The sequence below is a fragment of the Hyperoodon ampullatus genome, assembly GCF_949752795.1.
Source record: "Hyperoodon ampullatus genome assembly, chromosome: 14".
In the NCBI taxonomy this organism is placed as follows: Eukaryota; Metazoa; Chordata; class Mammalia; order Artiodactyla; family Ziphiidae; genus Hyperoodon; species Hyperoodon ampullatus.
In genome coordinates, this window is record NC_136927.1 from 62,878,646 (window position 1) to 63,020,331 (window position 141,686).

Consider the following 141,686-nt stretch of genomic DNA (forward strand, 5'->3'; position numbering starts at 1 on the left):
GGACCTGGAGATTGAGGGGAAGGGAGAGAGCAAACAAAGGGGTCAGGAGGGAAAATAATGCACTGGCTTCCTGAGGCCCTGCAGAGGCTGGGCAGGGAGAGAGGGCCAGGGGCAGAGGGGACCAAGGCTGGCGGCAGGCAGGCCGGGGCAGGCAGGCCCTAGATGGCATTGTTTGAAGTGGCCGGCTAATTGCACAGAGCAGCCTGAGCCTCATACCACGGCCCAGCCCCCTCCTCTGTCCTGGGTGCTGGCTTCTGAGCCTTCAGGTCGAGTGGCCACATGGAACCAAGTCCCGATCCTCCGAGTTTGGTGAGGGGGGCAGGCTATGGGGGGCAGCCTGGGCGGGGTCCTTGGGCGGGAGTATCACCCTGAGGACAAGTCATGGGGCCTCTCTTGGCCTGAGGACCTGGAGCCATTGGCGGGAGGTTTGGGGGCGTGCTGCCCCCTTGTGCCCTTGCTTCCCTGCTACCCTCCTCATTCTGGCCCTCGCGCAGGAAACAATGAAGGGAGACACCAGACAACTCAACGGAGAGGAGGACGCCAGCAGGAGGGACGACTCCATCCTCACCAACGGGGGCTGCAGTGACCAGTCTTCTGACTCCAAGGACGCACCCTCGCCCCCAATCCTGGAGGCTATCAGCACCCCGGAGATCAGAGGTGGCAGAGGTGGAAGAGGTGGCCTGGCCTGTGGGGAGGACGGGTGGGCAGGAACTGGGGACCACAGCTGGCACACGAGCCTCCGAGCAGGCTCAAGGCAGGTTGTGGGGCAAGAGCCTCATACCACGGCTCTGGGGAAGCTCTAGGGAAGGGAAGAGGATGGCGGCAGAGCCCCTGGCCTCCCTATTTTCCCGTCACCTCAGCTGGGACTCTGAGCAAGTGACCCCAAGGCGATGACCCTTGTTCTTTTCCAGACATGGGGGTGGTCGCGGCATAGATAGACTGAGGTTTTTCGCCCTTTTACAGGGGCACCCCTCTCCCCTAGCAGCTGGGCCTGTGATTTTTATGGGAAGAAATACACTCAGGCAGGGAGCATCTAAGGCTTGCTGCCAATCCCACCCTCTCCTCCCTTCCCCTCTGCTGCTCCCAGATCAGATCCCTTGGGATCCTCCCCACTGAGATTTTCTGGCCCAGCTGGTTTGGAAACCCCTGTATTGTCCCATCCCGCTATTGAGAACTCAAATTGCGCTGTCCAATAGCACTTTCCAGAGGGTGAAAGTGCTCTCTTTCTGCATTGTTCACTCCAACAGCCAGGAGCCACATGTGAGCACTTCATGTGGCTGCGATGGCAGGCGCTGGAATGCTCATTTAAGTGGAGTTAGTGACCACTGACTGGGGCAGCACAGTTCTGGAAGGAACGTGTCAGGAGTACCTTCAGTAGTGTTTCAGGTTCTATATTTCATGCAGGCCTTGGGTCCTGTTTCCTTACTAATACATTGAGGGGACTATGGGTCCCGAGGGGTTAGGAGTTAACCCCTGAAGATGCCAGTGGGTTTAGGGAGACCCCAGGCCACAGCCCAGAGAAGAGACCAGGACAGGCTGGCGGCTGCCCCTTCCTCAACAGACTTTGGTTCTTTCCTCCACAGGCCGCAGATCAAGCTCACGACTGTCTAAGAGGGAGGTCTCCAGCCTGCTAAGTTATACTCAGGTACCCGCTCCACTCTCACTTTTTGGGATTCAGGGGAATTCTCTTTGGTTTGCATCACATAGGGAACCTGAGGCCCACTTAAATTGGTACCCAGTAAATACTTGTTGAATGAGGAATTTGAACATTGCTAGGCACACAGAAGGCTTCCAGCAACCTCACTTAGGATGCCATTTGCTGCTGTTATTTGCCAAGTTTTTGAAATTATTTTTTTCTCAATCTGGATGATCAATTACATTGATAAATTTCTACTGTAGCAAGCTGTCCTTTTTATTCCTGGAATGAGTCCAACTTGCTCATGGTATGTTTTAAATTGGATGTACTTTAGCATCTATTCATGAGTAAAATGAATGTATGATTTATTTCTTGTAATATATTTTGATTTATTTCTTTGATAGCAAGGTTGTGTGGCCATGTGACCTCAAGGATTTTTTTTTTTCACATTGGAAAGAATTTGCCTGGCTTGTTTTAGTGGATTTTCAACAATCACTGAAATATCTTTTACCACTTGTTGCAATATCAGTGTTTCTGCTTGATTAGTTTTTTCCAAGTTATAGTTTTTCCATGTTTTTTTCACTCCCGACATTTACGCCTTCTGTTTTCCTATTAATCATATTAGTTTTATCAATTTGGTTACTTTTTCAAAGAACCAGTGTCGGGCATTGGGACAAAGTTATGGACAAAAGTTGTGGACCAATGAAAACCTACCCTCATACAGCTTCTCTTATCCTCATGGAGGACAACAAGTGGGCACCCATATGATGAGGAATGAGAGCTGTGTGGGGAACTGGGAAGGGACAGTGCTGGATCAGAGGCTCAGAACAGCTGTTTTAGTCTCTGAACACTTCCTCTGTGCCCTGCCTTGGGCAAGCGTGCATTATTTGATGCTCATTATAAGCCTGTTCTTCCCTTATAAGGGAAGAACCACTGTACCAATTTTAAAGAGAGGAACGGACTCACTCGAGGCCTTAGTTGGCAAGTGAAAGTCAAGTTCTTAACACTCCGGCAAGACCTCGAGCCACTCACCACTGCTCTGGTTCTCATGCTCAGTTTTTGTTGGGTTTGGTGTGCAACATGGGACTTGACACAGGATTGGCGCCATTTGACTTGACACAGGATTGGCGCCATTTCTTCTTGGTCACTGTAGCAAGAAGCATCTTCCTTGAGCCTGTGATTTCTCCCAGACACTGTTAATTGTGGAGATTAGGTCTCCCTAGGTCTCCCTGCTGCGCACAGTGAGCTAGTCTAACCATGGTGTGGGCACGGAAGGCTTCACGATGCACTTTGTGTTGACACCATTTCTTTGGTTTTCTAATTCCACCAAGGTTTCTCTTGAATTCATGATCTTGAATTCATGATCATGTGGTAAGCCACTGCAAAATAATTTTTGAACAAATGAGGTTGAAAATCTTTTTAAGTCACTCAGACCAATATTATGATTGTTTTTATATGATTGGCTCTTCATTTTAAAACTATTTTGGTTATATGACATCCTAAAATTCATAATGTTTCATTTGTAAAGGATCTGACGGGCAATGGAGATGGTGAAGGGGAAGACGGAGATGGCTCCGATACTCCAGTGATGCCAAAACTCTTCCGTGAAACCAGGACTCGGCCAGAAAGCCCAGCTGTAAGTGCCAGCCCTAAGCCAAGGCACTTCAACCACACATCAGCCTGCATTAAAAACCTTGTCCAGGATCTCCCTGGGGGAACTTTGAACAAATGTTTTGAAATTGGAAAATGATAGCAAAGCTCATGAATTATCATTGTGAAGGTTTTCACATGGCAGTTCTCTACTTTTTTGGGAAGAACTCTAAGAAGTGCCCAAGGGTGATAGTTTGCAGGTGGATGATTCAACTGCCAGTTACCTTTGGGAGTCGCTTCTGTAGGTGGATTCTGTGACTTAAAATCTGGAAATGGGAAGGCAATTACTGCTCATGGTCACCCAGCCTGTTAGAAAGCAGGCTGACACTTGGTGACCATGGCAGGTGCAGTTGATAATCTCACCCATGTGATGTGTATCATCCCGTTTTTTTACAGATGACAGAAGACGCCGGTAGTTTACTCAAGGTTAAACATTAACTCTTGTGTGCAGGATTTGAACACAGGTCTGCAACACCCAAGTTCATGCCATTTTTGAGAAGGAAGCATAAGGGCTTCTCATCCGTCTTGATGATCCAGTACCTTCGGGAGGAATGCAACAATAGTAATAATGCTTTTGGAAAAGAAAAGTGTTTGGTTGAGAGTAAACTTGGATTTTATTTTTCAATTCAATTTGCAGGTGCCAGTTTCAGCTGTGCCAGGCAGAGTGGGACCTGCTGTAGATTGTCAGGCAGCCCTGCTGGCCACCCTGATCCCTTATCCCACAAACTGGGGAGTTTCTGGGTGGGAAGTGACCAGTCCAGAATCCCTTCCTGCTAGACCACCTTGTTCACTTCTGTTGGCCTGAGGCTGCCTCTCAAGCCCAGTCCTCTGGGCCCCCTGTCTAAGACCCCAGCCTCCATTCACCAAAGGCCTCGTGCTTATCCTCTCTTGCTTCCAGGTCCGAACCCGAAATAACAACAGTACCTCCAGCCGGGAGAGGCTCAGGCCCTCCCCACGTTCCACCCGAGGCCGGCAGGGCCGCAACCACGTGGACGAGTCCCCCGTGGAATTCTCAGCTACCAGGGTTGGTTCCCCGGACGCTCAGACCCCTGCCCCCAGTCTCTAACTGGAAGATCTGCCCCTCTCACCACACCGTGGAAAGTGGCCGCTGTTATAACCTGCTTCCTTTCTTCACACTTATCACCCTTTCAGGGTCTTACCTTTCCTTTCTCTCCCGGGTGCTGGGTAAGCTCTTCCTAAGCCCGATGACTTCTATCCTGGCCTGATCCCTGGATGGAACCGTGGTGGGAATGCAAGAATTCCCTGTTGACTGGGTTCTTACTCCTCCTTGGAAAAAGCTCAAACCACTGATACCAGAACTGTCTTGTCTCCTTAGTATCTTCAGTGACTCTCTTGAGGCAACCCCATGGGTTACAGCAACTCTCGACTCCTGTTGCAAGGCTGGGCACCAGGGAGCCCTCTCTGAGCATCACTCATCATCCTGACTTGGTCCTTGATTCTGTCCTTGTCCTTAAGGAAGTTGCTTTCTCTCGCCACTTAAGGGACACTTACTTGTTCCTGGAAAACCATCCTCGGTGGTGGTCTCTGTTTCATTAACTTAACGTCTTCACTCTGCTTCACTTCTGGTTGCTTGGGAAGCCATTGGGGGTACCACTGGTCTCTGGTCACCCGCCTGGTCTGCTGTGGCCCAAGCTATGTGTCCTTTTGTCCACAGTCCCTGAGGCGGCGGACGGGATCATCTGCAGGCACGCCATGGCTGTCCCCTACCAGCTCCTACCTCACTATTGACCTCACAGATGATGATGTGGTGCCCCAGAGCAGCAGTACACCCTATGCCCGCCTGTCCCAGGACAGCCAGCAGGAGAGCATGGAGTCCCCGCAGGTGGATGCAGAGGGCAGAGATGCAGACAGCACTGAGTATCAGGTACCACTGGGGAAGGGCTGAATATAGGGAGAAGGGAACACTTACCCAGAGGTGACTTACTACGGTTTTTGTCACTTTTATCATAATATTTGAATTCATTCGCCAAGTACATTTTTCATATACAACATGGTCCTTGCTATATCCTTATCTCCTAGAGATAACTCAAGCACCAGGTTAGTTTACCATCGGATTACTGATTTTCTGAACATGACATCTTTGTACCTAGATATATATACCTTATATACATAATTCATAATTCGATTCATCATGTTTACGTATATAATTGTTGATCTGCTTCTTTCCCTTATTAGGAACTGGAGTTGCCTCACTTTCATGTCTATAATCCATTGTATTGTATAATCCATCTAGGGTTGTTCATAATTAACGAGTTGAGCTTGTTGGTTTCACTTGGGCTTTGCTATATATGCATGTGTATATGTATGTACACATCATGTAGAAATCCTTTTTTCCATGTACATGACTTCAGAGTAGATCTTTTTTTTTTAATTAATTTATTTTTGGATGCCTTGAGTCTTCACTGATGCATGGGGGCTTTCTCTGCTGCAGCGAGCGGGGGCCACGCTTTGCTGTGGTGCACGGACTTCTCACTGTTGTGGCCCCTCCCGTTGCGGAGTTTGGGCTCGAGGCACGCAGGCGTCAGTAGTTGTGACATACAGGCTCAGTAGTTGTGGCTTGCGGGCTTTAGAGTGCAGGCTCAGCAGCTGTGGCGTATGGTCCCAGTTGCTCTGCAGCATGTGGGATCATCCTGGACCAGGGCTCGAACCCGTGTCCCCTGCATTGGCAGGCGGACTCCCAACCACTGCACCACCAGGGAAGTCCCAGAGTAGATCTTATAGATACATTTTAATAACCTGCATGATTCCATGGGCATCTCACCTTTTATGGCAAGTTTTTATGTGCAAGTGGCCAAATTTTTTTGTGTGTGTGCATTTTAATGGCTTTGTAGTATCCCATTTGATGGCCTGTGGTGGGAATATCCAGGTTTTTTACTCTGATCTTACTTCCTGTACGTTTTCAGTTAATATCTTCACAGATACTAGGTTACATGTTACAGGTTACATATTATAGATCCAATATAAAAAACCCCACGTTCCTGTCAAACAACCAAGCCTGCCTATGCTCTGCCCCTTATTTTCAAGCCATTCTCGCTGAATTTTCAACCAGGAAGTGTTGGAGGTAGGGAATTTCCTGAGGAACTCTGCCTGCACTTGCAGGAAGCCCTGTGTTGGACTCCGAGGCAGTTGCCATCGGGGTCAGTGCGACAGGCAGGGTTTTTCCTTGGCCCAACTGGTCTGTCTCATTGCGATTCCTTCATGTGGTTTTTCTTGCAGGACGGGAAGGAGTTTGGAATAGGGGATCTCGTGTGGGGAAAGATCAAGGGTTTCTCCTGGTGGCCTGCCATGGTGGTTTCCTGGAAGGCCACCTCCAAGCGTCAGGCAATGTCTGGCATGCGGTGGGTTCAGTGGTTTGGCGATGGCAAGTTCTCCGAGGTGAGTCCGGGGCAGGGTGAGCTTTCATGGCCTTGCAGACCCACAGTGTTTTCCTTCTCTTCCTTTTACAGTTGCCTTTTAAGATAATGGCCTGCTTTCTGCAGGTGGATGAGACTATGTGACTCTATGTGTACAAAAGGAGGACAGAAACTTCCCTTGCTCATTGGCTCATACAGGCCAAGAGCTCTGGATCCATGGCCACCTGGGCTCTGTTGGTCTATTTCTCTGTGGCAGAGTCACCAGTATGGATTCTGAGGGGAAGGAGAGGCCACCTGGGAAGATACCCTCAAAGTATTCCAGTGGAGAAGCCTGGAAGAGAAAGGGGTGTCTGACTCAGTCATTTAGTCCTAGGGGCAGAGACATCCCTGGCTAGGCTTAGAGATGGATCCAGGGTCACCTGGTGACAGTTATGGAAAAGCTCTTTGAGTGGTGATTTCAGTGTTTCTTGATTATTGATATTAGCCATTTAAAGCTCACCTTTTGTGTATATATGTATGTATGTATATATATATATATATATTTAAATACTTTGTTAAGATAAAAATTTGCTTACAGTGCAGTGCATAGATCTTAAATGATCTATGATTCAATGAATTTTCAAAAATGTATGCACATATGTAAACAATATCTCAACCCAAATATAGAACATTTCGACCTCTGCCGTACGTTCCCTGTATATACCACCCCTATAGGTGACCGCTGTTCTGATTTCTATCACTATAGACTAGTTTGGATTATACACAAACTTATGTAGATAATATAATATATACTGCTTTGTGTCTGGCTTCTTTTCATGTACATATATTTTTGAAAGTTGTCCTGTTGTAAAACTCATCTTTTTTTTTTTTTTTTGGCGGTACGTGGGCCTCTCACTGGTGTGGCCTCTTCCGTTGTGGAGCACAGGCTCCGGACGCGCAGGCTCAGCGGCCATGGCTCACGGGCCTAGCCGCTCCGCGACATGTGGGATCCTCCTGGACCGGGGCACGAACCCATGTCCCCTGCATCGGCAGGCGGACTCTCAACCACTGCGCCACCAGGGAAGCCCAAAACTCATCTTTCTTGATGAGAGTCTATGTTGGGGATGAATCAGGCTATTTTGATTCTTACACCTTTTGGAAGACACCTTCATAGACCTCCAGGTTTTGATTAGAATGCGGCAAACAATACTTTTCCTGCGATGTTGTCTTTAGCGCATCCCTCAATGTGTCCAGAGGTTAGGTGAGGAACAGCAGAACAAGTGGGCTGGAGTGGAGGCAGATGTGGGAATGAAGGGCCAGCTGGTACATCTGTGGGACTTGGCCTCAAGTTGAGATTCTTGTTTTCCCATAAATTGGGCCATTTGCCATTAACGCATTGCAGTTCTCAAAGGGCAAGAATAATATGACCTGGAGTATCCCTCGTGGGGAGAGTCTGCATACAGAGGTCCTCCTTGGCCAGCAGAGGGAGCTGAAGGACGAATGTCCTGGGCCTGTGCTCGCCCTGAAGCATCTAATTGCGGGGCGATGACTTGTGTGCAATGAAATGAAAAAAAACATGGAGTGTTTGTCATTGCTTTGGCCCAGTGAGACATAAAATGTGCTTAGCAAGACTTAGCAAGACTGCGTCTGATGCTAATATTTAAGATGCTGTTATGTTAGCATTATGGGATGGGATTGCAGTATGGGGCCTGGTGCTTAGGCCGCTTGCTGTATTGAAGCAGTTTGGCATTGGGGTAGCACCTGCATTTCCATGCACAACTGTGTTGAATCCCAGTTCCTTCTCACCAGTAGTGGCAACGCTCCTATGGGTGGTTGGGCTTAGAGATTGAGAGGGGAGCATGAGTGCCAGCACTGGGGAGAATGAAATATCACATGTCTTGTCAGCTCTGAAACCTGAACGCCCAGTTTCATCTCATAATTGGCAACCCAAGTGGTTCATGCATGGCCTGGGGACTTGGGGATGAGACTTGTAGAATCTGGATCTTTAGCCCCAGTGGAATTCTTGTGTTAACAATTCATGATTACTAAAAAGAGCTTACTCTGTGCCAGGCACTGTTCTCTAAACACATCCATTAGCTCAATTAATAAAAGGGTAAAGTAAGACAGTAAGTAGTAATCACAGCTATTTGTCATGCTCACGAAGGAGGAAAGAACATGTGCAAAACCCCTAAAATTGGAGCATCCATGGTCAATTTCAAGACTGAGCTCCAAGGGGGGGGTCACACAAGGGATCATGAAAGTCATTTGCTCTGAAAATATCTGTGAACCTGATCCCCAGGAATAAGCCCATGAGAAACCCAGGGCACCCAAGACACAGGCTGTAGGTGAATGTTGATGATGGCTTTCTCTTCTAGATACCAGCAGATAAGTTGGTGGCCTTGGGGTTGTTCAGCCAGCACTTTAACCTGGCGACCTTCAATAAGCTGGTCTCTTACAGGAAGGCCATGTACCACGCTCTGGAGGTAACATGGTGGTGGGTGGCTGGGGCCTGGCCCCAAGAATGGGGTTAAAGCAAGAAACATACAGAAAGCCAACTCAGGCCTCAGTGTGGCCAAGGATGGGTTGGAGGGGACTGGGGCAAGCAGGGAGGAAGGAGGTTAAAAGACCATGGCCTGACAGGCCATGCTGGGAAGGGAAGGAAGGGATTTGAGACTGTCCATGATTTTCCAGTGCTACCCCAGCTCCCCGCTGGTCTCTGAATGAGGAAGGAGGAGCCCTGGGAAGTAGGAGGCGATATTCAAATCAGTGAGCAAGCTTTTCCAGAGCTTGTGGTTCAAGGCCAAGACTGGGCAGCTGCTGAGGGTCAGCTGCTTCCTCCCCTTGTCTGTGGGATCCGTCAGGCTCTGTCATTCCTCTACCTTGACTTGCAACTGAAAAGATCAGTGTCCTCTGTCCAGCGTTTATGAGACAAGCTCTGTGCTTAATTAGACATGTAAGTCCTGGTGCTTCTGAAATAGGACTTAACACCTCCACACCTTCATTAAGGAAATAAAACAAGAAACCTGGAGCTTTCTCAGAGGCCGTGAGACAGTGCTGGCTGATGCTTCTCCTATAGCTAAAAGTGACACAGCTAATTCTGATCCTCTGCCCTCGAGAGGGAGCTGACCACTCCAGTTCCCTACAAGGAAGAGATCATATTTGGTGCCTGTGTGGGGAGACTTAACGCTCCCCCCATGGCCTGTCCCTGCACAGGCCGTTCCTCGCTGTCACATACCACAGCTCAGGACAGCTGTCTGGCTATGAAAGGGCCCAGTGTAAAGGGGAATGCAGGCCCCAGCAAGGGGCATCCCTGGGTGGGGCCAGGCAAGCACCCGCCCCTCCTGTTCATCAGATTCTCTCTCTATCTCGGCAGAAAGCCAGGACGCGGGCTGGCAAAACCTTCTCCAACAGCCCTGGAGACTCGGTGGAGGATCAGCTGAAGCCCATGTTGGAGTGGGCCCACGGGGGCTTTAAACCCACCGGGATTGAGGGCCTCAAACCCAACAACAGGCAACCAGGTGGGAATGGCTCCCTGTGACAGCACCTCTGCTGCTGCTGGTGGGAGCACCCTGGGGAGATGCAGTCATCCCCTGCTGCCTCTCATCCCACCCCCGCTTTACAGCAGCCAGTCAGCCCTGGCTGGCTCCTTAGTTTAGTTAGTTTTTTCCCACAGCCTAGCCTTTTCTAGTTTCAGTGGACACTTTCCTGCCAAAAGGTCAAGTACACATAACCGGGATTGAATCTGTTCTTTGTTTTTTATTTACCTTTTAATTGTTTTACATCTTTATTGGAGTATAATTGCTTTACAATGTTGTGTTAGTTTCTGCTGTATAACAAAGTGAATCAGCTGTATGTATACATATATCCCCATATCCCTTCCCCCTTGCGCCTCCCTGAGTCTGTTCTTAAAGCTTGAGTAAACAGAGTCAAGATGGAATCTTCACTAGCACCTTTTTTTAAAAGGCAAAAATAAGTAAGATCTGCATATTGGAGAAAACTTGGAATGTGTTTTAAAAAAAACCCCACAAACACCCAAAATCTATAAGTCACCTCCATTCAGAAAGGGGCATCATCTATCCTCACGTTGACCAATATTGCATTTCCCCCATTATTAGGGATCTTGTTGTCACTCTCCAGAAATCCAGGATTTGTCTTATAATCCTTATATTTAACGCAGTGTTTTCTGTTTTGTTTTGTCCCTCCCCGCCAAAAGTGGTTAATAAGTCGAAGGTTCGTCGTGCAGGCAGTAGGAACTTAGAAGCAAGGAAACACGGTATTCCCTCCCCATCTTTTGACTATACACTCTTTTCTCTGCACTTTCTTTCAATTTCTTTGCATACACAGTGGTCACTGGAAAAGAGTCAAATCTGTTAAAAGTCAACCTGAACTCTTACCCCTGCCCCGTCACTCCAACCTTCACAGCTGCCCTTTAGGGCAATATTTTTGGGTGTGCACGTCCTTCCAGCTCTTTCTGTACACTGGTTGGATTCCTGCTTTCCCTTTGTTTCTCAATATTTATCGTATAAGCACTGTCAAATGTCATTTTCTCACTAAAGCGTCCTTATGATTTTTAACGGCTGTGTAATTTTCTCTCCTAGGGTCAGAGTCAAACTTAACCATGTCCCTTATGGATTATACTGTATAGAATGAATAAAAATACAATGGAATTTATAGACATATAAACAGTAGCCACCTAATATAATTAAATGTTTTCTAGTAGCCACATTAAGAAGCTTAAGAAAAGAGTAAAATTAATATTGATCATACACTTAATCTATTTCCAACATTTTAGCATTTCCAACGGTCGGTCTAAAAAAATTAAGATATTTTACATGACCTTTTAGTCCTATTTTCAATATCTCATTTTTGATATGTCTTAGAACATCTCAATTTGGATGCTAAATTCTCATTAGAAATACTTGATGTCTTTTCACAAATGTCCAACTTGTTCCAAATGAATTAGTTAATTGGATCAATTGCAGTTTTTAAATTCACATAAAAGTTAAATGTAAAATGCAGTTCCTCAGTCATACAAGTGACATTGCCAGTTCTCAGTAGCTACATGTGGCTATCAGCTCATTGGGGATCATAGACCGTGTCAGGGTTTCATCTATAGACTGAGCTGTGTCTAATTCTCTTTGTGCTGGGTCTAGAGCATGTACTTTGCAACTACAGCTGTTGAAGACCCTGTACGTGAGGAGTTTTAAATTACGTCCTCATGCAAATTTTCCATAGAGGGGCCTGAGACACCCAGGGTAGACTCATGTCATGGCCAGATGCAGCTGGCACCCAGGCATAGAAAGTAGGGTCCTGTCCTCCCAGCACCCTCCTCCCACCCAGCCATGGCTGCCTTCTCCTCACCTTTCACAGAGAACAAGACACGAAGACGCACAGCTGACGACTCCACCACTTCTGACTACTGCCCCCCAGCCAAGCGCCTCAAGACAAATTGTTATAACAATGGCAAAGACCGAGGAGAGGAGGACCAGAGTCGAGGTGACTGTGGGGCGAGGAGGCTGGGGGACGGTCCATCCTCAAGTGGAAGTGGGCAGGTAGTGAGGACCACTCGGAAAGGGCGTAGATGATCAGTAAGAGGCTCCCCGACCTCATCTCACACCTTCTCTTTTCTCAACAGAGCAAATGGCTTCAGATGTTTCCAACAACAAGAGCAATCTCGAAGGTAAGGCCCTATCCCTGGTTGGCTTCTCTGCCTGGGTAGTGCTCCCAGCCTGTGCTCCAGGCCTGCTGGTCTGCCCTGCGGAGGTCCACCCCCAACTCTGCGTTGACCTCAGATCGAGGCATGGACATCTTACTCAGATGCTACTTAGAATGAGTTGCCTGATTTTCACTGAGGCTGATTCCTAAGATCAGTGAGCAGGAAGTGTGCCTGGGGACAGAATGGAAATGACGGTGCTTGGGCTGGGACAGCCCAAAACCTGAAACCATGATCTATGGCCTCATGAGCCCCCTGAATGAGCACTGCAACTGGCTTTGAGGTGAAAGGCGGACACATTTCACCACTGTCACTCTCCAGCTAACTCTGGTTCTTTGCCCTGGCTGGGAATTCCGCTGGAATTGAAACTGCCCAGTACTCATCTAATGGAACTCATCTAATGGAATGTGTGAGGACAGCTGTCTATTGCTTCCTCAGCCCGATGTCCTTTAGTCAACAAATATTAAGTGGTTAGTCAGGCTGGGTAGGAAAACAACAGAGCTGTTGACCCAGGGAGCCCCGATTGGAGCAGGCCCTTTTGATTCTGGGAACCTGGACCCATGATCCTCCTATCCCCCAAGACTCCTTCATCTGTCTGCTTCCTGGCAGGGCGTGCTTGGTATTTATTTTGCAGGCCCAGTCCACCTGGTCAGTGATGTAGATCAGTAAGACCTGCTGATGTGAAGGGACAGGATAGCCTATAGTAAAAGGACCCGGGCTCTGAAATTACAGCCATGGCTCTGTGTAGGATTGGTCACGGGCAAGTCCTATCATGATGAGACAACAGGCAAACTGGCATCACCACAAATTCTCCAAAAGTCCCAGTCTGTAAAGAGTCTTTAAAGATTTTTCATACCAGGCCCTCCAAGCTTGGTTCCTCTGCTAGCACAGCTGCTCCTTGTTCTGTTCTGTGGGCACCAACCTGCCCCCCCGTTTCTGGGTCAGACCTTTGCCTGTCTTGTGGGACCTTCTGCTTGGAGCTGTCGATTTAGCCTCTCCATCTCTGGAACAGAGATGGCAACTTTGAAGCACAGTCAAAGGAGCAAATTGTGAAGAATCTCTGGCATATTCCTAACGTGGAGTAAATAAGAATGAGACACAAGGCTTCAGCAGCTGATCTTGGGGCTGTCATTGCCACAAGCTGCATCCCTGTCTTTCTTACAGATAGCTGTTTGTCCTGTGGTAGGAAAAACCCCGTGTCCTTCCACCCTCTCTTTGAGGGTGGACTCTGCCAGACGTGCCGGGTAAGACCAACCCCCACCCTGGACTTTCCTGCTCCTTCCCTTCTTCTCAACTTCCCTGCACTTCCCTAGGATGAAGCACCTGCGTGTAGGCGGTGGGGAAGGCTCTAGTGGGGCCCGATCGCCCCACCCTTCCTTCCAAGGGGCGGTGCCCCGCAGACCTCAGCCAGTTGTCCCTGTAAAGAGCACCAGGCCGCCCATGACCTGTTCTGTGGCTGCGTTCTAGGGCCTCCGCCAGTGAGCAAGCGAGCGGGGCCTGGAGGTCCCTGATCTCCGATTTCACAGGCTTTCTCTCTGGCTGCCAGGACCGGTTCCTTGAGCTGTTCTACATGTACGACGACGACGGCTACCAGTCCTACTGCACCGTGTGCTGCGAGGGCCGCGAGCTGCTGCTTTGCAGCAACACGAGCTGCTGCCGGTGAGCACGGGGACTGGAGCCTCGCTGACCTGGGGATGGGGCCCGGAGTCAGTATTATATCTGTGGGGGCCTGTCCTTGAAGGTTCTATGTCCCTGAAGTAGAAGTGGGATGTAGGGATGGGTTTAAGAAAGGCAGGGAGCGGGCTAGAGAAGGATCCCCAGAGCTGCCTGTGGACTGAGGGTGCCCAGGTTTCCAGGGAGAGGTTGCTGTTCCTCACACACAGGGCCTTCCCGCCCATGGGAAAGGGCAACTGGGGGCCCGAGAGGGTTTCAGCCAGCACACGCCAGCTCCGTGGGGAGGGTGGGGTTCGCAGGAGAGCCGCCTGATGACGGGCACCCCTCTTCCCCGCGACCCGGCGTAGGTGCTTCTGTGTGGAGTGCCTGGAGGTGCTGGTGGGCCCGGGCACGGCGGCAGACGCCAAGCTGCAGGAGCCCTGGAGCTGCTACATGTGCCTGCCCCAGCGCTGCCATGGCATCCTGCGGCGCCGCAAGGACTGGAGTGTGCGCCTGCAGGCCTTCTTCACCAGCGACCCGGGGCTCGACTACGTAAGCCTGGCACCCGCCCCAGTCCGTGGAGTTCACAGAAACAAAGCTCCGCTGTACAGAGGAGCGTCTGAGAGCCTCAGACTGGAGCCCGGCTAATTGTCCCATGTGCGCTTCCCAGGCGGCTCCAGTGTTCTTCCCTCCCCTCCTTGGCTTGGCTTTTTCAAGGGCCTGCTGAAGAAATAGGGATGGAACTGACCCAGCCTTAGTCTTAGTGGAACTGCAGAGCGGAGGGAAGCCTGTGACCTACTCCCAAGTCTTAGTGGGCATATATGGCTTTTCCTGGGCTGCAAGTTCATGGAGGAGCACGTGTCTTTTTGTGGGTGACTTTGCACCCGTGTCAGAGCCTCATCTCTTCCGTGTCTAAGGGTAGAAGGGCCATCTGTGCCAAAGCTCCCCAGGGCATCCCAGCGAAGAAAGGGCAGAGCTCAGGGCTTGTGTCCCTCAGAGGAAGACCAGCCCTTCCTCCTCCCAGAGCTTGAGTCCCCCTCCCCATACCCGCACCTTGACCTCCATGACCTCTTTATTTAACCTGGCAGGAAGCCCCCAAGTTATACCCTGCGATTCCCGCAAACCGAAGGCGACCCATTCGAGTCTTGTCCCTGTTTGACGGAATTGCGACAGGTGAGTTAGGAGTTCACCTGGGCATGCTCACCTGATCCAGGTGTCCGTTATCAGTGTCAAGAAAGACCCCTGGGAAGTACCTGTTGGTCACCTGTTCTGAGAAATCCACTGGCTCCTTGTTTCTCTCCTCAAACCTCTCCACCATTTCACCCACCTGGTCCTCTTTTGGTCCTTTTTAAAGGCCTGGATATTTTAGCCTCTGCATTTTATTTTTTACTATGTACAGGAATTTTGGAAAATTATTTTCCGCTCCATAAGCATAGATATATTGGAGATTATTAACTGGGCAACTGTTCTCCTAACATCTCTAATCTTGTACCCTCCCGTTTCCTCTAGGTTTCCCATGTATAGAATAAGCATAGCCGACATGCATGTTTGCCCCTGGGCGCTTTGCCTGATTTAACTCATTTAATTGTCAGAACTGTCCTGTGATGCATTGTTAGGAACATTTCCCTTTTACTAGAGCAGGAAGCAGTGAGAATGAGTTGCTGTGCACTTAGCATCACTTGTACTTCTATGTTCACCGGTGTCCACCTGCCTAAAACACTGACAGCTTTTAAAGCTTTTTTTTTCTCAGCATGGTTTTGGAGAAGATACCCATTCATGTATCTGACTCTGCTGGGGTGGTAGATGGGGGGCCTTGGCTATGTGCCTGTCAGTTTTAATAAATGCTGCCAGTGGGCTATACCAGTTATACATATATATTTTCTTCATGAAACTCCGCAGAGAGCCTGGGGGCCCAGTGTGCAGTTAGGTAGGGTTAGACCCTGCCATTTGCAGGGGTCCACTTGAGGACTGCTATGGCCTTGCTGTGTCTGGTCTGAGTTCTGGAGATGGCTTAGAGTCACTGAAAGGAGGGGCCCTTGGCAGGACAACCCTGATGTCTTTTCTCTCCCCCTCGACCCCACCCCCCAAACAGGGTACTTGGTCCTCAAAGAATTGGGCATCAAAGTGGAGAAATATGTCGCCTCTGAAGTGTGTGAAGAGTCCATCGCCGTTGGAACGGTTAAGCACGAGGGCAATATCAAATACGTGAACGACGTCAGGAATATCACAAAGAAAAATGTGAGGGCAGCCCCCCTCTTCCTCCACTCCCTGAGTCCCCCACATCCTCACAGCCACGTTGCCACCTTCTCCATGCCCGGGGTTGTGGCAGAAGAGAAGGTTTGGTTCCATCAAGCTGTAGTGTTAAACCCGCAACTTGGAAATCAGTCAGAATGATTTAGATCTTAGCATATCCTGAGCATTTGGTTTTCTTGGGTCAAAGGTAGAGTTGGGAGACTGAAATCACCAAGCAAGACCTAGAAGTGGGTTTTCTTCTAGCTGGTTACCTGGAACCCAGCCTGTTCATCTCTCCATCCTCACCCCCATCCCGGACTGTTTTTCTCTTGCAGATTGAAGAATGGGGCCCCTTTGACTTGGTGATTGGTGGAAGCCCATGCAATGATCTCTCAAATGTGAACCCTGCCAGGAAAGGCCTGTATGGTGAGCATCCCATCTTTCCCGTGGCCCCAAGAGACCCTATGTCCCCTGCGTGCTGGTCCAGGAGGAGTGGGCTGAGAAGGAGCTGTTAGCTTCTGGCCAAACTTACCTGTTGTCTCTGTTCATGCCTCATAGTGGCTCCCCAGTCCCCAGAGATACAAATGAGTACTGCAGTGCTGATGCCTGTCATTGCAGAGGGTGGCAGGGAGAAGGGACAGTAAGGCATCAGCCTTAGCTGGTCATCGGGAACCCATTGGTCTCAGTATGGAGGGGTGAGCTGAACGGTTTGAACCTGGCTCTGCCGTTTTCTTTTGTGGGCTCAGAGGGCACAGGCCGGCTCTTCTTTGAGTTCTACCACCTGCTGAATTATACACGCCCCAAGGAGGGTGAAGACCGGCCTTTCTTCTGGATGTTTGAGAATGTGGTGGCCATGAAGGTTGGCGACAAGCGGGACATCTCTCGGTTCCTGGAGGTGAGGGGACCCGGGGTCTTGATTGTCAAGATAACGTGAGCACGAAGGCCCTGCTGGCAATGGGGGTGTAGGGTATTTCCAGTGTTGCGAATGATTTCCGGGTTCCCCATGGAGGGCATGGCTAGGTCTGAGAGTAATGGAATGGAGTGGGTTGGTTCTCTTTAGTACTTGGAAAACATTTGATCTCTCACCTCACCCCAAACCCATTGAAGTCAGATGATGAAACCATCACCTACTTTTGGAGACATCATGAAAGAGATTTTTTACTCTAGAGAGTTTTTTTTTTTTCCTCACCCTTGTTCCCAGAAACTCTGCATTAGGGACCATGGGCAAGTTAATTATTTACTGTTGAATATGCATCAAGCATTGTAGTAAATACTTTATGTACATACTTATTTCCCCCCAACTTTAGAGCTAACGTTCTGCTACTGAGGTTATAGAACTGGCTGGTCAGTTCCCTCATGCCCTGTGAACCTGACCAATCAGTGGCAGAAGTCAGATTTTGCCAACACTGCATTTCCATAACCAGGACCTCAACCTGCTGGATTTCAATTTTGAGCTGCTTTTACCACTGTACACAGTACATTCTGTAATAACATGGCGTGCCCCAGGGGATACTTTCTCTTACAACCTGCTGGTCTGATGTGGTCTCTTTCCCCACCATTAATATGGGAGCACTAGCTATGTCCTCCAGTCAGATTCTTGAGGGGAATTAGTCTGTCCCTTGCCTGGCAGGAACCATGCCTCCTGCACAGCCAGGGGACTGCCATGTCACCTGTCTGCTTCCTGAATTCTGCCATGGGCTCCCAGCAGCTTCCCTTCTCTCTCCCTGCAGTGTAATCCAGTGATGATTGATGCCATCAAGGTGTCTGCTGCTCACAGAGCCCGATACTTCTGGGGCAACCTGCCCGGGATGAACAGGTAACAAGGGGCTCCGAGTGGGGCAGGTAACAGCCAAGTTCAATATAACTAATGGTATGAGCCATTAACCATCGACTCTTATGAGAGAGACACATTGGAACCTTGTAGAAAGAACTGGCTCTGCTGAGAAAAGGCCTCACCCTCTGCTTCAGACCAACCCCTTCAACCATAGGGTTATGGTTGTACACCAAGTACTGTACACCAAGTACCTGAGAATCTCAGGCCAGGATTCCTCAGTACACTTATTTCTGCTCTGCCTAGGGACCTGGTGCTTAAAAGTGCCATGTGTTGGAGCAGACTTCTTCCCAGCGAGGGATGCTGATGTTTCTACACCCCACCTCTCCTCCCAGTTACGGTCCACTGGGAAATGAACTTAATCTCCCTGCCCCCGAGACGAAGTGATCCCTGGACCAGGCTTGTGGTGACCAATCAGGTGGCAGAGCTGAGATAACAATTGGTAGCCCAAAGCCTGTCTCCTTTGGATTTTCTTGACTGAGATCTTTCCCCAACTTTTCACTAGTCCTTTCACGTTGAAAGCCACAAGGCAAGTTTTTTGGCTGAGGATTAATTATCTCCTTTATGTGGCTTCACGGAGACCAACCTGCTAATTAAGATACCAAATGTGATGGTAATATAACTTGCAAATGAGTTAGCTTCAAAAAAATTCTTCTTTAAAAGGAAGTGTTGGAAGCATAACTTTCAGACATTTAGCAAAGTGTGGACAGAGGTGAGAAGGTACTGGAATAGCTTGGGATTTCTGTTGGGTGTCTTACATTTTCATTATCAGCCCATCAGATGGTGCAGTGTCCACGTCTGGAATGAACTTGGCTTATTCACTCCATTCCTGAGCTGTCACCCTGCCAGACACTTCTGACCCTGCTACCAGTTCCGTGGTGACTAGATGTCAGTCTTGGCTCTCACAGAGCCAGTGAGGGAGGCGTAGATAAGACAAATGATTTCAGGGTCAGGGTTGGAGGGGGCACTGGAAGAGTTGATGGGGAGGCTTCTCATCCCAGCAGGACCCAATGTGATGGAGTGCAGACATGCAGTTGAGAGCAGAAGGGAGAGGGTCAGGGAGGCCAATGACGGGCATTCGCAGAGCAGCTCCGGAGAACAGTGTTCCAGGGGTGGGGAGTGGGTGTGGAATGGGTGTGAGAGGAGGGCTGAGAACTCCGAAGTATGGGCCAAATTATGTGAGGCTTGTAGTCATGGCAACACATATTTACTTTGACCCAGGAGTTCACGTGAGATTTTAAGTGGATGAAATGAGTTGTGTCTCTGGTTCTCAGGGTTTCTGGTGGAAGAATAGACTATCACGTGATGAATGCAGAAGTGGGAAGGCAGCTGAGGTGTTGTTCAGGGGAGGAGGGCTCTGACTTTGATTATTGTGTTGTGCTCAAGAGGTACCATCCACATGCACTGAACACAATGAGAGCAGTGGCTCCAGGAGGGTGTCCTGTGGGATTACAGGGAAGGATCAGATTCTAGGTAATGGGATTTGCTGAGCATTATCTGAGTTGGGATGAGAAGTGAGCTGCTACAGGTGGGCTCTGCAGGCTCCATGACTCGGCCAGCGTCAACCCCGGGTCACAGACCCAAATCCAGCCTTTAGACCAAACATCTTGGTTGTTAAGATTTCAGTCCTAGAATCAACAGAAGGTAGAGCAGGGCTGTGAGCCCTTAGCTCCCCTGGGTCCATGGAAGAGTTGGGAATGGAGAGAGGGTGAGGTCAGTGTGAGGTATTATTCTGTGTTCGATGGCCCCTCTTGTGGGCACCATATCCAATCTTATGTCTGATTTCTTTTTGGCCTTGGAGTTACACAGGGATGCTGTGGCATTCATCAACTCTGTGCATTCAGACCTTTTGCTGGATTTCTGGTCTGGACCTGCTTAACCACTTCATTTTCTAAAGTTCTGTCCATTCTCCTTTTCAAGCATCTGTTTTTCCTCTCTCTGCTTTTGCAGGTTTCAGTGGTGAAAGTTACAAGGGGGAATTAATTTTAGTCCTTTTGTGAACCACCTTTTGTCTTTACTTGGACCCACTATTAAAGCCTCCTGAGGCTGCATTCCAGCAATAAGCAACCAAATCATGGGTTTGATGTGCTAGTTGTAGTGAGTTGACCCACAAAGACCTAATCCAAGCTCCTGAGGCTCAGAGAGGTGGCAGAATTTGCTCAAGGTTGTTCACTCAGCCAGTGAGCAGTGGGACTGAGACTGAGGGGTCTCCTGACTCCTCCAACAATGTGCTTCCCCATCCTGTTCCCCTCAGTGAAGGAGCTTTGACTATTGTTAACATTTGGGAAGGAGGAGCATTCACTCCTGGACATTGGGCTCCCCGCCCCCTGGCCCCCATCAAGGGGCTAGTCTGTCCCTGGCTCAGCACACAGGCTTGTGCTCATGCCAGGGCCATTCTTATCATGTATTTGTAGCAAAGTTCACTGCCAGAGCACATTTTGCAGCTTGGGCTCTCACTCCCACCTTGGGAGGCTCCTAGCCAAGGCCCCTTTCCAGGTGGTAGAAAGTAATGGGTTTTGGATGTTCTCAGGCCTGTGATAGCATCAAAGAATGATAAACTCGAGCTGCAGGACTGCCTGGAGTTCAATAGGACAGCAAAGGTAAGATGTGCTCTGTGCCTGGCCCACTGGGAAATGCACTTGGTGATCTCTAATCGGGACTTGACCTTGGTGTCCAATTGGTTCCTGCCCCTCCCCCCATGTGACTCCCTGGTGCTGGGCTTCTTTCCCCCCATAATTGTTCTATCCTGTTTTCAAGTACAGTGTAGGAGAGGTTCTTGATAAACGGAAATCACTATGAGAAAAGGCAAGTAGACTTTCCGATTGTGAAGGCACACTCCACGGAGACTCAGCTCATCCTCCCAGTGAGAAATGAGTACACTTTTGCAGAAAAAAAAAAAAAAATCTACGGTTAAGTCATGGATAATTCTATTAAGATCTCCATAAACTTACTTTTCTATGTTTCCATTAAGCTAAGCTCCATTCATTCAAGCCCTGGTTGACCATCCTCTACAATCTGGGTGGACTTTTAATTTTGCTTAATCTTGCTTGATCAATAACTCTGTTTTCTTGGCCCCCATGTGATCTCATTTGTGGTCATTTGTTGTTTATCTCTTGTTCTCTCTGAGGCTGGTCCTGCCTGTTCATTAATTTCTTGGTGTTTGTGGGAAGCACAGAGTGTTCTTGTCCTTCCAACTCTCCTTTTCTCATTCCCTCTCGGAGCCTGGCCCTGACACTCTCTCTCTGCCACCCACCCTCCCTCCTCCTTCCCTCACCTGCTTCTGAGCCTTGACCCAGAACCCTTCATTCTGTGCTCACTCCATGATGTCGTTTTGTTCTCCAGTTAAAGAAAGTACAGACAATAACCACCAAGTCGAACTCGATCAGACAGGGGAAAAACCAACTTTTCCCTGTTGTCATGAATGGCAAAGAAGATGTTTTGTGGTGCACTGAGCTAGAAAGGTGAGCAAGGCTGTACGTGGAAAGGGGAATCGAGCAGATAGAGAGAAAGGGGAAGAAAACATGGTTAAGGCCAGCAGTGGGAATGGGCAAGTGCTTGCCTTAATTCCACATGGTCTCACTGACCTTCTATGTTAGCAGGGCTGGGAGTAACCTTTTCAGTTAGTGCTTATTTCCTAGCAGAAATGGCAAAAGGGTTGTGGTGGTGAGGAATCCAAAACATGAGGTCATGAGATGGCACATCTGTCTATGTTGGCTGTGTTGCCCTGGCATTTGCCTGCCCCACCATGCTGGGACACTAGGATGTATGAGGATCCAGCTAAAGGAAACCCTGCCGACGTGCCATTGCTCTTTCTCAGGATTCCTCCTGCCAAGTTGCTTGTTCTAAAGCTGATTCCTCCTTAGCCACAGTCTGTCTTCTCCCTTATCCATTTATTTGACTAAGTTGGTAGTGTGTCTATTTTGATTCAGAGAACCAGCTCTTAGATTTCATTTCTGCTGTTCTGTATTTAATTTTTTTCTCTCACTCCTTTTGTTTAATTTTGTTATTGTGATTAGAATGTAGTAAGGGCTATGACTATTCCTCTCTTTACATTTTTGGCTGTGTTTTGTGGTTATTTGATAAGAGTATTTACATTCCAGATATTTTAGTTCTACAACTGGATTTATTTCTTGGTATAATTTGTGGTATTAGATTGTAAACCTGGGAAACAATGAGGCCCAGTGTATCTGTAGCCTCTTCCCAGACCTGTGGTAGAACTCCATTCAGGAGGCTGTTGGTATATTTGGTTGCCATCTACCATTAAGTCCAGCTTGGCGCTTGATCCAGCAGTTTGCTTTGAAGAAGGAAACAAAATGCAGGATGCTTCAGTTTACTCACGGTAAATTATCTGAGCATCTGCTGATTGGAAATAAGGTCCATTTTGTGAGTGTCCTTATTCCTTACTAAGGCAATTTGCCTAACTTCTGTCCTTGTGTGGTTTGAAGAGAGGTACGTTTCTGTCTGCTGGCTGGCCAGCCATCTTGGCATTCATTCATTTGAGAAAGGTCCACTGAGCACCATCTATGTGCCAGGAGCATTGTGCCAGTCAGTATAGGGATGTGCATAAGACAGGTGCCGTCAGAGAGGGACCATGCCCTCATGACAGTCATTTGTGCTGAAGAACTGGTGGGCCTGACCTCTGGGGGTCAAGAGAGGGCTCATGTGAAGGCCTGGTGGGCCTGGTGGAAGGGACGGGTCAAAGGGCAGGAAGAGCAGCACCACATTGGCTGCCGAGGCGAGGATCCCCCAGAGGCGTTAAGCACGCCGGAGGGGGCACATCTGACTCCCTGTGTTTTCACTCTGGCGCCCCCCTCCCCACCCCCAGGATCTTCGGCTTTCCCGTACACTACACAGATGTGTCCAACATGGGCCGTGTTGCCCGCCAGAAGCTGCTCGGGAGGTCCTGGAGTGTACCTGTCATCCGACACCTCTTCGCCCCCTTGAAGGACTACTTTGCCTGTGAATAGTACCCCAGGCACCAGGGCCTGTGGGCAGAGCCACGACCCAGGAGGTGCACCCAGGCTCTGCCCTTCCCAGCTCAGCTGTGTGGGGTCGGGCCGAGTACCTCGTCGGGAGCAGAGCTGCCTTGTCCCCTCCTGGCAGGGGGACCCCGAGGTGCCATCTCCTTGTGCACAATTCAGACCTGGCCGCTCGGAGCGGCCAAACACGGTGCTCATTTTGTCTTCTAAAATTTTAAAACTTGAAATAGGTAGTAAGATGGTTTTTTTTCCCTCCTGGGTTTACCGCTCAGAGAAACGATGGCTAAGATACCAAAACCACAGTGCCGACAGCTCTCCGATACTCAGGTTAATGCTGAAAAATCACCCAAGACAGTTACTGCAAGACTTTAATTTTTTAAATGTCTGCAGCTCCTTGTTTCCAGGAGTGTGTGGCAGTAGACATGTAGCTAAGGGACCTTTTAAGGGCCTAGGATGGTTTCTTCTAGGGCTAGCAGAAGAGGACATGATGTCCATGTCTGTCTTGAATTTTCCCCGGCACGTTCCCCTGGCCTCAGTATAAAGGGCTGGGATCCGGGGCCCATTTCGAGTATTTTCCGCAAGGATGGTGATTTCAGCCGGGATGACATCATCATCACTTTCAGGGCTATTTTTTTTCCCCATAAACCCAAGGGCAGGGCTACCCTTAGCTAAATCCCTCCCAGTGACTGCAATGGAATCCTCTGGAAGCTCAGGAAGGGGTGGGCTGGGTTATAAGCTGCCATGTATTGTGTAGACAGGTATGGCTTCTCACTGTCTTCCCCCCTTCCCCGTGTGAGGGGGGAGGGGGAGGAGGCTTAGGTAAGACGCCCCCCCACCCGTCCCCCCACCCTCCAGCCTACTCCGCAGGCACAGGTCCCCAGATTAGATGTATGACACCCCAATTCCTTAGGCTTCTCTAAACTCAGCCGTGACAGCCAGGGGCAGAAGCACATTCCTCTCACTTTCCCCTCATCTAAGAGACTGCAGGGGGAAAACTGCAATAAAAGCTCGACCCTCCCTCCAGAGATTTTAAAGTCCTTTTTTATTCCATGATAAATCGATAAATCGTTTTTAGGGGGAATGGGAAGTCGGACAAGCTGCATTTCAGAAATGCTGTCGTAATGGTTTTTAACACCTTTTACTCTTCTTACTGGTGCTATTTTGTAGACTAAGGAACAATGTTGACAGGTTTTGTGGGAGGTTTTTTATACGCTTTTTTTTTTAAATCTCAGACATCTATTTTTGTTTTAACATTTTCATATTTTTTTTTTGTAACTGGAGCCATGTAACAAAGTATGGGGGAAAATTGTGCCTTGTTTCAACAGTTTTGCTAATTTTTAGGCTGAAAGATGACAGATGCCTAGAGTTTACCTTATGTTGAATTAAAATCAGTATTTCTCTAACAGTCTGGTGTCCCTTTTGTTCTTTTGCAGGTCAGATGGGTGGGGTATGTGAGGGCCTGGTTAAAGTGGAAAGGTGGGTGGTCGCAGTAGGTCATTCATTCAACAGGCCCAGTACATAAGTACCACGGTGACCCCCAAATCTAGTGCCATGGTCCCCAAACTCCAATGTATCAGCATTCCCTGGGAGGCTTGTTCAGTGGAGATTTCTGGGCCCCATCCCCAGAGTCTGATTCATTAAGTCTGGAGTGGAGCCTGAGAATTCCATGCTTCTGGTCCAAGAACCAATCTCGGCTAGTGAATGGGTTTCTAAGCCTTGGTTCCCCAAACAAATAACTGGAGTGCCCGAGTGCATTTAAAGCCTTGATGTCTGGAACAGCCATCTCCAGATTATTACAGCTCTTGGGTAGCTGGTCCAGATGACTCAAGAATCCCAGGGCTGATCCTCCAGTTCCTTGTCCCTCTGTAGGCTTTCCCTGCACCCTGTTCCACTGCTCCCAAGTTGTCATATCACAGTTCAGCCACAGTCAGTGAGGGGACTTGTTGGTAGTGGCCCATGGTCCGAGATTTTAACATAGCTGCCAGTGGCCCCAGCTCTTTGGGTGGAATGTGTATCTTGCTTAAGCTTAACATTGCAACTCCCTTCAGTAGTTCCATCTTAAAGTTTACCTGGGGCCACCCAGCCAGGTGTCCCAAGCCCAGAGCCCATCATGCCATCATCCTAATGTTTCACTATTTCTAACCATGGGTCAGGGCAAAGGAGCTGATTTCAGTAGCTCTCCAGAGGTTAATATCAGTCAGCTGGTGCGTGCAGAGGGAGAATTGTGTGTAAATGGGATGCACATAGTATCAATTGAGCCTCAGTTGGACTTGGCACCTCTGAACCTCAAGTTTCTTCACATAACATAAATTATAATCATGGCCACCTCCACGATAGAGTTGTGGGCCTTAATAAGGCCAAGTTCAGAAAGGGTCTGGTCCAGAGTTGGAGAATGAGAAACCAGCTATTTTTTTAGGCACTGCTGGGCTAGGACAGCCCAGGTGCAAGTTGCCATGGTGAGATGATTGTCAATTAGCAAGCCAAGCCAGGCTGGCGCTCTGCTCAGGTGTTCAGGCCCCAGGGGCCTTGGCTGCCCTGTTAAGCCATCTTGTATACAGTGCTGCACCAAATGCCAGGACAGGATGAAGCAAAATAAATAGCCTTGGCCTCAAAACCCCAAGAGAGGAGATGAACTAGCTCTTCAGGTGAGGGGCCCTGGGGTGTCCTGGCCTACCCGTGGGCAGGCTAGCGGGGAGACCTTGTTGGGGCTGCCGGGGCAGTTCTCTGTGTTTTCTCAAGATGGGGGCCAGGTTTGGATATCAGTGATCTCAGGTCTGGGGCCAAATGGAGAATGTAATGAAAATTCTGATCTTGGGGAAGTAGTTGGTTTGCACCACAAGTAGGCCTTTTCTGAAAAAGTCTTCCAGTTGCCTTGGGCTGTATCTGGGGTCTGGCATGTTGTATCACTTGGGCAGGTGACCCTTGGGATTTTTCATCTCTAAAAGTGGGGATCATAAATCCTACCTACTTCCTAGGGCTGCTGTGAATGTTCAAGGCTGTGATCTGGGTAAGTTGCTTTGCCTGGTGCCTGGCACATAGTAAGCACTCACATGTATTGAATGGCATTGTGATAACGAAACCCATTAATCAATGCAGCGTTAATGATGGTGCTGGTAGTGATGGTAACATCCAATATTAATGTATTAAAGTCTTAAAAAAGGAAGGACAGGTAGTATTCACCTAGGTGTTTCAAAGGAGCGGGGCTCAGATGCTAACTATAGCAACAGCAGCATCTGGCGTTGAAACTGTGTCCATCACCCCCCTCCCCTCCATCATATTGGGGTCCCCGTGCTCCTTGTTAGGGAGAGTTGATGGGGGTGGCTTTGGCATCCGGCACCCCAGAGACCTGTGGAAGGGATCTTTCCTGGGGGTGCAGGGACTGACCTCTGGACAGTGGGGGATCAGCACTAGATAGGGAGGGTGCCCCACTCTACCTCAGTCCCTCTGGTTTTCCAGCCAAATGCTTCCTGAGTGATTCTCTGTTCCAGGCCTGTGTTTCATCCTTGATTCCTCTCTGCAGCCAGACTGGATGCCTCTCCTGGCTTCACCCCCTCCTTACTTGTGATCTTGGATGTGCTCCATAGCCACTCTGTGCCTCAGTTTATCCAGTGTAAAACGGAGATAATAACCTCATAAGGTTGACGTGTGGATCAAATGTTTCAGTGTATGTGAAGCACATGCAGAGTGCTTGTGGGTAGTGAGTGCCGAGTAAACGGCAGCTGCTTTATTGTTTACTGTTAGAGAATCCTCCCAGCAACCCTGAAGTGAAGCAGTGATTACTGTGATCATAGGTAAGAGAACTGAGGCTCAGAAGTCTAACATACCCAAGGCCACACAGCCAGTGGCAAAGGAGGTGTAAGTTAGAATCTGTTCTGTGAATCCATTGGTCTCACCTGCATGTGTGTGTGTGTGTGTTTGGATCCTGAAATTACCTGCTGCCCTTTTCAGCCTATGGTACAATTTACCTTTCTTGCTTCCTTCCCTTCTTTTTTCCAGCTTACCTTCCCTCCCTCCTTTCTGCCTTCTTTCCTTCCTTCTTTCTGTTTAACTTTATTATTGGAGTTGGGACTGCTTACTCTGAGTCTTTGCATGCGCTGTTCTCTGCCTGGAACAGCCTTCTCCACTTTGCCAGACTGGTCCTCCAGTTCTCACCTCTTCCAGGAAGACTCCTTTGCCTCCACTCTAGGCAGTATTAAGAGACATCCCCTAATCTGAGCCCTCCTTCCCTGTGGACAGATAGAAGAATCCATCTCAGCACAAAGCACTCTGTATTATCATTTCTTACTTTTGCTGTCCTCTCCTCCATGAGCTTGTGAGGTCCTCAAGGCAAATGAGACCTGGCACCATTTTTTAGTTCAATAATCTTGTCATACATTTGGAAAACTCGGGTCTTGAAGTCATAGTTTTTTGGTTGTTTTGTTTTCGGAGAGGAGACTCACAATTTCTATCTGGGAAAATGAGATTACCTCATACTTTAAAACGGTAGCTTAAAGACGCATAGTAAAGCCTCCCAACTTTCACCTGCTGGATGGAAGTTCTTTTTTCTGTTTACCCTCTGGGCTTTCTCAGTCAAAGCTTAATCTGACCCAGACAACCTTGGCTAACCTCCTCAGGGAGGAGGGTGGAGCCTGAGGAGGTCACGTGGCCCTCGCTCTTTGGGGAGCTGTCTCCTGGGAGGGTAGGTGAGTTTTATTTCAGAGGCCCTTGCTCAGAAACCTGTGATGTCCTGTGTCTCCAGATCCAGGTTCAAACTCTAGACTGGCACTTGAGGCTCTTCTTGACTTGGCTTTCATTCCCCACACCCATTCCTCCCCCACCCAAAATGGCTTTTAGGTACTGCTGACAACAATCAGTTGACAGTAACTGAACATTGACATTAATCGAAAGGGACTTCGAAATCACTAACATTTATTGAACACATACTATGTGCTAGGAGTGGTCTAAGAACATTATACACATCATTTGATTCTAACTCCTAGCAGAGTCAGGATTTGAACCCAGGCCTGCTGGCTTTGCTACTTATGAAATTCATTGAAACTGTTGGAAACTTAATGTCCTTGTGTATAAGATGATAACACATTATATTGCCCAAATCACTTATGAATATCTTTACTCAATTATCCAGACTTCGTATCAATTCACTATAGTGCTAATATTACTACTACTGCTGTAATCGTGTGGTTACAGGGCTCTTTGCTGCATCCTCTTGTTTGTCTATTCCTACCCTTACTCTTGTGCTGGGTTAACGTCTCATATTTTAGGGCAACTATCAACTCTGGGAAGCCTTCCCATACTGCTCAGGTGAGGTCAGGTCTCATGCTGCACTCTTGGAGTGCTGCATACCAGAGAGACTACCCAGCAGTATACTGGTGGTTAAAATATTGAAGTGCCTCCAGGTCAGTTGATAAATAGCTCCTGCTCCAGCTCCCCAACCTATTCTTCCCTGAACATCTCTCCAGGCCTCAGGGGAGGGAGAGACCCAGCCCAGAAGAGGCCTCCAGGACCCTACCTCTTGCAATGCAGGTGCCATCACTCCTGCCACAGCCTCCTCCTGCCTAACACTAAGTCTGGTCTGTAATTAAATAGTGATGTGTAATTAGTTATGTGCTTTGCCTTCCCTGCTGGACTGGAAACTTTAAGAGCTCAGAGGCTATGTCTGGTTCTTGGTCATCACCAAAGTCCTAGGGCCTGATTGATCAGGGAAAATAAATATTTGTTGAACACAAGAATAAATGATATTTGGACAAGGAAACCAGCTAGAAACCTGGATCAGTCTTTGTGATGCTGGGCAGTTGACCTCTCTGACCCTCAGTTTCCTCTTCTGTAAAATGGGTGTAATTCATTCTTTGAGCAAGTCTCTACTAAGAACCTATGTATCAGGCTCTGGGACACGGTGGGAACAGGACTGAGAAAAGCCTTGCTTCCGTGGAACTTACGGAAAGGCAGACAATAAAGGCATAAACAAACAAGATGACTATACTAAGAAAAAAACGGATGATGAGATTGTAGGGTCATTCTAGATAGAATAGTCACAGAATGTGTCTCTGAGGTGACTTTTAAGTCCTTCCTCAAAGCCCATATTGATTTATTTTTTATCCAATAACTCATTTTTGTAGAAATTCATTGTAAAACCAATTTTTTTGGCTACTGAGGGTGTAGAATTTGTAACTGGATCCCGCCTTCTAGGCGGAGTCACACCGGCCCGAGGAGGGATCTCATTGGTTGCGGCAGACTACGCGGCTGCATTGCCCCGGCAGCCGGCGCCGCGCCCCTTGGGCACCCCAGCCGTCGATCAAGTGTCGGGCTCCGCCCCCAGTGCGCGGCTTAGTCCCTCTCTATAAAAGGAGCCGGCGGGCGATGACGAGCCTTTACGTCGGCGCGTAACGGGGGGGTGCGTGTGAGGTCATTGCGCGGGCGGGCGGGGTCAGGCGGTTTGAACGAGACGAAGACGGAACCGGAGCCGGGTACGGGCAGCGGACGCGGTCCAGCCGAGAGCCGGTGAGACGGCTAGCGGGCATGGGGCGGCGGCCGGGGGCGGGCGGGCGGGCCTCGGGGCGTGTAGAGCGCCGGCGGGTCCTGCGAGCGGTGCTCGGGCCGCTTCCCTCAGCGGTGCGGTTCGGGCCGGGTGGGGGAAGGGCGGGGCCGTGACCCGGCGCGCGCGGGCCAGGCTGGGGGGCGCGCGCTCTCCGCTCTGCCGGGGGGCGGGGCCTCGGGCCGGAAGTGGGGGCCGCTTCTCGGCGGCTTGGGGGCTTATGGGCCGCGGCCGAGGCGTGGAGCCCGGACAGCGGAGGCAGGAGGTGCCGGGGTGGCTGGGCCGGGTAGGGGGCGTGTGTGGTTGAAGTGGGTCCTGCTGGGAGCTCTGAGGACCCCCACTGTAGGAGACGGTGCTGCCTGATGATTAAGAGTTCGGGTTTTGGATTCATACCTGTATTGAATTCCCTGCTGTGCGATCTTGGGCAGGTGTTTTAATCTCTCTGGGCCTCAATTTTCTCGTCCGTAAAACGGGGGACAAAGATACTACATGCAGAAAGCTCTCGTCGTGGTACATAGCAAAAGCAAAAAGCAGGCCAGCTCACTGGACTTCCTCCTTTCTTCATCGGTATTTGTTGAGCATCCCCTAGGTGCTAGGCACTGTGCTAAGCGCTGACTATACACCCAGGAGCCGGAGGGCAAAGACCTGCTTTCTAGGAGTCTACATTATGGTGGGAAGACAGGAAATGAGAAAATTAATACGTGGAAAAGATAATTTTATATGCTCACTGGGAAGATAATATAACAAGGTGACATGAACAGTGCTTTTTCAGTCCCTGCTTCACAGCTGACCTGGGGTGCTGCAGGGCAGAGCTTGGCCTCTCCTCCATTTTGGGAATGAGACTCCTGAGGCCCATTGAAGGAAGGTACACCGGGCCTGCCATCCACCTCTGTAATGGTGTATCTCTAAGAGTAGTAATAATAGCTGTTTGCTAATTGGGCACTTGCTGTGTGCCAGGTGTTGTGTGGCATTATGTCATTTAATATTACACTGTCTCTAAGAGTTATTATCTTCAGTTTACAAATTAGGGGACTGAGGCTCTGAGAGATGATTTGCTTTATGGTGTCCAGCAAGTGGCTGAATCCACGTCTGTGACTCAAGTCCAAGGCCCTTAACCTCTGTATTATGCTGCCTCCCTGAGGACCAGATCTAGAGGGCATGATTCATCCAATGTGCCCTTTGCGGTGGTGTGTCAAAGTGTGTAGGGGTTTCTGGCACATAGGGAAGCTTAGGACATGCTGTGCTTTCACTCAGATTCTCATTTAATCCTCACCACCACCTTGTGAAGATATTGTTCATCTTTTACAGGTAAGCTCTTTGTGATCCGGAAAGGTGAAGTATTTACTTAGGGTCACATTGCTTTTTTTCTGGTGGTACCTTGCTCCCCCTCTTTCCATAGGGCTCAGTATGGTGCCTTGAAAGTAATAGGTGCTCATCAGCCATCAGTGAATCACAGTGGGTTTGGGGGCCTGTTAGGAGACCTGCTGAAGGAGAAGGGATACCTGGAGAGGCAAGGGGGAGCTTTTTTCAAGGCACTTGAAACCCGGATCAAGGAGCCTTTTAAGAGGGTGAGGTTTGCGTGGTGGTCATGGGGTCTTCCATTGAGGCCAAGCAGTGGGATCCTTGTAGAGGAAAAGTGAGCTGTCACTAGCTGTAGCTGAGGCTCTGAGAATTGGGCTCTGTTTTGACTGCCTGGAAGAGCCAATTAAGTAGTTGAGTTAGTGGATGTTTACTGCACATCTACAGGGTGCCTAACCCCATGTATTTAGTGGCTGCAGAGTTTGCAGAGCACATGGGGCTAGGTATTAATGTACTGCTAATGAAAGAGTTTTGAATTATATGATGATGAAAGGCCATTAATGTTTTCTGAGCTGGGGCGTGGTCAGGAGACACACGTGGCTTAACCAGCTGCTTACACTTTATGGCAGCGTGACACACACATTACCCGATGTATGTATGTATGAATGTCGCCAAAATAGATTACAAGTGCTCAGCCTGGGACCGTGGTGGTTTTTGTTTGGATGTGTCTCGCCTTGGTACCTGATAATAGCATTTTGCGCACAGTATGCATTTCATTTATTCATTCATTTGGGGATTTTAAACAGAGGAGACACTTGGTCTGATTTTTGATTCAGAAGATTCTTCCTGGCTGCTGTGTAAAAACAGTTTGAGTTAGAGACTAATTTGATGGCTGTTGTGGTGGATGGAGATGAGAGATGGTGGTGGCAAGTCTCAGGCACTGTTTTTGGCGCTGGAGATAGGAGGATGAGTGAGACAAGGTCCCTCCCCGCCCTGGCGCTTGTTTGTTTAATACCAAATAATTTTTTGTGCATTATCTAATTTAAACCTCACCTCACCCTTTTCAGATTGGTAGCATTAACTCACAAGATAACTGAGGTGTATTGAAGTTAAGTAACTTGCCCAAGGTTATACAACTAATGAGTGACAGCCTCACGTTCAAACCCAGGCTTCAAATACTCAGCTCTTGGTTTGGAGCAAATTGCCTACTGGTCCAGATCTCATCCGGGAATGATTCAGAAATGAAGAGGTAATGACAGTTGCAGAGGTTTGAATGAAGTGCTGTGGGATTAATTTCCCAGTGGAGTCAGGAACTAAATTGTATTGGCTCCTTGTATAACATGGTTTTCTCATTTGAGTTTAAGTAATAGTGTTGATAGTTTGCTTTCTGAAAAGAGTTTACAGAGACACATTTTTCTTTCTCCTGCCAGGCTGAAAACAGGTAGCATTTACTGAGCCCGTCGTGTGCAAGTCAGTGTGCTGAGTGCTGCGGGGGATGGGGGAATGTGGGATGTGAGGGCACAGACCTGCCAAGTCATTTACCTCTCTAGACCGCAGTCACCTCTGTTCATAAAAAGGGGATTGGCTGGGAGATCTTCATCTTCCGGCTCTCACATTCTGTAGCTGTGTGACTCGTGAGGCGTGCAGGAGACACGTGGGAAGTCTAGCTAGTCGCTAGGTGAAGGAATGAAGTGCCACAAGAGAGCATGGCGACCCATGGTGGTTCCAAATTTGCTCTGAGTTTTTTTCCTCCTGTTGGTCATATTGATGTCACATGAAATGAGGAAAATTAAAAGTGTCAAGGTCATCTTGAAATTTAATATTTTATAGTCATGTGTCCTCATGGTAGTTGCGCAGGGATTTCATTTAGATCTGGATACACCTCCCCTTATCTCATATTGCTTGAGTCTTCCCTTGCGGGATCTTAGTTCCCCGACCAGGGATCGAACCCGTGCCCCTGGCAGTGGAAGCATGGCATCGTAACCACTGGTCTGCCAGGGAAGTCCCAGGGTGATTTTTTCAAACTTAAACGAGAGTGTGATTCTACCCCACTTAAATCCCCACAGTGGATTCCTTAACAGTTAAAGAATAAAATCTAAACTCCTCACCACGGCCTGCAGAGTCCTAACAGGATCTGGCTTCTTCACTTCTTTTCCCACTTCTGTTCCTGCTATCCCTTCTGCTCACTGGGCTGTAGGCACCCTTCTTCCACATCTTCGCGGGGCTGCCTCCTTCTGATTCTTAAGCTCAAACATCAACTCCGAGAGGCTTTCCCTGACCACATTCCCCTCCACCCTCATTACATAAATGGCCGCCTGAAATGACATTTGTTTGTGTATGTGGTCAGTGTCAGACTCCTACTAGAAAGTGAGCTTCCTGTGGACAGGCAACTTGTCTTTCTTTTTTTTTTTTTTTTTTTTTTTTTTTTGTTGCTGTACGTGGGCCTCTCACTGTTGTGGCGTCTCCTGTTGCGGAGCACAGGCTCCGGACGCGCAGGCTCAGCGGCCACGGCTCACGGGCCCAGCCGCTCCGCGGCATGTGGGATCTTCCCAGACCGGGGCACGAACGCACGTCCCCTGCATCGGCAGGCGGACTCTCAACCACTGCGCCACCAGGGAAGCCCAACTTGTCTTTCTTGCATGTCTTTTTCCCTGTCCCTAGAACAGTGCTTGGTAAACATTTTCAGTTAATGTGTTTCTCTGTGCTTGTTGTTTTGAATTGGAAAGCCTGGCAGAAAGGTGAGGGGCAGATTTTCTAGGGGAGGGGAAAGAATGTGGGTGATGGGGCCGGGCAGACTTGGCTGCCAGTTCCTAGGGCTTCTGTGCTGCACCTTTTTCCTTATCTGTAAAATGAGGAGAATAAAGTGAGCCTTGCAGTGAGTTGTTGGGTTAAGTGACAAGTGTCTGCTAAGCTCCTGGCGCTTAGTAGGCCCTCAGATGCCCTGTCTTCAGGAGGCTCAGCAGAGAATTGGTACTAAGGTCTCTTCACTGTGAGGTCATTTGCCAACACCTTGTAGTACTTAGGTTATTGAAAAGGTTATTTACTTTTTTGATTATAAAAGTGGACGTAGTCTTTAAAGAAAATTTGGAAAACTTTATAGTGGAAACTATAAAGAGAAATTAATACAAAAGCCCACCATCTGAAGAAAACTGGTGTAAACATATTGATATGTTAGTGGATAAACTTGGATTGACGTTTTCTAAGCAGAGAACATTTTTGCTTGTGCATTGGCCTCCCTTCATAAAACAATCATTCTTTTACTTAGTGTCTTTTGTAGCTTAAAATTTTATACCAATCACATTAAAATGGGGCCTGAATTTTAGGCTGGCTGATGTTGGGCAGTTCATTTCAGGTCATGTTTATTCATGGAAATCCAGGCTCGTGGCTGGAATCCTAGTGTCTCTGGTTTGGCCTGTTGGGGAAGAAGGTGAGGCTTATAAATTGAGTGTCCCCACAGGTCTGCTCTGGTGACTCCAGGAAATGCTTGCTCCTTCTTGCTGCCCAATAACACGAGTCCTTCTCTTTTCCTCACATGTGTAGAAGATGGCAGTGAATGTGTACTCAACGTCGGTCACCAGTGATAACCTCAGTCGACATGACATGCTGGCCTGGATCAATGAGTCTCTGCAGTTGAATCTGACAAAGATTGAACAGTTGTGCTCAGGTAAGAGAAATCAGTAGGCCCCTTTTCCAGGAAAGTCTGCGGGTCCTTCAGGGATGCACAGGCCCGTATCTGATTGCAAAAGGTACAGGTTCAGGTTCTGTGGTGGGGCTGCCCGGTTTTTTCCAGCTCTGCCCTGGTTCCACTTCCGAGAGGAACTGTGCTTAAAAAGAGCGTGCTCTGTTCTGGCCTGTGTGTCCCCCGTCTCCTGCTGTAGAGGCTCCATTCTGAGGCCTGCAGCTTAGTCCCAGCTTCTCCATCTGCACTGTTGTGCATCCAGTTTTGAAGTGACTTATTTAAGGACAATAATTATAATTGTTCTAGTTCTATATTAGTTTATCAGTGGTGTTTCTTTTTCTTTTAATTAATTAATTAATTAATTATTATTTATTTTTGGTTGCATTGGGTCTGTGTTGCTGCATGTGGGCTTTTCTCTAGTTGTGGCGAGTGGGGGCTACTCTTCGTTGTGGTGCGCGGGCTTCTCATTGCAGTGGCTTCTCTTGTTGCGGAGCACGGGGTCTAGGCGCGCAGGCTTCAGTAATTGTGGCACGTGGGCTCAGTAGTTGTGGCTCACGGGCTCTAGAGCACAGGTTCAGTAGTTGTGATGCATGGGCTTAGTTGCTCCACCGCATGTGGAATCTTCCCGGACCAGGGCTCGAACCCATGTCCCCTGCATTGGCAGGCAGGTTCTTAACCACTGCGACACCAGGGAAGCCCTCAGTGGCGTTTCTTATTCCCAAGTAGCACAAGCCCAAACTCAGGCAAGTTTGCCGTTTCAGCCACAACTTTACTGACCTATTGTTTACTAAGAATCCGGCAGAGAGGTAATGATTTAAAACAAGAACAAAAACATGTTCTGTTTCTGTGTATACTAATTGTATAACCTTTAGAAAACTAGAGAGAAGAAAATAAAAAATGCCGCTCGTTTCATTTTGAGAAAGCCACTGTTTGGGTGTTTTCTGTGCACATATATATTTGTATATATTCCAGCTTTTTTTCACTTAACATTAAATAGTGGATATTCTCTAGTGTCTTTCACTGTCTTGGAAATAATTACGTTTAATGGCTGTATACTATTTCTTTCTATAGATATGGTGGAGTTGTTTAATATCTTCCCAATTTTTGGACGTTTAGGTTATTTCCAACTTTTCTTTCTTTTTTCTTTTTTTTAAAAAATAAATCTATTTATTTATTTATCTAGTTTTGGCTGAGTTGGGTCTTAGTTGTGGCACGCAGCATTTTTTTTTTTTATTAAGTTTTGTAAACTTTCAGATGATTGTAGAAGTGTACAGGCATACCTCGTTTTTTTGTTGTTTTTGTTTTGGTTTTTTCTTAAATTTATTTACATTTGTTTATTTAGCTGGGTCGGGTCTTAGTTGCAGCATGTGGGCTCTTTGTGGCACACAGGCTTCTCTAGTTGCGTTGCGGAATCAGTAGTTGCGGCGCATGGGTTTAGTTGCCCTGCGGCACGTGGGATCTTAGTTCCTTGACCAGGGATCGAACCCGTGTCCCCTGCATTGGAAGGTGGATTCTTTTTGGTTTTTTTTTTTTTTTTTTTTTTTTTTTTTTTTTTTTTTGTGGTATGCGGGCCTCTCACTGTTGTGGCCTCTCCCGTTGCGGAGCACAGGCTCCGGATGCGCAGGCTCAGCAGCCATGGCTCACGGGCCCAGCCGCTCCGCGGCATATGGGATCCTCCCAGACCGGGGCACGAACCCGTATCCCCTGCATCGGCAGGCGGACTCTCAACCACTGCGCCACCAGGGAGGCCCTCTTTTTGGTTTTTTTTCGCTGTGTTGGGTCTTCATTGCTGCACGTGGGCTTTCACTAGTTGCATTGAGCTGGTGCTACTCTTTGTTGCGGTGCGCGGGCTTCTCATTGTGGTGGCTTCTCTTGTTGCGGAGCACAGGCTCTAGGCGTGCGGGCTTCAGTAGTTGTGGCATGCGGTCTCAGTAGTTGTGGCACACGGGCTTAGTTGCTCTGCAGCATGTGAGATCTTCCCGGACCAGGGGTCAAACCTGTGTCATTGGCAGGTGGATTCTTAACCACTACGCCACCAGAGAAGTCCCTGGAAGGTGGATTCTTAACCACTGGACCACCAGGGAAGTGCCCAGGGATCTTTAGTTGTGGCATGTGAACTCTTAGTTGTGGCATGTGGGATTTCGTTCCCTGACCAGGGCTCGAACCTGGGCCCCCTGCATTGGGAGCACGGAGTCTTAGCCACTGGACCAACAGGGAAATCCCTCCCCTGTGAGATTTAATCTCAGTTTTATAGATAGTCAGAGAGGCTAGATGTAAAGTTGTACAGTGAGACAGGGTTGCCCAGGAGTCATGCTTATTAAACATCTGTTGCTTTGTTAGTCGTAGCCATTGGCTGTTAGTCTTAGATCCGTGCTGCTTTCCCCCTACTTTCTGTTAATTTCCTCAGTTTCACTGCCACATCCCCATTTGTTGGAGGCTTTTAAAGCACTTGTTTGCCTCATGATTAATGGGGGAGATGAGGTCATCTTAGTTTTCATTGGAGCCAGCTTTTTCACCAGCAGTTTCTCCCTAAAAATTACCTCTTTCTATTATAAATATACTCCAAGATGTATTTCACTTAGTTAATTCAAAAATGAGATCTCATTTCACATGTAGATAAGTTGTATATGTGCTGATCTGGCTCCAGATTTGTCTCATTCAGACAGGGAGCTGTCATGAGTAGTCAGGACTGGGCATGAAGAGACTTCAGTCTGCACTGAGCCGTGTGACTTTGGACGAGCCCCATAACTTTTTAAAGAAAATTATTTTATTCTTATTTATTTATTTTTATTTCTTGGCTGCTCCGTGCAGCATGTGGGATCTTAGTTCCCCAACCAGGGGTTGAACCCACATCCCCTGCATTGGAAGCACGGAGTCTTAACCACTGGACCACCAGGGAAGTCCCGAGTCCCATAATGTTCTGGTTCCTCATCTATAAACTGGGGTAGTAGGATCTGGTTCACCTTTTGCGCTGTTGTGAGGCTCACCTGTAAAAATAGCTCTCAGATACTGATTCTGCACCAGACCCTTGAGGTGAACCTACATCTCTCAAGGGGCAGGACACATTCTCGTTTTACACAGGAGGAGACTGCACGGGGCACAGCTTAGACGTTATAGAGCCTGATTTTGAACCCAGGATCTTTCTGACCACACAGCCTGTACTCTTTCTGCTGTATACATGCTCTGTCTTCTTAAAAGAAGCATTTGGAGGAGAGTTGAACAAATGTAAATTACATATTATCAATTATAGTGATATTGTCTCATTAAAAATCTGTGAAGAGTTTCAACTTGGCCTGCTGCCTGCCATTTTTCTCATCCTAGATAAAGGGCTTTTCCCCAGTAGAACGTGCAGAATACTTCTTTTTTTTTTCTTTAAAATTTTATTTATGTATTTATTTTTGGCTGCGTTGGGTCTTCGTTGCTGCGCGCAGCCTTTCTTGTTGCAGCGAGCGGGAACTACTCTTCATTGCGGTGAGTGGGCTTCTCATTGCAGTGGCTTCTCTTGTTGTGGAGCACGGGCTCTAGGTGTGCGGGCTTCAGTAGTTGTGGCACGTGGGCTCAGTAGTTGTGGCTCATGGGCTCTAGAGCACAGGCTCAGTAGTTGTGGTGCACGGGCTTAGTTGCTCTGTGGCATGCGGGTTCTTCCCAGACCAGGGCTCGAACCCGTGTCCCCTGCATTGGCAGGTGGATTCTTAACCACCAGGGAGGTCCCAGTGCAGAATACTTACGCACGTGATTTATAAACAAACTTCTGTTCACAGTTAGTTCACCTCTTGAGAGCTGTGTGGGACTTTTCTCAGAGTATGTAGAAGGTTGTGTTGTGTTTCACACTGACGTTTAGGAAATGGGGTCTCAGCTTCCAGTATGAGACCAAACAGGATGAGCCGCAGACACTGTGTCCCTGAAAAAGGTCTGCTGCCTGGGGACTGGAGTCAGAGAGAAAGTGAGGCTCCTCAGATTCTCGTGTTTACTGAGGCCCGAGGAGAATCCGAGAGACGTTTAACACTGGAGCCTGGTCCCTCCTGATGTTACCTCTGATGAGCAGGGGGTCATGCAGATAAGAATTCTCTACCAAGCCCAAGCTTTGAAAGGTAGGAATAGGTTTTTCCCTGAGAGGGCAAAGCTCTGAGGTCGTACACTATTCATGTGCTGGCTGCCTGTGAAATGGCTGAGTTTTATCAGCATTGTGGGCTCCCTGCCTCCAACAGTGAAGTGAGCCATTGCTTGGCTCTCGTAGTGAGATAAGGTGAGGATGACTTTCAGTGACAGAGTGGCCGCTTGTTTCAAGATTCATTACATTCTGTAGTCTCTCTGTTTTGGAGAGTTAGTCAAGTATTTTGAAAAGATAGTCATCAAGGAAAAAACCCTGATCACAGAGAAAGATTCTGATGGGATCGCTGTGTCAGAAGGGGGGGTGCTGAAAAAAAAGGGAGTTCCCTGGTGGCCCAGTGGTTAGGATTCTAGGCTTTCACTGCCATGGCCTGGGTTCAATCCCTGGTTGGGGAGCTGAGATCCTGCAAGCCAGGCGCTGTGGCCCAAAAGAAGGGGTGGGGGTGGGGGTGCCATTTGCTTTCCATTCCTCTCTTCCTTCGATTCCAGTCCATGATCAGGCCCCTCTGCGCTTTTCCAAGGGCGCAGCATGGTGCTCTGAACATGTCAGGTGGCTCTCACTGAATGTTCTCGGATCCCCCTTCCTTGCCTTCTCCCCTCCATCCTGGCCTCCTTCACAGCTCTGTGCTGTACAGAGTAGGAGAGGTGTTTGGATGCTCCCAGGCAAAAGCTAGGTTTCCTTTTTTCTTAGCTCATTGTGGGGCCCTGCCAGCCTTCGAGTTGATATAACATAGCTTGTCAGTCTTGCTCCCAGAGCTGCTCTGAGAGTGAGACCAAGAGCCTGACCAGCCCTCACCCACTTTGTTTTCGCCTCAAGTTGGCTCCCTTTTCCAGACACTCCATTTCGGGCCATAATTCCACCATTCTTCTAGTGTCGCAGGCCTGAGAATCATCTTTTTAGGCTAACTCACAAAATTCTCTGTGTCTTCTGCAGGGTCTTTTGCTGTAACCCCTTCTCAGTTTGCAGGCTGCTGCCATAGTGGCCTCCTAACAGGGCCCTGCGTTCCCTGCAGGCTCCCCTCCCCCACTCTTCTTTTATTGTATCAGGTAGTCTGCAGCCTTTCAAAGAGATCATTTTTTATTGTCACTTCTCTGCTCAAGGAAGTATCTCTTTAAAGTATTTTGCCTAATTCTTCAAGTACCTCTTGGTGTTAATTAAAGCAAGAGACAAGAAACTTATTTTCTTCTGATTATAAGTAATTAGGTCTTCTTCATAGAAACATTAACAAGAAAACCATAATCTGCTGTATTTCACGAGTGATATTGTTATCGTTTAGCTGTATTTTTTTCCCCTAATTACGGTTTTATTTATTGAACTCTTACTATAGGCCAGGCGCTTTCTAAAGTGCTTTACCTATATAACCTCGGTGCGGGGGTGTGGGAGGGAGGTAAGGACTGTCATCACCATTTTATAGATAGAGAAACTGAGACAGAGAAGTTAAACAGCTTGCCCAAGGTTACTCATTTTAGCTGTCTGTACATTCAGTATTTTCTATAATTTTAAAACATAATTGACATACTTTTTGAATAACTGAAAGTCTCAAATGGTTTAAAATTCAAAAGGAACAAAAAGATAAACAACAAAAAGTCTCCCTGTGAAAAGTAAGCCCATCTACTAGCCACCCAGTTCCCCAACCCAGAAGTAACCAGTGTTGTCAGCTGGGTGGCCTCCAGAGAGAGTGTATACAAGCAGAAACATCCATCTGTCTGTATTTTGTGTGTGTGTTCTCTTTCCCCCCTTTTACACAAGTGGTAGTGTTTAATTGCACTGGACACTCTGGAGAGTGTTCCATATCCATGTAGCAGGTGCCACTTTCTTTTCTTTTATGGCTGTGTAGTACCATAATTTCCTTGGATCAGTCCCCTATTACTAGACATTTAGTTTGTTTCCAGTCTATTGCTATTACAGACCGTTGCAGTAAGTAACAAATACAAGCACACAATGTTGTACGGTTTTGTTTCTTGCTTTTACAATTAAAATAGGATTATGTTTCACTTGTTAAAATGTCTCGAGGCTGACTTTTTTTTTTTTTTTTTTGCGGTATGTGGGCCTCTCACTGTTGTGGCCTCTCCCGTTGCGGAGCACAGGCTCCGGACGCACAGGCTCAGTGGCCATGGCTCACGGGCCCAGCCGCTCCGCGGCATGTGGGATCCTCCCAGACCGGGGCACGAACCCGTGTCCCCTGCAATGGCAGGCAGACTCCCAACCACTGCGCCACCAGGGAAGCCCTGCTGTATTTTTTTTAAATTGGTATTACTTTATTAAATTCACTTTTTTTGTTGTTGTTGTTGCACTGGTGGCTTGTGGGATCTTAGTTCCCTGACCAGGGATTGAACCCAGGCCCTCGGCAGTGAAAGTGCAGAGCCCTAACCACTGGACTGCCAGGCTATATTTTTTTAAAAAATCATTTCCTTAGGTTGGCTCCCCATGTGTTTATCAGCTGTTTACATTTTTTTGTGTGAATTGTCTAGTTGATTTGTCTATTTTTAGTGGGGTCTCAGTGTTTTTCTTTGTTAACTCTGTTTCAGTCAGAGTGTAGCAGCATGGTAAGCCTCTTTCTTCCCTGATTCAGGAAATGCTTCTTTATTCCAGGGTAGGGTGTTCTAATATGGTGTATAATGACATGGAAAAGAGCAATGGACAGCGAGTCAGGATACCTGGGGTCTGGTTCTAAGCTTGGTCTCTTGCTTCTGTAGTCTTTGGCCACAGTTTCTCGTCCTCAGTTTTTACATTTATAATGGCTATAAGGATTTTTCTATCACTAAAATAAAAACAACATTCTTCAAGCAGGTTTTTTTCTGAGAAGCAGATGACTGCTGTTTTGAATGGAAAGTCCCACGAATGGCCTGAGAATTTAGTAAATGCACATTATTTTGCTGGTTCAGAAAGAATATCTTTCATGTGTAAAGCAGTGCTGTGGGTGTAGATGCTTAATAGATTATCTTCTGTGTGTGTGTGTTTTAAGTTGATTTGTATGCATCAGGATCCAAACCAGATCTGTACATTGCAATTGGTAAATTATGACTTTTAAATCTCCTTTGTTTTATTTTTTTAAAATAAATTTATTTATTTTACTTATTCATTTTTGGCTGCGTAGAGTCTTCGTTGCTCTGAGCAGGCTTCGCTAGTTGCGGCGAGCGGGGGCTACTCTTCGTTGCGGTGCGCGGGCTTCTCATTGCGGTGGCTTCTCTTGTTGCGGAGCACGGGCTCTAGGTGCACGGGTTTCAGTAGTTGTGGCACCTGGGCTTCAGTAATTGTGGCTCGTGGGCTCTAGAGCGCAGGCTCAGTAGTTGTGGCTCATGGGCTTAGTTGCTGTTGCAGCATGTGGGATCTTTCCGGACCAGGGATCGAACCCGTCCGTGTCCCCTGCATTGGCAGGCGGACTCCCAACCACTGCGCCACCAGGGAAGCCCAGTGCTTCCATTTTAAGAAGCATAAATATTGCTAATTCATTGCCTGGTACATAATTCCCATAGTATATTTCTGTTAGATGAGTAAATAACCACCTCAAGAATCAGGCTTTCACTTTCTGGTGCTCCTTTCTACTAAGCATGTCACTTTGGTCATTGAAATGCTTCTGCTTTCTTTGTATCTTTCCAAAAATAATGATAATGGCGCTGTTTATGCCAGATCTGTCAGGGAGCCAATTTGGCCTGATGTAAAATAAGTTGAGTATGCGTATTAAGGCGGCCTCGTTCTGCAGAACACCTATTGCTTAGTCGCTGGATTTCTTGCCTCCTTTCCTGAAAGGACAGTAAGTGCACATGAAGCCTGCCCTGTATTAGGAGAGTGTATTTTGGTAGGCATTAGGGAAGTAACATTCCTGGAAATACTAAGTGCCAGGAAAACACTTTTGGGGGTGGTGATGGATAAAAATGGGCAAGTGGAGGAAGGAGTGAAATTGGGGAGCAAATGGGATGAAATATATGCAATAATTTCTTATAGTGGCCTTTAAAATTGAAAAAATTTAAATGGAGGAACACAAAAATGTCTTCTATTCAACTTTGTTTATAAAATGATAGGTAAGTTTATTTAGAGATGTAAAAAGCTCAGGGAGGCAAACATCTTAGAAAAAACTTTTTTTTTAAACCTTTGTCAGAGGATGGATCTTTGAAATACAGGGGAAATCCCTCCTCCCGCTGACATTCATTTTTCTTTGTAGTTGTCATTTTATTGTCATGCTGGTTTTCTTATAAAGAATAGTTTTAAAATTTCATGGGAACATTCTTCTTTTCGTCATGGGGTTCCAGGTTGCAAGTGTGTTGTAGAACTTACCAGCTAAAACCACAGTCCTATTATCAATTTCAAAGTCAAGTGGTAATGAAGCTTTGGGGTTTTGTAGATCCACTTCACAACTTTTAAAATTTAGTGGGTTAAGCAGGTTTGGGTAAATTTTCACCCTGCTGCTTTAATAGCTACTGCATTTAATGACCTAGTGTGTATTTTCTTCTATTACTCATTCAGGGGCTGCCTATTGTCAGTTTATGGACATGCTGTTCCCTGGCTCCATTGCCTTGAAGAAAGTGAAATTCCAAGCTAAGCTAGAACACGAGTACATCCAGAACTTCAAAATACTACAAGCAGGTTTTAAGAGGATGGGTGTTGACAAAGTAAGTAAACTTTATTCTTTCATTTAGGGTGTTTCTTAACTAGTGGTAATTACTAAGGATACAGATTCTGGGCCATGACTTTGGACATTTTGTTTTTCTTTTCCCAATTTATATGGTTATCTTGTCTCCAGCTAATAGAATTTACTGGGAGCAAAGTTTCCCTCTGCTCTCCTACCACCGGTTCCCTTACGGTCTTCTTTCTTCATCATGAAGTTGGTAACTGTCTGAAAGATCAATCTGTAAATTTGTACCCCTGATTTTTTTTTTAATTTTATTACTGTTTAATCTCTATTAGTCTGAGGCCTAACTCGTTTAATCTCTGAATTTACTTCTGTAAAGCATACCATATGGTAGAATAAGTAGCTCTAATAGAGAAGATTCTAGAACTACTTGATTTTTATAGCAAAGTACAAAGAAGATGGCTGGCAGGTGCTGGAATGTTCCCTTTTGCCCCCAAGGTTATTTGAAGCTACCAGAAACACAGACCACCAAGCTTCATTAGGGTAAATAGCTTTTGTTTTAGTAGATAACAGATTATTGCAAAATTAAGTAGTTTCCCCCCTATTAGAAGGGCTTATCCTTTAAGCCATTTTGGAGTGGGGCATTTTTTTTTTAGTAAAGCTTGTGATCGTCCCCTGATTATTTTGCTGCTGTATCTGGTTTTTATTTACTTTGAAATCAGTCTTATTTTTATTTTAGTTTTGTCTCTGTACAATATATAAAATACACATTTGTGTTGGAAGAATATCATTTAGTTATCAGGCATAGTTTAAACTAGGTGTAGCTTATTATATGCAGTAATTTTTCTTTTTCTTTTTATGGAATTTATTTTTTTGAATAAGGAAAAATTTTGAAGTATATAAGTTAGAATAGTGCAGTGATTTCCCATGTACCTCAGTGATTATCAACTCAGGGCCAGTTTTGTTTCATGTATACCTCTACCCCACCCCCTGTACTCGTGGATTGTGAGTTACGGACATAACATTTTATTTGTAAATGTTTCAGTATCACACAGAGAAATTTTTTAAAAATTATTTGCTCAGATGGGTGGATATAGTTCAGATTGTAACTGGAATCCTTGAAGAATTAAAAGATAGTTAAGCTCTGGCCAGCAGTCCCACCATTGGAAGTAATACCTGATAACACAGTAGTCTTGTACAATAAAAAACTTATAGGTCCTTTAAAGTACGTTTTAATAGGATTGGAATTACTTGAAAAACATACCATTTTGTAGAAGTTTATCCCAGGACTGATTCCGTACGTTGACCTATTTTTAAGACAGAATTTTTTTTAGCACAGTTCATCGTGGATGCCTGTGGTTAGTTTGTGCTCTGGATTTCATACCTTGTGACAGGCACCGTGGCCGTGCAAGTTCCATGGGAGCTTTACTCTTTACAGTGGAATGACATATCTTAGGATGTGTTTGGATGTGTATATGTGACTTATTTATGATACTTGTTTCTTTTGCATTTCTGATTTCTTTTGATGGACTTGGAGGGACTGGCTGTTGTTAAGTTCTCTGTGGAAGGCAAATTGAATGAAACTTGCTCTACAAACTTCCAGGGGCTTACTTAGCACTTAGTTCTTGCCTCTAAATTATTTTTTTCTCCTTTGGCAGAGCTTTATACTGATTTGATGGACGTGTTTGATGCTTGCCAGAAGCTTCTTCTTGCTTTGGGCTAAATAGTCTTGTGTTTCTCTGCAGATAATTCCTGTGGACAAATTAGTAAAAGGAAAGTTTCAGGACAATTTTGAATTCGTTCAGTGGTTCAAGAAGTTTTTTGATGCAAACTATGATGGGAAAGACTATGACCCTGTAGCTGCCAGACAAGGTCAAGAAACTGCGGTGGCCCCCTCCCTTGTTGCTCCAGCTCTGAACAAACCGAAGAAACCTCTCAGCTCTAGCAGTGCAGGTAAGACAAACGAACAAACAAACCAAAAAACCCCCCAAAACCCACACACAAAAAATACCATTTCCAAATAGATTCATTCTTAGAGTATTCAGTCAGAAGGAATTGGGTAGCTGTAGGCTTAGGGAGCTTAAAGAGCATAAGCCCAGCCACATGGCCCAGGTATGGATTGTGGCATCAGGGCCCTGTGTGTGTTCTTAGATCTCTGGAGCCCTGTGTAATCACTTCACCTCTACCCTGCTGTTTCCTCCTCTGTAAAAGGGGAATTTCAGTACTTGCCCCTAGAGGGCTGTTCTTGAGGCCTGAATGAGTTACTGTATCGATTTGGCCAACACACTTTAGTTGGAATAGAAGTCCCTCAGGTTAGCTCACATAAAAGAGAGTTAGTTTGAACACAAGGGCATTTCATCTTAGAGCCCTCGGATGGGAAGTTGCAACCATACCTGAACTCCCGGGAACTGAAGGAGCTTTCTAGGTCTCTTGGGGACTGCTCTTGGCTCTGCGTCATTGTTCTGTCTGCAGACCAGCTTCCTGCACTTACTCACGGCTTCCCTGCCCTCGCTAGAGTGCTAAGTTCTGTGCTGCCAGCAGAATCTAGGAGTCCGGGGGAGGCTGTTTTTAGACACTTTCTTTAAAAGTCTTGTCCTGGTAGGTTTCCCCAAATTGTTTGCAGCAGTACACTCACAGAACATATACTTTGGGGCAGGGTGGATGTTCTGCAGGTGCTAACTCCTCCTCAGAAGGTGGCAAGAACGTTAGTTAAGGTCGCGTAGTACTTTGAGGGAGAGGCTGATCCATCTGGTAGGTAGCGAGGGACATTGAGTACTTTGTAATTTTGATAGCTTTATTGAGCTCTGATTCACTTACCATACAATTCACCCACTTAAAGTATACAATTGAATGGTTTTTAGTACATTCATAGGTGTGTTCTACTATTGCCATAATCAGTTTTAGAACATTTTCGTTACCCCCCAGAAGAAACCTCATGTGTGCTTAATAGCAGTCACTTCCCATTTTGCCCCAACCCTCCTCCCTCCCTGCCAATCCTAGGCAACTACTAATCCACTCTCTGTCTGTGGATTTACTTATCCTGAACATTTCTGAATGGGATTATAGAATACATAGTCTTTTGTGTCTGGCTTCTTTCATTTAGCATAATGTTTTCAAGGTTCATCCATATTATATCATATATCAGTACTCCATTCCTTTTTATAGCCAAATAACATTCTATTGTATGGTTGTAGCACATTTTATTTATTCATCAGTTGATGGTGATTTGAGTTCTTTTCATTTTTTAGCTTTTACGAACAATGCTGCTATGACCATTCATATACAAGTTTCTGTGTGGGCATATGTTTTCTCTTGGGGTATATATCCAAGAGTATATACTCTTTTTTCTTAAAAAAATTTTTTTTTAACATCTTTATTGGAGTATAATTGCTTTACAATGGTGTGTTTCTGCTTTATAACAAAGTGAATCAGCTATAAATATAGATATATCCCCATATCTCCTCCCTCTTGCGTCTCCCTCCCACCCTTCCTATCCCACCCCTCTAGGTGGTCACAGAGCACCGAGCTGATCTCCCTGTGCTATGCAGTTGCATCCCACTAGCTATTTTACATTTGGTAGTGTATATAAGTCCATGCCACTCTCCCACTTCGTCCCAGCTTATCCTTCCCCCTCCCTGTGTCCTCAAGTCCATTCTCTACGTCTTTGTGTTTTTTCCTGTCCTGCCCCTAGGTTCTTCAGAACCATTTTTTTTTTTCTTTAGATTCCATATATATGTGTTAGCATACGGTATTTGTTTTTCTCTTTCTGACTTACTTCACTCTGTAGGACAGACTCTAGGTCCATCCACCTCACTACAAATAACTCAACATCGTTTCTTTTTATGGCTGAGTAAGATTCCATTGTATATATGTGCCACGTCTTCTTTATCCATTCATCTGTCAGTGGACACTTAGGTTGCTTCCATGTCCTGGCTATTGTAAATAGAGCTGCAGTGAACATTGTGGTACATGACTCTTTTTAAATTATGGTTTTCTCAGCGTATATGCCCAGTAGTGGGATTGCTGGGTCATATGGTAGTTCTGTTTTTAGTTTTGTAAGGAACCTCCATACTGTTCTCCATAGTGGCTGTATCAGTTTACACTCCCAGCAACTGTGCAAGATTCCCTTTTCTCCACACCCTCTCCAGCATTTATTGTTTGTAGATATTCTGATGATGGCCATTCTGACTGGTGTGAGGTGATACCTCATTGTAGTTTTGATTTGCATTTCTCTAATGATTAATGATGTTGAGCATTCTTTCATTTGTTTGTTGTCAATCTGTATATCTTCTTTGGAGAAATGTCTATTTAGGTCTTCTGCCCATTTTTGGATTGGGTTGTTTTTTTGATACTGAGCTGCATGAGCTGCTTGTAAATTTTGGAGATTAATCCTTTGTCAGTTGCTTCATTTACAAATATTTTCTCCCATTCTGAGGGTTGTCTCCAAGAGTATATACTCTTGGAGCAGAATTCTTGGGTCATATGGTAACTCTGTGTTTAACCTTTGACAGAACTACCTGATGGTTTTCCAGAGTGACTGAATCATTCTATTTTCCCATCAGCAGAGTGGATGAGGGTTCAGATTTCTCCAAATATTGAGTACTTTTATTCTTTAGCTTCTTAGAATGGGGAACTGCATAGATAACCCTGTGCATTTCATGTTTCAGATGCTGCTAACAGGCATGTGGAGACTTGCATTAAGTATTTAATCTTCAGGTTAAACATATGCTAGAGATCCTCCAGCAGAAATGCCTGTTACTGTGGGTGAAAGGCCTGATGGTTATTGAACAGTTTGGGATGTCAGGAGAATGAGATACTTCTAAGCCTGGCATAATGTACAAGCTTTACAAAATACTTGCTGAATGAATAAAATCATGAATGATAAATTTACCTTGAGGTAGCCCATTCTTGATTATTCTTAATTATTTTAACTTGTAGATAGATTGGCCCCTTGTAGCTTTTTCCTCATCTTTGTCTGCTTTGGCCATTCATACTGAGAGAAATCTTTAAGTACTGGTCAGTGTGCTGCTTTTTTCTCCTAACCCTTCTAAACACCTTTTAAAAGGGAAGCGGGATGGGGTTTTGAAGTCATTAGTGGTGAAAGCAGGCTCTACCCCCTCATCTTCCCAGTCCAAGGAGCCTGAGGTTCTGAGTTAGGAGGCACCTTACTTTCCAGATGGGGAATTGTGGGCACCCCACAACAGCTGGGACTGTGAGTTCCTGGCCTGAAGTTTTCCTTTGCTCCATAAAGCTGCCCTGTCTGTGGATGTGGTTGGAGCTGGGTTAAGGTAGATCATCTGTATGTACCCGGATGACTTTGCCTCTTTCAGATGATAGTCCTGTCCACCCCAGCGGAAAAAAGGCCACGCCAAAGGACTTATTCCCAGCACGAAAGATCGTGGCTAAAATTGGTACTTAAATGTGCTGCCAGGATGAAAAACCACTTTGGGCAAACATGGGGTGCAGTCTTGCATGCTGGGCTCTCTCTCGGGTCTCCTCACTGCATAGCTGTGGAGGGCAGTTGGTCACAGCCTCCTTTTGTTGTCTGGTGGGTTCTTTTTTGTCTTGAAATTTCTCCAATTAAAAAAAAAAAACAACAACTCTGCTCCTCTCAGCTCCACAGAGGCCCATTGCAACACACAGAACTACTGCAACCCCTAAGGCTGGCCCGGGCGTGGTGCGGAAGAATCCTGGTGTGGGGAACGGGGATGACGAAGCAGCCGAATTGATGCAGCAGGTAGGCACCTCATGTGTCCAAGACAGGGGCCGCCTTGGGGGAAAGGTGCTTGCTGCCCTGACCAGGGAGGCTTGTCCGTGTTCTTGTGGGAAGACCTGCCTTGTCTGCATACCAAAGCAGTCCTTATGACACATGTGAGTGCTTTGGAGCTGGTGGGCACTGCGAGCCTGGAGGTGACGATGGAAGAGAGAGGGGCCAGGCATTTCTGAGCGCTGTTAGATCTGTTTCTATTAGAAACCCATGTCTGTTTGGAAACCTGCCCATACGATGGAACCCTGTTGAAAGTCTTTGGAACGCTGTCAGGGTTCTGTGGGATTTGGAGAATGTCTCCTGAATTTTGGCTTTGACAAAAGATAGATTTCCCTTCTAAATGATAATTTAAAAAAAGATTCCGCAGTCTCTCTGCTGAAATCCTGGGCCACTAGAGTATCAAGTTGAGAGTGAAACTGGTATGCAAAGCCTATTGCTTTTCTGTTCTTAATAGGTCGATGATTTGAAACATCTTCAGGATTAAATATCCTGAAGGTACTTGGGAGAGGTCTCTAGATCAGAACAAATTTTAGACTTTTAGACATTTTCTCACTAATTCTTATAGTTGTTTTACTTGTTTGCTTTTGGATGATCCTCTTGATTAATTCCAGATTTAAAATTAAGGATGCTCTGTGATTCCTGTGACTTCGGGATTGAACCCTTTTACTTTCCTTTTAAAAGCCAAGTCCTAAAGCCTGGAAGACATGGCCTCACTTTAATCCAGAACTTCTTGTGACCCAGATCATACTTCTAGGAAATCAGGACACAAAAGCCTGCTCAAAGATCACTTTTGGTTTTTTCATTCTTTGATTTGTGTGTGCCCCATGGTCATAGGTGCCTTGGGAGCGTGGAAGTGACTGGGTCACCACCCCCATTGTTGTGGCAGCCTCAAGCACCCTGTGGGCACTGTCACTGTGAGTGCATAAGTCCTGGAGAATAAGGAGCCTTCCCTGTAACTGTTCGTGTCCAGGTGTACACAGGGAGCAGTCTCAGTGAGAAACAGGGTAAAGAGGTGTTATTGCCGAGGCCTGGCAGCCAGCACTGGGTTGGCCTTGTGCTCTCCAGGAGAAGATGCAGTGGGTTCCATGGGACTGCTGTTCAGCTGGTGTCCGGTGTGAGGGAGCACTGGCTTTGGGTTGCGTAGATTTGGGGTGCATCCTGGCTCTGCCACTTAACTTCTACTTGGGGCAAGTCAGTTAACCTCTCCGAATTCACTGCCTCGTATGCAGTGGGGCTAATACTTTGGTCACGGTAGTTGAGCGGATTTCATGAGCTGATGTTTTGCCAAGTACCTGGAAGGGTGTTTGGGATAAATGGGGTAAGTGGCAGTGGATGAAAGACAGTTGTGATTGTTATGGTTCTTGTCTGTGGGCTTGATAGAGTGAAATAGGTTCTGAAGTATGTTTGAAAAGTTCATAGGAGTTAGATTTTTTTTGGTGAAATACACAACTGTTAATAGCAAAAACAAAACTACCATTTTTAGAGTGTGAGCGCCAGTGCTCTACTAAGCATTTTCTTTCATTTTTGCAGCAGCCGTGTGAAGTGTTACAGAGGACAGTGCGGCTTGGAGAGGTTAAATAGCCTGAGTTGGGGTTTGGATGGACCTAGCTCACAGCCAGCTGGTCCAGCCCTGCCTCAGAACTGATTTGTTTGGCCTGAACAGGGTTTTGATTTTTATTATTATTTTTTTTAATATGAAGGATTTTAGATTCTTTCCAGGTTGCCAAAGTCCTGAGCACACCCTGTTACTGACTCCCATGGCTCATTTACATGATGTCTCTAACCCTGAAAGTATTTGAAGTGGTGACCCTTGATAAAGGTGTGGAGGTCTGGGGGACACGACTGATGTGGGGAAAGTAGAGCCACATGGGCTTGGTGGACTAAGAGGAGAACAGTGTATTATTCTACATAAATTACCTTGTGGTGTTCATAGACTTTGAGAGATCTGCAATGATTCCACACTATTAAGTCATCCTGGAGAAATGTTCTTTTAGTTGATTTTAGTCCAAAGCAGCGCTGTTCAATAGAAATAGAATGTAAACCAGAAATGTGAGGCACATATAGAACTTTAAGTTTTCTGGTAGCCACATTGAAAAGAGTAACAAGAAACAGGTTAGATTAATTCAATTAACACATTACCCAATATATCTAAAATATTAGCGTTCTGACATGTGATCATTACAAATAATTATCAGTGAGATGTTTTACATTTGAACATTGTACTAGGTCTTTGTAATCCAGTGTGTGTTTGATCTTTACAGCCTGTCTCAATTGCACTGGCCACATTTCAAGGGCTCAAAACACCACATGTGGCTTATAGCTACCGTATTGGCCAGTGCAGGTCCAAAGCGTTCTCCTTGGGCTTCTTAGGTTACAGCTATTACTTAACTATAAGAGAGTGTTCTAAGAGTGATGCTGATTACTAGCCACAGATTTTTAATAACCTTATAAATAAGCAGTTAGAGGAGTGCCAAATGAAAGCTGATGACTTAGTGTATGCGTGTTGTTTCTTGTGGATTCATAGTTATCGAGTGATGTCAAGGAGGGCTGCTGCTTTGGCCTTGTGGGTGGGACCTATCCAGCTGGGTTCTGGTGCCCTTGTTGATTTGTAGGCCAGAGAAGGGTTCAGTAGGTTTGTGAGGGAGGCACTAGTGTAACGTGTGTGTACAGATGGACTCCAAGCCACCGTGCCTCGTGAAGCTGTTTTGACTTCTCATGTGACTAGAAGGCCTCTTCCCCGGCTCGTGGACCTTGGGCTGAAGATCCAAGGCAGCTTCCACTACTGGGGATAGTCTACTCTTGCCCTTTTGTCCCCTTCTTGTACTCACTCCACTTTGAGAGTGACTGATAGTTTAAGGAAAGGCAACAAATAGCAGTTAAAGCAGGGGTGGGGAGGGTGGGGGCAGGTGGATGATTTCATTTTGCTGGTGACTAGGTGGTGTTAGTACTTGATTGAAACTTTCAATTATTTTTATTTTTACTTATTAAAAAGTGTTTTTTTTTTGATTATTTTTTGGCCGTGTGGAATGTGGGATCTTAGTTCCCCCACCAGGGATCGAACCCATGCCCCCTGCATTGGAAGCGCAGAGTCTTAACCACTGGACCGCCAGGGAAATCCTTTCAGCTATTTTTAAAAGTGATTTCTGTGGTTGCTAAAGGAATAGTGAGAGGGTGTCTAGAACCTTGATTCTAGTTTGGTCTTTTCAGGCCTTTGATGTTGAACATTGAAATTAAGTCTGACAGAATGGTCCTGGTGGTTCAAGTCACCTGCTCCTGGATCATCTCTGGATGCTTCTCAACTACAGGTTACAAAGGGACAGGATTTGATCCCTTCGGTTGGGTCTGGCTTCTCCATCAGGGAAGCTGGATAAGCTGTGTGCTTGTTTTTGCAGCTAGAAGTTCAGAAGGTAGACTAGATTTCTCTGGTGCTTCTGGCTCTCAGAATTCCCTGCTACTTCCATGGGGCTCTAGCCTGTAAGGCCTGTGAGGATTTTATGCTGCATCCTATGCCATGTATTTTGCATTCAGTGAGAGTTAAATTGAATTCACTTCATAGATCTGAGTATACTGAGTATACGAAGACATACTGTGCTTAAAATACACAAAGGGCTGTGAGAGTTGTTACCACTTCTATTACTTGTGGCTGGATAGAGTCCTGGCGCAAGCACTGAGATTTATTTCTTCATTGCCCCTTTGTGGAAATTAGAGTCCCTCCCTCAGTGGGGCTCCTGGAGGATCCTGCAGTACAAGTGGTGTGAGCTGACAAGATGCTCAGGGGAGCTAGTGGTGGAATGTGGTGGGGTCTGCTCCCTGCCTCTGCTGTCTTCTCTCCCTTTTGAAACTCTCTTGGGAGAGAGAGTGATGCAGGGATCCTCTCATCAGAGGTTGCTTTTCTTTTGAGTCATGGATCGCCCCTTAGCCCCAACATATTGGGGGGGAGAAAGAACCGTTGAGTTTCCATGCCCAGGCCTGCCTCAGTGCTAGCTGTCTTTGGCTAGTATTAGTCATCTTTAGATAGTTTTCCCCTCCTGGCTCATCATTTTTACCCTGCTCCCTTGGACCAGACCCTCTCTTACCATTGACTTCAACTTGCAGAAAGACCTGAACTTGATTGACCAACTGCCCTGGTAAGGACTCAGTATATGATGGGCAGCCACTCTGCTGGGCCAGGTTGTGGATTCTGCTTCTGTATTTGTCTCAGGCTCCCATGGGTTTTTCTCTTTGATCTTGTCTTAGTCCCTGAGAAGTTCCTGCATGTTCCGTGATATAGCCTGTCCTTTCCTGGGAATTGTTATAGTCAGGGTGCCATGAACAAGCCCATGTTATTTATCTGGGGCTGAAGAAAATTGACATTAAACTAAAGTGGGGTTTTGTCCTTGTTAGAGAGTTTGATGAAAGCCCACATCTCCTTTTGGGTTAGAAGTTTATCTGATGTGCTGTTGGTGCATGAATGCCAGGTGTCTAACCCTTTCTAATGTTTTGTGCAGGTCAACGTATTGAAACTTACCGTCGAAGACTTGGAGAAAGAGAGAGATTTCTACTTTGGAAAGCTAAGGAACATTGAATTGATTTGCCAGGAGAACGAGGGGGAAAACAACCCTGTATTGCAGAGGATTGTGGACATTCTCTATGCCACAGATGTACGTGTTGACATGAGGATATTTTCTTGCCATTTTGCCACCTAAGAGAAGATAGAAAAATTTTATCTGGTTGGTTTCGGCAAACTCAGTACTGATGCTTGCTGTGTTTCAGCATAACATTCATCAAAAGACTTCATCTTTGACCCTTAAAGTCAGCCAGAGAGGGCACCTCTGCGTAGCTTCAGCCTCTGCCTTGAGATCTGTGAGCCTTTGAGGCAGGCATAGGACACTCAGGTGGCTGGCTGCCCTGCTTCTGTAGTTTGTGACCACTGATAGGTCATGAGTGCCACAAGGTGCTCTTAACCCTGCTATCCCCACTCCACCCCTTTCAGCTTGGACCCCTCAGCCTGAGGTGCTGCCTTCTTTTTAATAGGGCCCTAGGCGTGCCCTGGAGAACCAGGCACATGGCCCCTGTTTGATGTCTGCTGCCCACAGCTGTCAGAGTGTACCTTTTTCCTCCCAACCTGGAGTGTATCTGGTTGCTATTTCCCCAAAGTGCCTTGTGGTCAAGTTTCTTGGGATCCATGTGTATTACACAGCCAAATCTGCTGATATTAATCATGCTGTGTTAGCTGAACAAGGAAAACTGATTTTCCCTGGATTGAGGTTTTGACATCTTGCTGTGTCCACTGTTTAATGGCTGCAATTATAATTCTTCTACATGCCTAGCAAGGTCTTTAGGATCAAACTACAGTATATGTCTATGTGTTTCGTAGTATGTGGCAGTATACAAATATAAGGCAGCATTAATGCTGTTACTAACAGTGTGCTCTAAACATATCAAGTGAATTTGGGGGGATTAAGACAGATGACTGAAAAGTTGATAATTGTTCAATAAATCCTTATTTCGGGCTTGCTCTGTGCCAGATAATACAAACAAAGGGGTTGAAGATACAGGTGTCCTTGATCTAGTCTGAGTATTATTTTAGTAGAGTCATAGCTTAAGTAAATTTAGCCATAGATATTTAGTTGAAAAAAAGATGGGGGTTGAAGGGGAAGTCTAAATTCTTATGGTAGTGTGGCCATTAGCACATGCCAGATGCCCTGGAGTGAGTGTGAGGTGGGAGCCGTGGGTGTGATGTTTTCCCTTGCTTCTGATGTTGGCTCAGCCTTGCAGCTATTATGTGTGTTGTGGGTGTTTTGGGTAAACAGAACACCCACAACACCTGCAGTAGCATGTGTGCATGGTTCCTAAGTGCAGGCAAAAGAATGAATGAAGGAAAAGCTGGCTGTGTGGACAGTTTATTGAGAGGAGATGGTATGGCACCCTTATGGTGACTTCAGGGATTTTTGAGGGTAAACAACTTTATTGACATAATGAACTGCACATATTTAAGTACAACTTGATGTGTGAGATCATCACCATAATGAAGACAGTGTACACATCCATCACCTCTGAAAGATTGAGAGTAAATTTGTGCTCAGTTTTTGCCTTTTGTGGGATGTGATTCCACTGCCTAACTAATAAAATAGTGGTCACTTGGCCTTGTGCCATTAAATGCCAAGTGTGTGGTAAAGACAGGAAGAACCGTTGACTTTGAGAGGCTTTAAATATGAGGAAAGTGAACCCACAGTAGAAACTGATCTTTCATTCAGCGTTGAGTAATAGCTTTTCCCTCTCATTTTCCCACTTCAGGAAGGCTTCGTGATACCTGATGAAGGGGGCCCGCAGGAGGAACAAGAAGAGTATTAACAGCCTGGACCAGCTGAGCATCATCCGAATTCTTCACTCCAAATCATGTGCTTAACTGTAAAATATTCCCTTTTATTATTCTTAGAGGACTCACTGGTTTCTTTTCATAAGCAAAAAGTACCTCTTCTTAAAGTGCACTTTGCAGAAGTTTCACTCCTTTCCCAATAAGTTTGAGTTAGGAGCTTTTACCTTGTAGCAGAGCAGTATTAACATCTAGTTGGTTCACCCAGGGAACAAAGAGGCTGACCATGGGGCTCACTGTGTGGATGCTGGTAGCACTGATGGCTGGAGAAGGGGGAGACCTCAGTAGAGAAGTGTAAAGACTGGTTTGAATTTTAAGCTAATGTGAAATCTTGACAGAGAACATTTTAATAAATAAATGCCTTAAGAGTATTTAAAAGATGCTTCCATATTTCAAAATGTAAAATGTAACATGACAGGAGCTTCTGTGTGTTTGACATTGCGTCTGGGAAGGAAGGCCAGAACCTGGAACCTTTGGGACCTGCTGTTCCCAGCCCTCACGGGGCTGCCTGATCCTCATAGGCCCAGACCTTGGCCCAAAAGGAAAGTTTGAAAAGTTGCTTTGTAAAGCCATTTAGTGTCCTTGACCAGTTGCATCCCAATAAGAAGCAAGAGGCATTGTTGCCTGGATGAGTAGAGGGTGTGTTTCAGCCCTGAGATGTGTTGAGTCGAAGAGCTTGATTTTCATAGAACATTTTTCTGGTGATTTTTCCAGTTATCCCTGATATTTCTATGTACTGTGTTTTGTTGTTGTTGTTGTTGTTTTTTTTAGAAGTGAGGTGTGTCCAGTTTTTAAATCTAACAACTACTTTTGGGGACTTGCCCGCATCTCTGGGATTTGAATGGGGGTTGTGTCCCGTTTTACTGTCTTTTAAGTTTACATTTAACATGTTGCTCTTCTCTGCTCCCCTTGCCCACTGGGGACCCCTCTTTGGCTCCTTAAAGTTTGCTGCTTAGAGTGGAAGTTCAGCAGGCAGGTGATCATGCTGCAAGTTCTTTCTGGACCTCTGGCAAAGGGAGTGATCAGTGAAGGAAGGCCACTGCTACCTTGGGATCTGCAAGGCTGGGTGTTTTCGGTACCTGCTGTCCACAGCCCTCCACTGTTATCGGAATACTTTGCCAGTGCACTAATCTCTTTGGAGATAAAAATGTTAGCGTGTTACTAAATGTTAATTTTCTTTTGCAGAAAATACAGTACCATGTCTGAGTTAATTATTAATATTTAAAATATTTCATTCCTTAACTCCCTCATTTGCTTTGCCCACAGCCTATTCAGTTCCTTTGTTCGGCAGAATTCTGCAAAATGTGTTACCCACTACTGAGATTGTTCTGCCCCTGATGTATTTGTATTGATTTGTTTCTGGTGGTAGCTTGTCCTAAAATGTGTGTAGCAAGCAGGTATTTTATGATAAAATTGTTGTGTAGTGCATGCTCTGTGTGGAATTCAGAGGAAAACCCAGATTCAGTGATTAACAATGCCAAAAAATGCAAGTAACTAGCCATTGTTCAAATAACAGTGGTGCTATTTCTCTTTTGTGGCCTTTTAGACTTTTGTTGCCCTAAAATTCCATTTTATTGGGAACCCATTTTCCACCTGGTCTGTCTTGACAGGGTTTTTTGCTACTTTAAACAGTTTCTAAATAAAATTCTGTATTTCAAGAGTGTCATGTCTTCTGAAATTTGTCTTGCCCTGGGTATATTATTTTAGGTTCAAATGATAAGGTACCCATGCTTCTTTCTTAAATTAGGATTGATCTTTTGAAATCCTTCACTGTTTTTTTTTTTTCTTTTCAAATGTGCTTATTTGTAAGGCTGTTTCTTTTTTCTCCATTCTTCACAGTACATTTCTCAGCCTCCTGCTGTTTCACACTCTCATGTTACTGTGAGAGGTCTTTCAGAAGTCCAGGGCTTGGCCTAGCTACCGTGAGACCTTTTCAGGCTGTTTCCTCCAGAGGTATACAGGACAGAGCTTGGTGGATACCATGGGGCAATACTTTTTTTTCCTGAAAGTATGTTTCAAAGGCAGTGAACACAGTCAATCTATAGCCTGAAATCATCACCATTTTTCTTCCCTTTTAAAATTCTGTGCTGTAAGAAATGAGTTCAAAAGGCGACGTGCTGCCATTTTCAGTATAAAAGAAAGTTAAATGGTCAGAAGGTAGTTTTCTATATGATCTTTAGGGTACCCACCACAATTATGGATGCTCTGTAAACCCAGCTTGATGATGATTTTGACTAGGGTTACACGCACGTTACTTCCCGTAGAAGTTAACGGTATGAAACCTTCCTTAAAATGTTACGCACCTTCAAGAAGGAATTGGATACCACAGGTGTTTGTAATTTACAAGAGGATACCTCTAGGAGTGCATGGAGTTTGCGAAGATAATTTTGGGTAATGTCAGCTGAGAGGTTACCTTGGGAAGAGTGAAGCTGTTAATAACTGTGTGTATCTCTGACCTAGTAAGTCCAGTGGCCTGACTCTTTAGGCTGAGGCACAGTCTTCTAATGTGACTAATTCAGGTTAGGTCACTGGTGCGGTGAACTTGAATAAGCTGCTTGGTTTGCTTGGCAAGTTCTGCATTGCATGCAGTATAGGTAAACAGATGGCTGGATTTAGATTTAGGATTCACTCATGCTGGTGGTCCTCAAACTGATGGGCTTCAGAATCACCTGTAGAACTTGATTGACATTGATTTCTAAAGTCCAATCCCAGAAATTCTGAGGAGATTAGAAATCTGCATTTTACTGTATACCGCAGGTGACCTGGGCTTAATGTAGTCCTCAGACCTGTGCTTTTTGGCCTAACATTTATGCCTGCAAGTTCAAGTCTAATTCTGGCAGGGGGGATGTCAGATTGGAGTCCTTGTAGGTCCCTCCTAGCTTTATGACTTTTGAGCTAATTGATCCCTTTTCTTGTTCTGACCTGCTAAACAGGGATGATGATGTTGGCTGCAGTGCCTCCCTCACTGGGTGCTTGTTGAGATCAGAATGAGCTGAGAAACAAAAGGTGACCACAGCGTTAGGAAGCCCTGCATGGGTTCTTGATCCAGTCTGACATTGTTTATAGATTAGAAAAGCTTAGGGCACAATTCAGGAGGGTGATCCTTAAGATAGACTGAGTATTTTGTAAAGTAAGTAACAAGTTCTTCTGATGTTTCTTTTTCAGCTTGTGGGGATTGATGAGTCCAGCTCCTTGTAGTTTTCAGACTATGATTTTCATCCTGTTTTTCTCCCAGGTGAAATCGTGTTCTAAACACACCTTTTTCCCCTTTTTCTTTTAAATGAAGATTCAGTGATTCAGTAATCGATTCATTGGTTTAAAGTTAGGTATTTCTTCAGGGTTTACTCTCTAGAATATAATATGGTGTTGGAAAGGAAGCAGTTTTCTTTTGCTATAACCAAAATGAGTCTAGGGAAGTTTTTCCTTAAGGATTGTTTTATGAGATTTGGTATGAGGAACTCCTTTTGTGATGTTTACCATAGTTCACCATTGTCTACAAACACAACCTAGGCTTTAAGCCTGATCAGCCTAATCAGATTAATCTGCTAGTATGTGGGTGACCCAAATCTGACTGCTGTCAACAGAGTGGAAGTAATTGCTTTGAACCAAGCTGAACCTGAGCCTTCGGTTAGTGTTCATGAATCACCAGTCATTTTGCTGGTCTGGCACTGTTGCTGTTGTTTTAAAATTAGGAGTATGTTGTACTTTTGAATTCATACATTCCAGTTATAAAATTTAAAAACCCGATGAGTTCATGTTTATTTCTAACACTTGCAGCTTTTTTCTCAGTTTTCACATGTGACAGTATAACAATATGCAGAGTCCTTGTCCGGAAAGAAAGCCCACAGAGGAATTCTGTGCTTTTACATTGAACTTGACTATGCTTAGAACCATTATCCCGGATGCCTTCAGCCAGATTGTTATGCAGATATAATTTGTGAAGGTCTGTTTCCCTTTTGGCTTAATCTGAGTTGGAAAGCAGTGTTACCTTAGCCTGGAGCACAGAGCTTTCTGTTGAGGTTGTGGTCAGGCTGCCTCATTAATTTCATTATCTAGGTAAGCATGTCCAGCCCTAGAGTCAGAGTTCTAGGCCCCTTATTCCAGGAAAACAAACACACACACACACACACACACACACACACTTTAAAAATTAAAGTAACATATTTCTTTTGTATTGGATGCTCTGATGTTCTGAATTGTAAAATGAAAGTAGCCTTCACAGACATGTTTCTGCAGGTAGGGAGAGGCAAATCTCTGTCTTGTGATCATTTGAAAAGCAAAGCAAGTTAGCCATCAAAGCCTAGAACTTTGTGAATGGTATCAAGAGAAAGATTTAGAATTACAAAGTGATCTGTTAGCAGTTTGGAATTCTGTAAGATGTCTTACCTTAAAAGTTAAAAATTTTTTTCCTTAACTTTTTCCTGGTTTACTTTGAATATTTTTCGCAGTTTGCAGGAATTGGTGAGGATAGGCTTGATGTAGGTATGAGGAAAAGGAGAAAGAGCAGTTTATTCCATTTGCTGATGTCTTTAATTTTCACTTTTGGTGGGAGAATGAGATTTGGGAAGCTGTAGTGAGATTCAGTCCATCGGGGTAGGTCTTAACAAAGCTGGCTTTGTGGCTCTTACTAGTTTCCAGCGGGGACAAAGATGAGTTTCTAAGATTCAGCTTTCACGGATGATTCACAAATTGCAGTTTAGACTATTAAAGTTAAGCCGAGGTCAAGCATGCAAGTGGGTAGACTGAATATATAAAGGGAGTGTGTGGCTGGAGCCCTTCTTCAAAATGAACGAGGGAGAAGTGCCGTGATCAGGAGGCCAAGGATCAGGACCAGGGTCCTTCCCCAGGCCCTGCATCCTTGGTCTGCAGAGCATGGCTTTTCATTGGCTCAGTGAAGAGATGAGTGAGGATGGTTTCCCCAGGAGCCTTTGTGAGCCAGGAAAAGTTACTTAGGTCTGTAAAAGCCAGTAGGATACCAGAGCCAGAAAGAGTGGGAGAATGCCCAGTTCCAGCAGGTGTTGCCTCTGGAGGCCAGTTTTCAACAGTTGAGAAAGTTTTGGTTCAGAGAAGAGCACAATGTTTTTCAGCATCAACTACATACATTTTGCATGTGAAATTTTGAAAAACTTTGCACTGACAATGAAATGGTTTGTAAAGTGTACATCCTTTTGTATTTTAATAAAAGTTTTGACTCTAAGAGATTTTGACAGATGAAGTAAAAAGTGGCTCAACACATGTGTTTGGCTTTTTTTCCCACAGGCTGCAAGCTGCAGGGAGAGCTTTGCTAATACATCCATCCCTGAACCACCATTTAGTGCAAGAATCTAAATATATTGCACCCAGGATCTGTCACCGTTTATCCTAGTCTAAGCTTGAGTGACCTTCAGATTTCTTTCCTGTCTTGGTTGCTTCACAGTTGTTTCATCACGTTCATATTTATATTTCTCCGATTGGGCCCATTTATATATTTTGGAGTAGTTCTAGTGATTTTAAGATCCAGCATACCTCAGGGTCATCTGGATTTTAGCATTCTAAAGGTTTCTAACCTGATACTGCCTTTTTTTTTTTGTATTTTATATGTTTTTCTACAAAATAATGTGAGTTAAACGTGTAATTATATATGACTGCTGTTTTTACTTTGAAATTTTAAACCCTACTAGGAAGAATGGAATAACCTGTTTTTTACAGGTAGCTGTAGGCTAATCGCAGCTTGCCCCTGTGTGTGCGCCTCCCTCCCTAGTAACTTTAAAGGCTGAGAGAAGAAACAATAATTCAACGTTGAATGAAATAAAAATTATTTTAAAAAATTTCCTAAGAATTTGTAACTCTCTGACTTGATTTTTTTTCTTTCTTTTTTGGGGAGGAGATGGGTAATTAGGTACTGAACCACCCCAAGAATCTGCTGTTTTTCTTCAATCATGGTATTTTGAAATCTTTGGTATGTGAATCCGGAGTTCTCTTTGGCAGTGTGGTAGGAAGAGCATTGTTTTAAATGTCATGTGAGTTGAGTTAGTCTCAACTAAAGGTGTGATCTTGACATTAATCCTCAGGGTCCCCTCTAGTTCCAGTGGTCATTGGCTTCTGTCTTGTTTATTCGATTTTGAAAAGGAAAAAGCCTGTCTTCTTAGCTATCAAGTTGCACCTTAAAAATTTCAATAAATTTTATAAAGCTGAGAAGAATCATTGCAGCTTTACTGAAGAGTAATTCACACATATAAATTGTATGTTAGGTTACAATTTTTGACGTTTTAAATCCCGCAGTGGCAAAGCTGGCGAGGACAGAGTTGGCGCTGCTGCTGAGTGGAGTGGAGCTGCCTTCCCTGGAGCAGTGACTGTGTCCTTGAAGCCTTCCAGCAGCATTCCATCTCCGCTTTTAGGGAGCAGAGTAGAATCTCCTTAGGATTGGCAAGCGATGCCTGAACCAGTGTCAAGTAGGACTTTGAACTTTTTTCCAGAATTATTTTGTGCAGAGGTTTATCTACGAGATTTTTTTCTTCTTAAACACCTTCTCTCCTGCTTCTTGAGTTAATAAACTTGAATTATTGATGATCACGATTTTATTCGTTTTAGATGTGGGTTTTCTGAACTTTTCCTTACCTAAGAAGTAGAATGAATGCATCTTACTACTTCCCCTTTGTTCTCGTGTTTCTCCTTTGGGAAGGAAAGTTACATTTATTGTGATAGAATTTAGCATATTTTGGCCCATGTAAAAATGTTGATAAACGCAGGGACTGCTATAAGTAGAAATGATAACATTGGATTGGAAAATGAAAGCCCCAGACCAAAAGACAGTGGGGAATAGTCAAATCGGCCTTGACTCTGTTTTTTGTTGTTGTTGTTGTTGTTTTTTAATAAACCCTTCTAGTTTATTAATACCTAGTTTAATAAAACTCTGATTTAAAAGACCTTCTGCATCTTTTATGACATTTCATTGAACCACTCTACTTTTCATGTTTTACAGTGTGACAAAGTCTTTTGTCTCCACTGTTGATGAAATGGGAGCAGAAATTTTTTCTCTATGTGGGTGTTTTCTTTGTGGTGAAGATATGGGGAGGGGTCTTGGCTTGGTGATCAGTTAACATTTTGGTAACATTTAGGTCATCATGAAATGTGATTCAGCTGGGTATCTTTAAGTCTGGAATCCATGTCCCTGGTTGAATTCTGCCCAAGAGATTTGCCTTTGGCCAGCTCATGCTGCTGAATTGTGCCAGGGGCAAGATTGAACAGTGCTGTATCAAGTCCAGGCCTGCCATGAAGTCTGGGTTTATAGGACTCCCATCTTACACACAGTGCTCTTGTAGTCTTCCTCTTTTCAAAGAGTTGGAGCTCATGCATCTCATGTTGAGAGAGCTGCTGTGCCTTCCACTGTCCTCCAACTGTGGGGGCTAGTTGGCCTTTTGGTTTTGGTGAATGCTGCTTTATCATTAAGCTCCTGGGCATTTTCCACAGTTTCCATGAGTTGTGGGCGCTCTGTGCTGTATTTGTCCTATGGGTCGTTCTCCACTCATACTTGTCCTGGCTTTGTGTGCTGTAGCTCTTCCTGTCACTGTCTGCTGTAAGTTCAACTTCATCCATAAAAAGAATGTCTCAGATTAGATGAAACATGGCTGTGTGGTTATGGTTTGTGGGATGGATTCTGCTGTTCCGTTTTGTGTTCTGCATATGGAATTCTATCTCATTTTCCTGGTTCTAAGTGTGGCCAGCTGACCCTGCAGTCAGGTTGAGGCCCTCGGAGTTCGACAGCAACTTCATAGAGGAGCTACTTTGGACTTGGGGACAGCTGTCAAGATGTCTCTGTCGAGAAGGAAGTTGAAAACCAATAAGCCTCTGTCAAACCTAGCCAGCAGTGTTAACGGGAGAGCAAATTGGGTCGGGGTGAGTGAGGGTTTGGGATTAAAGTCATCTCCAAAAGACTGGACACCTGGGCCCTAAAATCCATTTGCCTGAGATTAAAGGCCGAACAGGAGAGTTGAGCCTGTCTGAGCTAGATTTCCAGGACAGCTTTAACTGCATTTGGCCTTAAGTCATCTGCCCCTGTAAATTCTTACAAACAAATTACTCAGCAAACCAGTTATTCTTCCATCCTCGGCCTACTTCCCTAGAGGCAGTTCTAAGCTCTCACCCCTGTTTCCAGGTTTGTACGGAACCCCACACCCTGGCCCCTTCCCCTCAGAGGAGGCTTCCTCTGATCTTACCTGCTCTCATTCCAGATAGATATTTAACTCTACAGCTGAATCTTCTCTTCCTTCCAGTATCAGAGGACTAGTACTTCTCTTTGCTTCTTACTCTTGTGCTTTGCTCTTGGGTGTCTCTGTTGCCCTCAACCAATATTTTTTCCCCTTTGTGGCCTCAGTCCACGAACATACAGAGCTCCTCCCTTTCTCATAAAACTTGTAGTTTTAAAATAATTATTGTAGTTTTAAATAATTATTGTAGTTTTAAATAAAATAATTATTGTAGTTTTAAAATAATTATTTATAAAATAATAAAAAGATTAAAATAGTTGTGAGAATAGTACAAAGAACTCCCCTTTGCCCAGACTGACTAATATGGTGAACATTTTGCCGCATTTGCTTTACCATCCTATGCGTTTGTTGAACCATCTGGGAATAAATTACAGATATTGTGTCCCTTTACCTTTAAATACCCAAGTGTGTATTTCCTAAGACCAAGGATGTTCTCTTGTATAACCACAGAACAGTTGTCAAAAGCAGGAAACAACATTAATTCAATATTATCTAAGAACGTAGTCATGTTTAAATTTTGCCGATGGTCCTAATAAAGGCCCTTAGACCTTTTCCCCACCCAGTCTAGGATCCAGTTCAGAATCACGCATTGCCTTTAGTTGTTAGCTCTCTCAGTCACCTTTAATCTGGAACAGTTACTTAGTCTTTGTTCTTCATGACACAGATTTTAAGAGTAAAACCCAGTTACTTTGTAGAATGTCCTGCAGTTTGGGGTTGTCAGGTTACGTATGTTTGTGGAGGGTACCGCGGAAGTGGTGATCTTGAGACCAGCGCGGCAGGAGGCAGGGCCTTTGGCTCCCTCATCGGTGATGTTAACTTTAATCACATGTTAACCAGGACTTTAAAGCAAAACAAAGTATACTTGATTTCTGTATACATACCAATGCTTTGCTGCTTAATATAATTTTGGTGATATACGTGCCTTGTGTTAGTGCAGACTTTTTTGTATTCCTTTATTCTTGGCCTACGTTTTTTGCCGCATTGGCCCCCAACTCCGCATAATCCATATGTACTCATAATTTTGTATGTACTGACAGTATAGTACCCCCTTAGACCCAGGCAAGAAGGGGCCCTGACCCGGGCTGAGCTTTAGGGCATCCCACTCTGTCCCTCCTCTGGCCATGTCCCTCTCCACCAGATGAGGTAGGTTCAAGGGGCTAAGCGGATGGCCACTCAGGCCCCACCGGTGTGCTGTCTGCTCCCCCTCCCCCCCTGCCCCCCCATCCCCTGCTCTAAGTACTGGAATTCCCCACCCAAATCACTTTGAAGCTGATTCCAGAGTCTTTGTAGGCCTGTTCCTCAGGGCGTCATTTTTGAGGGCAGCCTTGGCAAGGCTTGCAGTGACCATGGAGCAGTGGAGGCATGGGGGAGATGCAGCCTGGGTGTATGGGCTGGGGTGTCCGTCCACATGCCACCATCCACAAGCCCCCTCAGCAGCATGGAGAGGACATGGGGTTGGGCAGAGGGCTTGGAGGCCACACTGCCAAATTCTGTCAGTGAGCTGAGGAATTCAAGAGTTCTAAATTTGAACCTGGCCTTCCAGCTTGTTATGAAAGTGTATTTGTGAAGGTAGGAGAATAGAATGTATTTTATTTAGCAGTGTAATAATTTATAAACATTTAAAATAACTAGACTTGCTATGTGGACCAATATTTGTTCTTTTGCTCTTGGCCCCATAATTATTAAGGGTAGTCCCATTTACAGATGTGTGTATGTGTACACACGTACTTACATGTATAAGCACGTACCTGTTTGTCGTTCTTTTATAAATATTGGCATCATTCTATGCACTCTTCTTGTATCTCATGGAAATCCCTCCTAGTCGTCTGCCGAAGGTCAGATTCATCCTTTTGATTCCTTGGGTAACGTCCTGAGTGCAGGTGTACTGATTTACTCAGCCATTCCTCTACTGATAGTCATTCACTTTATTTTTTGCTGCTCTGAACGATGTTGCAGCAACCACTTTTTTTTTTTTTTTTTTGGCTGCACTGCATGGCTTGCAGGATCTTAGTTCCCCGACCAGGGATCGAGCCCGGGCCCCAGCAATAAAAGTGCCAAGTCCTAACCACTGGACCGCCAGGGAATTCCCAGCCACCACTCTTGTACAACGGTCTTTCACAGATGAATAAATTGCTACCCACCATTCACTCCCTTGAAATAAATCTTAAAGATTGGTATGAACCTTTTTTGAATTAAAAAAATAGAGAAATGCATGATTTTAGACTCTAGAAATTCTCTGTAATCTCACCTGCAAGAAATAACTGACATTACATTTGGAGTTTACTTTTCCAGGCTCTCTTTCCATGCAGGTGGCAACATATACAGGTATATATTCTGAACAGAAATGGACTTATGAATACACCTCTGCAGCTTTCTCACTGGTGACCTTTCATCGCTGTGTTCAGTGGCCTTCATTTCTTATCATCTTGGCTCACTCTGGAGCATCCCAATCTTCCTGGTTGATTCATCCTGTCTTTTGTGTGTTTCTCCTCCTCTCTCTATCCCCTAAATGTAGCCACTCAAGTTTCAGTCCCCATATGTCTAGGTATTTGTTTTTTGTTTCTAATTGGACAGCCCAGCATCACATGCATTAAGCCACTTTCCCTCATTGCTCCCTTTTCTGGAAATGTTTCTGGCATTTCCCTCAGTTACCCTGGTTCCTGGCTTCCAAGTCTCCTTTCCTTCGGCTCTTCTCTCTCCTTTGGTTCTTATAGCTGAGCTGTCGCCAAGATACGGTTAGGTTAGGACACCATGGGCCAGTCGTCCTCCTCCTCTCTCCCTCCATCTTATGCTGATGAGTTCATAGTTGCCTTCATGAAAGTATTCATGCCATCCTAGAGTGCCCTCTTGATTCCTGCTGGTGACACTTGCTGATGAGGTGGATTGACGCTCCAGTAATCCTAACACAATGCTGTCTTCCATCCTCTGTGGAGGTGCCATTGACCCAGTGGAAATGTGCCCTTTGTATTCTCAGAGCAGAGCTCCACGGAATGGACCCCTCCTCCACACTCACACCTGACCCCGTGCTGCGTGAGGAGAAGTCCTGCCTCCAGGGGCACTGAGGGTGGGTGGGTGCACACAGTGGAGAGTCAGGGGCCCATCTTGCCCCACCTTTGGTGCATGTGTTTGACCCTTTGGAAATGTGCTTGCCCCGGACCTTATTTCCCTAATCTGTGAATTACAGTTGGACCCCCGCATGGCCTCCTAAAGCCTTTTCTAATTCTGAAGAAAGGGTGACTCCCTTCAGGAAGCCTCTGGCATTAAGCCAGGGTTATAGTAACTTGAGAAGCCTCAGGTCCTCAGTAGGACAACTCTTTCCCGTCAGAGGAAAGAAGGCTCACGGGTATAAGCTCTAGAAAAACTCCCTGTTGGAGGATCCCCTATGAGAAGAGGGGTGCTCATCAAATACGGGCTGGGGGTCCATGGGCACGGGGCAGCCATCCTCTCCCTTGACCTTGACTTTTTTTCCACCTTCCTGTGACTCAGCTAGGTCAGCCTCCCACATGGTCCTTACAAAGACTGGAGTTAAAGCAACTATGATTCCCTATTCTAGGTCAAGACCAATGTCTTCTGAGGACTTCAGAGAGAGCTCTCTATCTCAAAAGGTAAGAAAGCCATCAGAATTGATAACGGGAGGGGGTGTTCCAGAGCCACCAGACATTGCTCATGGGCATCTAAGTCTGTCGGTTATCAGGTTATCAACCTCTGCACGGGGAGTTGCAAGCTTAGATATTTACAAAGTAGCAAGTCTACTGCAGTAGGCTGGTTTTCCCTTTTAAAGCATTGTGTGGGCCGAACGCAATAAAACTGAGGCCACCAATTTGCAGTCTCTACATGGACTGTACTTAATTTTGTCCAGCTAAGTTGTGATAATGGTGGGGTGGGCTGTACGAAGTATTACGAAGCCAGATGAGTATTTAGTGTCCATTATGTGCTTGGGGCTGGGGAAAATAGAATTAGTATAGATTAAACCAAGATAATTTTAAAATGCCCTGGCCTTCAAAGAGCTCACTATGAGATGGGGAGTAATAACAGGAGTTCTCATTGATTGTGTAATACAATTTGTTGGGGCTTTACATGTGTTCAGGTGTCATTTTACCTCACCACAACCCTTCAAGGTGGATACTGGGGAGAGATTTTGCAGATACGGGAACTCGTGGCTCAGAGAAGTGATGTGATATGCCCACGATAAATTAGCTTGGGAGCAGGGAGCCAGGCAGAATTCTAGCCCAGAGAGCTCTGGGACTCTACAGCTGTGTGTTTCCCATCACACCTTGCTGTCACACATATGGACAGACATGCACAGGTATCAAGCATGCATGGGAGATAGGAGCAAAGAGTTTGGAAGCACAGAGGTGGCAATGATGACTCTCACCTGAAAGTTATTGAAAAGCTCCTTGGAGGAGGTGTCATTTGAGCCAGAGTTTGAAGCATGGGTAGGAGTTCATCTCTGGGGATGATGGTCTGTGTTGCATAGAGGGAAAGACGTGAGGAGAAGTGGAATGCTGTCTGTGTGTGGGGGGTGGTGGAGAGCAGCTGGCGTGCCTGGACCATGGTGTGTGCATTACAACTAGAAAGACAGGTCAGGGCTACATTGCAACGGGCTTTGAGTGCCACACTCAGGAGTTGGGGATGATGGGAGTAGCCTGGAAAGTGTCAGCTGGGGTCGAGTCATGATCAGATTTGCCTTCCAGAAAGATAATTGGTGCAAATGTTTTGGGAGGTGGATTTGAAGGGAAGACCAAACTCTGGTTCCAGTTGAGGAAGGTCATTGTACTTGTCCCAGCAAAAGGCTAGGGTTTAGGGTGGGGCAGGGATGTGGGAGAGGAAGGTTTAGATATAGGGGATGGATCATAGTAAGAATCAATAGGAAGGACAGTAAGAATGCAAGGGAGGCAGAGGGAAGAACCAAAGATGGTGGTGGGATTTCTAACCTCGGGGCCTGTGTGGCTGGTGAGAGCATTAACTAGCTCATCTGTTGGGCTCCATGAAGGCAGGTCTCCACTCTGTTCGATGGTGTGTCCACAGTGCCTGGCACTCAACGAATGTGCATAGACCCTGAGGGAATGAGGGAAAGATCACAGTTGGAGGAGCACTGCGTAGAGAGTGAGTAGTCCAAACTCCACCTTGTCTTTTGACTTTCTGAACCGAAGTCTTCTTGACTGCCCAAGGCCCAAAGCAGTGCATTTCAGTGGGCAACACCCAATGGTTATCACATAGTCCACACCTGGAGTCTTTTGGGGGAGGTGGCCTTTGATGACCTGAGTCTTCAGGAACCTGCAACACTGTGCTGAGGGTCAAAATGAGTCACGTGTAGGGGTGACAGAGGGGAAGCTTTGTTGAGGGCTGGGGGGATGGGGAAGGCTGGGTAGAGAATGCGGGAAGGTGAGCAGGAGGTGGCAGAAGCCGAGAGCCCCCGATGGAGGGGACTGCATGAGCTTGGCTGTCGTGCACAGGTGATCTGACCTGATCCGGGGTGTCTGGGCTGGTCAGCACAAAATCACACTGGCTGGAGAAGATGGAGCTGGATTCCTTGGGGTCTTGACTTCTGACCACTGAAGATTTGAAACTATATAGTTACTCAGCTGAAGCACCTTGTAGAGTCCTGTGATGTGTGAGGTGGGACCTTGGCTGTCTCTGCTAACCTCGCTGAGCCTCAGTAGTGGCACCTGTAAAAGGGGAACAGTAGTTAACTCCCCAGAGTCAGGAGAAGCAGTCTAGATCTTCCTTGGGCTTCCTGGGCCTAAAAGTGGTTAAACACTTACCTGGTTTGCATCAGTAAGTAACACACCACAACACTACCTACCCCAAAGGTGTGCTCTTTCAATAAGATGTGCTTAAACTGTTCAGCTCAAGAAATCACCCCTCTCAGTGCCTGGTTCTTGTAGTCATCTGTGTTCCAGGTGTCCTCTGCAGGTGGGTCCCAGAAGAGCAAGGAGGTTCTCAGCTCCCCGACACCATCCGTCTCCCTTAGCCAGACATCCGACTTCCAACACGAGTCTCAGCTGTTCACTGAGCCACACCTGGCCCAGATGGAGAAAATGTTTCAAGATAAGGTCGACTCGACTGGAGGTGAGGCTACGTCATGGGCTCAGCCTCTGGTTTCTGCACAGGGAGGGACCCAGGACCTGGCATGGGTGAAGGGTGCAGACTTGACAAGCGTTTTTATATCCAGTATCTCCTTTAAAACTTTTCGTCGTTATACTGTGGGTATTGTAAGCCTACTAGAAACTATTTGGGACCGAGGAAACAAATACCCCTAATCCAAACACTTGGGTAACCTCTATCAGCATTTCAGTATGTTTTCTTCCAAACAGTTTCATATGTATGGTTCATTATCTATTGCTGTGTAGCAATATTCCCACAGAATTAGTGGCTTAAACCAACACATGTTTATTATCTCACCATTTCAGTGGGTCAGGAGTCTGGGCACAGCTTAGCTGGCTTCCCTGCTCAGGGTCTCACTAGGCTGCAGCCAAGGTGTCAGCTGGGGTTGCAGTATCATCTGGGGCTTGACTGGGAAGGGTCCACTTTTTTTTTTTTTTTTTTTTTTTTTTTTTTTGCTGCGTCGGGTCTTAGTTGCAGCAGGCAGGCCCTTCGTTGTGGTGCACGGGCTCCAGAGTGCATGGGCTCTGTAGTTTGCAGCATGTGGGCTCTCTAGCTGAGGCACAAGGGCTCAGTAGTTGCAGTGCATGGGCTTAGTTGCCCCTCAGCATGTGGGATCTTAGTTCCCCGACCAGGAATTGAACCCGCGTCCCCTGCATTGGAAGGCGGATTCTTAACCACTGGACCACCAGGGAAGTCCCGGAAGGATCCACTTCTAAGTTCACCAGGTTGTTGGCAGAATTCATCTCCTTGAAGCTGCAGGACTGAGGGCTCTTGTTTCTTCCTGGCTATTGAAGGGCCACTGTTTTCAGCTCCTAGAGCTGCCCAGTTCCTGGCCCTGTGGGACTCACCAACACGGCTGATTTCAAGACTCAAGTCAGGCAGGAAGATGGCAACTCCAGCACGACGTGTGCTACAATCTCATAATCATGCACACACAGTCCCGTATATCCTGTCACCTTCGCCGTATTCTGTTGGTCAGGAGCAAGTCACAGGTTCTGCCACACTCAAAGGGAAGGGATCACGGGAGGGCATGAACGCCAGGAGGTGGCCATCGTGGGGCCACCTTCAGCCTCTCTGCCCCAGATGGCTATGTGTGTTTTCACATGTCTGTGATTGTACTTTACGTAATTTCAGACCCTTCTTTTTCTCTTAATGTTAATTCCTTAAGGGTTTTTTCATACTTTCTGTGGTCTTCTGAATCATCACTAGCAGTGAATGCAAGTGCTCTACTGGTTGACTAAGCCATTTCCCTAAATGAAACATTTCGGTTTTATTGAGTTTAAATAACACTGTGAAGAACATCCTTTGTGCATCACACTTTTTTCTCTTTAGAGCTTGATTTACCCCCTTGGGAAGATACACATAAAGTTAAATTATTATTCCTATTGGAATACTTAAAGTCATCTTTGTTTCTATCCACTAAACTCTGAGCACCAATGCTGGGGCCATGGCTACTTGCCCCATCTATTTGAGTTTTACAGCCACACCGTGTTTTGGCAGGAAAGGGTAACAAATGGTCAGTTTACAAAGAGCAAAGTGAGGTGGGGGAGGGACAATTTGTGTCTGACCTGAAGCTGAGATTGTCCCTAATCAGAGTTCTTCGGGTGTTGGTATTTGGCAGCCAGAAGGTGCCACCACTGTGTCTTAGAGGACCTGACAGCCCCAGCTTTAGCCACAGTTTTTATTCTGTTTGTCTTTTGTTTTGAACAGGTAATATAGGCACACAGTTCAAAATTCAAAAGGTGCCATATCTCTCCCTCTTTTCGAAGCAGACCACCATGCAGTATTTTTACAATGCTGCATTACAAACATTTTCCAAAAAGAAAAATTCAAAAGGCACTTATCTCGTGATACCTTTTCTTGGTATACAGAGAAAATGTCTCCCTGGGCCAGACTGTGCTGCTCCGTCCAGCATGCAGTCCCTGCAGGCGTTCCTGCTTTCTGTTTCCTGTGACCTTCAGAAGCACAGAGTGCCTGTAGTCGCTCCCCCTCCTTTTCATACGCACGACTGTCTACACTGCTCTACTCCTTGCTTTTTTTCCTCCAACTTTATTGAGGTATAACTGACAAATAAAATTGTAATGTATGTAAAGTGTGCAAAGTGATGATTTGATATCTGTATACATTGTGAAGGATCTGCACAATTGTCTACTCCTTGCTTTTTTAAAAAATAATTTTTATCTAGTTTCCCTTCTTGAATATGTCTTGACCTAATATGTCTTGAAATCTTTTCCTATCAGTGTAAAAAGAGCTTCCTCATTTTAAAAAACAAAACAGAAAACTGGCCGTGGTTTTAAATGGAGGAAAGGAAAATTCACTCTTAGTTGATGGAGGGTAAAGGAAAATAGGACCCTTTTTCTCTTTCAGAAGGCTTTAAAAGAGGTGAATTCTGAGCATGGGCTTGAAACTGTTTCTCGGGAACCCTGGCCATTTGTGCTTGCCTCGGAGGGAAGAGGGGAGATACATGGTTCTCTTCCCGTTCTGCAAGTTCCCTTTTTGGGCTGCAGTGGTTTTGCTGGTCTTGAAAGTGTCCACGTACCCCTGGCCCGCTGCCCGGGGGGGCCTGCCTGGGGGAGGCTACAGGCTGCTCAGGGGTCGTGGGAGAACTACCGGGCTAGGGGGCCCTGCAGCTCGGCCTGCAGGCAGGGGGAGCTTACCTTCGGCTCAGGTGCTTCTGGGTGGATGTGAGTGGCACACAGGCTGAGTGCCACCCACCCTTTATGCCAACAGACATTTTACCAAGCTCTGCTAGGCCTTATGGTTTATATAGGCCTCTGCTGGATTTTATTCAGTTCTCCCAGAAGCCCTGCAGCAGGGGTCCTGACTGTCCACGGGAGGCACCTGGGACCTCTGCGCAGACAGACGTCAACCACAGGCCCCGACAGAGTGGCCAGTCCTGTGGCACCAAAGCCTGTGCCTTCTCAGGCACCCCCACCGTGTGGAGCACCTCAGATGCTAAAGTAGATGAAAGAAGGCCCCTTCAGTGAGAGCAGGGCTGTGAGTCCAGTGCACAGCATCATCCTGTCCTCCATGATCTGTGTGCTGAGAAGGACAGGCATGCTCTCTGGACAAGCGTGGGGAACAGGTACTTATTTCCCCTGGAGGGCAGAGTGGAGGCTAGGAAACAACATTTTTCTTTTCTTTTCTTTTTTTCAATTGAAGTATAGTTAATTTACAGTGTTGTGTTAGTTTCAGGTATACAGCAAAGTGATTCAGTTACACATACTTATGTATTATTTTTCAGATTCTTTCCCATGTAAGTTATTATAAAACATTTTTCTTAAGTATTTTTAATATAGCATTTATTTTTTTAAATGCTGAATATAAAAAACAGATAAATAATCCATTATCCTACCTCTTGGCATTACAAAGAAAGGAAGAGAAAGGGGCGGGGAGCTGGGGGCACTTGGCACTGGAAGAGTACACGGGTAGAAAGTTCAGACAACACAGAGGTGTGGGTGCAGCGGGAGCCTCTCCCCCTTCCTCCACCCCTGACTCCTGCCCCACTGTGTTCAGAGGAGGTCATCCTTGACCTGCCTGGAAAGGTGAAGTGGGAGTTTCCCAGGAGATGGGGAACCGGGAGGGTCAAGGCAGGGCCTGGCATAGGAGAGGTGTTGCTGGGCTAGAGGGCGAGCGGGGCATCCTGGGGCCAGGCTGGGGGGCCAGGTGGCCCTGGGGGTGCGGTGGGTGCCCTTGGGTCACAGGACCCTGAAATCTGGCAGTGGGGCTGATGGGGAGGTGGCACATCTAGACCTGTTTGAGAAAGGTAAGTGTCATGGTGGCCAGGAGGTCGGGCTGGATGTGGAGCCTGGGGGGTTTGTTGAAAGAGCTCATCATGTGATGGCCGCACATGGGGTCCTGGAGATTATAACAGAGAGGAGAAAGTCTTCTGGTTTCAAATCCCCGCTGCACCACTGTGTGTCCTTGGGCAAATCCCGCACCTCTTGTGCCTCTGTGTGCTCATCTGTAAGATGGGGAGAATGACAGTGCATCATTCTAGGACCACAGGACTCACCCCTCAGGTGTTCATCTTGGGTGACTGGGTGGAGGTGATGCCGTTAGCAGAGATGGTGAACACAGGAAATGGGAGCAAGTTTTGGGATAAAGATAAGAAATTGGATTTTAAACATGCTGAGTTGAAAGGGCCAGGGGGACACTTGGAAATATTCAGGGACATGGAGAGAAATTCTCTCCTGAGATGTAGAGATGGGTGAATAGATGAGGTCGTACAAGGAGAGTGCCCAGCAGAAAAGAAAGGGACAGTGATGGGAGGAGCTGAGGCACATGACAAGCGACAGGACAGAGCAGGCGACGGAGCCTGGGGGAGACGCAGCAGCCCGGGGAGGCGAGAGTGGCTGGTGCTTGGCTGCCAGAAGGGAGGGGGCCCCGAGGACCAGGAACGGCATCCTCAGGTGGGGTTCGAGGTCACTGGGGCTCGGAGGAGTGAGCTGGCAGGAGTCAGGGAGCCGCCCAGAAAGTCCCTCCTGCCTGATCCTAGGGAATGTAGTGGCCCCCTCCCAGGGACATGATATTTTCACTTTTGTGCTTCGAGAGCTGTTAGTGAACCATTTGGTGTGAGGGGTGAGCGCTTCCTTTTAGCCGTGATGAGCAGGGGACCTGACTGGCTCCCACAGTGTACATTTCCTTTCCAGGACACCTTTGTGTCTATTCTCTTGTTATACTCAAAATTTTTTCAGTAAACTGTTTTTAAGAAGGATATTAAAATAATAGAGCAGTGAACAATATATACAAGTTCTTAAACACCAATGAAAGGGACTCTCTCTGTAGTGTTGTTAAGAGGAGTTTGTTCATTAAATCTGCACAAAGGCCCTTTGACTGCCAGCTCTTTCCCGAGGGGACAGCTCTGTGCTCGGGGACTGTCCCCTGACATCCATCTGATACACAGGGACTGTTACATGTCACTCAAATGTGTAAGGCTCTTGGCTATCACCTCAGATCAGCAGGATGGCTCCTTTAAGCAGGGCAGCTTTCGTTCAGGCTTTCATTTGTTCCTCAGTTTAGCAGTAAATGATGATAATTGTCGCGGTAGTGCCGTGCTGGGCGTTGTATGAGGAGCGTGGAATAGGGTGAGAGTGTGACCCCAGGTTGCTGGGGATGGTCTGGGTGCCACCACTCACCAGCCGTGTGACCTTGGGCACATGACCCCATCTCTCTGTGCCACAGTTTCCTCACAGCACCCCCCACCCCGCCCCCACCCGCCACCATCAGGCGATCAGTAAGAATAAACACAGATGGTGGTGGTCCCCAGTCATTGTCATCACATCCCAGTGCCAACAGAAACACTCAGGGAACAAACATTTGCTGCGCGCTGAGGACCCAGTCAGAGAGGGGACAGGCTCAGCCCTGCTGCACTCCCCGAGCTCATGGCCAGGCTGGTAAGGAGGAAGGTCGGGGGGAAGTAGGAGCCAGGCATGGCGCTGGGCCGCCCGCTTCGAGAGTCCCTGGGAAAGGCCTCCCTGTGGAGGAACCAGACGGTGCAAAGGCCTTGAGGTGGCAGGGTGAGAAACGGTGTGGGGACATGGTGGCTGGAGCAGAGAATGAAAGGGACTGTGGTGAGAGGTGAGGTCCGAGAGGAGCAGCCTTCAGGCCATGGCGAAAGTTCCAAATATTTGGAGGGGGTTCTAGAAGTTCTTTTTGAAGACTGTGATTCTTTTTTAAAAAATCTAGACAGGAATAATTGATCCATTTGCAGACAGATTCCCCTGTAGCCACAAAACCCAGCAGGGGAAGAAATTTTCTCCCTGCCCCTCTGCCTCTCCCCTGCCCATCTTTCCCTCCAGCCCAAGTTTGTATTTTCATCGCCTCTAAAAGATGCGTTTCACCTCTTCCTTATAGCTTTGAATTTATTTATGTCCCTTTGTTGCCATTGTTTACTTACGTTTTTCTTCTTTCTGTCTTTATTATTTATTTATTTTGGAGTTTTCATCAGTTTTCTTTGTCTCAATGCCTGGTCTGTCTGATTTGCTCAGAAATGGGATCTGATCTTTTTTAGTACCCACCCCCGTCACTGCCTTGGGACCAACATGGTGCTTTCATGTGGCAGGTATGCAGCCAGTATTTTTGGGTGATCACATGTTGAACAGATGAGATGCAAAAGATGACCCGGCAATGTGATCCTCAGTGTGTTCTCCCTCAGCACCCAGACACCCAAGAACACTGTGGCTGCTGATGGGGCCGAGGGACTTGCGGTGAAGTGGATGGTGTTCTTCCTTCTCTCTCTTGAAGCCCTGGACATGAAGACTTTCTTTGAGGGTGTGAAGAAGATTCTGAGCAATACGTCCAACGAGATGATAGAGGCGCTATTTTTGAAGGTGGACATGAACTGTAACGGCTCCATCACCTGGGTGAGGAGGGCACCCCCGCTGCTTCAGGTGGCTGGAGGGTGCGGTCCTTGACTGGTCAGTGGGGCAAGTGGAGGTCTGAAGAAGGGGTTAGACTCTGGGGGGCTTGCTGGATAGAGGGAACACTTGGAGTCTTTGAGGGGGCCCTCCCGAGACCCCTGTGAGCTGGGCTCACTGCAGCTTGTTCCCCTGCCGGGGTACAGGAGAGTATGTGACAAACACTAGTGGCCCCTGCCGGAGACTGGCTGAGCACACAGCAGTGAGCGGCAAGGACCCCCGCCTGCCACGTGGCTCTCCTGCACACCAGCCTCCCATTTGGCTAAGGGGATTCCAGCCGGTGCCACAACCGTCTCTTAGTCCTTTATGGTCACTCAGTGGCTGTTAAATAAAAAAATGTCAGGGTTGGGCTTCCCTGGTGGCGCAGTGGTTGAGAGTCCGCCTGACGATGCAGGGGACACGGGTTTGTGCCCCGGTCCGGGAGGATCCCACGTGCCATGGAGCAGCTGGGCCCGTGAGCCATGGCCGCTGAGCCTGCGCGTCCGGAGCCTGTGCTCCGCAACGGGAGAGGCCACAACAGTGAGAGGCCCGCGTACCGCGAAAAAAAAAAAAAAAAAAATCAGGGTTTTAGAACATATTAATAATAATGCTTTTTACGCCTGATTTTAAATGTTCTACAATGAGCATATACAGCATTTAAGAATGCAAAAGAACACAGTAAAGTACAAACAGTCTGATATATTGATGTAGCAATGCTGACAACGATAACTAGCATTTACACCAGACATTGTGCTAAGCAGTTTATATATTATTATACTTAAACCTCACAGGAATCCTATGGGGTAGGTGCTGGTAATGTACCTCCATTTGACAGATTGGGAAACTGAGGCAAGAGAGGAATAAATTGGCCCAGGGTTATAGAGCTAGTTAGCAGCTGGGCCAATCTTCAGACCCAGGGATTTTGCCTCAAGAGCCCATGTGTTAACAGCTCTGTCATACCTCCCCCTCAGCATAGATGTACATTCTGTTTCTTTTTGCAGTATGCAGGCCTCTCACTGTTGTGGCCTCTCCTGTTGTGGAGCACAGGCTCTGGACGCGCAGGCTCAGCGGCCATGGCTCACAGGCCCAGCTGCTCTGTGGCATGTGGGATCTTCCCGGACCGGGGCACGAACCCGTCCGTGTTCCCTGCATCGTCAGGCGGACTCTCAACCACTGCGCCACCAGGGAAGCCCTACATTCTGTTTCTTTATGTGTGTTTTTTTGCTTTCATTTCTCTTAATACTCTATAATAAATATGTTTCCAGCACTCTGTCATCTACACAATGATCTTTCTTCATAACTCCCTGTTTTTTTAAAATTAATTAATTAATTTATTTATTTTTGGCTGCTTTGGGTCTTTGTTGCTGCGCGCAGGCTTTCTCTAGTTGTGGTGAATGGGGGCTACTCTTCCTTACAGTGCATGGGCCTCTCATTGTGGTGGCTTCTCTTGTGGCGGGGCACAGGCTCCAGGTGCGCAGGCTTCAGTAGTTGTGGCCTGTGGGCTCAGTAGTTGTAGATCACGGGCTCTAGAGCACAGGCTCAGTAGTTGCGGCTTGCGGGCTCTAGAGTGCAGGCTCAGTAGTTGCGGCTCGCAGGCTCTAGAGTGCAAGCTCAGTGGTTGTGGCGCACAGGCTTAGTTGCTCCGCGGCATGTGGGATCTTCCCAGACCAGGGCTCGAACCCGTGTCCCCTGCATTGGCAGGCGGATTCTTAACCACTGTGCCACCAGGGAAGTCCCCTGTCTCTTGTTATAGCTTCATATGGTGGCCCATTTTGGCCTTGGCCATATTTCCGTGAGGCTGGTCAGTAGAGTCTAGATTTGCCCTCGTGGCCTGGCTTATGGGTCCTCCCCAGCTATTGACTTCTTGATATATGAGCTGGGGCAACTCATCTATACTTATATTGGCCTTAGTCTTATTATCCATAAAGTGGGGTGAATAAAGAGACTCAGGTGCAACGGCAAATGTGGAGCGATGTGAGGATTATCTAGGATTACAGAAATGCGTTAAGGAGGGAGGCGCTGCTGTGCTGTCTTCACAAATGCACGCACAGAGGCCCTTTGCCGATCCAGATCCAAGAATAGCTCTGGTGCTTGGCTGCCTCCCTCGGCCAGAGCCTTTGGGGCCTCCCGTTGTCCCTTGGAATGGACTGGGAGAGATGGGAGAGGCACTGGAAGCCAGCGCTCAGCCAGTTTGGCCGACGCCCTCCCTGCTGGCGTTTCTTCCCGAGGCAGCAGGAATACCTGGACTACGTGATGCGTGAGTTCAAGGGGAAGGATAAGATGATGAGGAGCCAGTGCTGCCTGCACTTCCACCTTCCCATGAGGATCATACCCCTGTAAGGAGCCTCTCCCTGGACTCCCTGAACTGAAGGGTGTGTCTGGACCAGGCTGGGGCCAGCCCTGCATCGCCCCTTCCTAAGTCCCCGCGCCTGTCTGTGGGGCCACCGTGGGCCTGGCACCACGCCTGCAGCTCAGTATTCTTTAGCTCGTTTCAGCCTCACAACCCCATAGGTGGGCTTGAGCAGCCCCTCATTGTGTCCCCATTTTGAAGACAAGGAAACTGAGGCCCAGAGAGGCCAAGTGACAGTGGTGGGGTCACTCTGTTGGACCCTCCCTATCCGCAGCATAGACGCTGCTCCCGCTTCCTGCTCTGGCTGGGGCTGAGCAGGTCTGTGGTTTCATCCACAGGGCACAGATGTCTCACATAGCGGGGATAGGGCTTTCATTTGAGGTGACAGGAGTGAGAGCCATCACAGGAGACTGCTCCTCAAGCCCGCACCAGGCCTTGGGAGCAGGCCCTGCATCACTCCTGGCGCAAGTGGCTCCTGTCCCTGCCTTGATCTGTGCCTGACCCTGCGGGCTTTCTCCTCCATGTGGCTCCTCCTCTCTCTGTGCCCTGGCCCTGTCTGCCCCCACCCCTCCAAACTCCCTAAGAATGAGGAACATTCTAGTGGATCCAGCCCGTGGGCCCAGGCCTCCTGAGCTGGGCTGCTGCAGGCCCCTTGCTCTCCTCCCAGAGTCTGCCTTGGTTGGGGCACCGGATGCCCTGTGCAGGTGGCCGGGGCCCGGGAGCCGGGTCCTGTGGTAACAGGTGTGGTGGCCTCCATTTGTGGCCTGGTTATAACCAGAGGGGCTGTGGGTGAGTTTGTCTCCGGGGACCACACCCAGAGCAGGCCACGGAGAAGACCACAAACTAGAAGGGTGTCTCTGCCCTCAACCAACCTGAAGTTTAATAGAGAAGATGGTGTGATGAAAACCACAAAAGGGTAACTTTGAAAACAATTTGGTCAAGATTTAATTGAGGAATAGCCAATAAATATGAGTGATGACACACTTTGCAACCATAAATTTCTACATGGAAACTTTGCTGGGTGTCGTCATACCTTTGCTGGTCTATTTCCTGGGACATTTGATTCCCCAGGGTGATTGATCCCAAGGGCCTGAAACAAGAAGCTTGTCCCTGTTTTCTCCTGTTTATTTGCTCAACCTACTAACCTGGAGGGCATGTCCAGCTTGGTGGAGAAAATAGCCAAATAATATTTCATCACCATCAGGAAAGGGTAACTTTGAAAACTGGCTCACCGGGACTGAGCCTGGGCCAAGCTCACCCAGTGCGCCATCTCCTTGATCCCGTGGAGGTGCTGTCACTGTGGAGATGAGGAAGCCGAGACCTCAGGAGGGGACAGCTTCCTGGGGCACTCTTCACTTCAGAGCTCTCACCTCTTGGGTCTCTTCCCTACAGTCCTTTGGCCCTGACAGAGGAGGCAGAATTGGAAGGGACCGCTAGAGAGGTGACTGAGAAAATTGGTCAGGCTCTGAGCAGAGCCGTGGGCTGAGGGCAAGAGAGAGAGGAGAGCCGTGTCCAGATAACGAGTCCCCGTCTCTTGTGCAGAGTCTGTAACACAGTAGAATTTCCCAGTGACGTGGGTTATCCTTAAGTCACGGCTCAGCTCACGTCCATGGCAACGTGTGGAAAGGGCTCTGGCTGGAGTCGGAGTTGAGGTGCCTGGGTTCTAGTCCCAGCTCTGCTGGGAACCAGGACATAACTCCAGGCAAACGGTTAGCCCCTGGCTCCCTGTAAGGTGAGGCAACATCACCTGCCCTGCTGGGGCCCAGAGGCGTGGGCACATCAAGTGGGAGAGAGTGTGCTGTGCTGTGTCTGGCCCTTTAATAGCCAGTTGGCTTAGCCAGCTTGGGGACAGGAAAGAAGCCACTGGAAGGTGGCGTTGAAGTTCTCTGGGAAGGCCGTTCAGTGGCTTCCTGTGAGGCCAGGCATGCCCCAGGAGCTATTAGCTATGCTCAGGGCATGATTTTGGAGATGAAGAGTTGGGTTCACAAGGCCCTGATTTCTCACCGTCCCTTTATCTACTTTTATCTCGTTCTTGGGCCCTATTCCCCCCTCCATCTCTAAGCACTAGAGTAGTTGCTGGAAACACTGTTATTTTGCAGTTTTCCTCACAAGCCCCACTCCACTCGCCTCCTGTGGGCTGTTTTTCCTGTGAAAGAACATCTGTTCCCTGTCTCGTCTGGCCCATCCCATCATGAGGAAGCTGACTGGCTATTTCATGGGATAAACTTACTGCTTTGGGAGGCCTGTGTCACCTCAGCATCCCATGTGGGTCTCCTTTCCTTCTGGCCACGGTTGTTAGTGGTGACAGTCCCTTTGGAGGAGGGGCAGAGCCCACGTGTCACAGAAACTCACCCGAGTTTCTCGTGGTGCCTGTGAGGGAAGCTTTGTCCTTCCTCCTCTGTGCTCTTTGCTGTGGTTTGGTTTGGGCTCCTCTCTCTTATCACCTTCCGCAGGAATCATGGGTGTGAGATTGTGAAAGTGGAGTTCTTAGTCCAGCGGTTCAAGAAGATTGGGCATTTCCTGACTGTCACCAAGGATGGGATCCTGCAGTTCTGGTCGGAGTCCTTCTCTCTGACCAGCTCCTTTAGGGTGAGTGGGGCCCACGTGGGTGGTTGGAAAGCCTCTGCCTTCATGCCCTGGACCCGAGTGGGCTCCTTCTCTGGACCCGTGGGCTAGACAGCCACACTTGCTCCTGGGAGCAGGTCCTGGCTTCCCCATGGGACCATGAGCCTCGCATTTCTCTTCTGAAAGCAAGATTCCACCTGGATGTCCATTGCACTTAGATGTCCAGCAGACAACCTAAACCCACTTTGTTCAAATTGAATGTCACTGTAGCCCTCCCTGCCCACCAGGCTTCCTTCTCCTGTGCCTCCAGGTCAGTGAATGGCATCATCATCCACCAGGGTTCTCGTGCTGGAGATCAACCTCCTTTCCTTTCCCTGTCACACCCATTCTACCACCAATTCCTGCTGGTTCAAATCCTCTGCTTGGACCAGGGAGGAAGCCACAGTGACTGTGAACAGAGGCTCCGGAGCCCAACTGCCAGACGTAGGGCTCTGACTGTACCACCCCCCAGCTTTGTGACCTTGGAAGTTACTGTATTGCTCTCTGTGCATCAGTTTCCTCATCTGTCAAGTGGGGTTAGTAATAGTATCCCCTACAGACAGGGTTATTGGGAGGATTTAATGACATAGTCCATGCCTGGTGCTTGGAGCAAGGCAAGGCACGCAGCAAGCACCTGATAAACATAAGCTGACATCGTCATCGTCATGGTCGTTTGTGCCGTCAGCTCCTGGCCAAGCGCGGTAAATGATAAAATGCTCAGGAAAACCCCTGTGTACTTGCTGTTGCCAGGCCAGGCCAGAGTCCTCCAGCAGACGAGGAGGGCCCAGCTCTGCAGAGAAGGCTGAGTGAGCATGCTCTGTGCCTGCAGAGTGTTTCCTAATTGCATCAGGGGTCATCCTTTGGGGCAGGAGGATTCTGTATCATCCCCCTGACCCCAGTTGCCAAGGGAGAGAACCAAGGTGTTTGGAGTTCTAGTGACTCTCTTGGGTGCACTTGGTAGCCTAGGATCAAGGGGGATTCTCACCTGTACTCCTGAGGCTGGCGTTTCTGGCACATTCCACCCTCTTTTTCTCTGTGTGCTTATCAGGGGGGCACATTATAGCCTGAGCTCCTGCTTGTGGCTACTACATGGTCACCTCAGCGCTCCTGAGGGCCAAAGCCTTGGAGGGCGGAAGAGGACACAGGGAGGCTCCCCCCGAAGGCCCACAGACCTGGGCATCCTTCCCTGAGGGGCTGCTTTGGCAAGTAGATGTTGGCAAGAGTGAGCCGCCAAGCGCCATCCTCGAACGCTCACTGCATGGCCACGGTTGTGCAGCTGGAAGGCCCTGGAGTCTGGGCTTCACTTACCAGCTGTGCAACCTTGGGCAAGTCTCTGAGGCTCCCCAGGGCTCTCAGTTTCTGGTGTGAACGCGGGTCTGGGGGGGTGATGGGCATTACCATCACCTCCGTTGTGTGTGGGTTAGACCCCAGCCCCGGGCCAGAGAGGGGCCTTGGGGGCCCTGGTGCATTGTTTTCCCTGCCCCAGCCGTTAGCTCAGGCCCCTGCTCTTGGTGCTCTGAGTTCTGATGGGGCAGTTCGGAGCCTGCATGATGCTACTCGGAGTAAAATACAGGTTCCGCTGCTGGCCACACCTCACTCATGGCCCGTCCTCTCCAACCCAGACCTGTCGGGCTGGCCTCCTCTTCCCTGGGCGTGGCAGCTCATTTCTGCTGACTTGCCTTTGCTTGTGGTGTCCTCTGCCTGGAGTGCCGGCTCAAATTCTGTCTGTGTAAGGTTGTGTGAGGCTGGCACCAGGGTGGGCGGCACCCATGCCGGCCCAGCTCCTCCCAATGCTGGCAGCACGTGGATGCTTTAGCTGTCACGGTTCCATTCGTTCCTCACAACCTGGCAGGATGGTTTCTCGTTAATAAGCCACTTTGACCAGGCAACACCGGCAGGTGGTAAACAAGATTTGGACAAAACAAAACAAATACCAATGTTATATGTCAATTACATCTCAATAAAAATCAGAGAAAAATGATTCAGGCAGAGAGGGGCAGGTCGTGGAAAAGTTGGTCTTCCTCTCCCAGACCCTAATTCCTCTCACTGGAGGCAACTGCTGTGACCACTTCGGGGGTGCTTTTCCATGGACAGCCTGTACATACACCGACCCCCTTCTCTTTAAATACACAAATGGTAGCACATTATAGTGCTGCTGTTCACCTTGCTTTTTCACTTACAACATCTTAACAACTATTCTGCATTGTATGTACACAGCTCCCTCGTTCTTAATGTCCGGGCAGTGATCGGTGGTGTGGGTTTGTAAGGCGTCATTTCCAGGCAGACTCTGGCCTGTTGCTGTTGTAGCTGGGCAGCAGTGCCCGTTCCTGCTTACACTTCTCTGTGAGTACCTGCAAACACATCTGTAGATGCCTCTTGGAATGGATCCTGGGATCACAAACTATGCACATTTAAAACTTGATGAGCTTGTCAAACTCCCTAAAGGGTTGTGAGGATGAGTGTTCTTTAAGCCCATTTTACAGATATGGAAACTGAGACTCAGAGAGGTCAGGGAGTTTATCCAAGACCCCACCATTGGTAGTTGGTGGTAAGGCTGGGCTCCACACCAGGTCTGTGCCTGGCTCCAGTGCCTTGGGTGGCAGGAGAGGGTTTGCGGGGAGGCTGTGCTCCTGGCGTGCTCTCCCGGGGAGCCTCCCCAGCCCAGGTCTCTTCTGCTCTCCCTCTGGCAGCTTTACCAGATCCATCCGCTCCACAGCCAGCAGATGTGGGTCATCGACATGGTGTGTCTACACAACATGAACCTGGTTGCGATTGCGTCGACCGACCAGAAGATAGGTGAGTCCCCGAGGCTCCCCAGGCCGGTGCCTGGCCACTGGAAGCCATGCATTTGCGCTTGGAGAGGCCTGTCACCCAGCCAACTGTGAGCATGAATTAGAGTCCCCTGGGAGTATTGCTGGGTGGTGAGTAGTGAGGCTTCTCACTGTCACCAGAGACTCCTGAGGCCTGGGACGTGGGTTTGGGTTCATGTGTGCCTCCCCTTCTGTCTCTTCCCCAGAGTTCTTTGATATCAGTAACCGTAAATATGTCCGGGCCTTCACCTTCATTGATCTGGACAGCTGCGTCCTGACCTTGAACTACTGGTGAGTCTCCTGGAGACCGGTGCAGGGGCTTGGCAGCAGTGGGGCTGGGATCCCCAGAAAGCTTCTCTCTTGGGTCCCCTTTCATGGTCACTCAGACCTCAGAGTTGTTGTCGGCCCCTCTTCCTTTCACCAAGTCAGCCATCAACCCGGCCTGTCCGCTGTGTCTCTGGGAACATCATGGTCCATCAGTAGGGTGACTTGACAAAGAGCAGCTGAAGGACCAGGGATTCATTTGTTCTGGTTAAAAAAAGTGCTGATTTCTCTTGGACCTGGTTCACCAACGGTCTGGATCTGGGCGGCTGGGCCCACGTTTGTCAGCTGTTGAGGTCAAGGCTGGAAAGTTGTGTGGGATCTGCCCTCGCCCCCAAGGTGGAGGAGGGCCTCAGAGACCGGGGAGGGGTGGAGGGTTGCACTGGACACACCCAGCCGGCTCCGTGGCCTCTTCTGTCTCCCTCTTTTCCCAGGTCTGACTATCACAGGGCTGTGTTCTGCTATGGGGACACCAAAGGCAGTGTCATCGTCTTCACCTCCAACGATGTGACCAATGGGCTGTTCAACCCTCGAATCCTCCCCAGGGCCTCCAGATGGGGTAGCGGAGATGTGGGGAGTGGGGGGAGATGGTCCTGCCATGGGAGCTCTTTCCCCTCCCTGCTTCCCGGCTCAAGAGCCCCTGGGAAGGCGGTGCACCCACATGCTCAGCTCAGAGCCGCCTGTGGGAGATGGGGTGATGGCGTGACAGCGGGACACGGGACGGGGCTGGGGAGATGGGCAATCTCTCTGGAGGTGGGAAGTTGTGCACGTGAGGGCCGGGGCGGAGGTGGGGGTGCTTCAGGACCCTCCTCATCCCAGCAAGAAAGAACCTGTGGCAGCTATGTGACCTGCTCTGGGCCCTGGGGAAGTGGCGCTAGCTTCCTCCATGGCGTGAGGAGGGTTCTGCTCTCCTTGGCTGGGAGCTGCCTGTGGGTGGGTGGTGGGGTGGGGCGGAGAGGCTGCCCAGAGGTGGGCTTTGCAGCGCCTGGTCGAAGGCCCAACTCCACACGAGCAGCATGAATCAGCACAGGGACAGTTGCGGAACCCTTGGGTGCTGAGCGCTTTGGGCAGTCACCTCCTGCAGTTCCCGCCTGCTGCCAGGAGGGGCTGCTGTCGTCACAGCCTGTTAAGGGAGGAGGAGCAGGGGGTTTAGGGGGCGAAGCGCTTACACTGGCCCCACAGTGGCTAAGCGTGGCTGAGATCTGAGGCAGGCAGTCTGCGCCAGAGCCTGCACTTGAACCACTTGCTAGGCTGTATCCCAAACTGACTGAATGCTGGAGGATGCTGTCTGGGGCTGCTCTGCCTAGGAGCACAAGATCCCGAGGCCTCGGGGCCTGGGGCTGTCTGGGACGTATCTGAACTGGACCCTGCCCGGGATCGAGCCTTCGACCCGCAGTGTCAGGCCTCCCGGCTGCTGCGCATCCATCTGGAGGGGGCCCCAGCCCTCAGGGACACTGACTCCTCGGACTCCAGAACGGCCACTTGGGCTTCTAGCCAGAATTTCTGAGCAGGGGCTCCAGGGGCCCCCAAGCCTCAGTGACACCTCCTGCGCAGCTTGTTGGGGCAGCATCCGCCACTGGCCGGACAGAAGACGGATCCTGCCCCGGACGCAGCAGGGGGCTGGCACCCTGCTGTGTCCTGTCTCGTCAGCCTCTGCCCCTGGTGCCCGACCTGCCCTGACCCAACCCAGCATGGTCGCTCTGTGCCACCCTGGGAATTGGCACAGGAGGTGGTGGTCTTTGAGCCAAGTGGTGGACAGGAAATTTGAGGGGAGGCAGATGAGGCTAGAGTGTTGGATGGGAGTCCTTCCATGCCACATGCTGACTGAAGGCTGGGGACAAACAGGAAGGGGGGCCCAGCAGCGTGTTGACTTGGGAGGGGCTGGACAGACCAGCTCTGTATGACCTAGATCCAGTTGCTTAACCTCTCTGTGCCTCAGTTCCCTTATTCACATGGGGATGAGCACAGTCAGTTCATGAATTTGTTAGAAGGTGGAAGGAGAGAAAAGTGGGAGGGCAAGGCTGTGCTTACTGCGCTTGCTCCAGCCAGACACGCTTGCTTTACGACGCATGCGTGCAACTTCTCCTTCTTGGAACTTGTATTTGCCAGACAAGGGGGACGTGTATTCAGTAGTTTGAAGCATGATGGCAAACTCCCAAATGATTATTTTCAGAATGAATAAGAGCCCAGGATCTCAGTTCATTCTCCACTCCAGCAGAGTCGGAGCTCCCTAATGGAGACTCAACCAGTTGGGGAGAATGAGGAGCCCCGAAATCTGGTTCCAGCTCTGCTAGGAGCTGGCAGGGGGACTCTGGGCGGCAGTGTTTATTGACCCTGGTCTGTTTTCTGGGTGCTGAGTTCACCCCACTGAACTTACCAGGACACAGGGAGGCTTGAGTGAATGTTTGGATGGGAAAGCCTATGGGGGTGCATGGGAGTTGCAAACCAACTCAAGGGGTCTTCTGAGGTCTTGCTTGTTCTACAGATGAGGAGAGCTGGTGACATGGGCCTTGATTTTCTCCCCTATCAGATCACTGGACCAATGTTTCCACACGGAAGCTCTTAAATGAGAAGTCCCCTATGTATAGAAGTTACCGGCTGAGGGTAAGTGGGATCTTTCCTTGGCTGTAACCATGGTAATTAGCTGTACACAGGTAAAAAAAACAAAAATGCAGCAGGTGGATCTGCCCTTCGGTCTCTGGCCTTGGGGCTTGGTCTCTGGGGATGGGGTGGAGGCAGCTGCTGGATCCCATCCGCTCTTTCTGCAGAATCCAGACCATCCCAGGTGTGACTGGTCTCTCTCACTGCCTTCATTACTCAGGCACCAGCTCTCCTGGGTGGCTGCAGCGGCTTCTCGCCGTTTCCCCGCGTCCTTTCTCTATGCAGTGCCTTCTCCATTCAGCAGCCTCAGGAATCCTGAGCTAGAAATACAGTCATGTCACTCCTCTGCTCAAAATCCCCCAGTAGCTCTCTTGTCTTGCACAAAATCTCAAGTGCTCCCCACGACCATCAGGACACGAGCGGACCTGGCCCCTGGCTTGTTCCCAGTCTTGCTTTCTACCTTTCTCCTCCTTACTCTGACACAGAGACGCCAGCAACCTGGCTGTTCTCTGAACACGAAGCCCTTTCCCACCTCAGGGCCTTGACACACGCCGTTCCTTCAGGCTGCTGTGCTCTCCCCCCACATACTGTACGCCCCCCTCTACTTCCCTTGGGTCCCTAACCAGCCAGCCTAGAGCAGCCCTGCTCCATCAGCCTCTGCCTTCATCCCTTCACTTGCAGTGCTTAGAGGATTCTGACACCCATTACAGCGTGTGTTTTTTTCCCACATCTCCAAGCGTTTCTCTGACATGAGCTGGGTGTCCTACAATTCAACTCAATTCTGACACTGTCTACCCCAAGATAGCGTCAGATCCTGCAGTTTAAGGGTCCCACAAGACTGCCCTCCCCTTCAGATGCCAATCCCCAGTTCAGGTCGTTACCTGTGCTTCTGACCCACTGGCATTAATCAGAGGTTTCCACGACCCCCTCCTTGGGTTCGATTAATTTGCTAGAACAGCTCAGAACTCAGAGAAACGTCTTACTTTACTAGATCACTGGTTTATTAGAAAAGAATATAACTTAGGAACAGCCAGATGGAAGAGATGAGGAGGGCACGGTATGTGGAAGAGGCACGGAGCTTCCATGCCCTGTCCAGTCTCCACTCTCCCTGCACCTCCACGTGTTCTCCAGCCCAGAAGCTCTCAGAGCCCCATCCTTTTGGGTTGTTATGGAGGCTTCATTACACAGGCATGATTGATTATGTCATTGGCCATTGGTGATCAAATCATCCTCCAGTCTTCACCATGACAGACACTTGGTGAAACAGCTCATGCAAAACCCAGCTCACCTCGCCTCCATTCTTGTCTTGGAGAGGAAAATCTCCGGATTGGGAGGCCAAGCACTGGGCCAGAACACGGAGCCTGTCCAGCCAGGCCATGCCCTTGACCTGTGGGTTCCAGCCTTTATTTTTTTTTCACTGCACCATGCGACTTGCGGGATCTTAGTTCCCTGACCAGGGATTGAACCCGGGCCCTGGCAGTGGGAGCGTGGAGTCTTAACCACTGGACCACCAGGGAAGTCCCAGTCTCAGGGAAGTCCCAGTCTCGCCCAAGTTGCACCAGATAACATCTTCGCTCACTGCAAACCACTTCCCGACAAACACGAAGGCCAGCGGTGGGGCCGGGAAGCGCAGGCTCACCCATGGTGGGCGCCCCGTGGATGATAGCGACTGTGGACTAGGCGGACTTGGATCCATCCTTCCTCCCACCTTGGCATGGGGCCACAGACAATGGTATTAGTATGGGCCAGACCTTGCCTGTCCTCTAACTTATAGGCGAGGGTTCACCTGACAGCAGATTTCAGTGCTTTTAACCTGTTCCACTGATAAATGATGGCCACACACCCCTGATGACATGACCTGGGCTAGGACTGTGGGGCTGGAGCACTTTGTCAGAGCTGTGATAACTAGAGGGGCACTAGACTTGGGGATCTCCTGGCCCCTCCAGCCCCCAACACCTGCCACGCTCTGGCAGCTGGGCCTGGATGACCGTCCTTGGGTTGGGTCTCCCACCACCACTGCTCTCTTCCCAGGCTCTCCACCCCAACTGGTGTCAACAGGTCAAGTTCATCCCCCAGCTGAACCTGGTGGCTTCCTGTTCAGCCATCGACAAGTCCTCTCTGGTGCTGACCATATTGCCGCCCAAAGTCCCAGAGAGCCTAAAGTAAGGAGCACCTGTCTCCAGGCAGAGGTGGTGGGGCTGGGAGGCGGTGGGTGGTGATAGTGACTCCGGGACTTTGGCTTCACTTCAGCCACAGGTGGCCGTCCCTCCTGAGAGGTGACCTGCCTCTGGGACAGTGGCATCTCCTGTGGGCAGTAATACAGTGTCCTGTGGATCATGCTGGGTCCAAGGAAGCGCTGTGTGTCCTGTGGGCCAACAGTGAGGCGTGGTGGTTAGAATATGGGCTCTGGAGTCTGTATTTTTTTAAATTGAGGTTGTCAGTTTTGAAAATTGACATATTAAGTTTATATTAAGATGTATAACATAACGATTCGATGTTTGTATATATTGTGAAATGATCACAAGTCTAGTTAACATCTATCACCACACACAGTTGCGCATTTTTTCCCCTGTGATGAGGACTTATATGGAATCTGGTTTTAATCATTCTGGCATTGCCACCAGCAGCAAAAATATGAGGCCTCTGTTATCCACCAATTTACACAAAACTCAGCACAGAAGCTGGCCCATAGTGTAAGGATACAGTCAGAAAAATGTTTTCTGAATGAAGGAATGAATGTGAGTTGCTTCACCTCTGTGAGCCTCAGTTTTCTTGTCTGTAAAAGGGGGTGATAATAGCCCTTCACTTACCTCAGGGCTTACATGAGTGAGTGTTGTACATGGCATGTGTTCACTAGTTGGCCACATTAATTCTTCGGAGATGGTTCTAATCTATTTCCTTCATTCTAGATTCCTCTACCCCAGGGGGCATCTTTTCCTCTTCTGTCTTTTTTATTTTTTAAAATCAAGTGTTGGGAATTCCCTGGTGGTCCAGTGGTTAGGACTCTGCACTTTCACTGCTGGGCTCGAGGGTTCAATCCCTGGTCAGGGAGCTAAGACCACGCATGATGAGGGATGCAGCCAAAAAAAAAGAAAAAAAAACAACTCAGCTGTTAGTCACACAGGTATATGTACATATGTAAAAAATTCAAGCACTATAAATAAAGCCAGAATCCTGTGGGCTTTCCTCCCTGTTCCCTTATCCAATTCCCAAGTCCTGGAACTAACTGCAGGTTGGAGGAGGGGAGTGTATGCCTGTGGCTGTGGGGAATCTTCTGTCTTGGGTTTTGTGCTTTGAGTAGGGCGGTGTGGTGGGATTTTGCTTGGAGCTGGTTTGCTGAGGTCCATCTCTCTGCTTTGGTGGGAGTATTACCTCATGTCTGTGTTATGTCTTTCTTTCAGCTTCTTGTTTTATTGGGTCTCAAGGGCAGGAGGCTATGACAGGCTCCTTGGTCTGCCTGCCACCTTCCCACTCCAGCCACACGGGGCCCCCTTGTGGCTCACACATGTTCCTGCCCCCAAGCCTTTGCATTGCTCCTCTCTGCCTGTTTTTTTGTTTGTTTTGTTTTTTAAACATTTTTATTGTGAAAGATTTTTAAACACACACAAAAGTAGAGAAATAGTATAATGCTTTAATATCACTAGTATTAGTCCAAGTTAATCTTTACCCAAGTGTCTCAAAAATATCTTTTTGTGATTATTTGAAATCAGATATAGACAAGGTTCTAGGATGGTAATGAGCTGAGGAATGGTGTGGTCAGGTGTGTGGGAGCATCCTTCTGGCCGCTGTGTTGCAAGTGGAATGTACGTATGTGGGCAGGAGGGGAGATGGGGACACCAGTGAGGATGCCATTGTAATAATCCAGACTACATGTGATGGTGGTCTGGAGTCTGCCTGGAGTGGAGACGGAGGGATTTGAGATATATTTTAGGGGTGGGTTGCAGAATGTAGTTACACACATGAGCACACACCCCCTTCCTTCTTGTCTGGATGCAGTACACACACTGGCCAGCAGGTGGCACCATTGACTGCTGGCTGGTTTCTTGTTCTGGTGATGCCCTCTTGGGGCGTAGCCTCTGCAGGTGGGGCCTGGCACTGCCAACCCAAATTCTGCCTCTCGAGTGGCCTTGTAGACTTCTTCCCTGCATCCCCTCTGATGTTCCAGTCCCTTCTCTGCACAGCAGCCATCTGTGCAGAGACCTGGTCTCCTCCAGCCAGCCGTCCTGTCAAAGCCACCTGCTTATTTCCCTGCAGGACTTGCCATGATGTGCACATGTCCGTCTCCCTGTTCCTCTGTTCCTTTACTTGCTCAGGCTGTTTTCCTCTAGAAGAAAAGCTCCAGTGAAGGCAGGGGCATCCTGTCTGTGCCTCTGGTCATCCTGGAAGGGCATAGGAGCCAGGAAATCTTTGTTGAATAAATGGGTGAATCAGCCTGAAATGATTTCTAGTAATGTTTTGTGACTGTTCTTCCAAAATATTTCTTTGCACACATAAACATGGAGAGAGACTTATCTGGTTTGACGATACAGGTATTTGATATGCTCTTCTTGAAGTTTTCTAATTTTCTTTTTTCTTTTGGCTGCACTGCGCGTCATGCGGGATCTTAGTTCCCTGACTAGGGTTTTTTGGTGAAGTTTTGACTTTTAGAGGAATCCTTCTGGCTGTGGAGTGGGGAGCATAGGGGAGTGGGAGCAAGGCGGGAGGTTAAGAGGCCCTCCTGGGAGGCTGATGCAGAAACGAAGGGGCCCTGGGCTGTGGTGGGACGTGAACAAAGAGGATTTGGGGCCCAGATGAATAATGGGAGCACAGGAGAGCGAGCCTCTAGGGTGATAACCAGGCTTAGTTCCCTGGGGAGTAGCAGAGGTGCAGTTCAGGGGCAAGTTCAGTGGAGAGCATGCTGCATTAGAGGCCTTGGAGTTGAGTTTTGAAGGGAGAGTTTGAGTGGAAAGAGCTGGCGGGGCAGGATGTGTGGATATGAGGGAATAGCACACGCAAGGCACAGAGCTCCCAGGGCTCTGGGGCCTGTGAGGGCTGCTGGGCCTGACCTTCCCAGAAGCCCTGCCTGGGTCCCCTGGCCCTCCTGAGCACCCCGACGGCCTCCTGGCTCCCCAACTCCCATCCCCTGGGCCTCCAGCCCTGCCACACCGCTTCCTGTCCTGGAGCTCTGGTTCCTGAGCCTGCTGCCTCTCCCTGTCACGACCACCCTGGGTCTGAACACTGACCCCCCCCCCCCCCGCCTTGCCAGCCATGGGACCTTGGGCAAGCTCCTTAATTTCCTTCTGTGTCCTCATCACGGCACAGGGCTGATGACAGTCTTCAGGGTTGTGTGAGGGGTGCAGGTGACTCACAAGATGGCACCCAGCACAGGGACCAGCACATAGCTGGGACACTTTGTTCTCTTCCCCTAGCCTTTGGGGGACCCCCTTCCACCTTTTGGTCTGTGTCATGGGTGGGAGGACACCCGTCCCGGTATAGTGAAGGTGCAGACCGAGTTAAGTTTGCCTTTGGAGCGAGGCGAGCATGGCACAGCTGGAGGAGTTGCTCCTGCTTCGGGGCTGCTTTCACCTTCACGTGCAGGCGAGAGGTGGGCGTCTCCTCCAGGCACTGCTGGTTTTGGGCCGAGGGGGGGCTGCCGCTCTGCTGGCAGTGCTGGCCCTGCATTGGGGGCAGGGTGAGCCCAGGGCAGGGTTCTGGGGGCCGCTCCTCTCCTTGGGTGGAGACGTGGTGACTTCTCCCTGGCCTCCCAGCGGCCTTGCCTCTAGCTCCTTCTCCACACCCCAGCCTCAGAGGCTCTCCGGAGGCCTCCGGTCCCAGCCTTCCCCCTGTGCTGTTGTAGGTTTTCAGTGCTGAATTTAAGAAAAGAGACTCTTTGCTTTGATTACTGCCCAGAAAAGAATGTCCTGGGTAAGTAACGTTTGTATCACGTGAGGCTGCTGGTCTGGCAGAACTAGGGTGAGGGCTGCTGGGGAGGTGGGGCCCATCAGAGCGGAGGCGGAGGCCCTGCAGCGTCTGCTGCCGGCCACTCTGGTCCCCGCTCCTGGGCACCTGGGGTGGAGTGGTGATATGGTGGCGGAGGGGGCGGGGCGGGAGGGGCAGAGGGATGGCTCATAGCAATGCTCCCCATCTGCCGAGCCTGGCTGGAGTCCTGGCGCAGGACGAGGTCCCAGCACAGGCCCCCAGTGGCTGATACCCGGTTTTCAACTCCAGTGCCTGGTGGCCATGACCCCCTTATCTGCCTGTGGAACCCCTTCTTCTCGAAAAAGCCTGTGTGGCTGATGAAGGGGCATCAGACCTCGGTGACACACATTCTCGTGAACAGCAAGCACAGCAGCATCCTCCTCAGCATCTCCAAGGACAAGGTGTCCTCAGGGAGCTTGGCCCTGACGCCCGCCACTAGCTCCTGTTCCCCAGCAGAGATGCTGGCCCAGGGATAATGATCGAGTTCAGCCAGCCAGGGAGCTGGCTGGCAGTTGGCAGGAGCCTGAGGCCCAGGGCAATGATGTGGCCTCCCTGTCCATGGTCCCACCCTGGCCTGAGGCCTAGAGGGAGGTACCCCAGGTGGCACCATGAGGGGGCCGTGGGTCTCTGACCACCCCCATAGGGACCTGAGCCCAGCTCTGACTAGCCCACCAGAGCTGGGCACGCCCTTCCCTTTACAGGGTCTCAGTCTCCTCATCCAGAGAATGGGTGTTGAGTGGTTTAGAGAAGAGCTGCTGGTAAAAGAGCAGAGAAATGTTTGGCGCATAGTAGGTGTACAACAGATGTGAGCTTTTCCCTCCCCACAGACCCGAACTTGCTTCTCTCAACTCTCCCAGTGACCACTGCTTGGCTGCCCTGGCTGCAGGGCCTGACTAGACCTTTTTCAAATGCCCGGGGTTCCCCTGATCAGGCCCGTTATTCTGCTCCTCTGAGCTATGGGTTTAGGGTCTCTCCCCACCTGCTGGGGGATGCAGGCCAATGGTTCCAGGTGCCCTCCTTCAGGGGACAAGTTTGTGTCTTCTGGGACTCAGTAGATCAGGAGCTGGCAGGGCCCTGGTTCACCAGGCCACGCTGCCCACACATCCCCACACTCGCTACTGTCTGGAATTCTCCTGGCAGCGCTGGGAGCTGGGCATCGTCACCTCTGATGAAGGCTCTGAGGCTGGAGGGGTCGGGGACAGAAATAGACTTGCCCAAACCTTCATGGGCAGCGATGGGCACAGCCACGGTGTGGACGGGAGTCTGTGGACTCCAAGCCCATGCCGTGTCCAGCTTGCTGCCGATGCCCCGAGTGAGGAGTGTCCAGGAGGGACGTCCACGGGGCCCCTCTGGGAACACTTCCTCAACCTGGGAGGAACTTGAGGGGGACAGGCAAGCCTTTTGGGCAACGATGTTGGCAGCTCTTTCTGTGCCCTGCCTGGCTTTACTCGAGGGAGGCTGGGGTGGGAGCTAGTGAGGGTCTGCAGGGGCAAGTGCTGCCTTGTGAGGTCTTCATCCTCAGCCGATGAGCAGCAGCTGCTCAAGCAGGGTGGAGGCCCTGGGGGAGGCTGGGGGGGGCGTGCCTTGGTTTCCTCATTTGAGCATAAGCACAGTGTCTCTGTCATAGGGTTGTGATCCATGGCAGTCACTTAGTGTGGTGGGTGTGTCTTGGAAGTGCTTGCACTGGGTGCCCTGGCCCCGCTCCCAGGAGAACCCCAAGGCCTCAGGTGCCAGCTGCATCCCCGAGAACCCACTCTTGCCCTCTTTGCCTGTTTCTCACCCCCGCAGAATATTCGCGTGTGGGACATGCAGGACTATGAATGCCTCCAGTCCTTCTGCAGGAAGCATTTTGCCCTGGGACACTGCCCCATCACCAGCGCATACTTCCACAAGGATGACGACAGCCTCATCTGTAGCACCTATTCAGTGAGCGCTGCACGGGAGGGACGTGGGACCATGGCTGCACCCAGAGGAGAAGGGCTGCGGCCGCGGTCTGCAGTCCCATGGGACACTGAGGGGTGGTCACATCCTGTCCGTCCTGAGACTGCTTCGTGCCATGAGGACAAAGCTGCCAGACTCTGTGGCCTGGTCCTCAAAGCTCTCGTCTCCTGGGATTTCCTGGGGGACTGTGTCTAGGCCCTCAGTGGTCACCCTCTACTCTGCTGTCCTCCTGACCTGTGTATCTTCCAGACTCTCCTTCTCGAAGCCCACCTTGAGGCCCGGGCTGGCTTAGGAGACCCCCGCCCGCCCCCACTGCTCCAAGCTCCCTTGCCTCCCCTTGATCACGGCCCTTATAACTCTGTCCTGTCGTGGTTACACGCCTGTCCTTCCTGCCGAATCGTGAACCCCAGGAGGGCGGGGCCCACACCCGAGCAGCCCTTCTGAAGGAGAGAGCCTGGAGGGACCTGGCGTGAGCACCGTCTATGAGCCATGACTTAGCCGGTGCCCATGTGAGTTCTGTCCTGACTCTGGAGGACAGGACAGCCTGGGAGAAGCACAAGGTGCTGACCGTCCAGGGTGACAGGGGGACCTGTGACAAGATGGGAGCTGAGGGGACTGCAAGGACAATCAGCAGCCAGTAGAGGGGGAGGTTCTATCTAGAAAGGGCGGTGGGGTGTCATTTGTGGCTGAGAGGAAGGGGAAGCCCCACTGAGACCTCCTTCCCTCTGTTGGCCAGGTGACACACACGTTGGCTGGCTGTCCCAGGTGGCAGGTTTTTCTTGAGAAGGGAGTTGGTGGGTTCCTTCGTCTCTGCTGAGTGTCAGACTGGCTGCCAGCATTTGTTGAATTAAATAGACCTTTGAAGTTCATTTCAAATCATCACACATTATCAGCCCTCTGCTCTTTGTCAGGAGCAGAGAATATATTAATTAGGCACTGTCCCATCCCTCAAGGAACTTATGGGGTAGTAGGAGAACACATAATTTGAGTAGAAAATGCTGTGTGTTATGATGGAGATGTGTGCTAGGTGCTTCATCGAGCACAGAGAAAGGATCCTTAGCCTAGCCTGAGGCAGAGGTAGTCAGGGAAGGCTTCCTGGATGAGGGGACACCAGATGGAGGCTTTATGCTTTTCAGAAGTTATAAAAGGGACCTTGGACTTGGATTTTGGTCTTGTGAGAACACGAGGCTTTGGGAGCCCTCATCTCAGGAAGTGGGGGCCATGGAGTAGGGGTGAGCTATCAGCAGGCCTGTGTGTAGTTGAGGATATCTTGATGTCTCAGTTTACTGGACGCTTCTCCCTGGGGCCAGTCACTGAGGGCAGGCCCAACTGTCTGCCCCTCCTCACCTGTAGACTGGCATCCTAAAAGGGTACTTGGAGGCGCAGGGGCCTGGGAGAGCAGAGGAGAAGACCACGACCTACAGCACGCCCCTGTGCGCCATCCTCTACAGCAAGGTTTTCAAGCAGGTAAGTGGGCAGCAGCTCGTCTCTGAGGCCAGCAGGGGGTGGGGTGGGGCAGGACGCTCATAGCTTGGGTGGTGGTGCAGGGCAGTGGGAGGTGGGCGAGCAGCAGCCCTGCAGAGGGGTCACCCCGGGTAAGATAGGAGCTCCACCACGTGGTCAGCGGGTCACCAAACTGCTGTGACCCTGTGCACCCCTGGCTACCGCCCCAGGTCAGTTCTGGACAGGCAGCCTTCTTTATACAGTGTGAGATGGAACACAAGGTGTGAGCTGCTCTTCGAGGCTCCCCAGGTGGGTGTGGGTGCTGCTCCTGGGGGCCATTTCCAGGGAAGCCCTGGTTCAGCGTTGTCCATCGTGGGAGGGGAGGGAGGCCCAGGCTGTGGACAGCCCCCTGGTCCTGAGTAGAGATCTCTGCATTGGGCAGGGCAACTGGGAACGTGGATTCTGAAGTGTGGGGACAGAAAGGGCTCCTGGGCCCTCTGCCCACTGCCACTGGGACCCCTTTCCTGGCCCCGCTGAGTCTGCTGCAGCGTGGCCTTGGCTACGCGAGGCCAGAGCTCACCTCTTTGGGTTTCCCTCTCATTCGGACCCCTGGCACCACCACTCCTCATACCTTAGGGCTCTTCAGTGCCTTCCAGCAGTTTCAAAAAAAATCCCCCTTCCCCAGCTTTTCTAGATGTTCTCATCAGGAAGGTTGGTCTGAAGTAGGCTCACCTGTTACTGTTTCATTGTAATAGTTGTAATGTCGCCTTAGGTGGAGTGACGAACCTTTACTCAACATTTCCCTACTTAGGGGACAGTTAGTGTATTTCCTGTTTTTTTTTTTCTATCCCCCATGATTAATGACTTTGCAGTAAATTTTTTTTCTGAATTAGAGATTATTTTCTCTGGATAGATTCTGATAAATGCCATTTCTGAGTTAAAGGGGATTTCACCAGACTGGTTCCTTCTGAAAAAACTGTGCCTGTTTGCACTGCCGTGGGCCTCAGGGCCGAGGAAAGCCTGTTTTCAAGAGTGGCTTATCCCGCAGCAGGAGGGCCCAGAGCGCCTGTCTTCTCGGTACACAGAGTGGCAGCTGAGCTACCCACAGTCACACCAGCTGGAGGCTGCCCTTGGGAGTGGGGACCCTCTCTTCTCCAGGAGCCCTGGCTGTGTGCTCCCCCACAGGTGGTGAGCGGCTGCCTGAGCAGCGTGGTGAGCGTGTGGGAGGTCGTGACGGGCAAGAGGATGATGGAGTTCTCCGTGACCGGTGACCAGCACGTGGAGCTGACCGCCATGTCCCTGGATGAGTCAGAGGCGTGCCTGCTCACGGGTTTGCGTGATGGCACCATGAAGATGTGGAACTACAGCATTGGTAAATGCCTGCTGACCTTCCCCAACCCAGACCAGATGGAGGTCAGTCTGGTCCATCAGCTGGGGCCTGGGGGCCCCTCACAGCTCCTGTGACCCTGGGACATGCTATTGTCCATGCCTCTCTGAAAGGCTGTGCACACAGACTGCCTGGCCTCGTGCCTGCCTGACCCTTTGTGTCCTTATGCAAAAAATGAAGACAGGTAACAGGGCCTGTCCTTCATAGGTGTTCTACAAGTGTTAGCTACTCTTGCTCTTTTGGTGTGTTAGCACTTCTTACCCTACATCTTAGAGCTTTGGATGGCATTGCTAGCAGTGGGGTCACATGATTCAGAGCCGCCCGTACCCCTGTTTGGGAAATGACTGCCAGGGTTATAGGGATGGTCTGTGGGTGTGGCAAAGTGCAAAGCCAGCAGTCCCACTCTGGGACTTGAGCCCATTAGTAACCCCTGTGACACAGTCCTTTAACCAACTCAGAAGGAGCACTTGGCCAAGAAGCCGGGGATTTAGAGGACTGGTCCAGATCCTATCACTCAGTCGTTTGACCTTAGCCAAGTCACTTGTCTGTTTCCCTGCTATCCCCCTATAAGATGGACATGGATACCTACCCAATCTGCCCCCTCTAAGTCCATCAAATGGATAATGGGATGTGAGAGCACTCTGAAAAAAATACGGTGGTATCACCTCTAGGGAATTCTCATCATTATGGGGAGTTTTGATTTCTTGCTTGGTATAATTAGGAAGACATTTGGGGCCTGGAGCCATTTCCTCTGAGGTACCTTAGAGTTCTATCTTCTTTCATCTTCAACAGATTAGTGGGATTGTCCATATGAACAAAGTGTTGTACATGACTGGATGGAGTAAGAGAATCACTTATTTCACGTGAGTAGCCAGGGTGCACATGGGAGGTGAGGGCAGCTAACTGTTCTCTCTTGACTTCAGGTGGGTTCCTCCATTCCTAGCTTTGCTGGTAGTTGGAACACCAAGCAGGAAATTAGTGCTGGGTGATGTCTATTGCTTCACCCACTCATCTGTCCATTTATTCATCACTCCATGCAGCCAATATGTTCTAGGCTTTGTACTAGGTGCTGGTGACGGGTATAAGCAAGAATATGGAGTCTTCATCCTCCTGGAGCTCCCAGGGGGAGGCAGACACTAATCAAATAACTTCATTTGTGATAGTCTGTTGAGTGCTATGAAAAAAAAAAAAAAGTACAGGTTTCTATGGGGAGGGGACAGAAATCTGATCTAGTCTCAGGGGCCGTCAGAAAAGGGTCAGCTGAGGATGTCATGGGTGGAGTGGGATCTGAAGAGTGAGCAGGAGGGGTCTCAGTGAAGCAGTGAGGGGCTAGGGACAGGAGGGACGTTCCAGGCAGAGGGAACAGCATGTGCAGGGTCCCTGCCTCTTCAGAGGGCCCTTCTAGGGCCATGATTTCCCTTCTTTCAACCTGAATCCTTACTCAGGTGTCTGAATGGGGCAAATCTGTAAGATTAGTGTATATAAAGCCCCTAGGACCGGGCCTTTATAGCAGGCACATAGTAGGTGCTTAGTAAATGCAGTCAGCAGGGCAGAGCTTCAGCCCTGATCTACACCTCCTCTGGAGTGTCCTCCTCTGGGTCAGCGCTCCAAATCCTAGAGGCCATGACGGTCTGCCAGGAGACCAGTAAGGCTGAGCTCTCAGCCCTTCTGCCTCTGGCCATGTGTGCAGGTTCCACAAGACGAAGCCGGTGCTCTTGTGCTACCACTGGCAGACCTTCCACACGGAGGATGTCCTAAGCATGGCCAGCTACCAGAACCAGTTCCTTGGGACCTCCTCCTACAATGGGGACATCCTCTTCTGGAACATCAGCATGTTCAGGCCCATCCTCCATTTCAACGCCTCTCAGAGCCCCTTGCCCTCGCTGCCCAAGAGGGTAAGGTCAACAGCAACAAGCTGTCCTCTTCCTTCTCTCTCAGCTGAGGGCCAGAACCACGTAGGGCTTGGGGGTGGGTAGGGGACACCCTGGAAAGTGGAGGGAATGATGGTGACTTGTTCTGGAGGAGGTTGGGAGCTAGGGACGTAGGTGGTAGTTATTATAATTATCCTCATTTGACATATGAGGAAACTGAGGCACAGAGAGGTTAAGCATCTCGCCTAAGGTCACACAGCCAAGAAGTAATAGATCCAAATCCAGGCAGTCTGACTCCAGAGCCTGGTGGTGCTAGTCCTGTTCTCCCGAGATTACTGTCTCCTTGAAGGTGGCTCACTTCTGACCCATCGCTACTACAGCTTACTGCTCTGGTCTCACTGCACTCTTGGTAGGACTTAGGAAGCCATACAGTCTCTGAATGACCATATCTTTGCAGATTAAAGCCGGAAGGGGCTTTCGGGGTCACCCTGTCCAGTAGTTTTCCAAACATGTTGTGGAGAGATGCTTGGAGGCTATTACAGCGGCTTCTCCAGAGCACTTCAGCTTTTTATTTATTTTACACTTTGGAGTTTCCCTTCAGATTAAAAAATACCTCAAAAATACTTGGAAAGCACTGTTCACTTTACAGATGGGGAGACGGAGTCCCTCATGGGCACCATCTCTTGCCCGTGGATGCTCAGGGCATGAATGGTGGCTCGGGGACAGGCTTCTAAGCTCTGGTTCGATGCCATTAAGGGTACAGGGCTTCTGGGAAACAAACCCCCGGGGCTCCTGGAGGGCCCTGTGGTGTTGGCATTGGGTGGGGAGGCCTCCCTCCCCTCCGGGATGTGCTCGGCAGCGCCTCAGGGCAGTTCCCTCCCCGGCACAGGTGCAGGACGCGGATGACTGCACCACAATTGAGAGCCACAGGCCCAGTAAGCCCTGCGCCGAGCAGCAGAAGTGGGCACACAAACTGCACACGCAGCCCCCGGGCCCCAGCTCCAGGGCCATGGCCAACCCCAACCTGCGGCGGAATCTAATGTCCACAACCCCAGTGATGAAACGCCCTAGAGACAAGGAGTCGGCGGGGCCAGCACCCCTGCAGGTGGCCGCCGCCAACCCCCCACCACCCGAGGAGGTGCCTTGGCCAGGGGTCCCTCCCCAGTTAGGCCCACCGCTGCCTCGAGCCTGGGCCCTGTCCCCTCCCGGAGCACGGCCAGTACCGACCCAGCGTCTGCTGACTCGGGTGCGGGACCAGAGGGAACACCAGCCAGAGAACCTACGGCTGGGGCTCAAAGCTCTTCTCCACCCTCGGGCTCCTGTCGCCCAGGCAGCCTGTCCAACAAGCCGTCTCACCCCCGAGAACAGGCTCCAGGGGCCTGAGGCCCAGATGCAGCAACCACTTCCCTCCCATTCTGAGCCCTGGCCTCTGCCCCGGATTAATCTTTGCAGGCTCGACTGACGGTCCTGTTTTGGGGGGAGTACGGAGGAAGAGCAGGGGAGCTACCCTCTCTCCTCACACAGGGTGCTTTGGCCTCTGACCCTCAGCAGCGAAAACAGTGATCTCTCGTGAGAGGCTTGAGAGACCAGTCAGATTGTCTCAGCAACCGAAGTCTGATTCCCATTCCGGGGAGCCGGGCTTGAATGAGAAACCCCACCTTCCCCAGGCACATGATGCTTGTACGGCATAGGGCAGTCCACACCTAGACCCACACGACCTGCCGGACACAGTTCTGCTGTGAGATGCACATATGTCTGTCGCTCTGAGGCTCTCATACCATCCTCAAAGTGTCAGGGTTGCACCACCGCATTCACATCGTCTAGAGCAAGGGGGATACACACCCCTTTATCCTCACCTCTAGCCAGACTCTCTCTTCCAGGACAAAGAAGGGGCCTTCCTCAAAGGACAACTCCAGTCTCTACCCTGAGAGCAGAAGCTGCCAGTTACTTAAAATGGAGACTCCCCAGCATCAGAGTGTCTTTACGTCCAGGATCCTTTAGACACCCAGCTTTCACAGTACCTTTCACAGGAGGGTGTATCTACTGAGTGGGGCTGGGGCGTTTGCTCTTTCATCTGCCTCTGTCTCTGTTCCCCAGAGACCTTCTCATGCTGACCTGGGAGGCCCATTTTGCTTTTCAGAAACCTCTCAGCGCCAGCAGCCTCAGTCGGTCAAGATCACCCCATGGCAGACCGTCAGTTTTCAGAGAGGCTGAAAGGAGAAAAGGGGAATTCCACAAGAAGCTATTGCTGCAGTCCAGTGCATCGGTGGAGAAGGTTGGCCATGCTCAGGCAGGGTCTGGGTTGTGAGCCAGGGGCTGGACAGTTGGGATGCGGCCGGGAAACGCAGCGCTTGGGAGCCTGGGGGCCCGGGGGCCCAGGGGCCCAGCCTGGTTCTCCCCAGGGCCCGGAGAGGCATGTTGGAGATGATGGTAGTGCTCAGGATCTTGGCTGCAGGGCTGCTGTTTGGGGGGAGGTCTCCAGTGTGAGGGGCTGTCTAGGGAGGTGAGCAGTGTGCCCTCCTGGTTGGGGGGCTGGACTGGGAGGTAGGAGAGGTGGCATTTCCAGAACCCACTGTTAAAATGCCCTCCTGAGTTTTGCATGACCCATGAGTGGGGATTGGGTCATCTCTGTTCTTCTCCTTTCCTCCTGTACCTTTCCGCTTTCTGACCCTGGACGCATCTCCTTGTGCTGTCACGCCGGGTGAGGTGACCTCTAAGGTCCCTTCCAGCTTTAATCTGCAAAGATAGGGTAATTGAGAGACTATATGTGTTTCCTAAGTCCCTACCATGAGTCCAGTGAGAATACAATTCATAGTTGTAGGTAGGGTTCGGCAGGTCTGCCCCGTGGCCCAGCCCCAGGGGACCGGGGGCTCGAGAACAGGGGAGCGGTGTCCTGCAGGACTGGGTCCTATAAGGTGGAGCAGAGAGCGCCAGTGGCTGGACCTTCTCCCTCCCAGGTTCTGCATGTGCTTTCCTCTCTTTTAAAAAAATGCCTTTAAACACCCCCCCCCCCCCCGCCAAAAACTTTTAAAAGTAGTAATGCTGATTGGTTAAAAAAAAAAGAATAGAAATATGTGTAAAGCAAAAAATAAAGGTCCCTATTTCTCACCGTGTACTCCATCTCATCCCAACAGCAGTAGTCACAAGCACTGCTAACAGACTGGTTTAGCTTTGTCTTTTTTTTTTTCTTTTTTAAGGGCAATGATGTAAAATTATAGCCATGTCTGTTTGCTTTTTTTTTTTAAACAACTTTTTTTGTGTGAATGCTAGAAGCTACTGCTTATCTTTGGTTTTTATTATTATTATTATTATTATTATTATTATTATTATTATTATTATCTGGCTGTGTTGGGTCTTCGTTGCTGCGTGTGGGCTTTCTCTAGTAGCGGCGAGCGGGGGCTACTCTTCATTGTGGTGTGTGCTTCTCATTGCGGTGGCTTCTCTTGTTGCAGAGCACGGGCTGTAGGCACACGGGCTTCAGTAGTTGTGGCACGTGGGCTCAGTAGTTGTGGCACGTGGGCTCTAGAGTACAGGCTCAGTAGTTGTGGCACACAGGCTTCGTTGCTCCGCGGCATGTGGGATCTTCCCGGACCAAGGCTGGAACCCGTGTCCCCTGCATTGGCAGGCGGATTCTTAACCACTACGCCACCCGGGAAGTCCTCCATTTGCTTTTTAAATTGAACTATATATTATAGATATGTTTTCACATTAGTAATTTAGATTCAGCTTATTCCTTGGTTAAGTTTTTTTTTTTTTTTTTTTTTGGTGGTACGCGGGCCTCTCACTGTTGTGGCCTCTCCAGTTGTGGAGCACAGGCTCAGCGGCCATGGCTCACGGGCCCAGCCGCTCCACGGCATGTGGGATCTTCCTGGATCGGGGCACGAACCCATGTCCCCTGCATCGGCAGGCAGACTCTCAACCACTGCGCCACCAGGGAAGACCTTTTGTTAAGTTTAAAATTCTTTTAAATGATTGCATAGTGCCCCAAAGTTTGGATGTATCATAAACTATGAAGCCAGTCTTTCATTGATAGACAGTAGGTTAGTCCCAGTTTTTAACTTTTATGAGCAGCACAGCATTGCACATCCTTGTACCTACATTTCTGTGCACCTGGGTGAGTGTATTGAAAAGATGGATTCCTGGAAGCAGCAGACCCCATCCCTTTCAATCTGTGAATCTGACCGAAGTGGCTGACTCAAAGCCTGACCTCCTGGGTTGGTGACCTAGTCCCGTCAGGGCACAGACAGTTGTTTGCTGAGCATTTACACATGCCAGGTGCTGGGGAGATAGCAGTGAATAGAGGAGACAAAAACCCGTGCCCTCATGGAGCTGATGTTCTAGTTGGGGTGAGACTGACAGTTAACCAGTGAGTGAAATAAATGGTGGGTCGCAGGGTGAGCAAGTTCAGTGCTTGGGCGGATAAGAAAACTGGGCCGAGGGTACTGAGAACAGCATGGGTGGTGGAGAGGGTGCTGCCATTTTAACAGGGAGATCAAGGAGTGCTTCATGGAGGAGGTGGCATTTGCTTAGTGCATGAAGTCTGTGGTTATCTGGAAGGAGGGTTATCCAGGCAGAGGGAACAGCAGGCACAAAGGCCCTCACGGGAGACCTTACTTGGAATGTTCAAGAAAGAGCACTTCTCCCCCCCCTCTTTTTTTTTTATCTTAGGTTTCAGTTTATTTCAAATATTTGAGTACAATGACCAGCATATACTAAAAAATAGTCAGGTACACAAGGAAATAAGACATCATGAGCAAAATGTGACAAGGGCTTCAGATGTTGGTATTATCTGACACAGGCTATAAAGCAGCTGTGCTGACTAAAAGAAATGACAGGTTCGACAGTATCTGAGAACAGCAGCTGAAAGCAGAAGGGGTCTGTACCCCACAATGGATGAGGACAAGGAGTCCACAGCCAAGACTGAAGGGAAATTCAGCAGCTGTAGCTTCCTTCCAGAACTAGGTCACACTGGGGAGAAACATACAAGCCAGCAGTTCCCTTCCTAGGTATCTTTTAAAGATGGTAGTTTTTGAAGTTCTCTATTATTGCTGGTGCTAAACCTGGAAGAATTTTGCCGTTTGTCTTTCTTCACTATGGGCTGAGGGACTGGCACATTTATTTTACTAGATACTGCAGACCAGGCAGCAGCAAGGCTGTTTTTCCTGCTGGGAATCTCAGATTCTGTTATGTCTTATCCTTCTTTTGAACTTTTCCCACTTTTCCCTGCTTCTGGTGATTCTTTCTCCTCCTTGTTTTTATCTGGCCTGGCTGGTGCGGACCACCGCCGCCTGCACCCAAAGCAGCGGTGCCCCCGCCTCCCCACCCCCCGCCGCTGCCCGGGGAGTAAGTCGTTTGCCCACTCACTGTTCCCCTTTTCCAGGCTCCCAGAGGCTGCGGCAGCTGTGGCGGCAGCGGCAGAGGCAGCAGCAGCTCTCCCTCTCCCTTTAATCAGAAAGTGATATATGTCCTTCATGAAAACTAAAGCCTTATAGGAGAGTATAAAGGAAAAGAATGACTGACTCCTTCCTCAATCTCCAGAGGTCTAGTGACTCTTAAGACGTGTCTTCCTGTTCCTATACAAGTGCACATACATGTTGCAATATATACATGTGCCTATAGATATCTTTTTACCAAATGGTCTGTGTGTAATACGGATTTGTGTCATGAATCTTGAGTGAATTTTTAATTGGAGAGTTGCATGCAAAGGACTGAAAGTCTGTTGGTGAGATTTCAGGCACCACAGCTGGCAGAGGAGTGTGTGTGCGTGTGTGTGCGTGTGTGACTGGCAGTCGCCATCTCTGACGCTGACCCTCACGCCTGGCTTCTAGGTGCTCTGCCTCCCACCCCCACTGCTCCTTAAGCAGCAAAGTCCTTTCCCTCTGGGGACCTGGTCAGCAGACGGAGTGAAACTTCTCAGGATGGTGCCCTGGAGAGAGTCCAGAGCTCGTGGGTCACCCTTGGTCCCAGCCTTTCCTTAGTGGGGTGAGGGTGGGCTAGGACAAGGATACCTGGGGTGGAGGGTCTTGCCTGTCAGGTCTTCCTTCCCACCATTTCTGCTTGGCCATCTCAGAAGGCTGTGCGGTAGGGCAGTCTCCCTCCTGGGAAGGAGGCAAGGATGTGGATCCAGGCGCAGCTGTGCCCCGACAGTCTGTAGATGAACCCCAAGCTCTCCCTAGTAGTAAAGGACCGAAGAGGTGAAGAGTGGCGAATTGCTCTGAAAGGTATGAAGCCTAGCCTGGGTGTAGCCTCTGCTTCCTCTAAAGGGCCTGCTGGGAGACATTTGGTCCCCTGTGGTTGAGAACTGTCTGAGACCCCTCGGCTGAGTGAGGCTGGAATGCCCAACTCCAGTCTGGCTGCTCTTTCCAAACTGGGCAGGGGACTGCGTCAGAGGTTTCCGGGGCTGGGTGCAAAGCGCAAAAGGAGTAGTGTTGGTTCTGCCTCCCAGCCACCCGGGTCCCGCTCTGTCCTGTGCTGTGCCCCTCTTCTGGAGTTACTCTGAGTGAGACGGGAGCCATTGCAGGGTTGGAGCAGGGAGCAGCGTGCTCGGATTGGAGTGGGGCCAGGGCTGGGGAGGAGGCTGCTATGAGCCACGATGGTGGAGCTGCGTGCAGAGGGTGAGGAGGATGTTCTGGAGGTGAAGGTGGTGCAGGTGCTGATGTGCACGAGTCGAAGTGCTGGGGAGGGAGGTGTCGACGCTCAGCTCCCCGGTTTTTGTCCCAAGGCCCTGTGCACTGCACATCCCACTGAATTTCCAGGGAGGTGGCTGTCTTTCCCCCATTTTTTTTTTTTTTTTTTTTTGCTGTACGCGGGCCTCTCACTGTTGTGGCCTCTCCCGCTGCGGAGCACAGGCTCCGGACGCGCAGGCTCAGCGGCCATGGCTCACGGGCCCAGCCGCTCCGCGGCATGTGGGATCTTCCCGGACCGGGGCACGAACCCGTGTCCCCTGCATCGGCAGGTGGACTCTCAACCACTGCGCCACCAGGGAAGCGCCCTTCCCCCCATTTTACGGAAGAGAGTAGAGGCTCTCAGGTAGGGGAAGTAACTCGCCCCAGGTCATCCAGCACGGAAGCCAGAGGGGGATTCGCACCCAGGCCAGGTTGACCCTTGCATCCGCTCCCCTCTCTTGGGTGCCTCCCTGGTCCTGCCCCGCGCTGGCAGGGTGACCGCGTGCCGGTGACTAAATCTCTTCCAGCCGCGTCTGGAAAACTAGGCAGCTCCTCCTGGTGATTCAAAAGATTCAAATAAGAGACAACGTTCCCCGTGGGTGGCACTCAATAGACAGTCTAGGGCTGCGGACCCCTCAGGGAGGGGGAGGAAGGGGCCGCCTCTAAAACCAGGTTAGAGAATCCAAAGAATCCTGGGCTCTCGTGTAACTCCACCCCCCACCCCGGCTTGCGTACCTTCTGGGACAGGGGGCTCAGTCCCTGCAGAGTTGGACTGGTAGAATGTCCTTCCTTGGGTGGCATCCACGTTTACCTCCTGCTCTGACCCAGCTCTGTCCAGGAGGGTGATGAGGGGAGGCAGTAGGGGTGCCAGACCGTGTTCCCCCAGCTTCTCACAGGGGCCACAGGAGGGACCTAACGCACAGCCACAGGCCCCGTCATGACCAGCCCTTCCCTTCCCGTACACCACACCAGCAGCAACTCCAGAGCTAGACAGCCAGGCTCAGATTCCCGCTCTGCAGCTCTCAAGCTGTGTGACCACAGGAGGCCTCGTCCCGCTCATTTCCTCCAGTTGCACCTCCCTCATGGAGCTGCCGGGAGAAGAGGACATGAGAGGTACAGCAAGTTCCCATCTGCAGGCCCAGCAGGGTGGGCCCTCCATGAAGGGTGCTTATTATTGTCATTTTTATTTCTCAGCCCCCTTGCAACGCCCAGGGTCTCAAGCGTCCTAGGATGACGCCTGACATATCTGTGCTGCTTGGAAGGGCCATCTGGGAACTTCCCTCCTGTTGCAGGGGCACCTTCTGGAGGCGATGCCCTCACTTGGCCACACGGCTGGTTGGTGGTATTGATAGCAGACAAGCTGGCAGGTTAAGAAGGGAGGGGTCGCTGGGAGCTCTGCTATTCTGAGCTCTGGGGGGGTGGACAAGGCCTCCCCTTCCTCCTCTTTCCCACTCCAGACCCACTGCCAAAGCTGAGGGGCTCAAAGGACTCAGGGCTGAGTGCTGGGGACAGACTCCTCCTGGAGCCCAGCCCCAGGGAACTGCCCAGGACCAGTGTCTGAGAACAGAACAGAGCAGGAGGCTCTCTGCCAGTGCAAGGGGCAAGAGCAGGTGGTGTCCAGACACCCAGGGTAGAGGGGCTTCTAGGGGCCCCAGAGTCTGGGCCAGCCTTCCAGACCACCTAGAGATTCCCGTAAGCCCTTGGGCCCCATAGTGGAGAAGAAGGGTAGATGGGGTGCTCAAGCTCAGGCTCCCTGACCTTGACCATTACACGTGGTGACCAGCAGCCTCGACCCCTCCTCTCCAGGGCTGAGTCATCCCCAAGAGCCCTGGGAGGGTGAAAGTGGCCTAAAAAACCACTGTGACCACTGTCGGGCTTCCCACTGGCCTAGATGCATGAGGCCTCAGAGCTGGATCTGGTTTGGAGAAATAAAGACTGTGATACTTGCCTCACTTTGTGTGTGAGGGGTTCATACCCATCATCTCAGTTGACAAGGGCTTTCCACACCAGGATCTTGGGGGCCTCAGTTTGCCTCTGGCCTCTGAGATGAGGTGAGGACTAGCGTCTCTTGGGCGCACGTGGGGAAAATTAAGCCTAGGAAGATGACTCCCTCCAGGCCACATGGTGAGGGAGCACAGGGTAGGGGTGGAGCCCAGGGCTTTGTCTCATCACTGGTCCAGGGGGCTCTGAGTCACGGAGAAGCCAGGCCCTGCCCGTTGGCCCGAGCCCTACCTGGCCTGGCGTCCAGGGATTAGCGGGATTAGTGAAAATCCTGGGGCTTGAGCTAGGATTACAGGAGGCGACACTCCGGGTACCACGGTGGGGGGGCGGTGTTGGCGCTCTGTACCTCTGGTCCTGTCACTGCAGGGCCGACTCCCACCCTGGCCGGCTGCCCACTCCTCTGCTCCGGTCCAGGGGGTGGGCCGGGTGGCGGGCGGGCAGCCAGCCTTGTGTGTTTTGGGACTGGCCTGGGGTAGCGGGGAGAGAGGCCCAGGGGCGAACTTTGTTCTCCTGCAGGATGCTGCCCCAGAGAGGAGCCCCTTCTGGCCGGAGCAGGCCCCTGCTGTGGGCCTTGGGTGACACTGGGTCCCTCTGGGGGCCTGTCTCCTTGTCTGTACAGCAGGGCTGTTCAAGGACACTGTGGACTGCAATGCCCAACCCAGGGCTTATTGACCTTCAAGGGCAGGGGCTGTGAGGCATGTGGGGGATGCGTCTGGGGCAGGTGAAGGGGGAACCCGTGGTGAATAAGGCAGAGGGCTGAGCCGCATGCTGTGGGGGCTCCTGGTGAAGAACAGGACCCCCCGTGGATGGAGCACCCCCGCTGTGCCCTTCCCTGCAGTCTGTGTGATGGCTCGGTGTCCTGGGGTGGGCTGGGCAGTCAGGCTGCTCCCCAGGGCGCAGCAGGGACAGACCCAGCAATCCTGCTGTCCCTCACACTTCCACAGTTGGTCCACCCGAACCGACTGGAATCTGAAATGACGGTGAGAAGGGTTGGATGGGCGAGCAAGCATTTCGGGCCTGGAAGGGTCTGGGTTGATGTCATAGCTCCACCATGATGCATTATGTGACTTTAAGAAGTCACTCCACCTCTCTGTGCCTCAGTCACATGTCTGTGCACTGTTTCCAAGCTACAGATGAAAGATGGACTGTTTAATAAAGGTACTGTATTGTGGCCTCTGGTAGCAATTTAGCTAAAATTAAACTAGATCCCTACCTCACACCAAGCCCAAAAATAAATTCCAGATGCATTAAAGAGCTTTCACACATATAAATCTTGTGTGTGTGCACTAAAGAGTATATATCTATATATCTATAGTGCGTAGGTATGTACATATATTACATGTAAATTATAAAATTAGTAGAAGAAAGTATATGAATATATTTTTGTAATCTTGGAACTGGGCAAGACCTTCCTGACAATGCATACAACTTAGAAGCTATAAAAGAAAAGACTGATTTAACTTTGGACATAAAATTTTCAAAAAAAATTAACAAAAGACACTTTAAACAAAGTTAAAAGACAAATGACTAGAAGGAAACATGGACAGCTGGAGGAGTGAGATTGGGAGAGGCATTTGGGGGAGGAAGTAGAGTATATCTGGGTTCACTTTTCACCAAACTTCAGTATGGTGTGTTAATAACATTCTTGTTGGGCTTCCCTGGTGGCGCAGTGGTTGAGAGTCCGCCTGCCGATGCAGGGGACACGGGTTCGTGCCCCGGTCCGGGAAGATCCCACATGCCGCAGAGCGGCTAGGCCCGTGAGCCACGGCCGCTGAGCCTGCGCGTCCGGAGCCTGTGCTCCGCAACGGGAGAGGCCACAGCAGTGAGAGGCCCACGTACCGCAAAAAAAAAACCACCAAAAAAACCCCCCAAAAAACATTCTTGCAAGGACGGTTCTCATAAAAACTATGGAGATAATGCCAAGTTGGATATGAATGGCTCCCAGGTCCACTGGTTGCTGGGAGGAGGCAGGGAGTGGCAGGAGGATGAGGTGACCCCTTGAAACCACCCTGACCATGGAGACCATTAGAGGCAGGCCCTGGGGCCGGGTGCCAGAGGGTTCCCAGGGGCTGGTGAGGAGCCTGCCTGATGGCCAGAGGGGTGGGTTCTGCAGCAGGACAAGGGCCTGTCCGGGGTGCTCTCCCAGGAGATAGTGTATTTCTGATTTATCTGCCCTTCTAATGTCCAGCTGAACCCTTGCCAGCCTCTCCACCTGCCTCCCCCTGCCTGTATGGAGTCCCTCCCTTGCAGGTTCCATCCCTGTGCCCTTTGCGGCTTGAGCAGCCTGCCCCCTTCTAGCACAGCGTCACCCCATCCCTGGGTACTGGACCTCCTATCACCCGCCTGGGGCCAGAGGTTGACAGTGATCATTTACCTTGGTGATCATTTACCCATCATTTACACAGCACCTACTGTGTGCCATGCTCTGTGCTGAGAGCTCCATGGGTGGAACCGTGGTAGATACTCACAGTAGATACTGGCTTTAGTACTTCCGTAAGCTCTTAAGTAAATACTAGAACAGGTGAGACTCAGCTATGACAAAGATTACGCACATAAAGAATGAGTGACTGATTGAGGGAACAGGAACAAAAACATATTTACATCTGCATTTCTAATCGTATACAGTGACGACATGGAACATGCTATCAGAATTTATAGAATTTTCTTACAATGTTTCTAAAGTTTCCCAGAGTTTCTCTTTTACAGGATTTCAGATATTTTATAATTCTTCTTCAAGTTTTAAAATTGTGGTAAAATACATGTAACATAAAGCTTATCATCTTAACCTTTTTAAAGTGCACAGTTCAATGGTATTAAATACATTCATAATATTGTGCAACCATCACCACCATCCATCTTCATAGTTCTTTCCATTTTGTAAAACTTAAATTCTGTACCCATTAAACACTAACTCCCCATTCTCCCCTCCCCCAGCCACTGGCAACCTGTCTACTTTCTGTCTCTATGAATTTGACTACTCTAAGTATCTTATATAAGTAGAATCATACTGTATTTGTCTTTTTGCGACTGGCTTATTTTATTTAGCATAATGTCCTCAAGGTTCATCCAAGTCATGGCATATTGTGGAATCTCCTTCCTTTTTAAGACTGAATAATATTCCATTATACGTATAGACCACATTTTGTTTATCCATTCATCTGTTGATGAACACTTGGGTTGCTTCCAGCTGTTGTGAATAATGCTACTATGAATATGGGTGTACAAGTATCTCTTTGAGACCCTGCTTTCAGTTCTTTTGGGTAAATATCTAGAAGCAGGATTGCTGGGTCATATGGTGATTCTATTTTCAATTTTTTTGTGAACTGCCTTACTGTTTTCCACAGTGGCTGTACACACCTTCCCACTAATAGTGCACAAGGGTTCCGGTTTCTCTACATCCTCATCCACACTTACTGTTTCTGGTTTGTTTGTTTGTTTTTTTTTTGATGATAGCCATCCTAATGGGTGTGAAGTGGTATCTCATTGTAGTTTTGATGTGCATTTCCGTAATGATCAGTGATGCTGAAACACTCTTGTGATGGTCAAGTGTGGGATTTCTCATCTCCCACATCATCTGATACAACAGCCATAATTCTGTCCCCATTGTACAGTGGAGAGACTGAGAGGGCTGGATCTTACCCAAGTTCACACTCAGGTCAGGAGCAGAGCTTGACTTGAAGCCAGGAAGCTGAGTCATGTGTGGGCATCAGACTGCCTGGGGCTGAATCCTAGTGCTGCCATTTGCTGGCTGTGACTTCTGGCAAGTCTTTTTTTTTTTTTTTTTTTTTTTGCTTGGAGACTTCATTGTCCCCATCTGTGAAATGGGAACTCATGGGGCTGCTGTGAGGGTGCCTGGGTACCCAGCATATGATTGATAATTGCTACCTGAGCTTCAGACATCAAACCCTAGCCCACGCTCACTTTTCGGGGCCAAAGGACACTCAGACTTGGGCAGGGGCGTGAAGAATAAACTTTAATCTCTCGGGGTGGGGCCTCTAGTTAGGCTGCTCTCTGGGTGGAGTCACAGAGCCATGCACACGCACTCGGTATAGGCAGGTGAAGCGTGGGTTCCCCCAGTTGCTTGATATCTTCACCTTGACTGATCCAAAAGTCCTGGGAGGGTGGTTCTAGAAAAGAGTCACAGATGGGGGGCAGCTCGCCATAGGCCCCCACCCGACCTGTCCAGAGGAGTGTTTGGGAGAGGAAGGGAACCCTCCATTTCCTCAGGTGGGGAAACTGAGGCTCAGAGAGCAGAATGTCCCAAAGCCACACAGTAATTTGCTACTCAGGGGCTGGGATGGAAGGGGATGAGGCCAGAGGACAGATAGACTGTGATGAGGAATGCATCCCAGCACAGCACATACGTGCTCCGGGACCCTGGGCAAACCACACCCTCTCTGGGCTTCAGTTCCCCGTCTGTAAGAGGGAGCGGTAATATCTGCTTCTCAGGGTTGCCATAAGCATGGAATGAGATCTTGGGGCCAGATGGCTTACTGGCACCTGGCACACAGTAGGTGCTCTGTAAGTGCTTCCCCCTCCCCTTTTTGCACCCTCCCCAGAGGGGATGGAGCCCAGTGCAAAAGGGGGCCTTGGCCTGTGAGATCTCACTGGATGGTCTCAACCTCCCAGGGAATTACACCAGGGGAAACTGAGGCCCAGAGAGAAAGGGAATGGCCTGAGATCACACAGAACTTTTGGTTGGGTCAGGATCTGGGTCGGGGTCAGCCTGATTCCCAAGCCTAGACATTCCACTGAGTCTCAGGGCCATTCCAGCAGCCACCCTCTGGTCCTGCTTCTGTCCCCAACTCCCTTCCCTCCAGGCCTCAGCTTCCCCACCTGTGGTTGGACCAGGTGCTGATCATGTGTCCCCCCAGTATGGAGACTCTAAGTTTGAGGCCAGCAACCCTGGCCTGACAGGCCACACCTGCTCAACACCTGCTGTCCCTGGGAGGAACCACAGCGGGAGGGATCCTGGGAAGGTCAGGGAAATGGAAGTGAATAGGTCTCCTCAGGGTCCTACTCTAGGCCCTGGGCAGTAGCTCTATCACTCTGGGTCTCAGTTTCCTCATCTGTCAATGGGTTAGTGACAACTGTGCACCTCCTCGGGCTGCTGGGAGATGAAGTGGGGCCCCCTGGGTAAAGCCCTGCACACAGTGTGTGTTCATTAGGTGCTCAACATGGGCAGCTTTTCTCAGGTACCTGGAGCTGGAACATCTGAATGATGTTTTCTGGCTGAAACTGGAACGCCCCCAGGAACACCTCCTCCTTTGGGGAAACTTCCATGCCCTGGAGAATCAGAACCAAGAAGAAAGTGTCAGGCCCAGGTAGGACCTCTAGAGGGTGCTGCCTTCTCCCAGCTGAGACTTGCACACCTCCCAGGATGGGGAGCTCCCTACCTCTTTGGGCACCGTTCCATTGCAGCACAGAGTAATGAATAGGAAAGAGCATTGGACTGGGAGTCAGAAGGTTAGGGGTCCACTTCTAACTCTGCCATTGACTTGTAGGGTTTGATGTTTCCCTGCCCTTTCTCTGAATCTCCAGTTTTCTTATCCGTAAAATGGGGGCTTAATGGTCTCTGAAGACTAAATTGGCTCTGAAAAGCTTGGGTTGAAATAAAGTACTGTTTACCCCCTTTCCTTGAAGGCTGTGATCTGACCCCGACCCTGGCCATTCCCAGCCTTAAGGTCCAGCCCCTGCAGGCTTCGGGAATTGTGCAGACAGTTTATCACAGTGCCTGGAATACTGCCATTATGAGCTGTCCCCTCCCTCAGTTAAGCATCGCTCCGGGCCAGGGCGTGCTCACGTAGATGACGAAGTCCTTGGGGGCAGTGTCCAGGCTGCCTGACAGTGAGATGGTCTTGGGGATGTGCTGCAGTGTCAGGTTGGACAGGTAGACCTTCTGGGCCAGTTGGATGGTCACCTGGCCTCTGTTACCCGAGAAGGCCCAGCAGTTGCCAGGTGTCACGTTGGGCTAGAAGTGGCAGATGCAATGAGGGCTTTGCTGGGTGGGTGGGTGGGTGAGAGCAGATTCCTCATCCCACCCTGGCTTGCCTAGACCTCCTCGGCCCTCCTGGATGAGCCAGATCCTTCCTGTCTACAAAGCTTGGCTCGAGTACCACCAACACCAGGAAGTTTCCCTGACTGTAGGCAGCAAGGATAAGCCTTCCCCTCGGCCCAGCGCAGCGAGGGCAGGGGCCTTCTCGGGGCCCTGAGGGTTCCCTGCCCCTCAAGCCTTGAGGGCTGGGGGAGGGGCCCTTTCCAGTGCCCCCCCAAAGCAGGCTGTCCTTGCCCCTGTGCCTGTCCCCTACTCCTGCCTCGCCCCCCCAGGGGTCCCTGCTGCCTGCACTCGCCTCTTGCCCTGGCTCCCTGACCTCTCCCCCGAGTCCCCCCCCTCCCCATCAGTTGCCCCCTTTCTCCGCCTCTGCACCCCACTCTCTTGTTCCTACCCCTACCCCTGCCCCAGGCCCCCACCCCCTGCACTCTCACTCCAACCTCTGCCTTCAGTTCCTGCCCCCAGGCCCCTGACCACACCCCTGCCACTATCCCCAAGTCCTGCCATTCCTCCTGCCTCAAGGATCACGTCCGGGGGCTGTGCATAGTTCCACAGCCGGATCCAGTTCCAGTAAGAGCGAGCCTTGTCGTGGTTGTATGGGGCTGACGTTTGCTCATAGTCGATGGAGGCCCCTGTATGGGAGGTGATGGTGCAGGGTCAGGGGGAGGGGTGTTCCAGCTGAGCAGCCCTGGCTTCTGCCTGGTGGAGGGGAGACTCACTATATGCTGGGGGAGCACTTTGGAAGAGTCACTGGTGCTCTCTGGACTTTAGTGTTCTCCTCTGGGAAATGGGTATAATAATAGTAACAATAATAGTAGTAATGATAGCATCCATTTCATAGGGTTGTTGTGAGGTTACAAGGAATTAATACACCAAACTGTTTTTCCAGCAGCGCCTGGTGCCAAGTAAGGTGCTTGCTCACTTACGTCAGCCTAGTTACTATAACCTAGTTATTATTACTATGGCCATTATTTCACAGAGGAAGAAACTCCGGGCCTGAGAAGTTAGACTGATGCCTTCTGACCCTACACCTCCTTGGGCCTGGGGGTGCCTGCGTGAGCTGGTACTGTCTGCACAGGGCGGCCCACCCTGCCGGCCCACCTCCCCGCCTTCCACGCAGCCCCTCACAGGGGCACCTTTCACGTCGGTTCCCTCAGTCTGGAACGCTTTGCCCTCCTCACCAGGTCTCAACCCAGCGTCCTCCTTCCCACCCCTCTACTGCAGCCACTGGCTTTATTTTTCCAAGGCACGATTCCCAACTGTAATTGGGCCCGTGGTCAGTCTCCCCAGCCGGGCAGGGACAGCTCTGCTGACCCCTGGGTTTGGAGGATGATAGGTGGGGGAGGGGTGGGGAAGGGCCTCCCCTTCCCACCTCAGCTGCCATGGGAGAGAATGGAAAACGGTAACAAGGAGACCAGCTGGGGGGCAGAGGTTAGCTCTGAGGACAAACTTCCCAGCAGCAGAGTGTGCCCCAGACCAGAACTGAAATCTGCCCTCTGAAGGGTTTCTAAGGAAACTGGAGGTGGGCCGATTGGAGGGGGGCGGGGGGAGGCACTCACCTGTCGACTTCAGGGCGAAGTCCGGCTTTTCAATGTAATCTCCTTGGATCATCTTCATTATTTTCTGGGCCATTGTTTGCTGAGAAGGCAGAAAACCCAAGCTGTGCACTGGTGCGTTCTTAGGGATCAGGGTCCACAGGCGTGTGCACACCAGGTGATGTGTGCCTTCAGGACTCCCTCTTGTCCCTACCTGCTTGGCCCTGCATGATCCACACACACAGGGCTGCCTGGTGCTATGCTGTGAGGAAGCCCAGGGCCAGCCCCATCCCACCCATGGGGTTACTTAGTATTTTGACACACACTGTGATGGGATGTCACACACGCAGGACCAGGAGTCTCAGTGAAGTTAAGGGGAGGGGAGCTGGAGTCAGACCTTTCCTACTAAGGGCCCTTGGGCTATTCACCGCCCCCTGAGTCTCGATTTTCTTGTCTGTAAGACGGGCTGATACTCGCATCCACCTCCTACTTTTGCAAGGATTAGAGCTGAGACTCATAAAGCCGCTACTATATGCCAGGACTGTCTTCGGCTTCACATATGGTCACTCTTATGCCCCCACAGCAACCCTAGGAGGTATGTACTATTATCATCCCCATTTTAAGGAGGAGAACCCTGAGGCACAAAAGGGTAACTTGTCCAGGGTCACACAGCTATTAAGAGACAGACCCGGGAACTTTGGTTCCAGAGTTCAGGCTCTTAACCACTTTCTCTTGCCAGAGAAAGACCACAAAGCATTTAGCATAGTTGGTGCTCAATAATCACTGCTATTATTTTGTTAGACTCTTCACAGCTGTGGCAGATTGTATTTACTAAAAATGGCTGCAAAAATGTCTCCCGTTCCCCTCTCTTCCTTCAGTGTGGCTTTGACACCCTTCTCATGGAGATGCGGGACTTCAGTTCCCTCCCCATCGGTATGGATGGGCCTGTGACTATGGCAGGAGTGATGCTGTACGACTTGTGGGCTCAGTCCTAAAAGGTGAACTGCCTGCTTTGGGAACGCTCACTCTTGAAAGCCAGTTGCCGTGTTGTGAGGAAGCCCGTGCCATACGAAGGGACCACCTATGGGTGCTTTAGTCAACAGCCCTGAGTTCCCAGCCGACAGCCAGCATCAGCCTCCAGACAAGTGAATAAAGATTCCTCCAGATGATTCCAGACCCAGCTATTGGGTCACCCCTAGCCTTCAAGTCTTCCCAACTGAGGCCCCAGACATCATGGAGCAGTGACAAACCATCCCCGCTGTGTCCTGTCTGAATTCCTGACCCACAGAATCTCTGAACATAATAAAATTGTAGTTTTGCACCACTACGTTTTAGGATGGATTGTCATGCAGCAGTGGTAACTAAGATAATAGCTAGAGTGTTACAGGGCAGTGATTATTACTCTATTTCGTTGATGTGGAAACTGAGGCACAGAGAGGTAAGAGCTGAGCTCCAAAAGGTAAGAAAAGATATTGCTCATAAAAAGATAAAAAAAATATATTGCATCTATAAAATAAGAATAGGAAAATAAGAATATGAAAAGGAGCACCGAGAGAACAAAGAGAAAACCGTTACAAATTCAGAATACATTAGCAGAAATGAAAAACTCAGTAGAAGTTTTGGTAGATAAAGCTGACAATGTTTTCTCAACTGTAGAGCAGAAAGATAAAGAGAGGAAAATGGGGTGAAAAAAAAAATTCCCAGAGTGTTAGTTTAGGAGTTTGACATCCACATAATAAGGAGTTTCAAAACCTAGAATAGAGCAACCAGGGCCAGGGGGAAATCATCAGTTTAATCACATGATTAAAGAACACTTCTCTTTTTTTTAATTGAAGTATAGTTGATTTACATTGTTATGTTAGATTCTGCTGTACAGCAAAATGATTCAGTTATACACATCTATACATTTTTCAAATTCTTTTCTATTACAGGAAGAGATGTTGAATATAGTTCCCTGTCCTATACAGTAGGGTCTTGTTGTTTATCTATTTCGTATACAGTAGTGTGTATATGTGAATCCCAAACCCTCCCTCTAATTTATCCCTCCCCCCTTTCCCCTTTGGAAGCCGTAAGTTTGTCTTCTATGTCTGTGAGTCTGTTTCTGTTTTGTAAATAAGTCCATTTTTATCATACTTAAATTCCACATATAAGTGATATCATATGGTATTTGTCTTTCTTAAAGAACATTTCTTAGGACTAAAGAACACATGTTTCCAAATTAAAAGGGTTCCAAGTGTGGCCAGCCCATAGGCACATTATTATGACATTTCAGATATAAGGTAAGATGTAGTAAGTTACAGAGAACCAATGGTCCCACTGAAAACAACTAGAAAAAGCCAGATAGTTTACTAAATCATATTTTAAAACCATCACTGATCTATGAAAGAAACAGGAACAGAGGAACTAAAATTCTAGAGAGGGGACAACCACTCTAAAATGTGCTGACATTCTTAAAAAAATCCCTGGGGTATTTGATGATTCTGGGCATGGGTTGAGGATCTGAGTTTAGGTCAGACAGGGGCTGCTACTGGTAAAAGAGAAAGTAGCAAAGTTTTTAACAGTTACATACTGTGGGTGAGACAAAATTGGAGATTTGATGAGCCTTGACCATGACCAGTTTCCTCCATTAGATGCTAACTGAACCCCAAGACTATGTAAGAAGCTAAAGGGCTACTTTGAAAGCTTCTGAAAGGCAGAATAAAACTTCCTGGTCTCACAAGCCTTAGTAAACCAAGTCCCTCTGAGGAAGGGGACCCCAAAACAAAACAAGCAAGAGCCTTAAAACAGTGATTCTCCTTATTGTGTGCCAGAATCACTGAAGGACTTGTTGAAACATAGATAGTTGGTTCCCATCATCAAAGTATATGATTTGGTAGGTCTGGGTGGGGCCCATTAATTTGAAATTTCTAACATTTTTCCAGTTAATGTGGATGCTGCTGGAATAGGGGCCTCACTGTAAGAACTCCTGCCCTAGAAGAAATGCTAAAGCATTACTGAGCAGCTACAGCTGTGCTTACCTGAGGGCACTAAACCAATTATGGGTACAATTAGAGGCTGAGAATCCAAGCTTGACCCTGGCAGAGAAGGCTTCCAGTGGGGTCAGAGATTTTGTATCCAAAATTGGAAACTCAAGGCCCAGAAATAAATCCACACGTCTATGGTCAATTAATCTTTGACAAAGAAGGTGAGAATATATTGATACAATGGAGAAAAGACAGTCTCTTAAGCAAGTGGTGTTGGGAAAGCTGGACAGCTACATGAAATCAATGAAGTCAGAACACACCATCTCACCATACACAAAAACTCAAAATGGCTAAAAGACTTAAATATAAGATATGACACCATAAAACTCTTAGAAGAGAACATAGGCAAAACATTCTCTGACATAAATCGTACCAATCTTTTTTCTTAGATCAGTCTCCCACGGCAATAAAAATAAACAAATGGAACCTAATCAAACTTATGAGCTTCTGTACAGCAAAGGAAACCATACACAAAATGAAAACCTACAGACTGGGAGAAAATATCTGCAAATGATGTGACCAAGGGCTCAATTTCCAAAATATACAAACAGCTCATACAACTCAATAATAAAAAACCAAACAGCCCAATCAAAAATGGGCAGAAGACCTAAACAGACATTTCTCCAAAGAAGACATACAGATGGCCAACAGGCACCTGAAAAGACGCTCAACATTGCTAATTATTAGAGAAATGCAAATCAAAACAACGAGGGACTACCTCATACCAGTCAGAATGACCATCATTAAAAATTCTACAAATAACAAATGCTGGAGAGGGTGTAGAGAAAAGGGAACCCTCTTACACTGTTGGTGGGAATGTAAATTGGTGCAGCCACTATGGAAAACAGTATGGAGATTCCTCAAAAAGCTAAAAATAGAGTTGCCATATGATCCTACAATCCCAATCCTGGACATATATCCAAACAAAAGTATAATTCGAAAAGATACATGCACCCAATGTTCATTGAAGCACTATTTACAATAGCCAAGACATGGAAACAACCTAAATGGCCATCAACAGATGAATAGATAAAGAAGATGTGGTATATATACATATATAAAATGGAATACGACTCAGCCATAAAAAAGAATGAAATAGGGCTTCCCTGGTGGTGCAGTGGTTGAGAGTCCGCCTGCCATGCAGGGGACATGGGTTCGTGCCCTGGTCTGGGAAGATCCCACATACTGCAGAGCGGCTGGGCTCGTGAGCCATGGCCGCTGAGCCTGCGTGTCTGGAGCCTGTGCTCCACAACGGGAGAGGCCACAACAGTGAGAGGCCTGCATACCACAAAAAAAAAAAAAAAAAAAAAAAGAAATAATGCCATTTGTGGCAACATGGATGGACATAGAGATGATCATACTAAGTGAAGTATGTCAGAAAGAGAAGGACAAATACTATATGATATCACTTATATGTGTAATCTAAAATATGACATGAATGAACTTATTTACAAAACAGAAACAGACTCACAGACATAGAGAACAGACTTGTGGTTGCCACGGGGGAGGGGAGGTGGGGGAGGGATGGACTGGGAGTTTGGGACTAGCAGATACAAACCATTATATATAGAATGGATAAACAACAAGGTCCTACTGTATAGCACAGGGAACTATAATCGATATCCTGTGATAAACCATAATGGAAAAGTATGAAAAAGAATGTATATATATGTATGACCAAATCACTTTGCTGTATAGCAGAAATTAACACAACATTGAAAATCAACTATATTTCAATAATATAAATTTAAAAAAATTGGAAACTCAAGAGGCCTCAAACACATGGCAGTCTTTCCCATCAAGACATTTACCAAGACTTCCCTGGTGGTGCAGTGGTTAAGAATCTGCCAATGCAGGGGACATGGGTTCGATCCTTGGTCTGGAAGATCCCACGTGCCATGGAGCAACTAAGCCCATGCGCCACAACTACTGGGCCTGCACTCTAGAGCCCATGAGCCACAACTACTGAGCCCGCCCACCACAACTACTGAAGCCCGCAAGCCTAGAGCCCGAGCTTCACAACAAGAGAAGCCACCACAATGAGAAGCTCACACACCGCAACAAAGACCCAGCACAGCAAAAAAAAAAAAAAAAAAAAAAAAAAAGACATTTACCAATTTTTGAAACTGCACGAGCAGGAGGCTAGAGGGTTAAACTGAAAACCTCTGACTAAATCCTACAAAAATTGCAATCCAGGTCTGAACCAGTTCAATGCATGTTTACATAGAAGTGATCAGTATACTTCATCTTCCTTACAAAGAAAAGGGGGAACTCTTCCTGTTTGAAATTATAATTATCTGGAGCATCTAGTTCTTTTGTAAACAATGTCCAGAAAACACTAAAAAATTACCAGACATGAAAAGGCAAGACCATAAGATTGATACTCCAAAGAAAAAACAGAAAATAGGAGGAGACCATAGATGATCCAGATATTAGATTTAGCAGACAAGGATTTAAAAATAATTGTGACCAGTATGTTAAATAAAATAAAGGAAAAGACGGACAGCATAGATGAAATGATGGAGAATTTCACCATAGAATTAAAATCTATGAAAAAGATACAAATATATATTCTAGAAATAAACAATGCAGTATATGAAATTAAGAACTTAATGGAAAGGTTTGAGTAGATTGGACAGAACAGACTACAGGATTATTAGTTAACCTGAAGAAATATGAAGAGGAAGTATCAAGACTTAAGCACATAGAGAAAAAGAGTGAAAAGCAAGCAAACCAGGTAATAATATAGGAATTATGTGGAAAGCACTCTAAAGTTTAGCATAGATGTAATTGGAGTCCCAGGAGAGGAGATAGATAATGGAGTAGAAACAATATTTTAAGAAATAATAGCTAAGAATTTTCCTAAACTATTGAAAAAAAATCAACCCAGAGAGTCAATAATTTCAGCAATCCCTCAAGCAGATTAAATATAGAACACTGGAGGTAAAAAGAATATCCTACAAACTCTCAGGAATGGAAACAGATCACACTCAAAGGATGAATAATAAGAGTGACATTACACTTCTATAAAGCAACAGTATAAAATAGAACACAATAGTAGACGTCTTTCAAAATCCTCAGGGGAAAATTTCCTATCTAGGATTCTATTCCCAGCCAAACTATCAATCAAGTGCAACAGTAGGGTAAAGATGTTTTCAAACACGCAAGTTCTTAAAAAAAATAATATACCTCTTATTTTGCTCTTTCCCAGGAAATTATTGTGGGATATGCTCCACCAAAACTTGGAATATGAGGAGTGGGGCATCACACAAAGAGAGGTCAGGTGTTTGGGGGCAGAATGGCCAGCATCTCACCTCATCTGACATGGCTTCCATCTTCTGGAGCTTGGCAATGAGCTGATTCAAGTTACCTCGGAGGTCCTGGATTTCCCCAGCATGATGTTGCACCTCTTCTTGGCACATCCTTATGAGGAAGGAGTGAGAATATGGACTGACCAATTTGTGATGCTGCTGCTATTACCCTCAGCGTCTACCTTTGCCAGTCAGCCCACAGAGAACTAGCTTCATATTTTTCCACTCTCATGGGCCCATCCCTGAACCTACCCAGAAAGTTCTTATCTCTAAAATATTACTCATGCTCTTCCTTCTGCTTGGACTATCCAACTATCCTTAAACCCAGATCATTCCTTCTAAATATTTGAGTATTTTGTCTGCATTTAAGGGTGCTGCCACCAGGTGGTATCTTGTTGGTTAAAATTTCTTATTTGCTGAGCACTAACTATGGGCCAAGAACTATTCAAGACAGTTTACATCTTCTTTAATACCCATAATTACCTAGAACTGGGTGGATGTTATACCTCACTCATAAGTGGGGAATCAAAGGCCCAGAGGTGTGAAGTGACTTGCATAAGTTCAACCAGTTAGGAAGTATGGAAACTGGGATTTAAACCCAGGTTTTCTGGCAGAGCCCATATTCTTAGCCAATACATCTCAGGTTCTGGCTATAGCTCTGGTTTTTAGGTGATAATAGGACTATTTAGAAGATTCTTCTTACCTCAAGCTCTCCAGTGGATTATTTATGCTGTCATCCTGGTGGGGTGTTGAGGAAAGCAAGAGATCTTCTTCAGATGGCCTAATCTGGGCCCAATAGAGTTTCATCCATCCATCCTCCCACAACCATAAATCCATCCACTCATCCACTTTCCTATTTATTCTTCCACCCACCGACCCACCCATCCACCTGCCATCCATTCAAAATCCAATTTACCCTTCTTTTTATTCATCCATCCACATACACGTCCATCGACCCTTTTCCATCCATCTGCTCCTCCATTTATCCAATCTTTCTTATCCATCTACCCTCCTGTCCATCTGCCTTACCTTATCCGTTGACCCCCTCATCAATCCATGCATGCATGCATCCCTCTACCCTCCCATCTATCTACCATCCCACTGAACTATCCATTCATCCATCCATCCATTTACTCACCCTATCCCATCTGCCCTCCCATCCATCCACTCTCTCATCTGTACACTCTTCCATTCATCCATCCATTTTTCCCCCTATCCATTTCCCCCATCCCTACATCCATTACTTCCATCCCCCATCCATTCACATTCCCATCTGGCCATCTAGACATCCAGCATTGATCGTGTCCACCCTGTGCCTGGCATTGAGGTGGACATTGCTGGAATGAATCAGACCTGGCTCTGCCTTCAAGGACTCCCAATACAGTTGGGGAAATAGTTATGATTACAAAAAATTGCATTTATGTTTACAGAAAATTGTGGGAGAGGGGAATGTGACTACCTCTGCTTAGGTGTTCCTGGAGGAGGTGACATTTTAGCTGGATCTGGAAGCATATATATGATGAAGTTCATGAGGGGAGAAGAGGAGAGGGAAGGACAGGCCCATCAGATCCCCTTTCTCTCTAGGGCTCTTTTCTGTCCTTAGACAGGGAGCTCTGGCCATTGATTTCCTCCTCCTTCTTCTCCAGGAACCACAAAGCAAATGGTCTCATCTCAATTAAGCAGAAGAACAAACTGCCTTGAATAGAGAGAGAAATGTGTTCCCTGGCCTCACCATCCCACTGTAGGTGGGGGCCTTGATAAAGAAGAGATGGGTCACTTCTGGGAATGAGTGACAGGAGAGGCATCCTGGAGGATGAACTATGCATCTGGTCCTCAAAAGTCACATTTTGGCAGGAAAAATGGGTTCCAGGTGGGTGGCATGGCAAAGGCAGAGATTTGGAGCTGGAATGAGTCAGGAACTGAGTAGGGTCCAGATGTGGTAAGAGTGAAAGGAGCTTATGAAAGCGACATTGACTGGCTGGGGTGAGGCCAGTCAGTGGTGGGGCCTGAAGAGAACACACACTCACCTGCCAGACTTCCATTTTGGACGGCAAGTGCATAGAAAGCATCCAGAATCCTGTGGGGACAGGGGAATGAGAATGAGCCATTTAAGATGAAAGGTTAAGAGCCCTGGAGTGAAGCCATCTGGATTCAAATCCCAGCCTTGCCACTTACTAGCATTTGGGAGAAGTTACTTAATCTCTCTACACTTCAGTTTCCTCCTCTGTAAAATGGGAATAGCAGTAATATCCACTTCATGATTGAATGATATCATATATGCAAAGTGTCTCACATAAACCAAATAATCTGTCTCCTCTCCCTCTCCTGTCTCAATCTTACTGGGGATAATTGACAAAGAGAAGAAAAGGGGGTGAGGTCTCTCCTGCATTTTATGATATCTGTGCTGCCTGAAATCTCATTATTCAAGCCATTATTAAAAGCTTGTAAAACCCATTGGTTGTTCATGATAAAACACTCAACAAACCAGGAATAGAATGGAACTTTCTCAGTCTGAAAAAGGCCATTTATGAAAACCCACAGTTAACATGATACTTAATGGTGAAAGTCTGGAGGTCTGCTCTTGCCATGTTTTTTTCTTTCTTTCTTTCTTTCTTTCTTTCTTTCTTTCTTTCTTTCCTTCTTTCATCTTCCTTCCTTCCTCCTTCCTTTCTTTCTTTCTCTCTTTCTTTTTGTCTTTCTTTCCTTCTTTCTTTCATCTTCCTTCCTTCCTTCCTTTCTTTCTTCTTTCTTTCTTTCTGTCTTTCTTTCCTCCTTTCTTTCTTTCATCTTCCTTCCTTCCTTCCTTCCTTCCTTTCTTTCTTTCTCTCTTTCTCTTTCTTTTCTTTCTTTCTTTCTTTCTTTCTTTCTTTCTTTCTTTCTTTCTTTCTTTCCTTCTCTCTCTTCCTCCCTTCTCTCTCTTTCTTCCTCCCTCCCTTCCTTCCTTCCTTCCTCCCTTTCTTTTGACAGCACCATGCAGCTTCTGGGATCTTAGTTCCCAGACCAGGGATTGAACCCGGACCCTGGCAGTGAAACCAATGAGTCCTAGCCACTGGACCACCAGGAAATTCCCTGCTCTTGCCATTTCTATTTAACATTATCCTGGAGATTATAGCCAGGTCAATTAGTCAAGAAAAAGAAATAAAAGGCAGATGACATGATGTTGCATATAGAGATCTTAAAGTATACAAAACTGGGTGTCTTGCCCAGTGTCAGCAGTAACACATGAATTTGGCAAGGTTGCAGGATACAAGATCAGTACACAAAAATCAATTGTACAGTTGATCCTTGACAACAAGGGGTTGAGCTGTGGAGTTCACTTACACACAGATTTTTAAAAATAAATATACCGTTGGCTCTCCATGTTGGGGGGTTTCACATCTGCAGATTCAACCAACTGCTGATCTAAATTTCCATCTGCAGTTGGTCAAATCTGGGGATGCAAAACCTGCAAGTAAGGAGGACTGACTGTATTCATTGTACCACATGATTTTATATAAGGGATTTGAGCATCTGCAGACTTTGGTATATACAGGGGTTCCTGGAACCAGTCCCCCTGAGGATACTGTATTTCTAAACACTAGCAATGAACAATCTGAAAATGACATTAAGAAAACAATTCCATTTATAACAGAATGTCAAAGAATAAAATACTTAGGAATAAACTTAACAAAAGAAGTACAAAATTTGCACTCTGAAAACTACAAAACATCATTGAAAGAATTAAAGGAGGCATAGAGTTATTCACCAATAATGGAAAGACAGCCCAATGTTCATGGATAGGAAGACTTAATATTGTTCAGGTGACACTACTCCCCAGATTCATGTGTGGATCAGTGCAATCCCTATCAAAATCCCAATAGCCTCTTTGGTAGAAATGGAAAAGTTGATCCTAAAATTCATATTGTAATGTAAGGGACCCATAATAGCCAAAGCAATTTCTAGATTTCAAAACTTACTGTAAAGCAACCAATCCAGGGTAGTACTAGCAAACAGATAGACATATAGGTCAATAGCATAGACCTAAGAGTACAGAAATAAACCCTCATATTTATGGTCAATTGACTTTCAGTAAGGGTACCAGACAATTTAATGGGGAAAAGAATAGTCTTTTCAATAAATGGTGCTGGAACAATTGTATATCTACTTCAAAAGAATAAGGTTGGACCCTTACCCCACACCATATACAAAAATTAACTAAAAAATGAACCATGGGGCTTCCCTGGTGGCGCAGTGGTTGAGAGTCCGCCTGCCAATGCAGGGGAAATGGGTTTGCGCCCCAGTCTGGGAGGATCCCACATGCCGCGGAGCGGCTGGGCCCGTGAGCCATGGCCGCTGAGCCTGCGCGTCCGGAGCCTGTGCTCTGCAATGGGAGAGGCCACAACAGTGAGAGGCCCGCGTACCACAAAAAAAAAAAAAAAAAAAGAACCATGGACCTAAATGTAAGGGCTAAAACAATAAAAATTTTAGAAGAAAACATGGGAGTAAATCCTAATCACTTTGGGCTAGACAATGGTTTCTTAGATATGACACCAAAAGCACATATTACAAAAGAAAACACAGATAAATTGGACTTAATCAAAATTTACAGTTGGCCTTAATCAAAGGACTTTATCAAGAAAGACAACCCACAGAATAAGAGAAAATATTTGCAAATCATATATCTGATAAGGGACTTGAATCCTGACTATATAAGGAATTTTTAGAACTCAAGAATAAAAAGTCAAACAATCCAGTTTAAAAATGGGCAAAGATCTGAATAGACCTTTCTCCATAGATGATATACAAATGGCCAATAAGCACAAGGAAAGATGCTTAACATCATTAGTCATTAGGGACATGAAGTAAGAACCATAATGAGATAGCACTTTGTATGACCTAGGATGGCTGATAAAAGACAGACAATAATGATTGGAAGGGAGATCAGCAGTGCTTTGTGTCCACTTAGAGGGGTGGGATAGGGAGGTTGGGAGGGAGATGCAAGAGGGAGGGGATATGGGGATGTATGTATATGTATTGCTGATTCACTTTGTTATAAAGCAGAAACTAACACACCATTGTAAAGCAATTATACTCCAATAAAGATGTTAAAAAAAAATGATTGGAACCCTCACACATTGCTGGTGGGAATGTAAATGGTGCAGCCATTTGGAAGAGAAGTTTGGCAATTCCTCAGATAGTTAGAGTAATCCAGCAATTCTACACATAGGTATATACCCAATAAAATTGCAAACACGTGTCCATGCAAAAATATTACAGGAATGTTCATAGCAACTTTATTAATAACAGCCAAAAAGCAGAAACAACCCTAATGTCTATCAGTTGATGGATGGATAAACAAAATGTGGCTTACCCATACAATGGATTTTCAGCCATAAAAAGGAATGAAATGCTTACGTATGCTACAAAATGGATGAACTTTGAAAACACTGTAAGTGAAAGGAACCAAAAGACAACATATTGTATGATTCTATTTATATGAAATGTCCAGAATAGGCAAATCCATAGAGTCAGAAAATAGATTAGTGGTTGCCTAGGTCGAAGGGGAGGGGGCAAGGAGAGTGACTGCCGGGGACTGGGAAGTCTCTTTCGGGGGCAGTGAAAATATTGGAATTTGTTAGTAGTGATGGGTGCACTACTTTGTGAATACACTAAAAACTGCTGTATTATACACTTAAAAATGGGGTGATTTATGGTATGTCAAGTACGCCTTAATAAAGCTATTTAAAAGAATCTTATCTGTTGGGTTATGTTGCCTAGAAATTTCTAATTTCCTAAGAAATTCTCCCCCCGGCTCCAAAGCCCGTGGTGCCCTTAAGTGGAAGGAGGAGATTCCTTTGCTTGAAAAAAACAAAGCTGTGATGCGGAGGTGGTGGTGGTGTCTGGTAGGAAGCCATAGAGACCCAGAGAGAGAGAGAGAGAAATGATTATCATAACCTGGTCTGGAGAGAGCTTTACAGTTTTCAAAGTTTTTCTTAGCTTTCAAAAAATTTTCTTGGTCATTGTTTCATTTAATCTTCCGAGCAACACTGATTAGATGAGGAAACTGAGGCTCCTAGAGGGGCAGTGTCTGACCCAGTGTCACCTAGTCAGTGCCAGAGCCCTCACTCTTTCCCTCCCCAGGATGGGCAAGAACCCAGGGATACCTCCACCTGGGATGGGGCAGGACTCTGGACACACACCAAAAGCACAGAGGATCAGAACACCTGTCTTTTCCATGAGCTTGTGGAGGAACAGCTTGCATCTGGAAGACAGAGAAGCAGTGGTCAAGGCGAGGTAGGGCTTTGCACAGCCTAGTAAGTCTTAGCCTGGCTCTTGCCCCGTTCCCACCCCAAGAGACAGGTTCCTTTCTGGGCAATGACACTCTCTCCCTAATGCTGGCCATATTCTGTGGCTCCACAGCATCTCAGAGGAAAGAAAGCTCTTACCTCAGTATCTGGGGCCATCAGAGATCAACTCACAGTGGTCACCCATGTCCTTCTCACTCTCTCTCTCCATCTATATACTGTTTGTCCCCTCCCTTCTTCTCTCCCGGGAAATGCACCCTTCAGGGTTTCGTTCAAATGTCCCCTCTGCCTACAACCTCCAGAGTCAACACTCCCAGCTTGGCACTGTTTTTGGTGTCTGCCTGCCCCACCTAACTGGGAGCTCATGAATGATGGAGGCCAGGTTGGGCCCAGAGTAGGCATTAAAGAAGTGTCTAGAATATAAACTTTAAATGAATGAATGAAGTGGAAAACTCTTGCAGGAATTTAGAGGCATTTGCATGGGCAGGGAACAGAAAAGGAAAGAATGGAACAGGCGTTGCAGGCAGGAAGAACAGCCTGTACAAAGGTATGGAGGTGGGAAGAGGAATAGTGGGTCCAGGGAGTGAGAATCCTAGCCTTGCTGGCCCAATGGATCCACAGCAGAAAGCAGAATAAGAGGAGCTTGGAAAGAAAGGGTGGGACAAGATTTCAGAGGGCTACAGGCTGAGGTGCTGGAGCGATGGGGAGCCACACTGGGGTCTGGGGTGAGGCGATCCGATAAAAACCAGGTTTGAGATAGCTTATCTGAGGGGAGGTCCAAACCAGTGACAGGGCTACCATGGTCACCAGTGCACGGTTCCAGTCCCCATAACCCTCCCCTCACCTGCCCCTGCTCACCTGCGGGTGTTGAACAGAACCTGGTGGGCCTGAGTCCTCAGGAAGCAAACCAGGCAGGTGATCCAGGCTGTGGAGAAGACAGGAAAGCAGTGAGTAGCTGCACCCTCATTTTTATCCTGCAACAACTCACAGGGGTGAGACCCTGTTGTTGGGAGACCCTCTCAATTTGCTATTCGAGCCCAGGACAGTCCTTTGCTCTACTTATGGGTAAGCACCAGCTTGGAGTGAGTACTGGAACTATAGTAAACCCGCTAGCAACCGGCAGTTAATAAACACTTAAAAGTGACTCAGGCACATGAAAAGTCTGAGATGTCCTTGCTAATGTCCATTCCCAGACACTGAGAGCTTCTCAGTAGAAGAGTCCTTGTCTGGTTCATCTCTGGGTGCCTAGCATTGCCCCGCATGGGGGAGCTAGGCAAAAAGTAGGGGTTCAGGATGCATGAATAGGTGGAAGTATGCCTGGATAAATGGAAGAATGGGTAAGAGAACGGCTTGGAAGATAGATGAATAGGAAGATGAATGAGGATGGGAGAATGAGAGGGGGGTTAGGAGGATGGATGGGTTGATGACTGGATGGATATGAATATTAACAAATAAAGGTATAGGTGAATTGATGGATGACTCAGTGAATGGATTGGAGGGATGGATGAACTAATGGGATACTTGGATATTCCAGAAGGTGGATATGTGAACAGATGGTTGGATAAATGACTGAGTGGATGAATAGTGGAAGTGTGGCTGGATGAACATAGAAGACTGATCTTTAGGGTGTGGTCAGAACCATGTCCTTGAAGTGAGGGTGATTTGCATCGAACCATTCCCATGACTTCAGGGACCAGCCTGGTGACAGAGTAGAAAAGGGCTGGAAGTTAGCTTCTCCTCCAAACAGCAAGTCTCTCTCTTAGTCCCTCTCTCCAACCGCCAAAGAGATCCTCGCTGGAATGACACCCCCGACACCTCTGAAGGGAAGACCTCCAGAGCTCAACCTGCAGCCTGACTTGAGGCTGGGCCCTCTTCCCAGGCCCATGTTGATGGCCAAGGCAGCTCTTCTGTGTATACGTACATATACATCCCAGCATGCACTGGGTCAGGCCTGAGACACAGACGCGGATAGGCAACAGGAAGGCGTCACCTGCAGAGAGCACAGGGCTGTCATGTCACTGCCAGCCTCTGGGACATGGTGCCTGCAGACACTGGGGGAGCATCCCTGCCCCCTGCCCTGCCCCTCCCCTTGCTGGGTGACCCTGGGCTGTCCATTTGACATCTTTGAGCCTCAGCCCCTCACTGCCCACAATGACCCTGGGATCACCTCTCCCCTCCCTTCTCACTCGTGTTTGAGAAAGGCTCCTCTGTCATCCTGCAGATGTTCCGACCTCGTTGGGTGATCCTGGCAACAACAAGATTCACAATTGCATTTTACAACTTACAAGGAGTGTGGCGTTCCCATTTTCCAGATGGAGAAACTGAATTGCAGAAAAGTTTGCTCAAGAACACAGGACTGCGAATCAGGGAGAGACCCAGGTCTGGCTGACCCCCGATGCAGGTCTCTTTAGAGGAAAGGACTCCGTTTGCTGTGGCAGTCTTCCAAAAGCCACTTTCTCCTCTTACTGGCAGAAGGCTGATTTTGGTCCCTTGTCCCCTTCGCCCCCAAGTGATTTAGATGGTCCTGATTGGTCTCAGCCTGTTGTATTCTCAGTCCCCTTGCTGTTGGCACAGGATGGGGAAGTCTACAGGGGTGAGGTGTGGGGGTGGATACAGGGGTCTGGGACTTGGGGAAAAAGTTTTCTCACTGCTAAGCTGAGACCTACAGGATGCAATACCCACTCTCCTTCTACCCTATATGGCCATGCTTCTGTGTGACCCCTGGGACAGTGGTAGCCATCTTGTGACCATGAGAGGAGGCCAAAAGGGAGAGCAAAAAGATGGCAGGAGGGACTTCCCTGGTGGCGCAGTGGTTAAGAATCCTCCTGCTAATGCAGGGGACACGGGTTCGAGCCCTGGTCCGGGAAGATCCCACATGCCACGGAGCAACTAAGCCCATGTGCCACAACTACTGAGCCTGCACTCTAGAGCCCATGAGCCACAATTACTGAAGCCCAGGAGCCACAACTACTGAGACCACGGGCCGCAACTACTGAAGCCTGCGCGCCTAGAGCTTGTGCTCCACAACAAGAGAAGCCACTGCAATGAGAAGCCCGCGCACCGCAACGAAGAGTAGCTCCCACTCGCAGCAACTAGAGAAAGCCTGCACGAAGAAACGAAGACCCAACACAGCTATAAATAAATAAATAAACTTAAAAAAAAAAAAGATGGCAGGAACCTGCGTCTTGGCTGGCACTGCAGAACCTCAAAATTAATGTTCTCTGGAGCCACTCATATCTTGGGACCTTTGAATATGTGAGATAAATTTTCTTTATTCTTTAAAAAATTTTTTAAATTGAAATATAGTTGTACAATATTTTATAAGTTACAGGTGTACAATACAGTGATTCACAATTTTTAAAGGTTATAGTCCATTTATAGTTATTATAAAATATTAGCTATATTCCCTGTGTTGTACGTTTTTCTTTCCTTTCTTTTTTTAAAATTTTTATTGGAGTGTAGTTGCTTTACAATGTTGTGTTAGTTTCTACTGTACAGCAAAGTGAATCAGCTATACGTATACATATTTTCTTTATTTCTTAAGGTAATGGTCTCCAAACATCATTTTTTATTATACTCCCAATGTTATTTATATATATATATATATATGTATAGCTATACATATATATATATATCTACAAGTGTGCTGATATATTATTTGCCCTTTCAAATGTACAAGCTTTATTTATACCTTCCTGAGGAATATAAATTAAAAGAGGATGAGCTAAAGGAAAATACATACTGAAGTTCTAATAATTTTTCCCGTTACCCCAGTGAACTGTTTTGTATACCCTCTAGGGACATACACCTGTTCTGCGGGCCCAGAGGTAGGCATCATTTGGGGCTGGAATTTCCATCACCTGCAGCCAGAGTTCTCCTACAGATAAAGATGGCAGAGATATGTGCTTTCTCATTTACTATCTGTCTCCCTCACGTGAGCTCCACGAGGGCAGGGACCACACCCATCTGGTGCAACGCCATGCTCCCAGCACTCTGCCCAGTGCCTGGCACACAGCAGGTGCTCAGTAAACACGTGCTGAAAAGATAACCGCTCCACCACTTCCTGGCCGGGAGACTTTAGGAAAGCCACAGTCCAATCTCTCTGACCTCAGGTGCTGCATCTGTAGGTGCAGCTGGTAATGCCTGCTGACTTCCAAGAAAAGGCTGAGGGGCAGCCTTTTGTAACTGTCAAGGGCTGGACAGAGGGAGGGGATGCTGTCCTCACCTCCTGGGTCTGACCTCCCTGGGGAAGTGGGCCACATTTTCGCGTGGGTCACGCGACTCCCCAGGGCTCCTTGAGGACTGGGGCATCGATGTCCTTCTCTAGGATGGGGAATTGGTGGCAGGGCTCTCTGGGAGTCGGTGAGGAGGAAGTGGCTACTTCTGCTGCCACCTCCTAGCATTCCCTGGAAGGTGCCATGTGGAATCTTCCCTGGGTCAAGGGGAGCTGTTGGCATTGTGACCTCACAGAGCACGTGGGGATGGTCAGCCCAGTCTCTAGCTTGGCCCTGGAACTTCCCCTTGGAGGAACCCATTCTGACCAACTTTCCACTTTAAAGATGGAGAAATTGAGGTCTCAAGAAAGGAAGGGCCATGCCAGGGACTCAGGGGCTGGACAGGGGAGAGACCTGGCATGCCAATATCCAGGCCATGCTTTTTCTTGCTCCCAGGCCCCTTTCTGCCCCAAGCTTCCCACATTCTTAGGCTGTACACGAATTTATTCTGTAATACCGAGCTTCTCCCTGGTGTTTTGTATTTTACATAATACAAAATGATGTTTATGTGTTGTTGTCTTAATAAAGTTCTACTTTTTACTGGTGAAAAAGAAAAGCATACAGAAGGGGAATGTCTGGCTGTGGTTTTTTGGTCAGTTCTGCCTGTGAAGAGCCTATTTGGATTGTGGAGCTAAAAATGAATTCACTTCTGCCCCCTGGTGGCAGTTGCTCAAATTGCAGGCTATGTACCTGTGGTAAATAGAGTAACTGTCCTCCAAAGAGGCTCACATACTAAAACCTGAACATGTAAATATTTTAGGTTACGTAAGGGGAACTGAAGCTTGTGGATGAGATTAAGGTTGCTAATCAGCTAACCTTGACATGGGAGAATATCCCAGATTATCCAGGTGGGCCCAGGGTAATGATAGGGGTCCATATAAGTGTAAGAGGGAGGCAGAAGAGGAGAGAGATGACAGCATAAGGAGCCGAACTTGCTGGTTCTGAAGATGGAGGAAGGAACCATGAGCCAAGGAATGAAGGCCAGGAAGTGGATTCTCTTCTAGAGCTTCTAGAAAGGAACAAAGCCCTGCCAATACCTTGATTTTAGCCCAGGGAGACTCATTTTGGACTTCTGACATCCAAAACTGTTAAGGTAATAAATTTGTGTTTTAAGTCACTAAGTTTGTGGTAATTTGTTATAACAGCAATAGGAAACTAAGACAGTGCCCTGAAGAATATTTGGTGAAGGGGAAGCCCTGAAATGCTGCCACTGTCATTGTTACAAGGGCATTTCATTGGTACCTTCATTTATTCATCGAACAAGTATTTATCAGGCACCTGCTATTTGTTAAGCACGGGGGTGAGCAGAAGCAGCTCCTATTCTCGGGGTGGAGGGTAAAGTGGCTGCAGAATAGCCTGCACGTAGTGGGTGCTCATGGGACAGTGCTTACCATTGCTGGTTGGGAGGTGGGGCTGGTGAGAATCTCCCTCTTTTGCTTCTACTGGCTGTCACCCAAAGTCCCCTGGTGCTTGAAATGTGTAGGAAGAGGAAGTGTTCATGCCTAGAGCAAACACTGAGAGTGGCTTTGGTCAATTTTTGTGCTGCTTTCTGCTGAGTCTGCTGTTTGCCTTGGCTACAGCGAAGACCAGGAGGGCTGGTCTTATACATCAGTGGATAAACTGAGGCCAGAAGAAGAATATTAGGGAGCATGCAGCTGGCTCCGCTCATTCCTTTTTGCCTAAAGAATGGGGCAGGGAAGCATGGGCTAGGAGGCAGGGCTGGTCCAGGGGAACTCTGGTCTCTAAGGGGAGGGCTGGATGGTTTCTGCACTTCCTGTCAGCTCTGTGGACACTAGTGGGGACCCAGCACGGGTGGGCCTGGACTCTGGGCCTGGTATATGGTCTGGTGTGGAATCAGTGGGAGCCATGGAGGGCTCTGGAGTGGGGGAAGGCCCTGGGGCCCCTTGTGTCTGTACCCCAGGTGAGCCATGCAGAGGAATGGGGGGCCTCCCTGCAGTTCTGCCATTACCTACTGTGCACACGTGTATGTGCACACACAAAGACATAGGCATACCCCGAATGTCAGGAACCAGTCCACTATGCACACTTATACATACATGTACAGACCCACAGACACACTCAGTATACTAAGCCCACTTAAACATATTGTACACAGAACTCCCCACACCTGCACTCATGTAAACAGGCATGTGACACCATAAACTAAGATGGCAACACGTCCATTTCATGTGCACACCCACACACTTTCCTCTGATGCCATTAATTATGACCTAGTACACACGTGTATGCATGACTATGCACACACAACCACACACAAATATAAGGACGCATATACCCCTCAGACGCGCATGTATAGACAAACCCACTCAGGGGCACACACAGTTCCTTGGGCCCCGTATAGCCAAGGCGGAGGCTGGAGTTTGTAACGAGGAAAGAGCAGATGGGCTCAGTCCTCTGTGAGTGGGATGTGCATCTGGAGAGACGCTGAGTGTTAAGTAGCAGCACTGGGTCCTCCACACCATCTCGTCTGCCGCCCTTTGAGTTTGGGTTCCATGTCTGATGAGGGTGAAGTATGTGACCAGGAACAGGGCTCAGTCGGTTGGGGCTCAGGTAGCCTCCTGCGCCTCCTAGAAGAGCTGGGTTTCTGCGTGGAGCCACAGGTGGAGAGGTCAGTCATCCCCCTGGCTTTGGGCATCCCTTTCCTCCTGGGCCTGGCCCAGGGGCGATGAGGGGACCTCCCGGGGGCAGCCCTCCTTCTAGAGATCTGCTGATCTTTGAGGCCCCAAAGCTGCCCGGCCCCAGGGTCTTGCAGTGGTTGGCAGCGGGCTTGCTACATGGACGTGGCAGCCCCCCCCGCACACGTGGGATCACACACTTCGGCAAAGGCCATGTTTGCAGGGAAAACACTTGCAACCACAAGCAAACCTGCCCCTCCCTGGATCCCCCACAGTGGGCCCTGTGTACCGGGGAGCCTCATAAAGCAGTTTCCACACCTGCCCCGGGCCGCAGAGGGCTTGGCTGGGACTGAGAATCCACCTACCCCGGGAACTGCCTGAGGTAGGAACGGAGATGGGGCGGGCACTCCTCCAGGGAGGAGCCTTGACTTTTCCATCTGTTCAGTGGGGATGCTACTTCCCAAAGCCTTCTGCAGAAGGGTCCATCCCTGGTCTTGCTGTGGGACCCTGGGCAAGTGCCGCCTCACTGGGCCTTAGTTACCCATCTGAGCAGTGGCCCCCCGGTCCCGCCTGACTCCCTCTCCCCAAGTCCACCCAGCTGGGCTAGGTCGGGAGGGGCCAGGGGCCATGTGACAGGCCTACACTTAGGACATTCCTCACCTGGCACAGGATGATATGAGGATGGGAACCACCCTGGGTCCTCCTCTGGCTGGGTTCGGACAACTGGGCACCAGGCTGGGCTGGATTCCTGGCATCAGACGACACAGCCCTGGGCCTTGGGGTGCTGGGCCTGGGCTCCCTCCTTGGGACAAGAAGCTGCCCTCAGTCTCCACATCTGGGGTCTCTCCATCCTCCTTTGGCACAACTTGGGTCCTGCACTGGGTCCTACTTCGCTGTGTGGCCCTAGGCAAGGCCATGTCTTCTCTGGGCCTTGGGGGCCGTTTCCAGACCAGATGCCCCCGTGGCTCCTGATGAAGCAGGCTGGGAAGGGGATTCTTCCCCGTGCAGAGATGCAAAAACTGACGTGTGGCAGGTCGTGAGCAGGGCTGGGATTGCCACTCATGGCTTGTGACGTCCTGGCTGGGGTAAGTTTAAGCCGCCCAGGGTGGGACCGCTCTGGACAAGTTCCCTGATGCTTGTCCCCACCCCAGCACACAGATCCTGGGGGGCAGGGGCCAGGGCCGCCATGGCTCGGGCACGCAGGCTGGGCCTGCCGTTGGCGTTGCTGTTGCCCGTGGTCGGTGCCTCCAGGCCAGACACCGTGGTCAGACTCAACAAGGAAGTGCTGAGCTATGGTAAGAGACGTGCCGCCAGGCTGTCCTGCGTGTGTCTCTGCATAAGCATGTGCTTGTGAGTCCACGTCTGTATGTGTGTGTACGATCCTAAGTGTACGCGTGCATCGATGAACTCAAAGCCCCACAGGGACCTGGATTTTCTCTCTTCTGCCGCTGTGTCCCTGGCCCCCAGACAGTGCTGCTCAACAAGTATTTATTAATGAATAAATAAATGAATGCGTGAGTGGGAGTTACAAGCCGTGCCCGGTGTGCACATGTGCTCCCGTGCCCAAGTGATGTGAGGATGGGTCGGTTGGAGGGGCTCCTTTTGCTTGTGTGCGTCTGGTATGAGTTTGAAAATCCATGGAGATGTGCCCACGTGTGTTGGGGAGGGTGCCTAACCACTGGCCTGTGTACAAGGGCCACAGTGCAGGCCTGAACGTGTATACCGCTGTGGCTGTGCACCCTGGGTGTACGTATGCCTGGGAGCCTGCATGCGCACGCGTGCTGGGGAGAGGCACGTCCAGCGCTGCTGGGCCCACAGTGAGAACCAGCCCCTCTCTGGGCCCTTTTTGGGTGAGGCCTGTGTCCCATGTCTCTGTTCCCTCCTTCCAAGTCATGTCCAGTCCTAGGGCAGAGGGCAAAATGAGGACATCTAGGCCCAGGAAGGGACAAAAGCTGTCCACCAGCTGTCCCCGGGGAGGCTTTTGGGATCCCACCAAGGCTGGGTCAGCGGTGAGAGATCAGAAGCTCTTTTCCCCAAGGCCAGACCAAACTCAGATAACAACGTGAGAAACTCAGGTCAGACAGTGGAGGGGACTTTCAGGGGTCCCGGGCCACGAAGCAGCGAGGCAGTCGCTCAAGGAAGCTGCAGGGTCCCCGTGGGGCACACACAGCCTTCTGGAATCTTGCATCCGGGCAGATGGGCAGACAGTGAAAGGGGTCAGTGATCCGTGTTAGTGTGGCACATGGATGACTGCAGGCAGGGACAGGAGGCCTACTGCCCTCCCCTGGCTCCCTCCCTCTGCTCTGCTGTGTGAGCCTCCTTTGTCCTCAGACAGCCCTCCCAGGTGCACCTGCCTGTTTGTTCTCAGCGGAAACAAATTGCCGAGAACACACTGCACACACCTCTTCCATGGCCAGGCTGGTGGCTTTTTACTCCCGTCCCATCCCGCAAGCCGCAGAGTTCAAGCCCGCGTCAGGAGAGCACTGTGGATGGAGTCCAGAGGTCTGGATGTGAATCTCAGCTCAGCCGCAGACGGTCAGGCAGGAGAGGGGCCTCGGGAACATGGAGACCACCACCTTCATGCTCTAGGGTCTGTGGAAACTGAGGCCCAGAGGGGCACAGGGACTCCCCAGGTCCCACAGCAAGTCTGAGGGAAGCTCGGGCCTCTGGGATCTTCCTCTGATGCTCCCTTCCTGCACCACAACCTCTCATTTTAATTCTGCTCGTGTTTAATTGTTTAGTTAGCGCCTCTGTCAGCCCAGCAGCCCAGGTACGGGAGAAAGTCCAGGGCCTTGAGGGCCAGGTGCCTTGGCCCAGATCTGAGTTCTCCTGGCCAGGGTGCTCAGCGCTCGGAAAACTGGGCCTAATATCGTACTGACGTCATAGAATTTTGAGGAAAACTAAAGCCCGCAGAACAGTGCCTGGCACAGAAGAGCACTGTAGAAGTGCTAGCCATTATTACTACAAAAAACAAATAGCTATGGGAGCTAACATTTACTGTGAACTGAGTCAGTCTTTACAAGGACCCCATGTGACAGGCACCATTCTAGTCATTGCAGATGAATAGGCGGGGGAAATGAGGCACAGGGCAGCCACACAGAGAGTGAGTAGCAGAGCTGGGATTTGCACCCAGAATCTGAGGGACTCCAGAGCCCTCAGCCTCCAGGTGAGGCGGTCCCCACCCCATCCCCGCAGGACTGGGAAATGCTCCTTCTGCCTGGGGGCTTGTGGAGGCTCCCGGGGAGGTGGGGTCTGCTCAGATCCTTGCAAAAGGGCACAGGGTGTGACTGTTTTCGAGGAAAGGGTAGACACGTAGGGTTTGGAGAGGCAGAAGTGAGAGAGGCGGAAAGGCACGTCTGGAGGGGCCTGGTGGGGTCGTGCACCCCAGGCGGGCACATGGGGAGCCAAGTGGCCCCCCATGTGCCCGTGGACAAGGCCACCCATTCCAATCTCTGAGTTCTCTCTGCCCAAGGTGTGGGGCGGATGGTGGGCAGTGTGGTCTCTCTCGGTGTCTCTTGAGGACAACCTGACCTCACCCTGCTCTGGCCCCTCAGTGGCTGAAGCCGGGAAAGCCCCTCTCCAGTGCGCCCTGCAGGTCACTGTCCCGCATTTCCTGGACTGGAGTGGAGGGGTGTTCCAGCCCACCAGGTGAGTGTTTCCCTCACCAGGTTAGATACTCCCACCTGCCGGCTGAGTGGGTACAAGAGGATTTATGAGATGCGACCAGGCATGGGGGCCTGGTGCCTCTTAATTAGTAGATTTCTACACCCAGGGGCCAAGACTGTGGCTCCTGGGTCCCCAGGGCTGGCAAGACCCTTGGCTACTTCCTCCAAAAGCCAGACACTGAATCTGGACACAGATCTGAGCCTAGTTTACCCCTACAGCCCCTTGTAATGCAGAGAGGCTCAAAGGCAGAGGTAGGTGGGGGCACCTCAAACTCAGACACTTTTAGGGGCTGGACTAATTGTGGGAATGCAGACTCATTATCGCCAGGACTCTGGATTTCCAAGAGAATCCATATATACATATGTGTGTGTGTGTGTATATATTATATATGCATAAGAACTCATATATGAATATATGAATATATATGTTCTTATAAAAAGCCATATATATTTTCTGACTCTTGCTAGCAATAATTTTATTTCTTCATCATTGTGATTATCATCAACAACAAACGTAGTTTCTTCCTTCTTCATACGTAGCATTGTTAACTGGGTGCTACAATCTGCCTATGGTACAAAGTTTATAAATGCAGTACACCAATACAAAGTTGAAGCCATTAAAAAGAGCTTAATAACAACTTCTTGGAGATAATTAAATCTGATCCGGGGTGTTGATGGAATCTGTGAAGAGATTTAGAAACAACACACAAACTGAAATATTTAGTAAACGATTTATTACTTGGGGAGGAGTGAAAGCCAAACTTTTCATATGCTGCTGAAGGGTTTTCTCAGTTGCTACAAGCTGACTTTCTTTCTTCTATGATCTTTAAATAGTGCAAAGCATTGTGAGCTACATCACTCTGTGCATTGTCATAGGAGATCCCAGAACCATATCTGTATATTTAAAATCTATCAAGGTTTTTTTTTTTTTTGCAGTACGTGGGCCTCTCACTGTTGTGGCCTCTCCCGTTGCAGAGCACAGGCTCAGCGGCCATGGCTCACGGGCCCAGCCGCTGCGCGGCATGTGGGATCTTCCCGGACCAGGGCACGAACCCGTGTCCCCTACATCGGCAGGCGGACTCTCAACCACTGCGCTACCAGGGAAGCCCCCAGCTGCTATTTTTATTAGTCTCTGTAGTCTCAGGGCCCAACACAGAACCTGACAGAGTAGGCGCTAATAATAATCATAATCACAAGAGCAGCAACACTACTTGCTGAGCACTTTGTGCATTATCCAAACCCATTGAATCCTCCCGGAAACTGTGAGTAGGTGCTATTATATTTCTCTTTCACAGATGGGGTAACTGAGGAACAGACAGACAGTGAATGAATCACTCCTCAAAGCTACTGAGTTTTCTGTAGGATGAGGGGTAGGTCCACAGGCCACCCAGTGTCTCCTGAATTCCTCCATGCCTTCACTGTGACCTAAGGCCCACGTGTCACCTGAAGAGGGGCTAAGCAGAGGTGAAGGGCCTCAGCCTACAGTCTAACAGTCAGAGGCAGTTCTGATGCAGTTTGATGTCTCTAATGTTCATTCCTGTGGTCCCCGAACCCAGCTGGAGTGAGGGCTGAAAAGATCTGTTGAATTTAATTGAATGACGGCATGAGGGTGTTTTCTCTCTTCCTCTCTCTCCCCCAGGAGAAGGCATTGACTGGCTTCATCACTGATTTTCTCCAAGAAGCCTACATCCCAGCCATCAATGGTGAGGGCTCCAACAGGCTTTGATTTTGCTGGTGCCAAGAAGCAGTCTGAGCAGGAAGAGACGCCCCCTGGGTGGTCTCAAAGCCCCTCCATTGGCCCCAGATGAGGGAACCTAAAAGGGAGTGGACAGTCATTGCCGAATCTTTGAGGCTAATGTCATCTTAATGTCACTTACCTGGGGACAAAGGCCCCTCCCACAACTTGGACTCTGACCCTTGACCGCATACCATGAATCAGATCTTGACCCAGACGTGGGACGCAAGTACGTGGTGATCCAGCTGATGTTCTCTAGGCCTGCGCAGCTGGCAGACATCCTGAATCAATCACTGCACTATTTCCCACTGCTCTGCCCCAGGCAGTCACTCCTCAATCAGTTGCAGAGCAGGCAGGCTGAAATGACTCTTCCTGTGTTTCTCAGATGTGCTCCAAGTTGGGCTCCCACTTCCAGACTTCTTGGACATGAATTACAACCTGGCAGAGCTGAACATAGCAGAGGTGAGGAAAGGAGCTGGGGAAGGCCATGTCCGCCAGTACTTCTGGCCAATGAGCAAAAGCCTGCCTCTCTCAATCTGGAGGGAGTTGGACTGAGGAAAGCAGCAGCATCAGTACAATCCTGCCAATCCCTTGGGCAAGACCCTTCCCCTCAGAACCGGGCCCTCCTCGACCAGGAATCCCCAGGAGGAAAAGTAAATTCTGCTACTCTCCTTCTCTGCCACCTCGGGTAAATTGTTTCCTCTTTCTCTATGCTTCAATTTTTCTGTTGCCTAAAACGGGGATAATAATATGGTAAACACCTCAGAGAGCTGTTGTGATGATTCATTGAGATAATTCACCTAAAGGCATACAGTACATATTAGCTTTGCATTGCACACCAAGCATTGCACTCGGAGCATTGAATGGACATTTTTCTCATTTGATTGCTCCACTCTGGGAGGTAGGGGTGACTTCTCCCCACTTGACTGTTGAGAAAGTCAAGGCTCAGAGAGGTGAAGGGTCATAAGGCCAGTCAAGTTCATCCTTTGTTCCTAAACACCACTGCTCATTTCATTTCCTGACCACACCCCAGTCCATCCCATCCTGTGTCTGGGCGGCCCCATCATTGTTCCCTGCACTGCCACCTGGCCCTTTGTCTCCTGCCAG

At 48.6% G+C, this 141,686-nt stretch overlaps 4 protein-coding genes across 12 annotated transcripts; 3 read left to right on the top strand and 1 right to left on the bottom strand.

The window, feature by feature from the left end:
- Positions 1-279: 279 nt before the first annotated feature.
- Positions 280-23,035, top strand: DNMT3B (DNA methyltransferase 3 beta; the record flags this gene model as incomplete). 9 transcript variants are annotated; one of them, XM_079719415.1, is made up of 22 exons in its annotated part: positions 280-309; positions 495-657; positions 1,584-1,645; positions 3,165-3,272; positions 4,185-4,310; positions 4,962-5,171; positions 6,524-6,682; positions 9,015-9,122; positions 10,013-10,157; positions 12,010-12,135; positions 12,275-12,319; positions 13,517-13,596; positions 13,899-14,011; positions 14,374-14,557; positions 15,094-15,178; positions 16,098-16,243; positions 16,573-16,663; positions 16,984-17,132; positions 17,968-18,053; positions 20,599-20,668; positions 21,411-21,529; positions 22,894-23,035. In XM_079719415.1, the coding sequence occupies 22 exons, from the start codon at positions 280-282 to the stop codon at positions 23,033-23,035; spliced, it is 2,547 nt and encodes an 848-aa protein (XP_079575541.1). The 9 variants fall into 9 exon arrangements, with proteins under 9 accessions (XP_079575541.1, XP_079575545.1, XP_079575547.1 ...); XM_079719414.1 differs by lacking the exon at positions 280-309 and adding an exon at positions 10,853-10,912 and having other exon boundaries at positions 501-657; XM_079719416.1 differs by lacking the exons at positions 280-309; positions 4,185-4,310 and adding an exon at positions 10,853-10,912 and having other exon boundaries at positions 501-657.
- An 11,386-nt stretch (positions 23,036-34,421) lies between these two features.
- MAPRE1 (microtubule associated protein RP/EB family member 1) lies at positions 34,422-55,422 on the top strand (the record flags this gene model as incomplete). Its single annotated transcript, XM_079719736.1, has 6 exons — positions 34,422-34,542; positions 43,133-43,278; positions 44,984-45,191; positions 48,854-48,975; positions 53,493-53,645; positions 55,282-55,422. 6 exons carry the CDS (start codon positions 34,422-34,424, stop codon positions 55,336-55,338), a joined length of 807 nt encoding a protein of 268 aa, XP_079575862.1. The 3' UTR covers positions 55,339-55,422.
- Positions 55,423-68,981: 13,559 nt separating this feature from the next.
- EFCAB8 (EF-hand calcium binding domain 8) lies at positions 68,982-104,846 on the top strand (the record flags this gene model as incomplete). Its single annotated transcript, XM_079719083.1, has 23 exons — positions 68,982-68,991; positions 69,523-69,678; positions 70,694-70,805; positions 73,419-73,480; positions 74,899-74,950; positions 75,872-76,079; positions 78,345-78,448; positions 80,916-81,051; positions 83,757-83,862; positions 84,083-84,167; positions 84,632-84,756; positions 86,728-86,801; positions 88,830-88,960; positions 92,635-92,702; positions 93,006-93,157; positions 94,545-94,682; positions 96,051-96,164; positions 97,326-97,553; positions 98,320-98,390; positions 99,218-99,422; positions 100,288-100,793; positions 101,496-101,563; positions 104,779-104,846. The coding sequence occupies 23 exons, from the start codon at positions 68,982-68,984 to the stop codon at positions 104,844-104,846; spliced, it is 2,979 nt and encodes a 992-aa protein (XP_079575209.1).
- Positions 104,847-112,059: 7,213 nt separating this feature from the next.
- SUN5 (Sad1 and UNC84 domain containing 5) lies at positions 112,060-132,250 on the bottom strand (the record flags this gene model as incomplete). Its single annotated transcript, XM_079719084.1, has 13 exons — positions 112,060-112,191; positions 113,264-113,350; positions 113,868-114,035; positions 114,633-114,748; positions 115,676-115,754; positions 121,989-122,097; positions 122,689-122,723; positions 124,013-124,062; positions 128,165-128,226; positions 129,128-129,194; positions 130,191-130,259; positions 130,555-130,625; positions 132,204-132,250. 13 exons carry the CDS (start codon positions 132,248-132,250, stop codon positions 112,060-112,062), a joined length of 1,092 nt encoding a protein of 363 aa, XP_079575210.1.
- Positions 132,251-141,686: the final 9,436 nt, after the last annotated feature.